The sequence below is a fragment of the Medicago sativa genome, chromosome 5 (genome assembly GCF_051527215.1).
Source record: "Medicago sativa cultivar Bolivia chromosome 5, Bolivia_mono, whole genome shotgun sequence".
NCBI lineage: Eukaryota > Viridiplantae > Streptophyta > Magnoliopsida > Fabales > Fabaceae > Medicago > Medicago sativa.
The window spans coordinates 76,617,801-76,732,273 of record NC_140753.1 but is presented as its reverse complement, the minus strand read 5'-3'; the positions used below and the strand labels follow the sequence as shown (position 1 = coordinate 76,732,273).

At 33.8% G+C, this 114,473-nt stretch overlaps 7 protein-coding genes, 2 long non-coding RNA genes and 3 pseudogenes across 40 annotated transcripts; 9 read left to right on the top strand and 3 right to left on the bottom strand.

The window, feature by feature from the left end:
- Positions 1 to 20,258: 20,258 nt before the first annotated feature.
- Positions 20,259 to 24,916, top strand: LOC146925166 (uncharacterized; annotated as a pseudogene).
- Positions 24,917 to 30,477: 5,561 nt separating this feature from the next.
- Positions 30,478 to 33,324, top strand: LOC146925165 (uncharacterized; annotated as a pseudogene). Its single transcript, XR_015010433.1, has 2 exons — positions 30,478 to 31,434; positions 32,627 to 33,324. The product of XR_015010433.1 is annotated as an uncharacterized LOC146925165 (transcript).
- Positions 33,325 to 35,067: 1,743 nt separating this feature from the next.
- On the top strand, positions 35,068 to 42,792 carry LOC146925164 (uncharacterized). Of its 25 annotated transcripts, none has more exons than XM_085710126.1 (19): positions 35,073 to 35,348; positions 35,739 to 35,809; positions 35,914 to 35,967; positions 36,148 to 36,177; positions 36,254 to 36,360; positions 36,488 to 36,532; positions 36,874 to 36,992; positions 37,354 to 37,458; positions 38,165 to 38,239; positions 38,692 to 38,732; positions 38,834 to 38,953; positions 39,086 to 39,145; positions 39,323 to 39,428; positions 40,058 to 40,136; positions 40,233 to 40,441; positions 40,677 to 40,715; positions 40,798 to 40,979; positions 41,070 to 41,121; positions 42,406 to 42,792. In XM_085710126.1, the coding sequence occupies exons 12-15, from the start codon at positions 39,114 to 39,116 to the stop codon at positions 40,340 to 40,342; spliced, it is 327 nt and encodes a 108-aa protein (XP_085566252.1). In that variant the 5' UTR covers positions 35,073 to 35,348; positions 35,739 to 35,809; positions 35,914 to 35,967; positions 36,148 to 36,177; positions 36,254 to 36,360; positions 36,488 to 36,532; positions 36,874 to 36,992; positions 37,354 to 37,458; positions 38,165 to 38,239; positions 38,692 to 38,732; positions 38,834 to 38,953; positions 39,086 to 39,113; the 3' UTR covers positions 40,343 to 40,441; positions 40,677 to 40,715; positions 40,798 to 40,979; positions 41,070 to 41,121; positions 42,406 to 42,792. The 25 variants fall into 25 exon arrangements, 21 of the variants coding, with proteins under 21 accessions (XP_085566254.1, XP_085566252.1, XP_085566247.1 ...); XM_085710121.1 differs by having other exon boundaries at positions 36,251 to 36,360; XM_085710127.1 differs by having other exon boundaries at positions 35,222 to 35,348; positions 35,768 to 35,809; positions 36,251 to 36,360.
- A 396-nt stretch (positions 42,793 to 43,188) lies between these two features.
- LOC146925163 (uncharacterized) lies at positions 43,189 to 46,965 on the top strand. Its single transcript, XM_085710117.1, has 2 exons — positions 43,189 to 44,742; positions 46,457 to 46,965. Exons 1-2 carry the CDS (start codon positions 43,458 to 43,460, stop codon positions 46,765 to 46,767), a joined length of 1,596 nt encoding a protein of 531 aa, XP_085566243.1. The 5' UTR covers positions 43,189 to 43,457; the 3' UTR covers positions 46,768 to 46,965.
- Positions 46,966 to 54,401: 7,436 nt separating this feature from the next.
- LOC146925162 (uncharacterized) lies at positions 54,402 to 57,629 on the top strand. Of its 2 annotated transcripts, XM_085710115.1 has the most exons (3): positions 54,402 to 55,660; positions 56,434 to 56,502; positions 57,098 to 57,629. In XM_085710115.1, exons 1-3 carry the CDS (start codon positions 54,532 to 54,534, stop codon positions 57,406 to 57,408), a joined length of 1,509 nt encoding a protein of 502 aa, XP_085566241.1. In that variant the 5' UTR covers positions 54,402 to 54,531; the 3' UTR covers positions 57,409 to 57,629. The 2 variants fall into 2 exon arrangements, with proteins under 2 accessions (XP_085566241.1, XP_085566242.1); XM_085710116.1 differs by lacking the exon at positions 56,434 to 56,502.
- Positions 57,630 to 58,300: 671 nt separating this feature from the next.
- Positions 58,301 to 60,989, bottom strand: LOC146925161 (desmethyl-deoxy-podophyllotoxin synthase-like). The gene is made up of 2 exons (XM_085710114.1): positions 60,078 to 60,989; positions 58,301 to 59,139 (listed from the first exon to the last, which is right to left on the bottom strand). The coding sequence occupies exons 1-2, from the start codon at positions 60,987 to 60,989 to the stop codon at positions 58,513 to 58,515; spliced, it is 1,539 nt and encodes a 512-aa protein (XP_085566240.1). The 3' UTR covers positions 58,301 to 58,512.
- A 14,547-nt stretch (positions 60,990 to 75,536) lies between these two features.
- On the top strand, positions 75,537 to 82,020 carry LOC146925160 (ABC transporter C family member 3-like). The gene is made up of 10 exons (XM_085710108.1): positions 75,537 to 78,007; positions 78,551 to 78,637; positions 78,719 to 79,339; positions 79,480 to 79,644; positions 79,747 to 80,041; positions 80,146 to 80,363; positions 80,597 to 80,902; positions 81,020 to 81,083; positions 81,328 to 81,567; positions 81,658 to 82,020. Exons 1-10 carry the CDS (start codon positions 75,611 to 75,613, stop codon positions 81,762 to 81,764), a joined length of 4,500 nt encoding a protein of 1,499 aa, XP_085566234.1. The 5' UTR covers positions 75,537 to 75,610; the 3' UTR covers positions 81,765 to 82,020.
- A 1,554-nt stretch (positions 82,021 to 83,574) lies between these two features.
- LOC146925159 (cytochrome P450 71D10 pseudogene) lies at positions 83,575 to 85,878 on the top strand (annotated as a pseudogene).
- Positions 85,879 to 86,297: 419 nt separating this feature from the next.
- LOC146925158 (receptor-like protein 7) lies at positions 86,298 to 89,466 on the bottom strand. Its single transcript, XM_085710110.1, has one exon. The coding sequence runs from the start codon at positions 89,318 to 89,320 to the stop codon at positions 86,513 to 86,515; it is 2,808 nt and encodes a 935-aa protein (XP_085566236.1). The 5' UTR covers positions 89,321 to 89,466; the 3' UTR covers positions 86,298 to 86,512.
- Positions 89,467 to 91,386: 1,920 nt separating this feature from the next.
- On the bottom strand, positions 91,387 to 99,943 carry LOC146925157 (Tetratricopeptide repeat (TPR)-like superfamily protein). 6 transcript variants are annotated; one of them, XR_015010427.1, is made up of 5 exons: positions 99,867 to 99,943; positions 98,899 to 99,002; positions 96,666 to 98,349; positions 94,634 to 95,791; positions 91,387 to 91,922 (listed from the first exon to the last, which is right to left on the bottom strand). XR_015010427.1 is itself a non-coding variant. In XM_085710112.1 (5 exons), exons 3-4 carry the CDS (start codon positions 98,258 to 98,260, stop codon positions 95,217 to 95,219), a joined length of 1,641 nt encoding a protein of 546 aa, XP_085566238.1. In that variant the 5' UTR covers positions 98,261 to 98,349; positions 98,899 to 99,002; positions 99,867 to 99,943; the 3' UTR covers positions 91,796 to 91,922; positions 95,181 to 95,216. The 6 variants fall into 6 exon arrangements, 3 of the variants coding, with proteins under 3 accessions (XP_085566239.1, XP_085566238.1, XP_085566237.1); XR_015010425.1 differs by having other exon boundaries at positions 95,181 to 95,701; XR_015010426.1 differs by having other exon boundaries at positions 94,634 to 95,262.
- Positions 99,944 to 100,630: 687 nt separating this feature from the next.
- LOC146925156 (uncharacterized) lies at positions 100,631 to 102,802 on the top strand. Its single transcript, XR_015011020.1, has 2 exons — positions 100,631 to 101,063; positions 102,579 to 102,802. It is a non-coding gene; the product is annotated as an uncharacterized LOC146925156 (long non-coding RNA).
- Positions 102,803 to 105,848: 3,046 nt separating this feature from the next.
- On the top strand, positions 105,849 to 107,940 carry LOC146925155 (uncharacterized). The gene is made up of 2 exons (XR_015011018.1): positions 105,849 to 106,281; positions 107,717 to 107,940. It is a non-coding gene; the product is annotated as an uncharacterized LOC146925155 (long non-coding RNA).
- Positions 107,941 to 114,473: the final 6,533 nt, after the last annotated feature.

Below are 114,473 nucleotides of genomic sequence, written 5' to 3'. Positions count from 1 at the left end.
GTTTGCCTACTATCAGTGAATGATAAGAAATGGATGTGGCACAGAAGGTTGGGACATGCTAACTGGAGGTTAATCTCTAAGCTTAGTAAGTTACAACTTGTGAAAGGGCTACCAGACATTGACTATCATTCAGATGCACTCTGTGGTGCATGTCAGAGAGGGAAAATTGTGAAATCATCTTTTAAAACCAAAGACATTGTTTCAACCTCAAGACCTTTAGAATTACTCCATATTGATTTATTTGGACCAGTGAGTACTGCATCCCTATATGGAAGTAGATATGGATTAGTCATTGTTGATGATTACAGCAGATGGACTTGGGTGAAATTCATAAAGAGTAAAGATGTTGCGTGTGATGTATTCAGTAGCTTCTGCATTCAAATTCAATCTGAAAAAGAATCAAAAATTTTGAAAGTCAGAAGTGATCATGGTGGAGAATTTGAAAATGAGCCATTTGAAGCTTTTTGTGAAAAACATGGAATTTTCCATGAGTTCTCTTCTCCTAGAACACCACAACAAAATGGGGTTGTAGAGAGAAAGAATAGAACTTTACAAGAAATGGCCAGAACCATGATTCATGAAAACAATTTACCAAAACATTTTTGGGCAGAAGCAGTGAATACAGCATGCTATGTTCAGAACAGGATCTATATTAGACCTATTTTGGAGAAAACAGCATATGAACTCTTTAAAGGAAGAAAACCCAATATCTCTTACTTTCATCAATTTGGATGTACATGTTACATTCTGAACAACAAGCTCTACCTAAAGAAATTTGATGCCAAGGCCCAAAGGGGAATCTTTTTAGGTTACTCTGAAAGGTCAAAGGCATACAGAGTGTATAATTCAGAAACACTTTGTGTTGAAGAATCTATGCACGTTAAATTTGATGACAAGGAGCTTGAAGATAAAACTTCAAAGCAAGGTGAAAGTTCTGCAGAGATACAGGTTCCTGAAGCTACTCCAGAACCTGATCAGATAGCTGAGTCTGAAGATAGTCCAGAAGCTGAACCCACATCAGAAGCACAAGATGAAGCTGCTTCTGATGAAGCACAAGATGGCTCACATCAAGCAGATCCTCCCAGAAACACATTCAAACACAAGTCTTCACATCCTGAGGAGCTAATCATTGGAAACAAGGATAGTCCAAGAAGAACAAGATCACATTTCAGACAAGAAGAGTCAATGATTTGACTAATCTCAATGATTGAACCTACAACAGTTGATGAAGCACTTTCAGATGATGGATGGATCCTAGCTATGTAAGAAGAGTTGAATCAATTTCAAAGAAATGATGTGTGGGATCTGGTACCCAAACCTCAGCACAAGAACATTATTGGAACAAAATGGGTATTCAGAAACAAGCTGAATGAGCAAGGTGAAGTAACAAGAAACAAAGCCAGGCTTGTTGCACAAGGGTATAGTCAACAAGAAGGCATTGATTACACTGAAACGTTTGCTCCAGTTGCAAGATTGGAAGCAATCAGGTTACTTCTTTCCTATGCAGTTAATCATGGCATAATATTATATCAAATGGATGTCAAGAGTGCTTTTCTAAATGGTGTCATAGAAGAAGAAGTGTATGTCAAGCAACCTCCTGGATTTGAGGATATTAAATATCCTGACCATGTTTTTAAACTGAAGAAATCACTATATGGCTTGAAACAAGCTCCCAGAGCTTGGTATGATAGACTAAGTAATTTCTTAATCAAAAATGACTTTAAAAGAGGACAGGTTGATACTACACTCTTCAGAAGGACCCTTGGGAAAGATATTCTTGTTGTGCAAATATATGTTGATGATATAATATTTGGTTCTACTAATGCATCTCTTTGCAAGGAATTTTCTGAGTTGATGCAGGATGAATTTGAAATGAGCATGATGGGAGAGCTGAAGTTCTTCCTTGGCATTCAAATCAATCAATGCAAAGATGGAGTCTATGTTCATCAATCAAAGTACACAAAGGAGCTTCTGAAGAAGTTCAAACTTGAAGATTGTAAAGTGATGAACACTCCAATGCACCCTACGTGCACCTTAAGCAAAGAAGATGAAGGAGCTAAAGTAGATCAGAAGCTGTATAGAGGTATGATTGGTTCTTTGTTATACCTCACTGCATCTAGGCCAGATATTTTATTCAGTGTATGCTTGTGTGCAAGATTCCAATCAGATCCCAGAGAATCTCATATGACTTCTGTCAAGAGAATCTTCAGGTATTTGAAAGGAACAACTAATCTTGGACTCCTTTATAGGAAATCCTTAGATTATAAGCTAATTGGATTCTGTGATGCTGATTATGCTGGTGATAGGATTGAAAGAAAGTCAACCAGCGGCAACTGTCAATTTCTGGGTGATAATCTTATATCCTGGGCTAGCAAAAGACAAACAACTATTGCTATGTCTACAGCAGAAGCAGAATACATTTCAGCTGCAAGTTGTTGTACACAACTACTCTGGATGAAACATCAGTTGGAAGATTATCAGATGACTGCTAACAGTATTCCCATTTATTGTGATAATACTGCTGCTATTTGTTTGTCTAAAAATCCAATTTTGCATTCAAGAGCGAAGCACATTGAAATCAAACACCATTTTATCAGAGATTATGTTCAAAAAGGAATTTTAGATATACAATTCATTGATACTGAAAATCAATGGGCTGATATATTTACTAAGCCTTTAACTGTTGAAAGATTTGATTTTATAAAGAAAAATTTGAACATGCACTTTGTATCTGATTAAATGCTTGCTTGCTCCTGAATAGGATTTTAGGTTCTGAAGTTAGTTCAGAAGCGGTAGTCCATCAGAAGCTCTTTATTGAGGTTCTGAGGAAAACTCGCTTCTGATGATGACGTCAGCATCAGAAGTCCAGAAGCTGGATTTGTTGCTTCTGAATAGTTGAATTAGTGGAAACGTTGGAAGTTACCTTTTAAAAAGTAACTTCTGGCCCACTAACTTGGTAGTCACTCTGTGAACTTCTTACGTGGCCTGTATGTGTTGGTGTATAACTAAAAGGGCAATGATGATTTAATAGCTTTGAAAGTACTTTTCACGCGCCCCCAATTTTGTCATTAATGTTATGTTTGTTTGTCTCTTTTGAATTGCAATCGTTTTACTTTTAACACTTTGACAATTCACACACTACTCACTCACAACAAACACATTTGCTCTCAAACCTCTTGCGAAGTAAGCGCATTCTCTCAACCTTAGAACCCTAAAATCTTCATCTTCTTCAAATCTTCGTCAATCATCAAATGGCATCATCAAGCTCAAAAGTTTCAGAATCTACATCAAACAAGCAAAGCGTATCAGTATCTGGGTCAATCTACAAAGAGAAGACTATGGATATTCCATGGGAATCCTTAATAGTTCAAGTAGAGTCACCGGTGGATTTTGCTTCACTCAAGAAGTATGAAGCAAACATGGAAGGATTGATAGAGACTCAGATGCTGTCTGAGTATTTCAAGATGCTAAATGGACCAACATATGTGAACTTGGTCAAGGACTTTTGGTTAAAAGCTGAAGTGTACAATGAAAAGCCTGCAAAAGTCGTAAGCAAACAAGCTGGGTCAAAGAAAGGGAAAATGATCATGGATATGAATCCTACATCATTTGATAGCTTAGAAATAAGGTCTGAAGTGATGGGCATTCCTATAACCATCACTGAGGACGTTATAGCTAAAGCTTGTAGGATGAATGCAGAGGGAAGATTCCAAGAAATAGTCAGGAAGGAAGATGTCCTGCTACAAGGTTACTACAACACTCTTTTGGGTGGGAAGAAAGATGCAAAGCCTTCTGAAATGGAGATTCACAACAGGATGTTGGTGAAATTCAGTAATGATTGCTTCTTTCAAAGAGCAGGAGGATCTGACCAACCCAACAATCAACAGAAGCTAGCAATTTACTTCATGGCTATTCTGGAAAAGATAAACTTCCCAAGATATGTAATGGATCATTTCTGCTGGGCCATAAATGAAAGCACTATCAGAGGAAGAAAACAAGTACCCTATGGAAGATTGCTGTCTGAAATCTTTTATCAAGGAAGGGTACTGGAGTTCTTAAGAAGGACAAGGAGTGCTTCTGATAGATGTTTCGAAGTCTTTACTGCTGAAAGGACTATCAGTAGCAGGAGCTTATGCTCTATGAAGTTCATCAAAGAAGCCCCTAAAGATGAAAAGTGGTTAGAGATGACAACTGCTGAAACTGAGATAATCAGGGACTTTCCTCCCATCTTTAAGGAAAGTGACTCTGATTTCCTAGTTCAATCAGTAGCTGAGTACGTCTTGGAGGAAGATGCGAGGTCTCAGGAGGAAGCTGCTCTTGCTAAAGGGAAAGGCAAGAAGGCCAAAGCAGTTGCTGTGTCAGAAGCTGCTGTTTCTGATGCACCTAAAGGGAAAAGGGCCAGAACTAGTTCTGAATCTGATGCTGCTCCTACTAAAGGAAAGAAGGCCAGAACTAGTACTGAGTCAGAAGCTGCTAAACCTGTTTCTATCAAGGAAAAAGGAAAGATGCAGAAGGTTGGTGCTGCCTCTATTCCTCAGAAAAGAAGAAAAGGTAAGACAAATTTGGTAATCACCCAAGAGCAGCTGGAGGAAGCTCTTGAAGAAATGGAGAAAGAAGAGGCCGATCCCAAGCTGAAGAAGAAGAAGGCTCCCCTTCAACTTGTGAGTCCTATGGTTGAGATGACTCCAATAAGGAAAAGGATGGCAGATGAACGTGCTTCTGATCTTATATCAGACAGAAAGGAACAAAAAGCACAATACATTCATCAAAGAAATGAAAAGCTCAAGGCCTTGGGATTGGAAGATTGTGATAGGTTCTACAAAGATAAATTGGCTGAAGTAAGAGCCATTGCTGGTAAGCCCACTGAAGACAATGAGGAAGACGATATGATGCTCATGTTTGAAAATGCTCCAGAAGAGGGAACTTCAGAAGTAGTTCCTCAAGCTGCTGATCCACAAAAGATCACTTCTGAAGCTGGCCCTGCAGATCAGGTAATTCAGATTCCAGTCACCTCTATCCCCATTTCACCTTCTTCAACATCTGTACCTGAACCAATAGAAGACACTTCTGTCTTAGACAATCTTGCTCTCCATTACTCAGGTGAGTTACCCATAGACAAATTTACCTCAGAAAAGGCCTCTGAAGCAACTCCAGAAGCAGCTGCTTCTGAAAACGTTGTTTCAGAAAACCCCCATCAACAAACACCTGAACCACAAAAACCCACAACACCCCCACAATCACCAACAGCTACCATTGACCCCCAACTCAACACTCAAACATCAACTTCACCACAACAACCACCAACTGAAATTGAACACTCCCCACAACCAACTCCCATGGATGTTGACATCTCTCTAGTCAATGTTCAAGCCTCAACCTCTACCACTCACATTGCCTCTGACCAGCCTTCATCTTCAAACACACAAACACACTTTACCATTCCACTTCCTAACCCTGTTCAAGATCTGGAAATCAGTGATTCTGATCTTGAAATCCTTGAACAACCACCCTCAAACATCCTGGAATCTGGATATATTACTTCTGAGCTTCTGACAATCCTTAGTCAATTGCTTAATCTTGTGGATCAACGAAGGACAATTGATCTCACAAGTGCATATGAAGACTCCTGGGCATCACTTCAGAACCGGGCAACTGAGCTAATTGAAAGCTTAAGGGCTAAGTGCATCAGAAGCAAGGAAGCTTCTGTCAGGAAGTTAATAGAGCATCTGAATCAGAGTCTCAGAGTAAGAAGTTCTACACTACTCCTGGCAAACCAGCCTTTCTTCTTAGAAACGGATTACTTGACCAGAGAAGCAAGGTTGTGTAAGCTTCTGAAGAAACAGATGGCACAGCAGCAGCAAGAAGCTAAGGAAAGGGAACAGGCTCTTCTCCAGAGGCAACAACAGCTTGAAGAACTGTTGCAGAAGAAGATTGAAGAAATGGAGGAGATGAAGAAACAACATCAAACCAACACTTAGTTGCACACCCTTGTGTTTTTCTTTTTGTTTGTTGTTTGTTTTGAATTCCTAGTCCTTGCTTCTGAAACCATTCTGTTTTAATTCTCTTTGCTTCTGAATGCTTACTGATTCTGACTGTTTAGCTGCTTCTGATATTTTTGATATTCATGTTCATATATTTTTTTTCTGATTAATTTCTTGTATACTCTCTTTTTGTTTTTTTATTTTTTTTATCTTTTTTTGATAATGACAAAAGGGGGAGTATATGTGACAAGTATTTAAAGGCTCTGAGCCCCATTTATGGCATTTGAAATTTTTTGAAAAACTTCTATCTTTTTTTTTAAGCTATGAACGAACGAAGGAGTATCAAAATTCAAGTAAAATTAATTGAACCATTCTTCTTATCTATAAGTTAATTCTTTCAATGATTCAATTTTGTTTTTAAGCGCTGATATGTTTTATTGTGCGAAAAATGAATTTAATTAACCTGGATAGAACTTAGGGGGAGCTTACAAACCTCACCTTAAATACTATCAGACTCAGGGGGAGTTTGAGCTTACAAACCTCAGAACCCCAAAGTCAACTTGTTAATTAGATTAACAACAATTGATCAATTTTAAATACTTTTGTTTGTCATCATCAAAAAGGGGGAGATTGTTGGAACAAAATGTGCTTAACAATGAACCTTAAAAAGTTTTGATGATAACAAGGTATTAAAAATTGTAAATTGGACTAGCTAATATTTGTTCAAGTGTACAGGACCATAATTATAAAGTCACATCATCATTGGTTCTGAATGAGCAAATAAAGAGCAAAAGAAAATGAAGCTTAGATGATTCTGAAGGCAAAGCGCTCCTGAAGTCAAGCTGCTCCTGAAGAAATAGCGCTCCTGAAGTAAGCCACTCCTGAAGAATAGTGCTTCTGAAGACAAGAGGTCCAGAAGCCACATCATCAGAAGCTGCGTCATCAGAAGCTGCAGAAGTCATATCATCAGAAGCTGCATCATCAGAAGCTGCCTCATCAGAAGCTATTTCACCAGAAGCTGAATCTCAACTGGATTTGCAAAAGATTCAAGAATTGAAGAATTATCAATGCAAAAGCTGTCCATTGGATTCGAAAACACAAACAAAGGATTAGTGGAATTTTGCAACGGTCATTTCAAAGGTGTTTGAAGGCTTGTGCTTGCATTTTGGACGAAAGCGTTGACATTGTACTTTGTACGAATTGTACAACCACGTTCTCCACTACTCTGTTTTGTGTCCACGCTACAAGACAAGAAAACAGCTCCAGAATACAGCTTCGCCTGCATAGATGTTCCTTTGGATAAGGAATGGATTTCAAATTGGTTCTTCATAGGACAACAACCAAATTAGGCAAAAGATCATTGGTGAAAGATCAAGCTTCAACAACGACTCTTTGGAGTGCTGGCAATTTCATAACGTCTCTTTCACACCTCTATATAAAGGAGTGAAGACCTAGAGAATTGGTAATGCAAGAACGCTAAATGATAGACTCACAAGATTTTCACAAGTACCAAACCTCTGCTGAAATTGTTCTGCATTCACTTAGAATTTCTGTGTCTCAAAGTCATATCTTAGAAATTCTTAAGTTCATTGAGTCTGTATCTGATTTGTATTGTGAGCACCTCTGATTGTATATCAAGTGTTCAACCTTAAACAATTTTCTGTGTAATTTTGTTTAGTTAGGAAGTCTCTTGCAGTTGTGCTTGAGCAGGAAGTCTCTTGATTGTGTTCTTGAGCAAAGGAAGTCTCTAGCTTGTGTGCTTGAGCAAAGGAAGTCTCTTGCTTGTGTGCTTGAGCATTTGTAATCAGATATTACTCATAGTGAAATCTCCTTGGAAGTGCAAGGGGGACTGGACTACTTCCGGATTGTGGAAGGAACCAGTATAATTGCTTTGTGTCGTTCTTCTTCTCTCTCTCTCTGTTTTATTCCGCTGCATTTAGATTCTGATTATCACTTCAGAAGCTGTCTCACCTAGCTTCTGATCAGTGTGTTCAGTTTTTAGGAGAAACGAAGAATTTTTCAAAACACAATTCAACCCCCCTTCTTGTGTTTTTCTCACCTTCAATTGGTATCTAGAGCCTTGGTCTGTTGTGTAACACTTAACCGTGCAACAGTCAAAGATCTGAGAAAAACATGTCTACTCCTCCTCCTACTGGTTCTAGTGATACTAGCTATAAACATGTCTCACATGATTATAGTGATAGTAAGAAAACCAGTGTTGGAAAAGTTCCAAAGTTCAATGGAGATGCTGAAGAGTTCTCTTGGTGGAAGACCAACTTTTACAGTTACATCATGAGCCTGGATGAAGAATTATGGGATATTCTGGAAGATGGTGTTGGTGATTTAGTCCTTGATGAAGAAGGAGCTGCTGTGGATAGAAAGAAACATACTCCAGAACTGAGGAAACTTTACAAGAAGCATCATATTATCAGAGGAGCCCTTGTCACTGCCATACCCAAAGCAGAGTATATGAAGATGAGTGACAAATCCACTGCTAAAGCTATGTTTGCTTCTCTCTGTTCAAATTATGAAGGGAGCAAGAAGGTCAAAGAAGCAAAGGCTCTCCTGCTTGTACATCAGTATGAGTTATTCAAGATGAAGGATGATGAAACTATTGAGGAGATGTACTCAAGGTTTCAAACCTTAGTTTCTGGGCTACAGATTCTAAAGAAGAGCTATGTTGCTTCTGATCATGTAAGCAAGATACTCAGAAGCTTACCTGCCAGATGGAGACCAAAAGTGACTGCCATTGAGGAAGCTAAAGATTTAAACACTTTAAGTGTCGAAGATCTTGTTAGTTCTCTCAAAGTTCATGAGTTAAGTCTTAATGAACATGAGTCTACTAAGAAGAGTAAATCAATAGCTCTTCCATCCAAAGGCAAGTCATCAAAAGCTCTCAAAGTAGTTGAATCTGAAGAGGAAGAACAGTCAAGTTCAGATTCTGAACCAGATGCTGCTGAAATGGCCATGCTCTCAAACAGACTTCAATATCTGGCCAAGAAGAACAGAAAGTTTCTCTCCAGAAGGGGTAACTCCAGAAGCTCAAAGAAAGAAGATCAGAAGGGATGCTTCAACTGTAAGAAGCCTGGACACTTCATTGCTGAATGCCCTGATCTTCAAAGAGAAAAGTCAAAGGACAAGTCAAAGAGGTCTACATTTAAACCAAGCAAACTCAAGAAGCAGATTAAGCAGAGTTTAATGGCAATCTGGGATGATTTGGGTAGTGAATCTGGATCTGATAAAGAGGAAGCTGATGAAGATGCAAAGGTAGCTGTTGGGTTGATAGCAACAGCAACTTCAGAAGCTGGATCAGATTCAGACTCAGAAGATGAAAACGAGGTATATTCCAAAATTCCCAGAGATGAACTTGTTGAGTCACTTAAAGAACTTCTTACACATTTTGAAGTAAGAACCAATGAGTTGAAGGATTTAAAAGAAAAATATGCTGATTTGGTACAACAGCAAAAATCAACTCTATTGGATCTGAAAGCTTCTGAACAAGGACTTAGGGGCTTTGACTTCATGTGTAAAACATATGAAGATCAGCTCAGGTTCTTATGTCAGAAGCTACAAGAAAAGTGTAATGAAAAACCTTTAAGTAACCATGAAATTGCTCTTGAAGATTTTATTATATCTGGCATTGACAGAAGCAGAGTAGCTTCTATGATTTATAGCATTTACAAGAACAATGGCAGAGGAATTGGTTTTCCAGAAGTGAAACTTGAGAAAACCAATCTAAAATCTTGTTGTGAATGCATCAAGGAAGGTCTGAAAACATTCTTTGTACCAGAAGGGGCTGAGTTGGAAACTGTTGTTCAATCAGAACCTGAAGCTTCTAGTCCTAAGGCTAAGATTACTTCAACGCCAAAGAACTCTATGTCAAAGGCTATGATCAAATCTGATTCCAAGACTTCAAAGGTCAGGATCCTGAAAAGATCAGAACCTATTCCTCAGAGTCTGGTGAAACCAAAATCTGGGGTTCTGAAGTCTAAGTTTCAGAAGAAGATAGTTACTGCTTCTGAAGTACCAAAACCTAAGGTGATGGTTAATCAGAAGCAACCCAACTCACAGCACAAGGTACAAGAAGTGAAGAGTAAAGCCTTAAGTACTAACCTTCCAGGACCCATAAAACAATGGGTACCTAAATCTAAAAATGTCAATGATGCAGGTATGTCTAAGAGCAGTGCCAAAGCAAAGATCATGGTACCTAGACAGCGGTTGCTCAAGACATATGACAGGAGACAAGTCCATGTTTCTCAGCCTAACAATGAAAGAGGGAGGAAATGTGAAATTTGGGGGCAACCAGTCAGGCAAGATCATAGGTACAGGAACTATTGGTAATTCCTCTACCTCAATTAATAATGTATGGTTGGTAGATGGTCTTGAACATAACCTTTTGAGCATTAGTCAATTTTGTGATAATGGTTATGATGTGCTTTTTGAAAAACCCAACTGTACAGTAATCAACAAGAAAGACAAATCTATTGTGTTCAAGGGAAAGAGAGTTGACAATGTCTATAAAATCAATTTTTCTGAACTGGCTGATCAGAAGGTGGTTTGCCTACTATCAGTGAATGATAAGAAATGGATGTGGCACAGAAGGTTGGGACATGCTAACTGGAGGTTAATCTCTAAGCTTAGTAAGTTACAACTTGTGAAAGGGCTACCAGACATTGACTATCATTCAGATGCACTCTGTGGTGCATGTCAGAGAGGGAAAATTGTGAAATCATCTTTTAAAACCAAAGACATTGTTTCAACCTCAAGACCTTTAGAATTACTCCATATTGATTTATTTGGACCAGTGAGTACTGCATCCCTATATGGAAGTAGATATGGATTAGTCATTGTTGATGATTACAGCAGATGGACTTGGGTGAAATTCATAAAGAGTAAAGATGTTGCGTGTGATGTATTCAGTAGCTTCTGCATTCAAATTCAATCTGAAAAAGAATCAAAAATTTTGAAAGTCAGAAGTGATCATGGTGGAGAATTTGAAAATGAGCCATTTGAAGCTTTTTGTGAATAACATGGAATTTTCCATGAGTTCTCTTCTCCTAGAACACCACAACAAAATGGGGTTGTAGAGAGAAAGAATAGAACTTTACAAGAAATGGCCAGAACCATGATTCATGAAAACAATTTACCAAAACATTTTTGGGCAGAAGCAGTGAATACAGCATGCTATGTTCAGAACAGGATCTATATTAGACCTATTTTGGAGAAAACAGCATATGAACTCTTTAAAGGAAGAAAACCCAATATCTCTTACTTTCATCAATTTGGATGTACATGTTACATTCTGAACAACAAGCTCTACCTAAAGAAATTTGATGCCAAGGCCCAAAGGGGAATCTTTTTAGGTTACTCTGAAAGGTCAAAGGCATACAGAGTGTATAATTCAGAAACACTTTGTGTTGAAGAATCTATGCACGTTAAATTTGATGACAAGGAGCTTGAAGATAAAACTTCAAAGCAAGGTGAAAGTTCTGCAGAGATACAGGTTCCTGAAGCTACTCCAGAACCTGATCAGATAGCTGAGTCTGAAGATAGTCCAGAAGCTGAACCCACATCAGAAGCACAAGATGAAGCTGCTTCTGATGAAGCACAAGATGGCTCACATCAAGCAGATCCTCCCAGAAACACATTCAAACACAAGTCTTCACATCCTGAGGAGCTAATCATTGGAAACAAGGATAGTCCAAGAAGAACAAGATCACATTTCAGACAAGAAGAGTCAATGATTGGACTAATCTCAATGATTGAACCTACAACAGTTGATGAAGCACTTTCAGATGATGGATGGATCCTAGCTATGCAAGAAGAGTTGAATCAATTTCAAAGAAATGATGTGTGGGATCTGGTACCCAAACCTCAGCACAAGAACATTATTGGAACAAAATGGGTATTCAGAAACAAGCTGAATGAGCAAGGTGAAGTAACAAGAAACAAAGCCAGGCTTGTTGCACAAGGGTATAGTCAACAAGAAGGCATTGATTACACTGAAACGTTTGCTCCAGTTGCAAGATTGGAAGCAATCAGGTTACTTCTTTCCTATGCAGTTAATCATGGCATAATATTATATCAAATGGATGTCAAGAGTGCTTTTCTAAATGGTGTCATAGAAGAAGAAGTGTATGTCAAGCAACCTCCTGGATTTGAGGATATTAAATATCCTGACCATGTTTTTAAACTGAAGAAATCACTATATGGCTTGAAACAAGCTCCCAGAGCTTGGTATGATAGACTAAGTAATTTCTTAATCAAAAATGACTTTAAAAGAGGACAGGTTGATACTACACTCTTCAGAAGGACCCTTGGGAAAGATATTCTTGTTGTGCAAATATATGTTGATGATATAATATTTGGTTCTACTAATGCATCTCTTTGCAAGGAATTTTCTGAGTTGATGCAGGATGAATTTGAAATGAGCATGATGGGAGAGCTGAAGTTCTTCCTTGGCATTCAAATCAATCAATGCAAAGATGGAGTCTATGTTCATCAATCAAAGTACACAAAGGAGCTTCTGAAGAAGTTCAAACTTGAAGATTGTAAAGTGATGAACACTCCAATGCACCCTACGTGCACCTTAAGCAAAGAAGATGAAGGAGCTAAAGTAGATCAGAAGCTGTATAGAGGTATGATTGGTTCTTTGTTATACCTCACTGCATCTAGGCCAGATATTTTATTCAGTGTATGCTTGTGTGCAAGATTCCAATCAGATCCCAGAGAATCTCATATGACTTCTGTCAAGAGAATCTTCAGGTATTTGAAAGGAACAACTAATCTTGGACTCCTTTATAGGAAATCCTTAGATTATAAGCTAATTGGATTCTGTGATGCTGATTATGCTGGTGATAGGATTGAAAGAAAGTCAACCAGCGGCAACTGTCAATTTCTGGGTGATAATCTTATATCCTGGGCTAGCAAAAGACAAACAACTATTGCTATGTCTACAGCAGAAGCAGAATACATTTCAGCTGCAAGTTGTTGTACACAACTACTCTGGATGAAACATCAGTTGGAAGATTATCAGATGACTGCTAACAGTATTCCCATTTATTGTGATAATACTGCTGCTATTTGTTTGTCTAAAAATCCAATTTTGCATTCAAGAGCGAAGCACATTGAAATCAAACACCATTTTATCAGAGATTATGTTCAAAAAGGAATTTTAGATATACAATTCATTGATACTGAAAATCAATGGGCTGATATATTTACTAAGCCTTTAACTGTTGAAAGATTTGATTTTATAAAGAAAAATTTGAACATGCACTTTGTATCTGATTAAATGCTTGCTTGCTCCTGAATAGGATTTTAGGTTCTGAAGTTAGTTCAGAAGCGGTAGTCCATCAGAAGCTCTTTATTGAGGTTCTGAGGAAAACTCGCTTCTGATGATGACGTCAGCATCAGAAGTCCAGAAGCTGGATTTGTTGCTTCTGAATAGTTGAATTAGTGGAAACGTTGGAAGTTACCTTTTAAAAAGTAACTTCTGGCCCACTAACTTGGTAGTCACTCTGTGAACTTCTTACGTGGCCTGTATGTGTTGGTGTATAACTAAAAGGGCAATGATGATTTAATAGCTTTGAAAGTACTTTTCACGCGCCCCCAATTTTGTCATTAATGTTATGTTTGTTTGTCTCTTTTGAATTGCAATCGTTTTACTTTTAACACTTTGACAATTCACACACTACTCACTCACAACAAACACATTTGCTCTCAAACCTCTTGCGAAGTAAGCGCATTCTCTCAACCTTAGAACCCTAAAATCTTCATCTTCTTCAAATCTTCGTCAATCATCAAATGGCATCATCAAGCTCAAAAGTTTCAGAATCTACATCAAACAAGCAAAGCGTATCAGTATCTGGGTCAATCTACAAAGAGAAGACTATGGATATTCCATGGGAATCCTTAATAGTTCAAGTAGAGTCACCGGTGGATTTTGCTTCACTCAAGAAGTATGAAGCAAACATGGAAGGATTGATAGAGACTCAGATGCTGTCTGAGTATTTCAAGATGCTAAATGGACCAACATATGTGAACTTGGTCAAGGACTTTTGGTTAAAAGCTGAAGTGTACAATGAAAAGCCTGCAAAAGTCGTAAGCAAACAAGCTGGGTCAAAGAAAGGGAAAATGATCATGGATATGAATCCTACATCATTTGATAGCTTAGAAATAAGGTCTGAAGTGATGGGCATTCCTATAACCATCACTGAGGACGTTATAGCTAAAGCTTGTAGGATGAATGCAGAGGGAAGATTCCAAGAAATAGTCAGGAAGGAAGATGTCCTGCTACAAGGTTACTACAACACTCTTTTGGGTGGGAAGAAAGATGCAAAGCCTTCTGAAATGGAGATTCACAACAGGATGTTGGTGAAATTCAGTAATGATTGCTTCTTTCAAAGAGCAGGAGGATCTGACCAACCCAACAATCAACAGAAGCTAGCAATTTACTTCATGGCTATTCTGGAAAAGATAAACTTCCCAAGATATGTAATGGATCATTTCTGCTGGGCCATAAATGAAAGCACTATCAGAGGAAGAAAACAAGTACCCTATGGAAGATTGCTGTCTGAAATCTTTTATCAAGGAAGGGTACTGGAGTTCTTAAGAAGGACAAGGAGTGCTTCTGATAGATGTTTCGAAGTCTTTACTGCTGAAAGGACTATCAGTAGCAGGAGCTTATGCTCTATGAAGTTCATCAAAGAAGCCCCTAAAGATGAAAAGTGGTTAGAGATGACAACTGCTGAAACTGAGATAATCAGGGACTTTCCTCCCATCTTTAAGGAAAGTGACTCTGATTTCCTAGTTCAATCAGTAGCTGAGTACGTCTTGGAGGAAGATGCGAGGTCTCAGGAGGAAGCTGCTCTTGCTAAAGGGAAAGGCAAGAAGGCCAAAGCAGTTGCTGTGTCAGAAGCTGCTGTTTCTGATGCACCTAAAGGGAAAAGGGCCAGAACTAGTTCTGAATCTGATGCTGCTCCTACTAAAGGAAAGAAGGCCAGAACTAGTACTGAGTCAGAAGCTGCTAAACCTGTTTCTATCAAGGAAAAAGGAAAGATGCAGAAGGTTGGTGCTGCCTCTATTCCTCAGAAAAGAAGAAAAGGTAAGGCAAATTTGGTAATCACCCAAGAGCAGCTGGAGGAAGCTCTTGAAGAAATGGAGAAAGAAGAGGCCGATCCCAAGCTGAAGAAGAAGAAGGCTCCCCTTCAACTTGTGAGTCCTATGGTTGAGATGACTCCAATAAGGAAAAGGATGGCAGATGAACGTGCTTCTGATCTTATATCAGACAGAAAGGAACAAAAAGCACAATACATTCATCAAAGAAATGAAAAGCTCAAGGCCTTGGGATTGGAAGATTGTGATAGGTTCTACAAAGATAAATTGGCTGAAGTAAGAGCCATTGCTGGTAAGCCCACTGAAGACAATGAGGAAGACGATATGATGCTCATGTTTGAAAATGCTCCAGAAGAGGGAACTTCAGAAGTAGTTCCTCAAGCTGCTGATCCACAAAAGATCACTTCTGAAGCTGGCCCTGCAGATCAGGTAATTCAGATTCCAGTCACCTCTATCCCCATTTCACCTTCTTCAACATCTGTACCTGAACCAATAGAAGACACTTCTGTCTTAGACAATCTTGCTCTCCATTACTCAGGTGAGTTACCCATAGACAAATTTACCTCAGAAAAGGCCTCTGAAGCAACTCCAGAAGCAGCTGCTTCTGAAAACGTTGTTTCAGAAAACCCCCATCAACAAACACCTGAACCACAAAAACCCACAACACCCCCACAATCACCAACAGCTACCATTGACCCCCAACTCAACACTCAAACATCAACTTCACCACAACAACCACCAACTGAAATTGAACACTCCCCACAACCAACTCCCATGGATGTTGACATCTCTCTAGTCAATGTTCAAGCCTCAACCTCTACCACTCACATTGCCTCTGACCAGCCTTCATCTTCAAACACACAAACACACTTTACCATTCCACTTCCTAACCCTGTTCAAGATCTGGAAATCAGTGATTCTGATCTTGAAATCCTTGAACAACCACCCTCAAACATCCTGGAATCTGGATATATTACTTCTGAGCTTCTGACAATCCTTAGTCAATTGCTTAATCTTGTGGATCAACGAAGGACAATTGATCTCACAAGTGCATATGAAGACTCCTGGGCATCACTTCAGAACCGGGCAACTGAGCTAATTGAAAGCTTAAGGGCTAAGTGCATCAGAAACAAGGAAGCTTCTGTCAGGAAGTTAATGGAGCATCTGAATCAGAGTCTCAGAGTAAGAAGTTCTACACTACTCCTGGCAAACCAGCCTTTCTTCTTAGAAACGGATTACTTGACCAGAGAAGCAAGGTTGTGTAAGCTTCTGAAGAAACAGATGGCACAGCAGCAGCAAGAAGCTAAGGAAAGGGAACAGGCTCTTCTCCAGAGGCAACAACAGCTTGAAGAACTGTTGCAGAAGAAGATTGAAGAAATGGAGGAGATGAAGAAACAACATCAAACCAACACTTAGTTGCACACCCTTGTGTTTTTCTTTTTGTTTGTTGTTTGTTTTGAATTCCTAGTCCTTGCTTCTGAAACCATTCTGTTTTAATTCTCTTTGCTTCTGACTGCTTACTGATTCTGACTGTTTAGCTGCTTCTGATATTTTTGATATTCATGTTCATATATTTTTTTTTCTGATTAATTTCTTGTATACTCTCTTTTTGTTTTTTTTATTTTTTTTATCTTTTTTTGATAATGACAAAAGGGGGAGTATATGTGACAAGTATTTAAAGGCTCTGAGCCCCATTTATGGCATTTGAAATTTTTTGAAAAACTTCTATCTTTTTTTTAAGCTATGAACGAACGAAGGAGTATCAAAATTCAAGTAAAATTAATTGAACCATTCTTCTTATCTATAAGTTAATTCTTTCAATGATTCAATTTTGTTTTTAAGCGCTGATATGTTTTATTGTGCGAAAAATGAATTTAATTAACCTGGATAGAACTTAGGGGGAGCTTACAAACCTCACCTTAAATACTATCAGACTCAGGGGGAGTTTGAGCTTACAAACCTCAGAACCCCAAAGTCAACTTGTTAATTAGATTAACAACAATTGATCAATTTTAAATACTTTTGTTTGTCATCATCAAAAAGGGGGAGATTGTTGGAACAAAATGTGCTTAACAATGAACCTTAAAAAGTTTTGATGATAACAAGGTATTAAAAATTGTAAATTGGACTAGCTAATATTTGTTCAAGTGTACAGGACCATAATTATAAAGTCACATCATCATTGGTTCTGAATGAGCAAATAAAGAGCAAAAGAAAATGAAGCTTAGATGATTCTGAAGGCAAAGCGCTCCTGAAGTCAAGCTGCTCCTGAAGAAATAGCGCTCCTGAAGTAAGCCACTCCTGAAGAATAGTGCTTCTGAAGACAAGAGGTCCAGAAGCCACATCATCAGAAGCTGCGTCATCAGAAGCTGCAGAAGTCATATCATCAGAAGCTGCATCATCAGAAGCTGCCTCATCAGAAGCTATTTCACCAGAAGCTGAATCTCAACTGGATTTGCAAAAGATTCAAGAATTGAAGAATTATCAATGCAAAAGCTGTCCATTGGATTCGAAAACACAAACAAAGGATTAGTGGAATTTTGCAACGGTCATTTCAAAGGTGTTTGAAGGCTTGTGCTTGCATTTTGGACGAAAGCGTTGACATTGTACTTTGTACGAATTGTACAACCACGTTCTCCACTACTCTGTTTTGTGTCCACGCTACAAGACAAGAAAACAGCTCCAGAATACAGCTTCGCCTGCATAGATGTTCCTTTGGATAAGGAATGGATTTCAAATTGGTTCTTCATAGGACAACAACCAAATCAGGCAAAAGATCATTGGTGAAAGATCAAGCTTCAACAACGACTCTTTGGAGTGCTGGCAATTTCATAACGTCTCTTTCACACCTCTATATAAAGGAGTGAAGACCTAGAGAATTGGTAATGCAAGAACGCTAAACGATAGACTCACAAGATTTTCACAAGTACCAAACCTCTGCTGAAATTGTTCTGCATTCACTTAGAATTTCTGTGTCTCAAAGTCATATCTTAGAAATTCTTAAGTTCATTGAGTCTGTATTTGATTTGTATTGTGAGCACCTCTGATTGTATATCAAGTGTTCAACCTTAAACAATTTTCTGTGTAATTTTGTTTAGTTAGGAAGTCTCTTGCAGTTGTGCTTGAGCAGGAAGTCTCTTGATTGTGTTCTTGAGCAAAGGAAGTCTCTAGCTTGTGTGCTTGAGCAAAGGAAGTCTCTTGCTTGTGTGCTTGAGCATTTGTAATCAGATATTACTCATAGTGAAATCTCCTTGGAAGTGCAAGGGGGACTGGACTACTTCCGGATTGTGGAAGGAACCAGTATAATTGCTTTGTGTCGTTCTTCTTCTCTCTCTCTCTGTTTTATTCCGCTGCATTTAGATTCTGATTATCACTTCAGAAGCTGTCTCACCTAGCTTCTGATCAGTGTGTTCAGTTTTTAGGAGAAACGAAGAATTTTTCAAAACACAATTCAACCCCCCTTCTTGTGTTTTTCTCACCTTCAATCTAGGTCGCTGGTTCTCAACACCTACGTCTCCTTTTTACATATCAACCAGAATTTAGTTGCTTTAGTGGTAAGGGGGTACCGTAAGTTGCTCTATCTAGGTCATCTAGGTCGCTGGTTCTCAACACCTAAGTCTCCTTTTTACATATTTTAACTTATACTTTTGAATATTGTATTTAAAAAAAACGTTTCTAAGGGGATGATTCGAACCCATATCCTCTTGCTCCTTTTCCTTTTAGGACATTCTATACCACTTGACCAGTTATTAATTATTGATAATATTTGAAACCATTTAATATATATTCTATAAAAGTTTGGCACCCCCAACAAATTAACTCAAGATCCACCACTGTTTGGAGGGGAAGGTTAAGAAAAAAAAGGAAGGAGTAAGTGGAAGAAATGGAGGACATTGAGAGGAGGGGCTTTGGGGGCTTATTTTTCTTCAAAATATAAAATCCTATTTGGAGGAACTAAAAAATTGTATTGGATGAGAGTTTTGGGAAGGTTTACACGAATTCTTCAAATTTAATATATGTTGTTATAATATTCTTAAAATAAAAAATATTTTAATCATAAACATTAATTTATCACTTTTCCTCTATATTTTTCTCCTCTCAAAACATTTCATTCCCCACCTTTCCAAACTCCCAAACAAAGTCTTAGTCTATTTCTACCATAGTGTATTTTTATCATACTTGTGATTTTTTACTTGTTGTAAGTTTTGATTTACTATAAGTTTAATAAAACTACGATGAGACCCTGATTTTGTTAAAACTTCAGAGTGTAGTTGTTTAAAAACAACAATGAATTACAATTTATTAATATTAATGATATTGATAACACAGAGACATGTAAACAAAAAAACTTGAGAGTAACTATTCCCAAATCTTTACTCCAAATATAGTTTACTATGGGAAGCACTTGGGTGACATAATGTCACCGTGACATTAAATCTGGACCACACAACACACATTGTCACACAACATCTGGGCCACACAACACATACAACACATCTGGGCCACACAAATCAACACCTTTGTGTGGCCCAAATTTAATGTCACGGTGACATTATGTCACCCAAGTATTTTCCGTTTACTATATGTTAGTGAAGTGCTTGCTTTTCACAACTTTACCACAACTTATTCCCCAACTTTACCACAAAAATGCTTCTTGAGATTTGAGTGTCCCAAAACTTGTTCTTTTGCCTCTTGTGCTTCATGTCCAATTGTTAATTTGAGTGCCTCCAAATATAGTTTATTATGGCTCTGTTTGGTAAAAATAGCGGATAGCTGATAAGCTAGCTGCTAGCTTTTAGCTGATAAGCTAGTTGATAGCTTTTAGCTGATAAGCTAGCTGATGACTGATGACTGATAAGCTAGTTGAAGTGTTTGGTAAAATTAGCGGTTTAACTAGCTGATAAATGTAAAATGACATAAAAGGGTATTATTAATTCAAAATATAAAGTTTATATAACTTGATATTTAAATATTCAGGAATTCTTAATTCAATTTTGTTTTTTAAAAAGTAATTGAAATTTATAAATTTAATATATCTTTTATATTGTAAATTAAATTTTATTCACTAAAAAATTTATTTAAGTATAACGAGGTATACATATTTTTTTGTCAACGGAGGTATATATATTTTTTGTCAACAACATAAGGCAAGAGAGATAAATGGAGGTATTTTGTCAAAAAAAGAAAGATAAATGGAGGTATATATTGTCAGCAACATAAGGCAAAAGATAAATGGAGATATATATATATATATATATTGTCAGCAACATAAGGAAAGTGAGATAAATAATAACGAGGGATGTATTTGTCAAAAAAAAATAATAATAACGAGGGATGTATATTTATTAGGGATAAAAAGCGATGGATGTATATTAGGGAATTGTAGGTTTGAATTAAATTATAATAAAAGTGTAAAAATGGATTTTAGATAAAACAATAGGGGTAAAAGTGGAAGAAAATATGAGAAGCTATAAACTATAAGCTCAAACGCTACTTGGAATAGCTTCTGAAAAATAGCTTATAAGCTCGTGAAATAAGCTATAAGCTCATGGTCAAAAAGTGTTACCAAACAGAGCTTTTTTTGTCGAATGAGCTTATAAGCTAGAAGCTAAGAGCTAAAAGCTTTTTTTTGGTGTTTACCAAACAGACCCATATATATGTTAGTGATGTGCTTGCTTTTCACTTTTTCAACTGCCTTTTTTTTTTTTCAATTTTGAAAATTCTTTCTTGAATTATACTCTCTTTGTTTTAAAATAAGTGTCGTTTTAGTTAAAATATTGTTTTAAAATGAATATCACTTTCAGTTTTCAATGTAATAATAACTTTTTCTTTCAATTGTACCTTTCAATTAATACTATATACATTAGTTTCAAAATATTATTTTTTTCTTTAATGAAAAACAAACCAATAGTTGATTATGATAATCTGGTAAAAGAACATCTATCTTTTTTTTTAATTAATGCATTTTTTGATATGTGTGTAAAAACCTTAAACAACATTAATTTTGAAACAAATGGAGTATATACTCTCTCCGTTTCAAAATATAAGCAAACTTCACTTTTTAGGTTCATTCATTTAATGATGTATGTGGTCCATATTATGAACCACATACATCATTAAATGAATGAACCTAAAAAAATGAATTTTGGTTATATTTTGAAACGGAGAGAGTAATAATTGAACATTCTTTCTTGAATTATACACCCTCTGATCACTATTATAAGCAAAAAACAATATTGTAGGTTCATTCATTTAATGATGTATGTGGTCTTTATTGTAGACCACATACATCATTAAACGAATGAATCCAAAATGTTGATTTTTGCTTATAATAAACATGAGGGTGTATATAATAATAATTGCTCAGATTCGTTTGGTGATTACTAGTTGCACCTACGCTTCTTATCATTTGGAATAAGTCAAGTACTTAGAGAAATAAATTGATCGAAATGAAATGATTATTTTTTGTTGGCCTTTAAAATGTAACTTATTATGAAAATATGTGTAATCAATGTATCGGAAATCAATATATTTGACTTTTTTATAAAATAATTTCTTTTTTTGGAATCTTTAAAGAGTCTCATGAAGGCCCTCGTTAACGAGACCCTTTGTTGTTTTGTATTCATGCTTATACCTATCCATATCTATTTTCAATTGAAAATACTCCCTCCGGTCTCAAATATAAGAAAATATTCATTTTTTTAGGTTCATTGAGTAGTTAATGTATCTAGTCTACATTGTAAAGCAGATACATTAGTTATTCAATGAATTTAAAAAAGAAATCTTTTCTTAGAGACAGCAGGGAGTACCTTTATAGATAGCCCTATAGGATAGGTGGTAGGTAAATTACCTCTTAGTTACTCTTGGGGGGGCGGTGGGTGGTGGCAAAAACGAGGAAAGAAGAAACATCTTCATCTTCTTCCTTTCTTCTATGTCTCACACTCATTTTCAGCCACTTGATTCTAGTTGAAAGTGTGGAAAATGATAACTTACAAGATAAGACTATCCCTGATCTCATTTAAGTGTTGCATGGAGCTTATCTCACAGAAGTTTTTGACAGAGTTGAAGGTGTTTTGGTGAGTAGAGATCAACTCAGAGACCAGATTCAACACTTGCAGCAGAATGTTGGAATGGAGAGACTAAAGCTTCAAGAGGAGCTTGAAATGGAGAAACTTGCAAGGATACATGCTGAGGAAGATTTTAAGAAAAGAGAGGAAATTTGTCGGAAAGGGAAGAAAGCACAGTAACGTTATGAAGCTCTTTTGAGGAAAGTGAAAACTGATTTATCTGATAAATATGTTTTTAATCTCAATTCCAGCCAAAGCACGTATTGGAGGATAAAAAAAATGCTTTAAAAATGGCGAATTGAAGGAAACAGTGAACATGAATTTGGCAATTATAAGCGAGCTGAGGAACGAAAACAGAAAATTAGCGGATGAGAAATGTAAGGGTGAGATCTTACTCGAGTCTTTGAACACAAAGTTCAGAGCATTGCATGAAAGAGTTGCAAGGTTGAAGGATGGTTCCAACCTTTCAATGAGTGTAGATGCCTCTGGTGGTGGAAACGATGACGTGGATGGAGAGAATGTTGGTGGCAATGAGGTTGGAAATGACATTGTGGAGAAGTCTGCTTCTTTGCAGAGAAACGAAGACGGTCATCACTCTTATGGAGTAGTTGCCGGTACTCAGCCGCTGAACAAAGGGAGCAAAGATGCACCATTAGAGTCTGAAGTTAAAGGTGCATTATCACGTATATAAATTATGCTTACAATAAATGTTAGGAACATTAAATTCGATATGTGTGATCGGATAAATGTTTTGTTGGATGGCAGGGTCTAGTTGACGTAAGCTTTTCATTAGTACTCTTATCAAGCTTTTATATTCATATTTTTTTTGTTCTTCTGAAACCATTTATAGCTATATGCATTGAATCGTATCTAGAAGTTGATAGAATATTATTGTTTTATACTCCACATTTTTTCCTTAAACGATTTTCATCGTGGATGCTCTCACTTGGTGAAGAAGCAAAACCAACAAGGCTATTAGCAAAATGGGGACTTAGCTGTAGCTCTAATATTAAAATCACACTACTGTCATAGTGCAAAGAAATTTTCTTTCCAGAAACAAAAATGATAAATGAATAAAATCAAGTAAGGAAACTCATTATATTTCCCTCGGTAACCATGATTACAGGATACCTGCTGTATATCTTATCTGAAATTCTGAATTTCATGAAATCATATTTATTCAATTACTTGAAGAGCCGAAACCCTAATTTCAGCCTCGAAGACAGGGTCTGTGCTTCAGGAACCTGATATTTTAGAAACTAGAATATGAGAGATGATGTTAAAGATTAGATTGTAGACCAATTGTGTCGTGAGTATGGTTCAAGGGTTGGATGGTATGAGCAAGAAAGCTCAAGAAAGTGGTTGTTATGGCAGGGTCTAATGGGAGGGAGTTAGTTATTTAGTAGCATCGAGAAAGAGTACTGAATGAGAGTGGTGATGCAGGGGAGGTTACTTAGAATTTAGAAACAGATGTTGTGGATGATTATCCTTTTTTCCTCTTTAGGAGCTTATTTGTGTGAAACTATTAGTTTGTACTCTATAGTAGCTCTTTTCGATTTCAGCAGGTGAAAAGTCTTTGATGGTGTACACAAGAAAGCCCAGGAAAACGGTTGTGATTGCAGGATCTAGTGGAGGTTAGTTATTCAGTAGCATCCTGAAAGCATAGTGGAATTGGCATAGTTGTTTAAGGGAGAATAATTAGAGAATAAAGCATGTGAATGGTTTTTCACCTGTTGATAAAAGAAACATGTACTCTTTTGGAGCTTTTCTCTAGGAAATGCTAGTACATGGTAGCTCTTTTTTCGTTTCTGTTCTTTTTATAGGTCTATGCTTTTAAAATGTATTTGATATTTTTAAAAAATAGCCTAAAGTGTCAATTTTTTAGTTTTCTTTCCATTTCTTCTATTCAAAAACATCAAATCATCTTTTCTTTTATTTTTTCCTCATCCTTTGATCAAGTTTTCTTTCCATGTAAAAAAATGAAATATGAACAAAAGTTTTTAAGAAAACTCATTTTGGTTTTTATCAGGTAAACATGATCACATGTTCTTTTTTTTTTTTATTTGATGAAATCATATATAGTTAATTGGTTTAAGAGCCGGTGGTTGGATTTTCCTTGAAATGCGGAGACAACTAGCTATATTTTCATTTGAATAAAGAATCTACCATTCCTTATTTTCCAAGATTTTGCTCGAGTATTGTGTCATGTTTGGCAAATGTTATGTTATGTAGCTTAAACATATCTCTTTTATGCTACGTATGGGAACAATGAAAGTGAAAAAGGATATTGAGATTATACACCTTGATGATGATGACGACGATGATGAAGATTGGTGTATGTCTCAAGGAGTACATGAAAATAAGGCTATTTACGGACTTGTCGTGAAGAATGAGTATCCAAGTCCAAGTTCATCACTAGTAGTTCAACAAAAAACCAAGTTTGCAAATGCAGTTGACACGGTCAAAAGAAAATTTCCTTTCAGCGACAGTGAAACCTTCACTTCTTCTTCTTCTTCCTCCGATGATTCGTCGTTTCTTGATAATCTTACAACAAGGTCCACAATATCACTTGCAAAAAAGAAGAAAATGTAGTTAGACAGTCCAGGATTAATTAAACTGTTAGCCAAGGTATCTAGGTTTACTTTATTTAATGTTTGTTTGATTATGCTAGTGTATATATATCATGAATGCATGAGTTGTATCTATGTTTACTTGCTATTCATCAAATAGATGAAAGTCTAGCATTGGAAATTGATAACTTTAGTACTTTAAATGTAGATGTAAACAAAATTGAGTTTATTCTCAAACCTGTTACACTAGAAATGATAAGTAGATGACTCAAGAAATTGATGGTTGTTTTGGATGAGTGTTTGTAAAGTTGATTTTGATTAGGCAAAAGTAATTTTGGTTAAAATTGAGTTTCAAAATTGTCATGTATATTTTTATTTTTCTGCTATCAAAGGCAAGTGCAGTAACCAAAAACCAAAATTTAATGTTGAAGTGATAAGGACTAAATTATCATTTAAATTATTGGAGAATAAGAAAGATTGATGGCTGGAATTGAACTTTAAGAAAGAGAGAAATTGAACAAGAAATAAGCAATCGTGCAAATTGTGCCATAAAGCATTTTCCTTATACTACAGTATTTTAACTTGCTACAAAATCTCTAGTTTATTATTTCTAATCTAATTTGCATCTCCCTTGCAAAGGAAAAAATGTCAAATTGGGCCCCTGAAGACTGATTAGAGGGTGCAATTTCAGAGTTTCTTCGAAAATTATGCTTGTGATTACGCGTATATCTACTATGTTTCATTATGTGTATAGTGTAAATATCACTAATGCATGACTTATTATATGCATATATAGAAACTTGTATACTGTTGTAATTATAGTATAATCCTACAGGGATTCAATAAATACAAGTGATCAGGGTTAAAACTCGAAACTGGTTTTTCTTATGGTTTGGAAACATTTCTGTGTCGGTCTTTTGCTGGAGTCGGTCTGCACTTCCTGCGGCTGTCTGGTGTCTACTTTTGAGCATTAAAGTTGTTTTTGCTGCAGTTATTTGGATTGACTTTTTGCTGGTTTTTTGGGCCGGTTCTGTTTTATGTTTCATTTGGTCCCAGGTTTGAGCTTTTGTGGAGGTACCAGGGAGTTAGAGTTTTCTGATTTGAAGGTTTTGTATTTGCTTTTCTGGCTGTAATTTTAGTGGAATTTCACACCCTACTAGTGCAGTGGCTCTGCACCTTTTTGGTTAAGTTTGGCTAACCTATAACCATGATATACTTAGTCATAGTAATTCAAATTTATGGTCATATTAAAATGGTCTAAGATTGTAAGAATTGGGAACTAAATCAATATCTGTGTTGATTCCAAAAGGTTCAATCATCCAGGACATATTCTCCTTCCGGTTATTATAGTCTCACAAGATTAAAGGGATTTTGAAGAAAACATTCCTTTAATCACATTTGAAAGATTTGAGAATGAAATTGAAGTGTTTTTTCCTTGTAATTGTGCCTATACGGACTTTTTTTTTCTTTTCGAAAAGTCACAAGTGACTCAAATTTGAAGACTACCCAAAATAGTTCTTTCAGATCACTTGCGTTTTTTTTACAATATTTTCAAACAAAGTAAATCAACGGTTTAGGAGTTAGGAAGCAAGCAGGCACGCGATTATAACAAGTCATAATAGGAACTAGTTTCAGATCAATTTTCCTTCTTGACAAGGAACTCATAGCTCTCCAATCAATTCTAGAGTTTTCTTGGTTAATCCACTAGGAAGTTTCCGATTATAATGTGTTGGAAATAATTTACTTTATATTATTAGTAATAATTTGTGTTCGATCAATTAGTCCATTAGTCAAAATCATTAGGTTTAGTAATAATAGAGGTGTGTTATATGAACAACAATTTGAGTGACAACTTTTGTGACAACCACTAATTTACAAAGGAAAGTAGATAGTGACACGGAAACCAAAACAATAGAGAGAGAAAGTAAAAAATAATGTGAGTATGAGAGATAAAGTTGTCACATAGGTTGTCACAAAATGGTTGTCAAAATATCATTTCTCGTAATAATAACTTTTTTTAGGAGGTTTAGAATACTTTTTCTTCGAAAGGTTTAGAGTAACTTATTTAAGAGAAATGATCTTTGAACAATCATTTTTTGACAACTTTTGTGACAACTTTCTCTCTCATACTCACATTGTCCTTCTACTTTCTCTTTCTATTGCTTTGATTTTTGTGCCACTACCTAAACTTCTATGTATAATTTAGTTGTCCAACAAGTTGTCACAAGAAAGGGTTGTTCAAATAACATTGCTCCTTATTTAAACATATTAGGGCCTGTACATAATTCATAACTTTGAATTTAAATATATCGATCATATTTCAACATGGTGTCAGAGCTTTCAATTTTGGGGATCTTGCATCCATATAAGTCCTTGCCATCATCTTTGTAGGGGGGATCTTGCTTCATCGTGGCCAATTTGAGATCCATCAAGCATTGTTCATCCGTGTATTGTTCATTGTAAGGGGTATTGTCTATCCACACGTCATCGTTTACTTAGTCAAACAAGACATAAATTAACTATCAAAATCATTTTTGTATACTATACTACCCCCTCCTTCTCTAAATAATAGTCGTTTAAGGTTCGTGCACGATTATTAAGGAAATGATTGATTGTGTTGATTTCAATGGTAAAATTAGTATCATTTACTAAAACATCCCTATTAATTGTAGTAAGTAGAGTAGTTAATTTGAATGAAATTCGATTAATAAAAGTATAATAATGGAAAAAAATAATAAATGTTGCGTTGGTATTCTAAAGTGACAATTATTTTGAGAAAAAGAAAAAATGTTAAAAGACAAATATTGTGAGACGGAGGGAGTATGTAACAAATTTCTTTTTTATGTAGACAAATAGACAAGTCCTATATGCCATCAAAAGATTAAACTCAAGTGTTTAATGACAAAATTTACTTTTTACTTCGCTACCAAACTCTGAATTACTTACAGTCTGTTTGGATAGCAAGAAATAGGGACGAGAGAGAAACTGAAGAGATAAGTATGAGAGAAAGAGGCAATTTCTTTGGTTTGGAGGAGCAAAGAAACAGGCGAGACAGACAAAATTTTGGTGGGGCCCACGCTTTTGTGGTTCTCCCCAGATTTGCGAAGAAAGAAGAGAGAAAGCATCAACATTTCTGATTTTCCTATTCCGCCCTCATCTCACAGTGCCATCACGTTGAGAAAGCAATATCCCATGTAGGAGGTTTAGAATACTTTTTCTTCAAAAGGTTTAGAATAACTTATTAGGGCCTGTACATAATTCATAACTTTGAATTTAAATATATCGATCATATTTCAACATGGCGTCTGAGCTTCCAATTTTGGGGATCTTGCTTCCATATAAGCCCTTGCCATTGTCTTTGTAGGGGGGATCTTGCTTCATCGTGGGCAATTTGAGATCGGGTTAACAGTGTTTTTAGCCCCTGTAATATAGGGCACTTTTGGTTTTCGCCCCTGTAAATTTTTTTTTTTAGATTCCACCCTTGTAAAATGAAGATTCTTCAGGATTGGCCCCTGACCCAAATGAGTCAGCAGAATCTTTGACGTGGCAGTGACGTGACATGTTGCGTCACCTTTTTTGATGACGTGTCACACTGACTGTATAATTAATTTTATTTTTTATTGGGGTACACGTGGCATTTTTGATTTTTTTTTAAAAAAAATATTTAAAAAATTGAAAAAAAATCTGAAAATTAATAAAAAAAATCTGGAAAAATGAAAAATTAATAAAAAAATTGAAAAAAATAATAAAAAATTCTGGAAAATTGAAAAATTAATAAAAATGATTTTTTTTTAAATATGGAAAAATTTAAAAATTCAGGAAAAATTAATAAAAATAAAAACCAATCTGAAAAAATATGGAAAAAATTTAAAAATTCTGGAAAAATTAATAAAAATAAAAATGATTAAAAAAATAAAATAATCTAATAAAATTAAAAATAACGACAAATTCTGAAAAAGATTAAAATATTCAGAAAAAATAAAATTTCGAAATTTTCTGAAAAAAAATTAAAATTCTGGAAAAATGAAATTTTCGAAATTTTAATGAAAAATTTTTAATTAAAATTTTCGAAATTTTAATTAAAATTATGGAAAAATTCTAATTAAAATTTTAATGAAAAATAAAAATTCTGAAAAAATTCTGGAAAATATTTTAAAAAGTTTCGAAATTTTCATTAGTATATATGTCGAGCTTAGGTTTTTTCAGTGTATAAATACACAAAAATTCCCGGTTTATAAATACACAAAAATTCCCGGTTTATATATACACAAAAATTCCCGGAAAAAATACTAATGTAAATTTTTAAATTTCGAAAAATACACAAAAAACCTAAGTTCGGTTTATAAATACACATATTTTTTCCCTTATTCTCGGTTTATAAATACACATATTTTTTCCCTTATTCTCGGTTTATAAATACACAAAAATTCCCGGAAATTTTTTTGGAAATAAATACACTGAAAAAACCTAAGTTCGACATATATACTAATGAAAATTTTGAGAAATACTAATGAAAATTTCAAAAATTTCATTTTTTTAAAAATGATTAATCTTTTTAGTTTTTTCGAAAATTTCAAAAAATTTTTAAATATTTTCCAGAATTTTTTTTTCATTAAAATTTTAATTAGAATTTTTCCAGAATTTTAATGAAAATTTTGAAATTTTATTTTTTCCAGAATTTTTATTTTTCAGAATTTTTCATTTTATTAGATTATTTTATTTTTTTAATCATTTTTTATTTTTATTAATTTTTCCAGAATTTTAAATTTTTTCCTTATTTTTTCAGATTTTTTTTATTTTTATTAATTTTTCCATAATTTTAAAAAAATTTCCGTATTTTTTCAATTTTTTTCATTTTTATTAATTTTTAAATTTTCCAGAATTTTTTCATATTTTTTAAATTTTATTTATTTATTTTTCATTTTTCTAGAATTTTTTAATATTTTCAGAATTTTTTATTAATTTTCAGATTTTTTTTCAATTTTTTTTATTATTTTTCCAGAATTTTTTACTCATTTTAAAAAAATAATCAAAAATGCCACGTGTACCCCAATAAAAAAATAAAAAATAAAATTAATTATACAGTCAGCGTGACACGTCATCAAAAAAGGTGACGTAACATGCCACGTCACTAACACGTAGGAGATTCTGCTGACTCATTGGGGTCAGGGGTCAATCCTGAAGAATCTTCATTCACAAGTGTGGAATCTAAATTTTTTTTTTACAGGGGCGAAAACCAAAAGTGCCCTATATTACAGGGGCTAAAAACACTATTAACCCTTTGAGATCCATCAAGCATTGTTCATCAGCGTATTGTTCATTGTAAGGGGTATTGTCTATCCACGCGTCATTGTTTACTTACATTAGTCAAACAAGACATAAATTATTGACTATCAAAATCATTTTTGTATACTATACTATGTAACAAATTTCTTTTTTATATAGACAAATGGACAAGTCCTATATGTAACCAAGAGATTAACCTCAAGTGTTTAATGACAAATTTTACTTTTTACTTCGCTACCAAACTTTGTATTACTTAAGAAAAAGGGTTCTATATCTCTTAATCAATTATTTTCTCTTAATTTTAATCATTAATTTCTCTCATAAGACTAGAATCCATTTTGGAAAACCCATTTTGAAAGAAAATCTTTTTGGCAAGTTCACTCCAAACAAAAAACATGCTTTTCGGAATAATAATAATTTGTTTTGTACTTCACTTCTCTAAGCTCCATATTCTCCATACTCTGCTATAATAATCGCTTTTTCCTCTCTTTTGTTCAAAACCCATTTTCACTTTTTCACCGAAACTCATTTTTTCTACTAAAGTTTCCAACTTTCCACCTTATCATGAACATTCAACCAAAAATCGAACCTGGGTTATCACCCATCAACCCTAACAACAAACTTGAAGATACTCCTATTCATGATCTTGTTAAGATTTTGTGTGTTTTGGAGAGTAGGGATTTGAAACTCAGAGAGGAGTTTCACATGGAGAGACTCTCTCGAGGTTACATGCTGAGTTTGAGTCTAAGAAAAGAGAAGAAATGTCTGAGAAAGGTAATGGAAAAACTATTGAAGAGTTACAAAAGAAGAACAATGAATTGGAGGTTGAAGTTAAGAATTTGAAGGAGAAATGTGTTGATGGTAGCAATGAAATTGGTGTGTTAAGAACAAAGATTGTTGAATTAGAGTCTGAAATTTTGGAGTTGAGGAAATTAAATGAAAAGATGGCGGAGGATAATAATGAACTTGTTGTGCTAAGAGAAATGATTGGTAAATTAGAGCATGAAGTTTTGGAGTTGAGGAAGTCGAAGAAAAAATGGTTTGATGATAGCAATGCTCGTGATGAGGTACAAAGCAAGGTTCGTGTAATGGAGGGTGATAAGAATGATTTGGCTGAAATTAAGATTAAAACTGGTGAGTTAAAGGAAACAATGAAGAAGAATTTGGAAACTATAAGTGAGCTGAGAAAAGAAAATGATAAGCGGACGGTTGAGATATTACTTGGGTCTTTTTACAAAAAGTTCAAAGGAATGACTGGAAGAGTTTCAAGGTTGGATGATGATACTAATTTTCAAGAGAACCAGGAAGAGGATGTTTCTGACGATGAGTTCAGAAATGTAGATGCTCATCGCACTCTTGGAGTTTCTTCCAGTACTCAGCTACAGAGCAAGGACGCTCAAGATGCATCATCAGGTATGGAAATTATGTAGGCATCTCTTATTCCTATTAAGATATGAAAATTTTGAATGCCACCTTAAAAAAATTGAATTTAAAGCCAAAGAGTAGGAAATGTGTTATAATTTCTTTGAGCTGGTAGTCATCATAATTTGCAGTTATAGTACGATATAACTAAATAGAAACTCGACTAGCACTAGGATATTATGGTTCTCTCAGTTTTTACTTTCCAAGCCTGTTCATTCCTCTCCCGGCTTTACCTTTATTCCATGTTACCTAAGACAAACAAGCTATTGCCTCTCCTTTAGCTGTATGTGATTTTCCAATGGAAATAGAAGCAGCATTGACAAGAACTGTGGAACCTCAAACAAATCTTGGTTCTGGGGAGTTTTTTACCCCGCCATAATGAATTGATTTGACGTGTATTGGCTTAGTTGTAGAACAAACTTGTTGAGGGAGCTACTTAGAAAGATACTGTTCATGAGCTGTGATGTTAGTAACTAGAATAGGAGATATGATGCTATAGAATAGAATGTAGACCAATTGTGTCATGAGTGTTGTTCAAAGGTTGGATGGTATGAGCAAGAAGGCCGAAGAAAGTTGTTATTATGGAAGGGTCTAGTGGAAGTTAGTTATTTTGTAGCGTCGAGAAAGAGTATTGGATAAGAATGGTTATGTAGGGGAGGTTAAATGGCGTCTGCACCAAAGTATGCAACGAAATCAACCCAAGATGAACATTCAAAGGATAGGATACTCCTATGATAAACTTGAAGAGAAAACACCCTCCATGAAAAGAAAATGAGTCTAATACCAAGAAATATAGTGAAAATCTTGTTAGATTTTAGGAAGTTGTTATTGATTCTTTTAGCTAAAAGTGTCTACTTTTGATGTTTTCTTCTCTTTGAAAACATCAAACCATTTTTAAGTTGTTTCTTTTTTTTCTTTCCCAAAACTCAAAAATGAAAAACGAAACAAAAGCAGGTAACAAAACTCATTTTGGTTTTTCTTAGGTAAACATGATCACAGGTTTTTCTGAAATTGATGAAATCATATATATATATATTTTGGATTGTCCTAGAAATGTCGCGGCAACCAACTATATTTTCATTTGAATAAAGAATGTACATTCCTTAGTTTCCATGTTTTTGCTTGAGTGTTATCATGTTTGGAAAATGTTATGTGTAGCTTTAATATATCTCTTTTATGTTAGGTAAGGGAACAGTGAACATGAAAAAGGATATTGAGATCATGCACCTTGATAACGACAACAACGATGATGAATGGTGTATGTCTCAAGGAGTACATGAAATGAATGCTATTTATGGAATTGCTGTGAAGAATGAGGATCCAACTCCAAGTTCATCACTAGCAGTTCAACTAGGAACCAAGTTTGCAAATGCGGTTAACACAGTCAAAAGAAAATTTTCTTTCAGCGACAGTGAAACCTCCACTTCTTCTTCCTCTGATGATTCATTGTTTCTTGATAATCTTACAAGAAGGTCTGCGGTATCACTTGCAAAAAAGAAAAAGTTGTAGTCCGACAATCCAGGATTAATTAAACTGTTATATTTTAATTGATAATCTTATAAGAGGTCCGTGGTATCATCAATGAATTTAATGTGCTAAGAGAAAAATGAAGGTGAATTAGGAACAAAAGTTTTGGGTTTGATGGAAATGTGAGCTGATGATATCATTGCTCTTGTTGAGCCGAGACCCTAATCTAGCATTGAAAAATCGAGTTTATTCTATAAAGCAAGATTGAGTAGAAATGATAATTGGTTCGCTCTGACGCAATTGATGAATGTTTTGTAACAATTAATCCAGTCTCATGAGAATGGTGTTAATTTATAGAATTGTACTAGTTTATAAAATCAATAGTTAACATGTTAAGTGATGAATTTCTGTGTTTCTATGTCTTATAAGTTTATGTTTGATTGTTGATTACTTAACTGTGGTTTATGTTCTTTGGTTAATTGATAAAATTTATGTGGTATCACTTGCTCAACTTGACATGAAATGTAGTCGACAAGTCTTTTTATAGAAACTATGATGTTTCTTCATTATTATTTCTTTTTTTATGGAATCTATTTTGGCACAATGCAGTCCCCCCCTATGTTTTGCAGATTCACTTTTGTGCTTCAATAGTGTTCCAATGCTGAACTATCCATTATATGGCTATTGGGATTGTTTCACATTTATTAGTACAAACTGGTTTAAGTTAAAGATAACCAGCTTTCTGAAGCTTCTCAACTTGAGACATTAGAGTTCTTTTATGGCTTAATTACCTTTTTTGTCCTCTAACTATTTAATTAGTATCGGTTTGGTCCTCTAACTAAAATTTGATTTATTTTGGTCCCTTAACTTTCTCTTTTGAATTATTTTGGTCCCTTAACTTTCTCACCGTTACTACATTTGGTCCTTTCTGTTAGTTTTTGGTCCTCTAACTTTATTTATTAGTATCATTTTGGTCCTCTAACTTTATTTATTAGTATCATTTTGGTCATATACCTGATTAATTATTATGATTAAATAGTGACTGATATTATTAGTAACTATTATGGTTGATATGTATGTGTGAAACAGGAGGTCTGGTACCCACATAACACAAACCCTAACGTTTATTTGAATAAAACTAACAGAAAGGACTAATGTAGTAACTGTGAGAAACTTAGAGGACCAAAATAAATCAAATTTTAGTTAGAGGGCCAAAGCGATACTAATTAAATAGTTAGAGGACAAAAAAGGTAATTAAGCCTTCTTTTATTAATCAACCATTTGACACTGTAAATGTCGGCCTTGCCTTTGAATGTTTCTGCTTAGCAGAGGATGATCTGCTCAAGTTTCTTTTTCTTTTTCTTTTCAATATGTTTGAAGAACTGATTTTTCATGCTTATGTTATGTTCAAGAAGCGACATTGCAGCAGTTGCTAAGACATCAAAATCTTCTTCATCAAACATGGAGATTTGTAAATTGGTGTACTTCATTTAACTAAAAAAATTCAATGTTGTCTATTATGTTATGGGTTTATTTTGATTATGCTTATATTGTATACACCCTCCGGTCACAAATATAAACAAAAAACCATATTTTAGATTCATTTAATAAATGATGTATGTGGTCTTTATTGTAGACAACATACATCATTTATTGAATGAATCTAAAATATGAATTTTTGCTTATATTTGTGACCGGAGGATGTATATCATGAATAACATGGTAGTTAACATAATCATGATATATGCATATGTACTAGATAGATAGCTAATGTAACAAAACCTTCACACTCTAGCTGTCCTCAACACAAACAGTTATTTAGTTATATATAATGACTAAATTTTTATCCTATCCTTTCAAACAAAGTAAATCAAGCAACTTTCCCCAATCTACACAATCGCTTTGGAAGTACACACATTTAGAAAAATATTGTTTTTTTTTTTTCTTTCTCCGAAAGTATATTAGAATGTAAAAATAATAAGGGGTATATTTGTAAAAAGCATAATAAATATATCAAAAAGTTTATAAATAGTCTACTAAACCAAATATGAAAATCAATGTCCGTGGAAATTACCCTTTTGCCCTTAATAAGGGCATTTTCGTCAATTAGTAAATGGACTCCCCTTGCCTATATATATGTGAAAAGAAAAAAAAAACAAAAGAAGGGGGACGAGAGAAACGGGAACGGGAGAGGAAGAAGGGGAGAGGAAACAGGAACAGAGAAAGAAGGGTGGACTAATTGCATCAAATTTCATCTCCTTCTCCTTCTCTCTTCTCAAACACGGCCTCACCCTCTCTTCTTTCTTTTCCATCAAATTTCATCAATCTAATTGCATGCATGTCTCCAAAAAGTTTTTTTTATGATTTTAAGGGTTTGATTTTGTGGGTTTGGTTTATTGTTTGTTGGTTTCTGTCTCATTGGTTCTTCTTCATTGAAGGTAATTTCCTTATCTCTGATGAATCTAAAATCATGATCAACTGTATTTTTTTTTATTTTCTGTTCTATTCTTGCTTTGGATATGAGATTGTATGTTAAAGGTTTTGATTTTTGAAAAAAAAATTCAGTCAGACGGTGATTAGGGTTCCAAATTGAAGTTTCTGGGTTTGTTGTTTAGTGATTTTGTATTTATTGTTTCTTTTATGATTTCTTCCCCATTTTATGGTCCTGTTATTGAAATCAATTTGTGAAATTGTTGTTGTGCTGTTTGGGATGAAAAGCTAGAAACCATAAGCTGTTTGTGGGATGAATTTGTGAAATTGTTTTTTCTTTTTTATTCAACATTGATTCTGTTTGCATGTTTTGAGAAAGTTGTTCTTATTATTTTAAGGGTTTTATTTTAAGAGAAGATTGATGCAGATGGAAAGAAGAAGGAAGAAGGGAATGCATTGTTCAAAGCTGGTAATTGTTATGTTCTCAATCATGTGATTTTATTTAAATAAATTATTTATTTCAGATTTTTGCTTTATAAGTTATCAGTTATGACTTTTGTTTGATGTAAAAAGTGAATTGATGTAAAAAATAAATGGGTTGGGAGAGGCGCTCACCAAGTGTTTGAGGTAATGTCTCAATATGTGAAATAAAATTTCTCAATTTGTATAGTTTTGAACTATTGTTATCAGATTGTTTAGAAAGTAGCAGTTAAGTTGTTGTGGGGTATGTTTGAATTGATGTTTTAGTGTTTGGGTTAAAATTGAAGTCTTTAGAAGCAATAAGTTGTCAATTAATTTGTTTTGCAGAAGCTTAAGTTGGAATACAAGTTGTTGTAGGTATGGTTATTTGTTCTTTATATTGGAGTTTTTGTCTTGCTGCGGCCGTATTTAATTTTGGCATCTGATACAGAAGCTTGCCAAGCGTTTTTATGGTCCGTATAAGCTGGTCAGGCGGATAGCTGAAACCATATGAAGGTGACCCAAATACAACAGCCCTGCATCTGCCAAATTCTGCAGAAGGTAATTCACTTCTGATTCACCCTTTACAAGTTCTGGATTAGAAGGATATCTCTAATGGATGGTCTTTTATGAAGTGCTATATATGAAACTTTGAAATATAAGACATTTTGTGCGGTTTGAATTTCAGGAAATAATAAGTGTTTAAGCTGCGTGAAAATTTTCAATATGCAAGGTAATTTTCTGTGATGTACTAATTATGCATCAGGAACTGTAATTAATTTACATCTGTTGATATATCATGATATGTGTGATTTTTCAATGCAATTGTGTTTGCAACTTCCAAGCACTTGGAATTAGTAGGCATTTTCTACCGTTTGAATTTCCAGATATAATTAAGCGCTTAAGTTTAACAGTCGATGTTTCAACTGATTGAAATGTTTGTTAATCTCCGTTCCAGACTTTCTTTTTGGAAGAACCTTTTTCTGTAACTTTGCTTCAGCCTGAAAAGAAAACAGACACAGGGGAAAATAGTTCCCGTAATTGCTGTGATGTGTGTGAATTTGACAATTTCAGGATATGTTGAGGATGATATCACTGTGAATTTTCTCAAAAATTTTAAACCTGATGAAATCCTCACTTTGGACAATGCTGATCGTCGGTGTAAAAAGCTGAAAGGGTTGGCTTTCTCTAAGGTTTGCAGATCATTTGAAACTTCTTTGCCAAGCTTTCATATTTTATTTCTGTCATACACCTATAACTATATATGAGAGAAAATTATAATTTACTGAAATAGATTCTTAAAACTCATCCCAATCTCTATCCCTACTTAGCATCATAATCTGTAATTTTGATTCAAGGGTTATTTCCTGCATTTATTGAAGTTTCAGTACGAAATATATATGTTTGTCCAAATCAGTATGAGAAGAAAATGATATGGTTTCCAACTAATTAGTACATCATAGTATTATAAATAACAATCATTCCATTCCGTTCAACATATGAGAGGAACACGAGATTAAGTTTCAACGTATGTTTTTAATATTTTTTGCGTAGAACATGAGAAGAACAATATGGGACTGGTTGCATTTTAGTGACTGTCAACTATGGCTGTGCATGCTCTTTCCTCTGAAACGCAACTGACAGTTTCGACACAATTAGGTATTTTATCTCTCTTCTATCTTATATATATATGTGTGTGATTATATTTAGTCAAAAATTGTTGAATTCATTTGTTGATTCAAATTCTGGTATATCATGCTATTTGTTTTATTGTTGAATTTAATTGTTTCAAATTCTGGACTATACTTTGAGCACAAGGTTGTGGTAAGAAACTGAGAAACCCCTTCAACAATTTTAACAGCGTGCTCATGTTTTTGTTTTATTGCTTCATTTTACATTTTTTAAAGAATAAGTTACTTGGTTTTCATTTTGGTTGAAAATATATGTGCAATGGACTTTATTTCATGTTCTTGAGCAAACCTCGCTTAAGTTTTAATATATAAAAATTCATGTTTGAGGTAAATCACTTCCAAATTTTGACTTTATGTTCCACCCTCTTGAAGATTTACAAGTTATTCAATATATATGACATTCAATTGATTCTCTTGGCTTCAAATAAAACTTTTTAGATTGTTCTGAACCAACTGAGGTAATTCTTAAGTCATTTTTAACACAACTATTATCCATAAATATGTGCTTTCTTTACAACTCTACTTGGTAAAGAGGTCAATCCGAAGTTGGCAGCTACTGAGAAAGCCTTTTCATTATCAGTATGGACAACATCAATGGTCATTTTTTGTTGATGTGGATTAGTTCTGATTGCTTTAGGGATGCTTTCATTTTGGCAATTTTTGACACAATGCAGGGTGTTCTATTTGTAGTAGTGCTTTGTCTTATACTGTTGATTCGTCCATTTCAGTGGCAGAGTTTACTTCTCATGGTGAGTCTGTCAATTCAACAACCTATGGTTTGAGATTTTTCTTGGGGCTTTACAAAGTCTAACAATATCTTTTCAGGTTTTGCCTGCAAAAATGATTGATTTTCTAACTTTATGAATATAATGCCGTTATTGTTACTTTTGTTCTTATAAAATGAATTCTGATTTGAATATATGCTCAAATACAAAAAAAATTTAATCTTTTTAATCTTAAGTTTTTGAAATTACCTTAAAGTATTACTTAGTTTAAAGCAAGTTACCTTTTAAATAGAATTTTAAAAAAAAAAATCAACTTAAAATTATGATACTTTTGAATTGATGAAGTATTAGTTAGTTTAAATTTTCATGCCTGTTTACAACTCATTCTAGGGAAGTTTTTGAACCATTTCAACCTAAAAAGTAAACTCTTTTAACCATGTAAAGTTTGATTTAATTCTGTGATTTTTATTGTGTAGGTATGAAGAGGGTTAAAGAAACTGCTGAGGAGCTTCTTGGTGTTAGTTTTCTTTTCTTCAAATACTTTGAATAAAAAAGTTTTGATTTTTCCATTGTTTTGCTTTACATTGAAAAAAAGTTTTGATTTTATTTGTTTTTCAGGTTTATGAAGGAAACCAAAGGTTGGCCCTTTATTAAAGAGGGTTCTTACAAGCTGCTATTGAAACTATTCTTTGTAAAGAATTCAGAAATTTTACGCTTATTTATTATTTTTTATTCACAGTAAGTTCTCATGATATTCATAAATGGAAATGTGTAATTATACATTGATTTTTTTAACCAAACTGAAGTTTTGCGCTGAATTTTTGTCTGTCATAGTTATATATAACCTAACACGTTCATTATCATTTGTAGGCGGATATATTTTTAGCACCTCAATTACATGCTGCATCTAAGAGATTCGACATTCACGTGGTAGTATTCTATCGTCTCGATATTTTTGTGGGGGAATAAGGGATTGTAATGAGTATTGCACTTAGTGAAATTTTGAAACAATGGGAAACAGCTGAAGTATTATGTATGTTCTTTGGAAACAGCTGAGGTATTATGTATGATCTTAGGATGATGGAGTCTATATAATATGTTTTGTAGCATCAGAGCATGGAAGGCTTTGAATTGGACTCAGAAGTTGAGTTTATTGACGATAGTTATCTGTGGAATAACATCTTCATCAGAGATTTCTACAAATAAGCTTGAGGTTACTTCTCTTGCCTAGAATGTCAATCTCAATTTTTACTATTTTTTATGTTACATGTCCTCCTTTTATATGGTTGATCCCCTTTTAAAATGATATTTAGTCCTGTTCCGGGTAGAGCTTCTAGGATCTCTTCCCGCAGTGTGTGCATGTCATTTGGTTTATGTAAAACTATATGCATTAGGTGGAAAAATTAATGTAAACTCTATAAATTATATTTGGAGTACTTTCTTCATATTCTATAGCTAGATTATGAATTGGTATATATGACTGAAGTATTACAAGTTGGTCTTATGATGAATTGGTAAATTTTTATACAGGGTTCTCAGTGGTATGCTTAAAATTTGATTTGAATAATTGCAATCTTTTTCGAGAAATTAGAAGTAGCTTAGCTTTTACATTTATGCAGAATATTAATAATGTATATGATTCCAAACCATGCCCTTATTGATAGCTAGAAACGACTTGGCTCTGTTGTGAATTAACCTTTCCAAATTTCTTATGGTTTTTAAATGAAGATACTAACAGCACCAAAAAATGTATGATTAAGTAATTATTGCTATAATTCATATCATCTTATTGTATATTTTTTTCAATGTATATTCATTATGGTTCCTATGAATTGATTACAGGGAAATGATGATGATAATGATGCATGGTTTGTTGAAATTTCTTTTATGGCTCGTGTTTTTTCCTGCATAATTCTATTAGGTACCTTAAAATAAACTATTATTGTTTTATGAAAACTTTGTTTCCTACGTTACATTTTTTTTTATCTATGTGACTTTTACCTTTTTCATTTTGAAGGACTTTTCATGATTGTGAGTTTTATGATATTGAAATGCCTTGGAGCTGATTATGGCGAAATTCACAATGTCATTGAAGCGCAAGAAGTAACTGAAACCGAAGCATTATAAAGAGAGGCCATAGTTAGTATGACCAGCTATGCGAGTTCAGATGCAGCTGTTCCACTTTCAATCCCACTAAATAAGTGAAACCATGGGACAATTTTGAATGTGAGTCAGACTGCTGAAAACTATGTATTATGTGCATAAAAGGCATTTTCTGTCAAATTTGAGGGAAAATTTAACACTGAAAATCTGAAAAATAAAACACTTTATGTTTAAAAATATATAGTATTATTTGTATAGTAAAATAGATAGATATAGACCTATGTATTTAGGTAGGAATGCTATTGCATAAAAATGCCATTGAACAAATTTTGAAATTCAGTGGTTATGTATTTTGCAGGAAACAGTGCAGTGCCTTACACCAAGAAAAAAAACTCAGGTTTGTATTGAAGGGAGATCTTTTATATAATAATTATAATGTCTATTATTACATTAAATAGTGATCTCTTGCAAATTTTCAGGGATTAAGAATCAAGGGAAACAAATCTCATTTAAAGGCCATGAGTGAAAATAATCATAAAGTTATTGTCAAGTCAAATAGGTCTGATTGTTCATGTGTACAGAGTGTTGAATCTTCCTTTGTTGCTGATGTGGACTCTACATTATGACCTGAAGAAGTTGAAACTATGGTAAAATTTCAAAGGTGATATTTATGAGTTTAGATGTGGTTGTAAAATGTCTTGCTTTGGCTATCTTCCTTCATTTTCCTGATTTCTTTACATCATTTTTGCAGGTTGCGAGATTATATGAGTGGGTTGTGTTATGAGGGCAACTTACATATCCAGGTTAGCTTCTATTATTTTTTGGTTTATTTCGTTGCATTTTGTTTCTTTGTAGATGATCTTAGGTTTGCCTCTTTAATGATTTTAATGGTGTTTTTTTACAATACTATATAACTTCATTTTACCAGCTCATTCCGTTTACAATATGCTGGTTCTTTTATTTAGAGTTAAACACAAGATTCATTGTTTTGTTCCCTAAAAATGGTCTTCTTTTATTGTTGTGTGCAGAATATCCAATTTTTGTATATTTTCACATTATGCACTCATCTGTCTATGCTCTTTGTGTTTCCAATTTTTGTTCCACTCATCTTACTAACCTTTTAATAGGTTTTTCTCAACACAAAAAATCTTTTAATTGGTTAATATAAGTTAATCAATTGTATATCAAGTGTGAGTTAGAAGTCCTACATCGGTTTAAAAAGTGTAGGTTGAACACTTTATAAGTGCGATTAAACCCATCGTCTTAAGGTTTTAGATAACTGTGTGTCTATCTCATTTGTCTGGTTGCTCTTATCTAATGTGGGTGGTCCCTCGGAATCCTCTCGTGACACAACATAATGAAAACACAAGAGACATTGAGTTGTGGAGCTATGATATGTAGTCGTGACATGAACTAGAATACACTTGCATGTTATAGAAGCAATTTAAAATTGACAACATGAAACTTGGCATACTGTTCATAAAATATTGGACGCTTTTCTTCTCATAAGGAGTCCTGTACTATGAAAAAGGCTCTAATTCTAATCATTTTAAAATGCTTTAGTACACGTTCCAAGGGTTAGCAAATCAAGTTATAGGGAAATTAAGCTCCACTTAATTTGTTTCAATCTCTTTTGTGCAAAAATGTGTGTATGATTAAAATATAGAGATGACGAACAAAATGTGCACCAAGATAACTAGACTTATATACTGTATATTAAGATTGTTGAATTTTGTTTTTTGCTAAAGCTCTAACACAGATGTTGTTTTGGTTTCTGCTATTATAGTTGAGAAGAACAAATTCATTATTTTGGTGATTGAGTTTTGGGTGGTGCTAAAGGTCTAACACAATTACTGTTTTTGCTTCAGTCATTCCCGTCTTAAAAATCTATATCTATTTTATTTTGGAATATGATTTCATACTTTTAGTATTTGGAATAATTGCTGGCATCTATTTCTGAATTCAATTGGGTCATTAGGTATAACATATTGCAAATCAAATCATATTCTCAAAGTTAGAATAGGTTGTGTTATTAGAAAAATTATGCATGATGTTAAATTTTATAATTTTTCTATTATATTTTGTAGCATTTCCCTAATCACATCTCAAAGAGCATATTGAAAAGAAAGTATCTTCGCATGAAACTCGAAGATGTCGAAACTCACAAGATTTACAAATGTAAAATAAGGACTGCCGGAAGAAGGAATACTGAAAAGTCTATGTGTGGTGAATGGCATAAATTTGTCATCGATAGGGGTTTGAAAAAAGATGACAAATTGATTTTTGACTTGGAGAATCCACCAACAAAGATGTGGGTTGAGCATGTACGCATCCACTAGCAAGTTTTTTGTAAATGAAATTTTCCGATTATGAAGTTGTTTTAGCTATAATCTCATGAATGCATGCTGCAAAAGCAATATTTTGTTATTTCGGTTACAATTTAAAGTTAAATGACTTAGACAATTTTATGTTAACATGGTGATAGTTTCCCATTTTCCATTTATTACTCGTGACAAGTCGTCTTCATCTATTATAGTCTATAAATATCTGTTATTTCGCAGTTTATCCATCCAATATAATATTTTTCCCAAAAGCATAAACATTATAAGCAATCATTCATGAGAACAAAATATTACATATTGAAAGTAGGGGGTGGATCATGGTTTATGGTAGACCTATCTAGGATTTGATATGTTATGGATCATGGTTTATTATATTTATATGCATGTAATATCTATATTTGGAATCAGTTTACTTTTAAGCGTATTAACAAATATGTGTTTGCCAACAAAATTAACCGAAAAAAGCAATCCACCCCGTGCGAAGCACGGGTTTGTAACTAGTTTTATTAAGAAAAAACATTTTGTTATAAATAGTTGGTTGATGGTACATTTATGAGAGAGAGAGAGAGAGAGAGCAGGAATTGATAGGATAAGAATGATTTTCTTACAACTCACACCTACAAAACAAAAAAATATTCTCAGTCTTTGGTAGTTGTTTGTTTCATACTAGAGTAGACTCTTGTCTTTTTCTCATACAATATTTTGTTTCAAATACAACGTTGTTGTTGTTGTCGTCTTCCTCTTCTTCTCTTCTTTCATCCTATTTTCACATAAAGCTTTTACCTTTATTACTTACCATGAATTTTGAACCTAAAATCGAACCTAACTCACCTTCCACCGACACTATAGTTCTTGATGCTGATGATGTTGGAGCAGATCCGGTGGTGGTGGAGGAGGAGGAAACAACTCTTCTTCATGACTTACAAGGAATGACTATCCATGATCTTGTTCAACGTGTTTTGCTTGGTGCTTGTCGTGCTGAAATCTATGATAAGGTTGAAGCTGTTTTGGTGACAAGGGATTTGGATCTCAAACAACAGATTCAACTCCTTCACCATGAGCTTCAAAATGAGAAAATTTCAAGGTTACATGTAGAGGAAGAGCTTAACAAAAGAGATCAAATTTGTCAGAAATGGACCAAATTGCAAGAAACTCATCAAGCTCTTTTGAAAGATTCCAAGAAGGCTCAAAAAGATCTTTTGGAAGCTAATGGAAACATTGATCTTCTAAGAAAGAAGAATGTTAAGTTGATGTGTGAGGTTAATAAGCTGACACGAGAACAAGTAGAGGCTGGGAAGGAATTTAAAGTGCTTAGCAAAATGAATGAGGATTTGGAGGGTGAGATTAACAAGTTGAAGGATAAAATGGTGGAAGATGGAAATGTAGTTCAAGAGTTGGAGAAGTTGAAGGAAAAAAGGGTTGAAGATGGAAATGCACTTGATGTGGAGAGAAGAAAGAATTCAGAGTTAGAGCAGGAGGTTTTGAAGCTGAAGGGAAAAAGGGTGGAAGATGGCAATGCAATTGATATGCTAAAAACAAAGAGTGATGAGTTGGAGTGTGAGGTTGAGAAATTGAAGGAGAAAATGGTGGAAGATGGAAATGCATTTGATGTGCTAAAAGGAAAGAAGTGTGAGCTAGAATCTAAAGTTTTGGAGTTGGAAAAGTTGAAGGAAAAGTGGCTAGATGACAGTAATTCTCTCCATGACCTTCGAAACAAGGTTGGTGTATTGGAGGATGAAAAGAATGCTTTGGCTGGAATTGAGATTAAAAATGGCGAATTGAAGGAAACAGTGAACATGAATTTGGCAATTATAAGCGAGCTGAGGAACGAAAACAGAAAATTAGCGGATGAGAAACGTAAGGGTGAGATCTTACTCGATTCTTTGAACACAAAGTTCAGAGCATTAGATGAAAGAGTTGCAAGGTTGGAGGAAGATTCCGACCTTTCCATGAGTGTAGATGCCTATGGTGGTGGAAGCAATGAGGGGGATGGAGAGGATGTTGGTGGCAATGAGGATGGAAATGACATTGTGGAGAAGTCGGCTCCTTTGCAAAGAAATGAAGATGGCCATCACTCTCACGGTATGGAAATTATACATGCATTTATTTTTCCTATAAAGATATGCATTTTCGAGTGCTACTTTCTGAAGTTAAGTGTGATCGGATAAATGTTTGGTTAGATTGCTAGGTAGTTTTACCTGAAACCGTGTTTTTTCCTGTTTTATTTAAGCAATGAGTAGGAACTGTTTTTATAAATTCTTTGAACTGGTGAAGGTACTAGCGATTGAACCATACCACATTAAAATACCTATAGCTAGTGATCATAATTTGGAATTAGAGTATGTCATGAGTAAGATAAACTTGACTAGCCCAGTGATAACTAGTCATCATATCTGGAATTAGAGTACGTCATAACTAAGATAAACTCGATTAGCCCAGTGATAACTAGTCATCATATTTGGAATTAGAGTACGTCATAACTAAGATAAACTTGATTAGCCCCGTGATATTATGGTCCTCTCTAGATGGAAAGTGAATTGTGATTTTTGAAGCTTGCCCTTCTTCTCTTGGGTCCATCTTTATTCCACGTTACTGGGCCAAAAGAAAGCTATTGGCTCTCTTTTAGCTGAATTTGATTCATATGGAAGTTTAAGTAGCATTGACAGTAACAGGAACTGTAGAACCTCAAACAAATCTTAGTTCTAGGGAGGTTTTTCCTTCACCATAATGAATTGATAAGATATGTATTGGCTCAGTTGCAGAACAGACCTGCTGTGGAAACTACTTAGGAAGTTAAGTTCATGAGGAGAAGCCCAAATTTCCGCGTTAAGGACAGAACTGTGCTTCAGGAACTCGAAATGTCAGTAAACTAGAATAGAGATATGATCCTGTAGAATAGATTGTAGACCAATTATGTTTTGATCGCGGGTCACTGGTTGAATGTTATACGCAAGAAGGCCCAAGAAAGTGGTTGAGATGACAGGGCCTATTTGGAGTTAGTTATTCAATAGCGTCCAGAAGGAATAGTTTAATGAGAATGGTTATGTAGGGAAAGTTAGTTAGAAGCGTATCTCTGGTAAAGTATTTGGATATGGTATATAGTAGCTCTTCTCTATTTCTGTTGTTTTTCTTTTCTTTTTTTATACCATTTATAGTTTATACTTTGAAGCTTTAGAATACAATAGAATGTCCTTCTGTTTTGCACTTCCTAATGTATAGATATAATCCAACACTTGATATGGGATAATTGAGTGATTCTAAACCTGCATATATGGTTCATATCAAATGTTCCTTCAGACAGTTTTTTGGAACATTTTCTGCTGGTGAAAAGTATTGGAAGGTATACACCGGGAGGCCCAATGAAACAATTGAGATGGCAAGGTGTAGCGGAATTACGTTATTTATTCAGTAGTTTCCAGAAGGCATAATGAAATTATAATAGCTATTTAGGTTAGGCAGAGAGAAGAGGGTGTGAATTGAGGTTTTCTTTTGATGTCTTCTCTTTTATATTTTGTTATCTTTTCTGTTATTTCTTCCTCATTCCTTGTCGAAGTTTTCTTTCCAGAAAACAATAATGTAACAAACAAAAGTAAGCAAAAAAACACATTTTGTTTCTCCTAGGTAAACATTATTACAGGATGCTTGATGTATACATTATCTGAAAATCTGAAATTGATGAGCTAGCGACTGGAATAAAGAATATACCATTCCTTATTTTAAGTTTTTGCTTGAGTGTTATCATAGTTTGCAAATCTTATGTTATGTAAAATTTAAGCATCTCTCATTTTTGTGCTAGCTGGTGGAAGTTTGAATATGCAAAAGGATGTTGAGATCATAAATCTTGACGACGAAGAGGATGACCTGTGTATGTCTCAAGGAGAAAAGAATGCCATTTCTGGAATTTGCGTGAAGGATGAGCATCCAACTCCAAGTTCATCAATAGCACTTCAACAAGAAACCAAGTTTGCAAATGTTGTTGACACGATCAAGAGAAAACATTCTCTCCCCGACAACAGTGAAACCTCTATTTCTAGTTCCTCTGTTGATTCATCGTATCTTGATACTATAATATCTGTGGTATCACAACCAAAAAAGACTAAAATGTAGTCTGATGTAGTCTGACATTCCAGGATTGAATTAGCCATGACCATTTGTTAGGTTTTATTGAATAAGTAACTCATCCTTATGTTAGTTTTTAGTTTTCAAAAATACAAATGTTAGATTGTAATATATTTTAGCTATGAGAGCCATGATACATTTGTCTCTAGGCGTACTTTATTTAACTATAAAATTCACCGTTATCTATTATGTGTGTTTGATTATGCATATGTTGTATATATTATGAATTATGAATGCATAAGTTATCTATGCATATGTTATATGTGTGTTTGATTATGCGTATGTTGTATATACTATGAATGCATGAGTTATGTATACATATGTAGAAACTTGTATACTTTAATAATTATAAGATAAGATAATCCTACAGGGTTTTCAATAAATTAGAGTGATAAAGTTGAAACTTGCACTGGTTTATAAATGGGTTGGAACTGGAAATATTAAACCAGACAAATATTGCTGTAACACTACTAGAAGAGTTATATCTCCGTTTGCTATGATGAATGCATGAGTTTTATGTTTGATATTTGGTTCACTCAAAAGCAATTGATGGATGTGTTGAATGAGCGTTTCTAAAGCTGATTTTGTTTTGGGAAAAGTAATTTTTTTGATAAAATTGAGTTTGAAATGTGAAGTTTTATGTTTGATTTATTTTTCTTTTCTAAAAACAAGTTTATAGTAAAGCTTAGTATTCATTTTTAACTCACTAGTAAATCTCTAGTTTATTACTTCTAGTTTACTGAAATTTAATAATATCATTGAGGTAAGTTTGGCTACCCTACAACCATAATATCCTTAGTCATAGTGGCTCAAATTGATGGTCTTACTAAAATGGTACAAGATCATAAGAAATTGGAACTAAATGTCGAAATATATCTCAGTAATTGAATATGTAAATTGTAAAATAAAGCAACTAACTAGCTGGTGTAACAACACTTGTGCACATTAGTTGTCCACCATACATAGTTATAGTTATGATGGCTTCTTTTCCGGCTATGAGTTTTCGCACGTTTTATGCAGTTTGGATTATAGAATCCGAACAACATAAACATCCAATAAAAAGATTTAAGAACAGTTTGAAACATTTCAGATTATAAAATCTGAACAAGGCACGTGAAAAACTATATGGTGGAAAAAGTAATGGCATATAGTTATTTAATCATAGTGTGAATTGTTGCATTTCTGAAATTGCTCATTCTATAATTGCATATATCACTTCCAGCAACAAACATGTCAAAAGCATGAAAATTAACTCAAATTAATTAGCTAACTTTTCATTTTAAGTGGTAATTAAATTACTTTCGTCACAACCAACCGTAGGCCACCAACACAATTGCCCAAGAACTAAAAAGAAATTGAAATTTTTACTTATAAAAAGCTACATATATTTTTGGTCAAATAAAAAAAATCTAATATTTATATTATTTTCAAATCTATTTGCATACCTTAAAGTTTGATTTCAATATCAAATATTATTCATACATTAGTGTCTCTCATAGTCCTAAGACTAGAGTCACACCACAGTGAATGGCCTGTTAACAAAAATAACGGGGTAGTACATACCATTTGGTGCAGGAAGAAGGATGTGTCCAGGTATTGCATTTGCATTTCTAACATAACAAAGTAACAAATAATATATCATAACATGAATAGTTAGCAAGGTACATTATTATGTCTCAATTGAACTAAAATATGGTACTTCAGGACCAATTAGTTCTTCATTATTACTCAAATTCTGAAACAATTTTTTGTCTATATCTAGTGACTGACTTTACAATCATCTGAGTGCATGACAAATGTTATTTTTCAAATACTCAACTTTTAAGAAAATTAAATATAGGGATATATTGACTCCAAGAGTAAGTTGTTTAAGTAACTCCAAATCTTAGCCTTTGACTTTAATATCAATTAATGGCTAGGATTAATTAAGAGTAATTTTAGGGTGGAGGTTTATTTCTTTTCTCTACCGTAAAACATAGAGTGAAAAGGGCAAAACACAATAAGACTATAAACTCCATTGATATCACGAGTCATGCCTTCAATTCCATGGAGTGGTTTTAACAAATGTGATGTTATGGATCATGGTATCCATGGAAGGAAAGAGAGAAATATAGAAAAGCTCTTTGTATTGATGGAAATTGGATATTACAATATGAGAAAGTTATCCCACTTATGGGGAGGTTACAACTATATATACTAATAGGGCTAATACTACTTGTAACTAAACTAGATATCTCTAATAGTCCCCCTCAAGTTGGAAGGTGTTCAAAACACTTCCAACTTGAAATGAGAAAATACAAGGAAATACATCAAGCAAATGAAAATACAAGGAAAGATGCCGGAAACACATCGGCTAAAAAACCAAAGTCATCAAACAAGTGCTTATCCAACAAGAAGCAACCACAACTCAAGGTTGAACCAATTGAAGGAAGAAGCATCAAAGCAACGTTTAACCACCATCCGGTAGAAGCCAATATCAACAAAGTCAATTAAGGCACAACGCTTAATCATCAAGAGTTCTCAATAACTCAAGACAGAAGCACAACACTTAACCTTTCATGACAGAAGCTTATCAACATAGCTTAACCATCATGAACAGAAGCACGAGACAAGAAAAGAAGTGCAAGGAAGGGCCATAGTCTACAATGGAAGGAGGTCATATACAAGACCAAGATTTTCCAGAGATAAAAAGTGATGCCCTCCAATGCCGAGCCGAGACAAGAAAAACCAAATGCAAGGAAAGGCCATAGTCTACAATGGAAGGAGGTCATATACAAGACCAAGATTCCAAAGATAAAAAGTGATGCCCTCCAATGCCGAGCCGAGACAAGAAAAACCAAATGCAAGTCAATAGAGATGCATAACCATGTGATGTGTCTTCAAATCATAGAAAACAAATCCATGTTGATGCATTCAAACCATAGGTCAAAACCAATGCTTCCAATAATGAAGCACTCCAAACAACGATCCAGGATAAAGAAACCGAGGAAAAGTAATCAATCCAAGAATCTTCCAACAATCCAAAACTGAGCCAGAATCATAACCAAAAAAAAACTTCAAGCCCAAGTTCATGTGCATAACGAGAATCAACAGAACCACTTGCACAAGAGCTTGACAATATAGAGAAACAAACTACAAAGAATCAAATCCATAACTCGGTGGCATTAGATCCAAACCGGAATCAATCACAACCACAAAGAACACCCAAACCAAAATTTTCTTCAATAACCAAATCAGAAGCCAATAATAACCAAATCTCAAGTTTCGGTCAACAAACAACTCAGAAACTAAGAAGTCAACCAAATGGAGAAACCAATAAGTGCAACAACAATAGAGAATTCCAAAACACCATTCCATGATCAAGCTTCCAAAAGTCTAAATTGCTCTCCAAGTTATCTTCACACTATATTCTAATAGTCCCCCTCAAACTCAAAGTGGGAAAGCTTACCAATTTGAGTTTGAAATACAATGAAAATTACAGCTTCTGAAGAATACAGCTTCTGAAGAATACAGCTTCTGAAGAATACATCTTCTAAAGAATACAGCTTCTGAAGAATACAGCTTCTGAAACGAGCTTCTGAAACGAGCTTCTACGTAAACCAGCTTCTGAACCAAAAACGCTTATGAACGAAAACCAGCTTCTGAACGTGCTTTCTGAAAACCAGCTTCTGAACGAAAACCAGCTTCTGAAAACCACTGATGCTAAACTTGCTTTTGAACTCTGAATCTGATTTGAACACAAACTCAACAACACCTTCTGAAACGAACTTCTTTTATCCATAATACGCTTCTGAAGAAACCTTCACTGAACCACAAACCTTACAAATCTAAAATCGCAACCAAATTCTTCGATGCAAAATTCAGAGTTGAGAAGCAACATATAGCAAAGTGAAGTAGAATTTGAGATCGGAACAAGGCGCCGACGATTCCAATCAAGCGAAGAGAAAGTAAAACAGAAAATAGTGAATCAAAGCCAAAAATCAAGGAATTGAAATTGTAAAACATGGAATTTTGTAACTAACTCGAACAAGAAATTGAACCCTAGGAATTAAGGAAAAAGAAATGAGAATAAAGACGAACCGAATTGCGAACGTAATCTTTATCGCAACAACAAAAATAAACTCAACAAGAAATCGAAATGTTCATAGAATGAAAATTTCGAATCCAAGATGAAACAGAATCAGGAACTAGATTCAAAGAAAGAACAGAACAAAAATGAAGGATAAAGATTGAAACCGAATCCAGAAGTTGACCAAAGAATGATCGATTCAATCGAACAAAGAAGAACACAACAGAATCACGATCGTAACTGAATCACAAACCCTAAGATTTGGGGAAAAATGCAAAAAACAAAGTGGAATCGTAAAACAGAATCAAATCGATCATGATACACAATCAGATCAAAGTAACTGAAGTAGGAACAGAAAAAAAAATGGAAAAAATCGAACTGAATCAAAGGTGTGAAAACAAGAGATTGAATCAGTAAGAAAAATGAACGAGAAAGGGAACAAGAAAAGGAAAACGAAATTGACGTGAGAAAATTAAATTTTCTCAAGAAAATGCAGCGGAAAATCCTTCAAGGAGGATACCAGATTTGCTCTGATACCATGTTATGGATCATGGTATCCATGGAAGGAAAGAGAGAAATATTGAAAAACTCTTTGTATTGATGGAAATTGGATATTACAATATGAGAAAGTTATCCCACTTATGGGGAGGTTACAACTGTTAAATAAGCTTGGATCTCATCCCAAAAGCTAGCTCAAAGGAGGAGGGTACTCAAGCATATAGAAATATAGAAAAACTCTTTGTATTGATGGAAATTGGATATTACAATATGAGAAAGTTATCCCACTTATGGGGAGGTTACAACTGTTAAATAAGCTTGGATCTCATCCCAAAAGCTAGCTCAAAGGGGAGGTTACTCAAAGGGGAGGTTACAACTGTTAAATAAGCTTGGATCTCATCCCAAAAGCTAGCTCAAAGGAGGAGGGTACTCAAGCATATTTATACACTCGACAGCCCGGGAACCTGAGCGATGTGGGACTAACAGCAAACTACAAACAACTTCAAAACCAACTTCAACACCCACGGTCACGCCTAGCGTGGGCCTGGGTCAAATTCCCACATCGCAATCCTTAACCCGACTCTGATACCATGTTAAATAAGCTTGGATCTCATCCCAAAAGCTAGCTCAAAGGAGGAGGGTACTCAACCATATTTATACACTTGACAGCCCGGGAACCTGAGCGATGTGAGACTAACAACAAACTACAAACAACTTCAAAACCAACTTCAACAACAACTATATATACTAATAGGGCTAATACTACTTGTAACTAAACTAGATATCTCTAATATGTGATTACCGGTTGTTTTTGGTTTTTGAATGGCAAAACTATATTACTTGTTAATCGAATTTTAATATTGTTTTTTCTATTTTATTCTTCTCCCTTTGACTTTTTTTTGACGGATAAAAAACTAGCTTCCAGAAGATGAAGTGGAATTTCATCGGAAATTTGCAGAGCAATAATGAATCTTTTTGTTGAAAATACATGTATTACGCATAATGAATCGATCGTCAAACGAAAAGAAGCTTGTAAAAAGAAAAGTGTGCTGAATTATTTGTGTTAATAATCTTCAAAGCCATAGGTAATTCTGAGTGTTTTGCCTCAAGTGTTTTGACTCCGTGTTTCTGAATTATTTGTGTTAATAATCTTCAAAGCCATAGGTAATTCTGAGTGTTTTGCCTCAAGTGTTTTGACTCCGTGTTTAGCCGTAGAGAATAGAAATAAACCTCTCACCCTAAAAATTAGATTTATTAATCCTAGCCATTAATTGATTTTAAAATAAATGGTTAAGATTTGGAGTAACTAAAACAACTTATTCTTGGAGTCAATATATCCCTCCCCTTTCCTTTTTGAAGAAATCAGACTTTTGAGAAGAGCACACTTCAAGCACACTTCAAGATTTTAAACTAACACTATCAGACTAACTCAAGTGGATTGCTTTTAAAAGAATAATAATGGCTTGTTTTTCAATTCTATCATCTAACTAATACTATATTCGTCCCTAAATATATGATCATTTTGTCAAAATCACAGGAATTAAGAAATTTGATAGTAGTATTAAATTGTATATAATTACAACTGTTTTTTTAATTTTATCCTTAGGAGAGATGGTTAGTTTATGTTTTGAAAATAATATTTATTGTTGCCTAAAGAAAAAGATGCAAAATAAACAAGGATATGTTGATAAAGAAATAATCAATGTAGTTGAAAATATCAAATATGTCTTATAAAAAGAAGGCTTAAATATGATAATCGTCCCTGTAATTTGGTCCAGTTTTGATTTTTGTCTCTGTAAAAAAAAAAATTGAAATACATCCCTGTAAAAAAAAATTTGTTTGGAAAAGGTTCCTGGCTCCACTATTCAGCTGAGTTGGCATAGTTTTGGTCACGTGGCAGTTGCTGACTGTGCAACTTTTGCCACGTGGCGTGCCACATAATATCAAATTTTTAAAGAAATTGTTTTTAAAATTAAAAAATATGAAAACAATTTAAAAATTCTGAAAATAAATTTTAAAATATTAAAATAATTTTCTGAATTTTTTTGTATAATTTTCAAAATAAAATTCATTTTTTTGAATATTATATATTCTGAAATTTCTGAAAAAAAAATGATTCTTTTTATTTTAATTTACAATTTTCGTAAAAGAACAAGAAATTAGAATTTTTTCAAAATTATAATTTATTTTCAAAAATTATAAAATTATAAATTTTGAAAATATAATTGTCATTATTTTCGAAAAAAATTTAATATATAATTTTCAAATTAAAAAAAAATCTATTTTTTGAAAATTAAATTTTCACATTTTTTTTCAAAATTTTTAATTCTAACAGTTTTTTTGTCAAAAAATTAAGTTTTTGAAAATTTTAATTTTCAAAGTTTTTCTTTTGGAAAAGTATTTTCAGATTTTTTAAATTTAAATAAATAATTTTCAGAATTTATTTTAAAAAGTTGCACAGTCAGCAACTGCCACGTGGCGAATAACATGCCAAGTCAGCCATGAAGTGGGGCCAGGGACCTTTTTCAAACAAAAAAAAAATTACAAGGATGTATTTCAATTTTTTTTTACAGGGACGAAAATCAAAACTGGACCAAATTACAGGGAAGATTATCATATTTAAGCCTAAAAAGAAACAATTGTTTTTCAAGAGGCTTATAATTTGGCACAGAGGTAGTATTCATTTCATCATTATTAAGTCAATATATATCACTACGTATTTATAATAATGAGATTACACTATAACATGGTAAAAGATAATTTATCAAATTATCAGTCTCTCATTCATTTATAATTTTTTTGTTAGTCAATGTAAAATGGATAATAGTCATTTTGCTTCTTAAATATCTAACGAATTGTCAGAATAATAATTCAATTCAATATATCAAAATTCAAAATAATCTTAATTGTGGGTTATGTTGTATTTTACTTTAAAATGTTTATTAAATATCAATATAGTTATTTCACGTGGCATGACTAGATTGTCTTTTTGACAGCACAACAAACAAAGAACATGCTTTTGGGATTGATAAAGTAGTTGTTTTGTTTTGTACTTACTTCGCTTCACTGACCAATCCTTCTTCTTCTTCTTCTTCCTTCATCTTCATTCCAAAAATCCATTTTCAGGTTTTCACACCAACCCATTTTTTCTTCTAAAGTTTCCACCTTTCCACCCAATCATTAGCATGCAACCCAAAACTGAACCTGGGTCACCACCAGGTTCCAATTCCACAAAGCCTAACAAGCTTGAAGACAAGTCTATTCATGATCTTGTTATGGTACTACGTGGAACTTGTCAATGGGAAACTTTTGATAGTGTTGAAGCTGTTTTGGAGAAGAGGGATATGAGACTCAGAGAGGAGAATCAAAAGTTGCAACAAAGCTTTGAAATGGAGAGATTAAAGCTTAGAGAGGAGTTTCACTTGGAGAGACTTTCAAGGGTGTATGCTGAGTCTGAATTTAAGAAAAGAGAGGAAATTTGTGAGAAAGGGAAGAAAGTGCAAGAAAGTTATGAAGCTCTTTTGAAAGAAGTTAAGGTAAATAGATTAGCTGATAGAAAAACTAATGAAGAGTTAGAAAAGAAGAACAGTGAATTGGAGGTTGAAATTAAGAATTTGAAGGAGAAATGTGTTGATCGTAGCAATGAAGTTGATGTCTTAAGAACAAAGATTGTTGAATTAGAGGATGAAGTTTTAGAGTTAAAGAAGATTAAGAAAAAATGGGAGGAAGATGACATTGAATTGGGTGAATTAAGAAAAATGACTGGTGAATTAGAGAGTAAGGTTTTGGAGTTGACGAAGTCAAAGGAAAAGTGGCTAGATGATAAAAATGCTTTGGATGGACTTAAGGTTAAAATTGAAGAATTGGAGGAGACAGTAAAGAAGAATTTGGCAACGATGAGTGAGTTGAGGAATGAAAGCAGCAAATTGGCAGAGGAGAAGCGCGAAGCCGAGACATTACTTGAGGCTTTGAAGAGGAAGTTTATTCGACTGCGTGAAAGAGTAACAACGTTGGAGGAAGATCTCATTCTTTTGTCAGGCTTAGATGCCTCTATTGGTGGCAACAATGAGGGGGAGCCTTCTGCTGATCCAGTGGTTCCTAGTTCTGAAGAGAGCGAGGAAGAGCGTGTTCATGTGGTTGATCCTTTTGAAGATAACGAGGACGAGAATGCTGGTGAAGATGAGTTCATAAATGACATTGTTGACGAGGCTGCTCCTTTACCAATAAATCAAGATGATCATTACACTCTTGGAGTTGCTGCTAGTACTCAGTCACCGAGCAAAGGGATCAAGGATGCTCAAGGTTCATCATCAGGTATATGGAAATTATGCATGCATCTCTTATTCCTATATAGATATGCATTTCTGAATATTATTTTATAAGTATTGAATTCAATATGTGTGATTGGATAAATGTTTGGTCCAGTATGCTCAACTAGTGATTGAGACTTTGTCAAAAACAAAACTAGTGATTGAAACAGATCACATTGAAATACCATTAGCTAGTCATCATAATTTGCAATTACAGTATGACATAACTAGTACATACTCAATTAGCACCAGGATATTATATTATTATGGGCTCTCTGGATATTATATAACTTAGATAACTTAGATAAACTCAATTAGCACCGGGATATTAGGTTAATTTGGTCCTCTTTTGATAGAAGTTTAATTGTGATTTTTGAAGCTTCTTCCTTCCTCTCTAAGGTTCATCTTTATTCCATGTTACCTAGCCCAAGCTAGCTCTTGGCTCTCTTGTAGCTGGATCTGATTTTCCTAAGGAAATGTAAGTAGCATTGACAGGAACTGTGGAAGCTCAAACAAATCTTACTTAGAACTTAGAATGAGATGTGTTATATTATAGTAGCTATTTTCTGTTTCTGTTCTTTTTTTATCTTTCGAAACCATTTATTGTTTGTACTTTGAAGCTTGTTTAGAATACAATAGAATGTTCTTCTGTTTTGCACTTTCTCTTGTAGAGATATACTCCAGCACTTGATATGGGATAATTGAGTGATTCTAAACATGCATTATTTCTTCATTTCACATGTTCCTTCAGACAGTTTTTTAGAACATTTTCTGCAGGTGAAGAGTGTTGGATGGTATACGCTAGAAAGCCCAGGAAAACGGTTGAGATTACAGGGTCTTGTGGAGGTTAGTTATTCAGTAGCATGCAGAAGGTGTAGTGGAATAATTCATAGTTATTAAGGGGAGGTTTATTAGAGAATAGAGGATGTGAATGATTATTCACTTGTTCATGGAAAAGAAATATAGTGAAAATGTGTTTGGATTATCTGTTGAGGTTTGGTAGCAAGTGGATAAACTGTTTTTTGGATTATCTGTTGCGTTTTTCTTTTGATTTCTTCTCTTTCATATGTTTGATCTCTTCAAAAACTGTCAATCATCTTTTATGTGATTTCTTCCTCATCCCTTGAGGAAGCTTTCTTTCTGAAAAAGAAAAATGAAAAACAAACAAAATCAGGTAAACACATTTTGTTTTTCTTAGGTAAACATGATTACAGAATGCCTGCTGTATATATTATCTGATATTTTGAATTTGATGAATCATATATAGTCAATTACTTGAAGATCCAGTGGCTGGATTTTCCTTGAAATGCTGAGGCTACTAGAAATGTTTTCATTGAAATAAAGAATCTACCGTACCTTATTTTTCAAGTTTTTGTTTGAGTATTATCATGTTTAGCAAACGTTAGTTATGTATGCTTAAACATATCTCTTTTTGGACCAGCCGGTGGAAGAGTGAAACTGGAAAATGAGATTGAGATCATAAACCTTGATGACGACGACGACGATGATGATCAATCTATGTCTCAAGGAGTACATTTAAAGAAAGCTAGTTTTGGAATGACTGTGAAGATTGAAGAGCCAAGTTCATCAGCGGCACTGGCAACACAACAAAAAAGCAAATTTGCCAATGCAGTTGACACGGTCAAAAGAAAATTTTCTTTCAGCGACAGTGAAACCTCCACTTCTACTTCCTCCGATGGTTCATGTCTCGATAATCTTACAAGGTCTAATGCAAAAAAGAAAAAGATGTAGGCGGACAGTGCAGGATTGAACTATTATCTAAGGTAAATGGGCTATAACATTATAGTATCCTTGTTAGCCATGATCTTTTGTTAGGTTTTAATGAACAATTAACTCATGTTAGTTAGTTTTGAAAGTATATTCAAATGTTAGATTGTATATTATGGACATAGGGCCATGTTACATTTGTATCTAGGCCTACTTTATTTAACTAAAAGTTCACTTGCTATCTATTATGTTTGTTTGATCATGCGTATAGTGTATATATCATGAATGCAGCCATGAGTTATATATGCATATATAAAAACTTGTACACTTCTGTAATTGCAAAAAAATCCTACAGGTTTTGAACTGGAAATCTTAAATGGAACAGAAGTTGTCGTGAACTGTTATATATCTATTTACTTGATATTCATCACAATGATTGATAAGTTTATAAATCAGAGTTGAGTTTATTCTCATAAGCAAAATGACTGGAGATGATAGTTGGTTCGCTCGAAAGCAATTGATGCATGAGTGTATGTAAAACTTACTGTTAAGTTTTTAACTCTACTAAATCTCTAGTTCATTACTTCTGATCACATTTGCTTTTGGGATGAAACTTGATTTTGATAAAATGCAAACAAACATACTGAAATTTTATAAAATCATTGAGATGTAAGTTTGGCTACCCTACAACCATGATATCTTTCAAGAATTGTTTGGCTAGTAGATTTCTTGCTACTAAAAATTTACTTATTAATCTTGGATTTTTCAGCATTTCTGAGATGGCCTAGTTTCTCATTTTATCAACACTTGAAAGATTTGAGAATGAAGTAGAAAGACTTTCTCGTTGTACAACAATGTTTACAGAATATATTTTATATATAATATAATGAACACATATATAACATCACAATCTCAGACTAACACAAGTAGTTGTTGCTCAATACAAACATGATTCATTACTCAGTCATAGTGACTCAAATTTTCATTCTTCACACAGTAGTTACCTCTTCACTTGCATTTTTTTTCCCTATCTTTGTAAACCAAGTAATCAACAACCATGATTATGAATCCAATGGTTCACATTAATAGTGTCCGTCTAAAACAGTGACTACAGTCGATTCAAATCCCTTACGAAGTAGGTACATGATCGTAACAAGAAACGGGAACTAGTATCAAATCAGTTTTCCTTCTTGATGATGAACTCAATGCTTCAGACATTTCTAGATTTTCCTTAGTTAATCCACTAGGAAGTTGCCAGTTAAAATTGTAAAGAAGTTGTGCAAGAGATAGTTCAATACTCGATATTCCAAACAAAATACCGGGACAAATTCTTCTTCCAGCACCGAACGGTATGTATTCAATAGTAGAACCTTTATAGTCCATCGAACTCTCCAAAAATCTCTCCGGAATAAACTTGTCTGGATCACTCCAGTACTTTGGATCTCTTCCGATCGCCCATGCATTTACTATCACTTTGTTTCCGGCATGTATTGTGTAACCTTTAATCTCACAAGTTTCTCTGCATTCTCTTGGGAGAAGTAGAGGGAAAGGAGGGTGCAATCTTAGTGTTTCTTTGATGACTGCTTTCAAATATTTCAGTCCTTGAAGAGATGTTTCATCAATGTATCCTTTGCTGCCAAAAAGTTCTCTTACTTCTTGTTGGGCTTTGATCATTGTTGTTGGGTTTTTCAGCATTTCTGAAATGGCCCATTCTATAATTGCTAATGATGTATCACTTCCAGCAACAAACATGTCCTATAGCATGAAAATGAACTCAAATTAATTAGCCAATTTTTCATTTTTAGTGGTGATTAAATTAACTGCATATGTGTTATGGATATATTCTGGTCATAACAAAAGCAACAAAACAATTCCATTTGTTTTATCCATATGTTTTGGAATTAATAGGACCAGATCAAACTTTGGGCAAGATCAATAGAACCTATTATTTGAAAGAATATTCCTCTTAAAACAATGACTTACATTAATACAAGGGGGTAAATAATTAAACCAAGTAAATGAATCCCTAGCTTATAAACCAATACTAGCCAACTTATCAGGACAAAAAATACTATCTTCTCTAAAGAGACGTGAAATTATTAAGTTCATAAGCTTTGTAAAAGAGACACAAAAGTGAAGGAGTCAGCGGGTTTGAACCTCGATCACGACGTCCGATGTAACAATTTTGACATTTTTGTTCTAATTAATACTAGTATTTCCAATATAGCTTTCCTTTAAGTCAAAAACATTTAAGAGTCTTGCTAACAAGTGTCTTATAATAGTGACCATATATTTGGAAAAAAAATAGTCAAGTATATTTCTTGGATATAAAAAAGAACTCAATATTTTGAAAATGCTAAAAATAAAAATGTTTTGGAATGGAGGGAGTATTATTAAGTACTTCTTCCTGTTAAATAAAAATAATCATAATTTCTAATAAAACAAAGACATATGCATGCTCATTTTTATTATATAGTTGTTAATGAGCTTAAAAAAAAATGGAGAGAAAATGATGATTGTTGATTCTAATCCACACACTCATGTTCTAGTAGTGCTTACTGCTTACCCTATTTACATACTCTAATCCACACACTCGTGTCTCTTACATTCTAATACCATAATGTATATGTAATAAAAAAATACCATAATGTATATGTAATAAAAGTTTGAAAGGAAAACACAATATAACTTACCAAAATTACAGCTTTGATATTGTCGATTGTCAAAGGACACTCAAGGGCCTCATCATGATCTTTAATCCTAAGAAGGACTGAGAGAAAACCCTCTATTGTTTCTCCTTCAACTTTCTTTGTCATCACAGCCTCCTTGATAATATTTTCAATAATACTATCAAATTTTCTATGTAACTCCTCCAATTTAGGCTTCATTCCACTAATCACATGTAACCACTTTTGAGAAGGAAACAAATCAATAATAATGAACCCTTCAGCAAGTTTTACAAGTTTCTTAATCAACAAAATAAACTCTTGTTGATCTTTGCATATTTTACCAAAAGCTGCCCTTGAAGTAATTGAACTTGTCATGCAAGCAACTTTTTCACTAAGGTTAATGCATGATCCAATGTTATTAGAAATATATTTTATCAAATTAGATACCTCTTCTTCTCTAATTGATTGGAATGATCTCACACGTTTTGTACAAAGAAGCTCTTGTGAACATAATCTTCTTAATTGTTTCCAATAGCTACCATAAGGTGCCGTGGCGATGTCGGTGGAACCATAACACATGATGTCTGCACCAATTTGGTGTGGTCTTTGAGCAAAAATGGTATCATAGGTTTTTAAAATCTCTTTGGCAACTTCAGGTGAAGAAATTACTATGGTTGATACTTCACCTAGTTTTAGGTGCATGATAGGGCCATAGATTTTGGATAATGTTCTAAAACTGTGATGAGGTAGAGAGCCAATAAGGTGGTGTATGCTTCCTATGATTGGAAGGTTCCATGGTCCAGGTGGAAGATTTTTTTGTACTTTGGTTGTGACTCTTAATATTCTCTTTACCAATTTTAGAATTTGTGTGAGGAAAAAAATGAAACTTGTTGAAAATAAAAGGAAGGGTAAGAATGATAAGTTGGGATGTTCCATGAGGAAAATGTATATAGAAGGAGAGAGCAAATGGTGATATGTGTGTGATTCATTGCAGGCTTGTATCTATATATGGAGTATATATAGAGTATATTCATGCATGAAACTCTGTCAACTTGTTTGTTTATTTATTTATTAAGATGATTTGTCTATGGGTACATGTACCCGTACATTTGATTTTTTTATGGAACCCGTACATTTGTTTTTAAAATGAGTTTTTTTATTGGAAAAAATTAGTTCCTATGAATTATTTATATAATTACAATAACTAAATGTTATTTGCCGAACCCGGAAGTATCAGTGAAATATTTAAAAACTGAATTTTTACTACTCATAATAGTAAATCTTGACTTTTGGATAAAAAAAATCTATGACAATATATATATTTAACTAAGTTTTATTCCGATTATACCCTTTAACAAATTTGCTTTTAAGAATGTTATGTTATAAAATAAGAAATTTTATTATATTTGTTATATTGTTGGTAAAGAGATAAACAAAGTTTGTTGCTATTTATAAGTCACAAATATTTATACATGTACTTTTAATCAAAATCAAAATTTCATAAAAAAGATTGTTTATAATTTACATGCATTATCGTAGTAAAAGAAATGGACAGACAAGCACAAACGCCGGTAGTATTATAAAAAATATATAAATTATGTTTTATCTTATAAAATAATCTTTCCTAAAATACAAAAACCGACAAATGGTTCTTTAATTCATAAAATTATTAGTTAATTTATTGATTTAAATGGAAAGTATATCAAAATACTTCAAACAATTTGTGAATAAATCAATGTCTTAACCGACTCGAGGGATTAAACTATGTAGCTGCATGAAAAAAGATATTCAGATAAAAAAAATGTGAATGTACCGTAAAAGCTGACATTTATGAATGGTTCCAAATTTAAGATGGTTTCATGAGCCTCTTGAGGAATGTCTCATATTTGATCTTATGTCTGATTCTCTCCAGGTGTCAATTTAAATATGCTAATTTGGTTGTTTGAAAAAAAAAACAAAAAAACAAAATGTTTCATGTGGATGTTTTATACATGGACAGAGCTATTTAGTCACACCATTTATATTCACATCACATATTTGTAATTTTTAAAATACGTAGTCGTATTTTCGTTGGCATAAGGGCACTTTTTTTTTTTTTTTGCCAAAAAAGGGCACATGTTATATGTACGTACAGTCCTATTCAAAAATTCCATCCAAAGGAGCAGTTAAGTCTTCCTCTAGTTAGGTCTTTCTATTGTAAAATAGTTTATTAAACTTATGTTTTTTTTTTGACCGAAGTTTATTAAACTTATGTTATTTAGTTGTTAAGTTAGTATTTTTTTTCCTTCACAATGGTTTAAATCTAGGTCTTCCAACTCCTTTAATCCATAGTTTAAACTAGTAACCCAACTCCCAAGTTAACCAAACTATTTTTGAAAAAAAATTAGTTTTCAATTTAAAATAAATAAACAAAACTGTTTTCATTAAGTCAAAAAACTCTAAGTCAAGACTTACTCATTTTGTTGGTGGATGCTTAATGCTTTTATTCTATCTTCCTCTAGTTAAGTCTACCCATTAGAGTTTTGTGAGAAGTAATAACTTGAGTTTTATTACTTAAGCAAAGCAGATCAAGATGAAAAGAGGAAATGAAATAATTATATTTTCTTTTATATGATTGAGAGCGAAAATATACAATATTTAGTCAAAAATAAATTATGTACCAAATAGGGTTCCAAATTTGTTGTTCTACTCTAGGCATGCTAGAGTATGATGATGAATGTGTGATGTACTAATACACGTCACAAAAATTTAGTCTTGGGTCATATATAGAAATATTTTTCAAGGTAAAATAAGGCTTTTGGTCAACCATGTATCTTTTTTGGCTAAAACATTTCAAATTGTATGTATAATCCAACATCTCTACCAAATTAACACCATATGCACAGTAATTCGTAAATCTATTTGTTTTTGGATTATTGAAACTTTGTCTAATATTTTGTTTTGGTCCACTTGTATAGCACATGGTAGTGTACGTCTTTTACAACTTTTTATAGAAGATGAGTAAAATTTGTCTGCATTGATGCTGTTAAAAAATGCACTATATCACAATTACAATACAAAACAGAAAAATGATGATATGTTAAGGCATAAGAAAATTAAGACAAAATCTACTCCTCGCATCATATCTTTCCTAATACAAAACTATATCTCAGTAGAGTTTGTGTGCTTTTCTTTAATCTTTTTCTTTTCCTCGTTTATTCCTTCAGCCGCGGAGACATGTCTTGTAGCATCTTGTATCATTGTATGACGACCCAAAAACAAATGTGAGTAAAGTTATGCTGCAACCATGTTTCTAAAGTTTGTACCATTTGGCTATTTTGTTTTTTGGCCTGAACTATTTTGTTATAAAACTTTTAAAGAATTGTTAACACAAAAAAATAATATTCAAGACGATGATGTCAATAAAGACGCATTCCTAGCTTTTAGGAAAACTACATTAGTGGGTGAGTTTGCCTTGTTAGATGACCGATGTCTAGGGGAAAAGATCATCTCTTTCGACGAGAGCAATAACGGCTCCAATGTTCCAGAGTCATAAGAGGAAGACGCTATATCTCCATCCAAAAACCTTAAGGCATTAGGTTAATGGGTCACCTCTTTTGTAAATCCAACATTTTACTCCTTCATAAACGATGTGGTATTTAACCACTCACATTTAAAATCCAACAATTGGCAATATGACTCACCATTTGGAAAGAAAAAAAAAACTCAAGTTTGATTCCTAAAATCTCTAATCGGAGTGGTGGTTTAGCCCAGTAAAAATAAAAACCATATGTTTCACTGCCGACTCAAAACAAATCCAAAAGGAAATGATATAGTTTATTCCTACATGTAGTCATTTCTATATTTCTAACTTAGAAACCTGCTAACATGTATCTTAAGAGCACATGTTAAGAAATCTACAAATAGAAATTTTGTACTAAAAAAATCATTCTTATATTTTTTAGGGATTCAATGCACGTATTCCAAAAAAAAACTTTTACCTTTACTTTATTAACATGTGCTCTAATGAAAAAAAATTAACTTATTTGAAGTAATTAAGAAACAATTATGAATACACTAATTTCTTAATGTAATTGACTAATTTTTAAGAATTACTATTATTTACGTATGTGGTAGAATTATAAGGTGTTTTTGAAGTTGGTCCGTTCTCTTGTACTATTTAGAAATTGGAGCTCAGCTACATATAGATTATGTGGTGGTGGATACATCTATATCCTCTAGTGAAGGGAGTTCAAGAGTCTCTTACAAAATATTAGAAGGATGCTAAGTTTAGATGGGAAGGTTCTATCACTTTTATAGAGAAGTTAATGTGTGTGCGGATGTATCGGTGAATGTGAGTGGCATGTGAAGGATATTTTTTCATTTATTATGTATGAACATTGGCATGTGAAGTGGTATAAGTGGTATTTGATTTTTCTTTCAGCATGAGCCTCTTGTAATCCAAAAAGAAAAAATAAATTATTTACATTTATTTAAATATATCAATTTGACTACATTTAATTGGCATCAAAAATAAATCATGAACCATATCGTCCAATTAACCAAGAAAAGTTTTTTTTTGACATAATTGGCATCAACAATAAATCATAAACCATATCGTCCAATTAACCCAAAAAAGTTTTTTTGAACAAGATTAACCAAGAAAAGTTACAAATCCAAGCTCCTGGATGATTGTTTTAGTGGGTCCCCACCTATAAATAGAACGCCATAAATTTTCAAATTTGATAGTTTTACTCGATATAGAACATAAACACTACTACTATCCATCTTTTGTATTTATTCAACTTTAAGTAAAGTAAAATAAATTTCATAGAACCATTCATTAGTTTCTAGTAAATTAATATTTTTGAGCAATAAATTAATATTTCATAGAAGCATTTGTAGCTGTAGCCATCTGTGTTAATGGCGTTGTGCCATTGTCTTGATTATTGATAGAAAATATTTTGAAACGGCTAAAACTTAACTTTGTATGATTGTAATTAAGTGTAATGTTGAATCTTTCATTTTCATCTCATATGTATTACCGTTGCTTAGGCCGGCTCTAACAAACAAGTAAATCAAAATTTCACTTCATATTAGCTAGAAGTACATTCTTCTAACATGTTTGACAAACAACAAGATAATAAGTACGTTAATCTTATGGTATATATCGATTGACAACACTTGTTAGAACTAGAAATATTAGATAAACGACTTATTAATTGTTAGACGAAGTTTTAGACAACGATGTTGTCAAATAGAACACAAAAGACTCAATCCATACTTTGAAGATTTTCGTCAAATGTTGAACTTTAGACAGTATGTAATTGCTAATGTGCATGTCATGTAGTCAAATGTCACTGCCACACGAGTCATATTGATAAATAGACATTTTCCATTTAGTGTACGTAGAATTGCAACAAGTTTTTCACGGATATAACTTCAAATCAAAAATATTTTGGTGCTCTAAATAATAATAAAAAAAATTAAATGATGTTAATTCATGTAATGCAATTACTTTTGTTTTTATTTTTTGCCCTTTATATGAGCGGGTCCAAATATTTTTTATTCTTATCAAAATCAAACTATTTTTTTCCATGTTACCAATAACTGTTATTTGACAAAAAAAAAAAAATAGAGAGGATTTCATACTGCATATGATTTAGACACACCATATAGACACACATATAAAAGGAATAAAGTTGAAAATTTTAAAAAAAATATTTGAGGAAATAAAAAGTTAAATAATATATTTATAATAATTAAATGATGTATAATTTTTTATATGTGTCCAAAATCATCATTATATGTGTGTTTCAGGTTGTGACCAACGTATTTCTCAAAAATATATGCAAACACTTGCCAAGTTTTTTTTGTTGGAATGACAAAGGAAAAACAAAAGAAAAGAAAAGGACTGTGAACAAAATAAAACACTTTCAATAATGTTTTTCTTTGTCGGTTGTAGTCATTTGGTAGCAAATTATAACAAGGGAATAAAGAAATACTAATTTTTGGTAAAACTTTTCTTTCACTTTCGTATACTTTATTTTACCATTTTATCCTTCATTATCAATCAAATAACTTACTTTTTTAAATAATCAAGAAAAATTTACACATTCAAATATTTTTATGATAATAGCATAAAGACGAACACGTTAGTGCTTGTATAGGCGAGACAATTTTCTAAATTGACCCGTGCAACAATATAATATTGTATTCGTTTTATCTTTTTTCTTCATAATTTTTTTTAAAAAAATGAGAAGATAATCCCCCCAATAATATATTATGATAAAAATAAAATAACAGTCTTTAATTGATTAGTTTTTCAAAACTAAAATGTAAAATTTGATAAGATTCAAGTGTCATTGAAGGAAATAGTAAGGCTAATTTGATTTTTTTTCTTTGAAGAAAGTAAGGCTTGTAATATTGTATCTCTAATAATCTAATTTGTGTTTATTGATCGACCCATAATCTTACGAGTCAAAGATTATTCATTGGTTTTTATAGTCGACAAGACCTGTGCGTCGCACGGGTCAAAAGTTTAGATAGTATAAAACAGGATTTTATAACACTTCAAAAATTATAAAGTAGGAAGATATCACATGTTGTGGGTAAAGTAGGTAGTATGCTGTCATTTGTTATTCTTTTCCTCGGTGGATTTTGAATTGTTGAGCAAATTATTGTTTAGATCCATACTTATTTGGACATATACCCAACACATACAATAATGAGAAAAAGGAGAAAGAGAGAATAATTAAATAATATTTACTTTTTAAAGAATTAAGTAAAATGCATTTTGATGTGTGTGTTTAAATGATGTGTCCAAATGTATATGCTCAAACAAGACTATCTCGTGAGACATGTCTAACACGTGAAACTTTATTGGTACAACTTATGCCCGGCACAGAAGTAAAGTTAAAGTCTCTCTCCCTGCACCCTTAATACTTGGGCAAAGGCTACCGTGGGAGACCTCTTTAGGTCTCCTACCGTAAGAGACTTGGACTTTTTTTTTTTTTTTTGCAAAATAGATATTAACCATTAGATGTATTTGAATTTTTTTAAAGAACATGGTATTATCATACTCTCTTTAACACTAGATTATTTTTACACTCATCTTTCTCTCTTCCCCTCTTATGTTTCTGCTTACTGCCCACGACCATCACCATCAACCTCTCAACTGCTCATGCATAAGTCAATAGGGAGGAAATAAAGCATGTTTCTTTACCATGTAAATGTCTAATAACTATAATATTTCTTCCGTATCTGTAACTATTTGTTCTGAAATTTTCTGGATATTATGCACATATAAACACACAAGTAAACATCCTTTTTTAATATTTATTGAAATAAATTGCATTAATTTGCCCTGAGTTTTACAAAACCTATGCAACAGATCTGAAATTTCTCACTTGTGACTTGTGAGTAACAGATCTGCCGCCGCCGTCCCTCTCATAGCCGTCGTCTGCTGCCGCCGTCCCTCACTGTCTTTGCCTCCCTCCACCTCTTTTTCTCGCTCTCAGATCTACCCAAAACAAAGAAATATTACGATGGCGAATCTGATATTTGGACAGGACGGCGGTGAGGGAAAGGGAAAGGGAGGGAGAGGTGGAAGAAAGTGACAGAGGGTGGGAAGGAGAATTTTGCCGGCGGTGAAAGATAGTAGAGAAAGAAAGTGCGTTTTTGTTGCTGGATTGTTTCAGTTGAGAGGTTGAAGAAAGTGAAAAAAATTATAGTGTGGAAGGATTATAGTAAGATCGGTGTTCTTCATCAATCTAATGGTTACACAGTTCATTTTTGTTGTATAAAAAAAAATTAGCTTTTTATAATGTCTCCTATCGTAGGAGACCTATTTAAATCTCCTACCGGAAACGGCGCCTAATACTTGTGTAGTTATTGTTTCAGAAGTAAAAAACATAGTTATCATGGTCATTGCAATTTTCATACTCCACAAGCAGGGCGGATCTGAGATTAAATTATTAGTGGGGCTAATTTTTTTTGAAAAAAGTAAGACTAAAATTTTGATGAAATAAATTATACAAATAATAACATTTGTATCAATCATAACGAATCGTCAATTATTTTGTTCCTTATGTAGTAAAGTTGTTTATATTTTAGTGAACTTAACTTTTTAATTATAATTTAAATGACATCATAAAAATGATATAATAATTTAAATGATTGTTAAATTCGGAGTAGAAAATCTCAATCTAAAAATGAATCTCCCCTTTATATATATATATATATATATATATATATATAGAGAGAGAGAGAGAGAGAGAGAGAGAGAGAGAGAGAGAGAGAGAGAGAGAGAGAGAGAGAGAGAGAGAGAGAGATTAGATAATGCATGACATAAGTTGCAAAATCTTAATATATATTCATATATAATTTATGTTGTTTATATTATTATCTGAAAAATCTGAAAAAATTAAGAAAATTGCAAGCAACTTGAAAAAATTAAGAAAATAAGAAAATTAAGAAAAAAATGCAGAAATTAAGAAAAAAATGCAGAAAGTGAAGAAAGTGAGAAGTGTGAGTTGAACCTGGGACATCCAAGTCTACACTAAAAAACTCATTCAACCCACGCCACCAAGCCAAAGCTGCAAATAATATCACGGAATAGAGAATATATATAACTTAAGATAGGCTTTGTATAAAAAAAAAAATGGGTATGGGCTGGGCTGGTGTGGCTATTGCCACACCCTGCCCTGCTCAGATCCGCCCCTGTCCACAAGAGTTAACTACCGTTAATGTTCTTTTTTTAAGTTCTATATGTTGAAGGACAATTAACTATTGCTGAAAAGATTGAGCGATAGACAAAAACATATTTTTCGTGTTTTTAAACAATTTCTTATATGAGAAAAGCAATTTTCTTATTAATGGTATAGGTCAACAAGTATCATTCCACTACAAAGAGTATGTGTCAACTAATACACTCTTCAACATATGTTTTCTTTTTTAAGGAAAATGATTTCAGTACATTAGGCATGACAATGTGGCGGGGTGGGGACGGGTTTTACCTTCCTCGTCCCCATACCCTATTCTCATATATTTACCCGTTACCCTACCCAGCGGGGATGAGAAATCGAATCTCATCCCCGTCCCCAAAAAGTTCGGGTATCCCCAGATCATCCCCATCCCCATAATGGATTTTTTTTAATAAAAATAAAAATATTTTTTAGACCCGAGCGTAATGTTGTAAAACATTATTCAGCAAAGAGATGATGACGATCAATGACTATGGTGATTCAGAAGGGAGAGGCCAAGAGTGTGAGATATGGAAGGAGAAAACATAGAATTATGATAAGTGAGTGTCATCCGAAAGACTGAAACTCTAATTGTATGAGTGAAATGATTTAGGGTTTGAATTTCTATTTATATAAAAGGGTAATAAATTGATTTTCTACATTCGGGACGAGTTTGGGTATGGGTTCAGGGGGGATACCTATATCCCCGTTACCCGTCTTGCACCCGTGTTTTGAAGTCGGGGAAAACCCATACCCATACTCAAACCCAGTCAAAGCGAAGAAAACCCGTTAAATTGGGTTTGGTTCGAGCGGATACCCATGAGTATGGGTTTTGTTGCCATGTCTACAGTCCATAGATCTGGTATTATTGATTAAAATATGATTAGATCCTACTAAAATATATATAAGGGCCCCACATTAATGTAGTGGAATATAAATGAATTTTAACCAATAATATGTACCTTAGCGTGTTGGAAAGAATATAATAAATAACAAGTTAATCTCATCAACAACAAAAAATAACAAGTTAATAGTATTTTTCTTTATACATCTCTAAAAAAAGGTACTTTTCTTTATACATGTGAAGTTTTTAATCTTTTTCTTGTGTTTTTGCTAAAAAAGTCATAGGTTGAGGAAAAGATGTCCCGATTCAAGGGAAGGAAAATATTTGAGCTTAAAAAACACGTATTTACATTTACTTCCTTCAAGGGGTATTATATACATTTGCTTTAAGGAATACTAGCGAAACTCGAATCTGAAACTTCCTAATGCAAGACATATCTTTTTACCAGGGCCGGCCCTAGGCATAGGTCGGGGGTGCGACGGTCTAGGGTCAATGCCAGTAGAGGGTCCAATTTTTTTTTTTTTTAAAGAGGGGCTATATATAGAAATATTTTATTTATGGGGGTATATATAGCAAAGTCATCGACAGACCTCAAACATTGACATTTTGAAGGGCTGTGCCGAACTCTTGTAATGATTATGGCCCTTTTAGCGCGTTTTGCTATATATACCCCTGTAAATCACAAAGATTTCTATATACACCCTCCTTATAAATTTTTTTTGGCTATTCTTAATAATGTGCCAAAAAAATTATTATCGAAGAAATTAAGATATTTTTTGGGTCCTTTGTTCCTACTAATTTGCCTCACTAATATTAAAAATATCAGTGATATTTATTATCCAAAATACTGGGATAAAAAATGTTATGAAGAGCTAATAAACACTACAGTGAGCTAAAAAACAATTACTTGCTAGTGAAAAGCAACAAAAAAAAAAACGAATTGAAGTGCTAATAAAAACAAAACAATGAGCTAAAAAATGTTATGATGTATTATGTAAGGGGTCATTTTCTCATATTATATCTAAGATTAGTAAAACTCTAGATCGATCCTGCTTTTTACCACTAAACCAAATCATGGAAGTTAATTCATTTTTTGCTTATTAGTAACTATTTAAGGATATCTAAAGATTTCGATTAAGAATTAAAAAGTAGTAATTTAGTTGATGTGTTTTATCATTCTCATTGCACAAACATTCACAGATATATCCACATTATAGTTGTATTCTAAAACAACGTTAACGAAGACTGAATTAGCTTTTAAATCCTTTTATACTATGATTGAGTAGAATCGTAGTTACTTAAAAAAAAAAAATCAAACATAATAGATTTGAATATAATTTTATTTTGAAGCACTCTCAAACACAAACTCTCCCGTACTAAATATAAATTCTTTCAAATAAAACGCTAACTATAGGTACTTCTTTATGTCGAGATTCGAACATTTATTCGTTATATTGTAACCTCTTTCGCTAAACTTCAGCTGCACTTGTTCGAATATAAACTAATCTAATAATACATTTGTGTTTATGTATTAGAAATATACTATTGTTTTTGATAGAAATTAAGTGTAGAGATCTCAACCATTAAATCCAAAAAAAATTCATTTTTTTATTTAAATCTCTTTCTCCTTTTTTTTCCCCTAACAAATCAAGGGTTCTTGTAAAAAAATAAATAAATACAAATCAAGGTTAATTTTTCTCTCCTCTAACAAACCAAAGGGTTAAGATTGAACTTGACCCCATGTGATGTGACATGGCATAATCCTCTCCAATATGAACACATTTATTTAGCTCTTGGTATATTCAAAGATATTTTGAGATTGCGTGGACTAAAATTACAAACTGCAAAGTACAAAGGCAATTATTGATGCCATGCAAGTCAACTAGTCAAGTAGTGTTCTGCATGTATCATTTGTGTTTGGAGAAATGATATTTTGACAATCACTTTTTGACAATTTTTGGACAACTTTCTCTCTCATACTCACATGATGTTGTTATCCTCTCTCTTCCTTTTTCTCTCTCAATTGTTTTTGACCAATAAGAAGTGAGAAAAACAAGGTTGTCAACAAAGTTGTCATCAAATGGATGTCAAAATATCATTACTCTTGTGTTTGAGACGTTGGAGTTGCATTGTTTGTAGTATATGATGTTGAAAATTATACAATTTCAAAAGTCACATTGAACAGAAGTACAGAACATGACACATACAGTGATCAATATTGTGCACGGTTGAAAAAGGTGCATTGTGCCAATTTCGTTACTGTTTTTACGTGGGAGAGGAGCCTTGTTGGTTGTGTCCATTCACGACGTTTTCTACAATTTGAATATATTTTTATTTGATGGATGTATGTGATTATTATATTTTTAAGCAAAGAAAAGAATCACCATTTTTTTTTTGTTAAACTTGAAAATTAGTTGTTATGACTAATAGATCTTAAAAGTGAATTAAGGAAGGAATTATGTCCCTTAGTTGTTGGTTTATTAACTCTTTCAGAAAAGAGTGTGAAGCCTGGATTGTTTGGGTTTTGGTGAATTATTAAACTAAAGAAAACATAAGTAAATGTAAAGCAGAAAGATAAATGCAAGTAAAGATGACAGTTTCATTGTGTGTTGAAAATGGTATTTACAAGGATATTTATAGACAAAGCTGGTATTTATAGACCAAATATAACGAGGGGGTAAAAATATGAGAAATACTTAATCGGACACAATCCCATATGAAAAATGTTCGGGTCTCTCATGTCGAGTTCAATAGGAGGCAAGCCAATGGGGTCGCTTATGAATTAGCTAAGATAGTTCCATCTCATGCTAGCTCTCATGTTTATGATAATGTACCGTCATGTATTTCTTCTTTGATTGATATTGAGAAGCAATGAATTTCTCCTTTCAAAAATTCGGGTACTCACAAATAAAAAATAAAAAGAAAAAAGGATTAAATGGTAGGAAGTTTTATATGATGACAAGCGTTTGAGCAAATGATTTTTTTTATCCGTGGAAAAACACAAAAAAGCATAAGATTAAGCAACTTGATCTCTAAAAATTTCACAGGAGTCAACTTATAAGATAAAATTCACTTGTGAAAGAGGAGAAGTCCATATCTTCAGTGTGTCAATGTTGTCAGCCTCATATTTAGCAAGTCAATCGACATATTCATTACCTTTTCTCAATGTACGGGAAAAGGAAACCGTCCAAATATTTTCTGTTAAATGTAGTGACAACCTAATTTCTATTTAATTTTGTATTTGTGTGGGTGCCCAAATATTTTTCATATTAGACACACCTAATAAAAATATTTATAGCCAACACACTTCAAATCCTTGAGGTTGGATTAGCAACTCCATTTGTGCCTTTGATTCTGACACCTCCACAACAATCGTGAAATTGTTTGGACTTGAGACATATTCAACTCATTTGTATTCAACTATCTTTCACTCGATTGACCTTTGTTCGACTAATTAGGCATCAACTAAACCTTAATTATTATTGCTTAACAAGAAACTAAACCTTAATTCTTATGTATGTCTTTTCGGCTAACAGCTTAAATTATTAGGAAGGGTAAACATAATGGACCTAATTGTTATGTTATTCAAGCCATTCTATGAAGTGATGATTGAGTTGCGACTAAAAATTTAAAACGAAAGTTTTATATTTTTAATATTTTTTCAAACTCAAACATAAATCTTAAAAATTGTCTACAATATAGATTTTCATTTTTATTTACTAATATAGATTCCAAACTGCATATTTATATATAATTACTACATTATCACCGTTAAAAATTATTAACAATATATATAATATACGTGTGAATTATTATTTTTTGACCAAATCAAAATGTTATTATTAATACCGTTCTGACGGTCACTCTCGTGCTCTTATGTGTGCTATTTTTATTGCGCTAACGCGTGTAAATTATAAATAAAAAATCATAGATATAATATTTAAAACAAATCTTGTTTATCTTTTTCTATGACATCATAACAAATATAATATAAATTTTTGCTCCATGAAATAGCATTTTAATAGGCGATGATACTAACAATATAACATCATTATAGGTAAATTAATTTATAGGTATAACTTGATCCTCTACTTCATTATATGGAAAGTTTTGATCCCCTGTTTTTTCTCCAAATCCCTTATATTAAAAAATTCAGACAATTGATCTCCTATTGTTTTGACCTTCAATTTAGATGACATGGAGGGCCGGTCTAAGGGGGCTGCCACTAAAACAAGGGCTTTAGACCCCCAAATTTTTAAGCCGAATATTAGACTTCCGAATCTTTTTTCGCTTTAAATATATTTTCCTAACTTAAATCTTTAAATATTATTTTTAACATATGTTAGTAATTAAACTAAACTTTTGTTTTTAAAAAGCTCTTGCCCTAATAGGGAGGAGTCTAAGACCATCCACAATGCAACACTCCATTTGGGGTGCTTAAACGGGTCCCTTCTGTACACGTCATTCGTTTTATAATTAATACTTAACAAGCATCCCGTCTCTCCAACTCAGCACCTCAAAATAATTATTAATTGGGTCCCTGCAATAACTCTATATCATTAAATTTTAACAATAATTTATATTCATTCATAATTATTTAATTTTAAAATATTGAAGTAATTTAATTATAAATTATAAAAAAAGTAAAAACTTGAAAAAACAACATAAAATAAATGATGGTAAATTATTTGTTGTTTTGTTTAAATCCAATCACTGTATGTTTGTTTTGTTTTTTTTTTCCATTCAGATAGGCAAATTATTTGTTGTTTAAAAAAACTTTTTGTTGAAAATTTAATATTGATCGATTAAATATTACTCTTGCAAATAATATATAATTTACCTTTTAATATTAAAATAATACAACAATTGAATAGATAAAAATAGAATTAATTGTACATGTGAGACTCATAAGTAATAGGAGAGTCCTTCAAAAAAAAAAAAAGTAATAGGAGAGAGAGGGTGTCTATAAAAACACTCATCTTTATAAGCATCGTATTAATTTGTGTCATAGTGGGAGTGCCTAATGGAAGAAGTTAGACTCTCACAACTTAATGAATCAATATTCAAATACTTATCGAATATGATACTCATATTTAATGATTGACATGCCTCAAATAAAATTACAAATTTATTGTTCTTAATTGTTATGTTTCTTCGCATTAGATAATCTAGATCCATCTATCGCAACAATATAGCAGTCACAACCCACGCCATATTCCATTCTGTATTTCAACTTCTTAAATCAAAAATTTTATTTTAATACGTAGAAAGCAAACACAAATGTTTATTTTTTTTGCTTTCGCACAGGTTTTTGATCCGCCAAAGGTGGACGACTAATCTGACTCATGCGTAGAGGCATGCACACTGGCCAAGTGTTGTTCCCCTGGGAATCGAACCCGGTAGTATTCCCCGGATACGTCCTTGGAAGGAGCTCCTTGCCACCGGAGCCAAACAACTTGGTTAAACACAAATGTTTAAGTACTATTTCAACAATTATTGTAACAAATCATTAGTTAATAAATGAAAACAAACCGAACCATATCTTAATAAAATAGTAACAGAATATCTAGATTGAAGCAAGTATCTTCTCATAGTTCGTGTACTGCTCCCTGTTTCTTTGTTCAATTCAAAACCAAATCATTATTTTATTCAATTCAGATCATCGTAGTATCAATTCTTTTCACTCTTCATAGTAGTGAAAAAACACCAACCTTGTTCTCTGTCTCTTTCAATCGTTTTTGTCACATTTCCTAGTTTTTTCCTTCAACCACTATCACTCAAATCTTGGCCACCACGTTAACCTTAATCCCAAGTAATCACATTTTTTCCTTGACTTTATTTCTCTCTCTAAACTTTTGACTTTCTCTCACTATTTTTCCGAGCTTTATAACCTCAAAAAATTTCATCTTGCTTACTATCCCACTATACCCTTTTCTTCAAACATCCTCAATAACAAACATCCTTCAAAAAAATCCAATTTTTATAACTATATGATGTTTGTTTTGTCTTCTGTTTCATTCATGAACCTTGGAACTGATTTTGTTCTTAAACCCATTTTCCTTCATGGGTTATCTAGCTTAATTCATATACTATTGATTCTTGCAGTTTTAGTTTCATGGGTTTGGAGAAAATTTACAACTTGTGTTGTGAATGAGTCTAAGGAGAAACCTAATAACACTTTGTTTAAAGTGACAAAGTTTTGTTCTTTTGGTTTTTCTTCTTTCAATTTGGTTCTGTTTCTGTTTAACTACTTTTACTGGTATGCAAGTGGTTGGTCAGAAGAAAAGGTTGTTACGCTTTTTGATTTAGCTTTAAAAACAGTTGCTTGGTGTGTTGTTTGTGTTTGTTTCCACAAAGGGTTCTTGTTTTTCTCCAGTTCAGGTCAAAGAAAAAGAAGGTTTCCATTCTTTTTTAGAGCTTGGTGTGTTTTCTTTTTATTTGTTTCATGTTATTGTTTTGTGGTTGATATTGTTGTTCTTTATGAAAATCACATTGAGTTAACAGTTCAATGCTTGGTTTCTGATGTGGTGTCATTTTGTGTTGGTTTGTTTTTCTGTTATGTGGGGTATTGTGTGAAAAATGAGAGTGAAGAAAGTGATAGCACTCTTCAAGAGTCTCTTTTGAATGGTGATACACATGTTAGTAATGGTAATGGTAATGTTAATCCCTTGGAGTTAAAAGAGACCAAAGGCAGTGACACTGTTACCCCTTTTTCTACTGCTGGAATTTTGAGCCTTCTCACTTTCACTTGGGTGGGACCACTTGTAGCATTTGGTTATAAGAAAACCTTAGACCTTGAGGATGTTCCTCAGCTAGATATTGGAGATAGTGTGGTTGGAGCTTTTCCAATTTTTAGAGAAAAACTTGAAGCTGATTGTGGTGCAGTCAATAGAGTAACCACACTTAAGTTAGTTAAGTCATTGATAATCTCAGGGTGGAAAGAGATTCTTTTCACTGCTTTTCTTGCATTGTTAAACACTTTTGCTTCTTATGTTGGTCCTTATCTTATTGACTCTTTTGTTCAATACCTTGATGGAAAAAGGTTATATGAGAATCAAGGCTATGTGTTGGTTTCTGCATTTTTCTTTGCAAAGCTTGTAGAGTGCTTAACACAGAGGCATTGGTTCTTTAGGTTGCAGCAACTCGGACTTCGAACCCGAGCACTGCTTGTGACTATGATATATAGTAAAGCCTTAACACTTTCAGGTCAATCAAGACAGTGCCATACTTCTGGAGAAATAATCAATTTCATGACTGTTGATGCCGAAAGAGTTGGTATTTTCAGTTGGTACATGCATGATTTGTGGTTAGTAACTTTGCAAGTTACACTGGCATTGTTGATTTTGTATAAAAATCTAGGACTTGCTTCAATCGCTGCTTTTGTTGCAACCATCATTGTTATGTTAGCAAATGTTCCATTGGGATCATTACAAGAGAAGTTTCAAAATAAGTTGATGGAGTCAAAGGATACAAGAATGAAGACCACATCTGAAATTTTAAGGAACATGAGGATCCTTAAACTGCAAGGATGGGAAATGAAGTTTCTATCTAAAATAACTGCGCTCAGGGATGCTGAACAAGGCTGGTTGAAAAAATTTCTTTATACTAACGCCGTGACTACATTTGTCTTTTGGGGTGCACCTACATTTGTATCTGTGGTTACTTTTGGTACTTGTATGCTCATAGGGATCCCACTTGAATCAGGGAAGATTCTGTCAGCACTTGCAACATTCAGGATTCTTCAAGAGCCTATTTATAATCTTCCAGATGTAATTTCCATGATAGCACAAACTAAAGTTTCTCTTGATAGGATTGCGTCGTTCCTTCGTCTTGATGACTTGCAATCTGATGTTGTCGAAAAGCTTCCACCTGGTAGTTCTGAGACAGCAATTGAAGTGGTTGATGGGAATTTTTCTTGGGATTTATCTTTGCCTAGTCCAACTTTGCAGAACATAAATCTCAAAGTTTCTCATGGCATGAAGGTTGCTGTCTGTGGTACTGTTGGATCAGGAAAGTCTACTTTACTTTCTTGTGTATTGGGAGAAGTACCGAAGATGTCAGGTGTCCTTAAGGTTTGTGGAACAAAGGCCTATGTTGCTCAATCACCATGGATTCAAAGCGGCAAGATAGAGGATAATATATTGTTTGGTGAAAACATGGTTAGGGAAAGGTATGAGAAGGTACTTGAAGCATGTTCCTTGAAGAAGGATTTGGAAATCTTGTCATTTGGTGATCAGACAGTTATAGGCGAGCGTGGAATAAATTTGAGTGGTGGACAGAAACAAAGAATACAAATAGCTCGTGCTCTTTACCAGGACGCGGATATCTATCTATTTGATGATCCTTTTAGTGCTGTGGATGCTCATACAGGATCTCACCTTTTTAAGGTAATTCATTTTCTGTGTTTTGTTTATTATGTGCAATATGATCTGGCTATTCTATTTTCCGTGCATACTACAAAATAGTTATCAGGATCTTACATGCACAAGAGTTACATCTCGAATCTCATCTATTTTATGTGCTCTTTACACGAATCTCATCTTGAATCCCAATTCACTATGATGAATCTTCGTTCATTTGATGAACCACTACCTAAACTTAGCGTAGCTTAACACAATTTTTTTGTCAATTTTGTATTACCAAACTTTTTTTTTCTTTTGTCATTTGATATATGACTTGAATTATTGAGGTTCATATATGATGATATACCAGCTTATATAATGACATAATTTTATTGGCAACGTATCTTACAGTTCATAATATTTAACTCATGGTTTGGAAAAAATGTCTTCCGATTCATGATTCAAATCTTCATTTGATAACTTAAAATGGTTCCTGGTTTAACTCTTTTGAAATGCAGTTATTTCCAATAGCATGACACTTGTATAATTATTTTAGTAAGTGAAATTGTTTGTTTAATTGTGTGGCAGGAATGCTTGCTGGGTGTTTTAAGCTCAAAAACAGTTGTTTATGTTACTCATCAAGTGGAGTTCTTACCTACTGCTGACCTTATATTGGTGAGTATTTATCATAATTATATTGTCATTAATTTATAATGATGGATTTTCTCTTAACCTCTTTTTTGGCCCTTGTTATAGGTCATGAAAGATGGGAAAATTACTCAAAGTGGAAAGTATGGCGATCTGCTTAACATTGGGACTGACTTTATGGAACTTGTTGGCGCACACAGAGAAGCTTTGTCCACACTTGAATCATTGGATGGAGGAAAAGCATGTAATGAAATAAGTACATCAGAACAAGAAGTAAAACAGGCAAACAAAGATGAGCAAAATGGTAAAGCAGATGATAAAGGTGAACCGCAAGGCCAACTCGTTCAAGAAGAAGAAAGGGAGAAAGGTAAAGTTGGATTTTCAGTCTATTGGAAGTATATCACAACTGCATATGGAGGATCTCTTGTACCGTTCATATTATTCGCTCAGATTCTTTTTCAAGCTCTTCAAATTGGAAGCAACTATTGGATGGCTTGGGCAACTCCCATCTCAGCCGAAGTCGAGCCACCTGTTGAAGGAACAACTCTTATTGAAGTCTATGTTGGTTTTGCCATTGGAAGTTCTTTATGCATTCTTGTTAGAGCATTGTTACTTTGTACAGTTGGTTATAAGACAGCTACTATACTCTTCAATAAAATGCACTTGTGCATTTTCCGTGCCCCGATGTCGTTTTTTGATTCTACTCCAAGTGGTCGAATCCTTAATAGAGTATGTCATACCTACATTTTTTCCATTTCTTGCCCATTTTCTTTTCAGATATATGATTTTTGCATCTTCAGCTGGTTTATCCTTTAGAATAATTTGTCGGTTGTTTTTTCATCTCTTTATTCATCTATGCTGTCTTCCAGGCTTCTACTGACCAAAGTGCAGTGGATACTGACATTCCTTATCAAATTGGCTCATTTGCCTTCTCCATGATCCAGCTTCTCGGAATTATAGCAGTGATGTCTCAGGTTGCATGGCAAGTTTTCATTGTCTTTATACCCGTGATAGCAGTTAGCATTTGGTATCAGGTAATGTTTGGACCACCAAGGCTTTACCATCACAGATTATATACCAAATTTATTTATTTATTTTTTGCAAATTTGACTCCATTCTATACTTGTAATCTGCAGCGATATTATTTACCATCAGCCCGTGAACTATCACGTTTAGGTGGAGTATGCAAAGCCCCAATCATTCAACACTTTGCAGAAACAATTTCCGGTACTTCAACCATTAGAAGCTTTGATCAACAGTCTAGATTTCATCAAACAAACATGAAACTGACTGATGGGTATTCTCGGCCAAAGTTCAATATTGCTGCTGCGATGGAATGGTTATGCTTCCGCTTAGATATGTTGTCTTCCATCACATTTGCCTTTTCCTTGATATTCTTGATATCAATTCCACCTGGAATCATAAATCCAGGTGCGTAATTCAAATCTGATATTGTGTATAAATCAAAATTTAATCTGCTTGTGTAATGAGGAGTTGAGCATGACCATGTTATTTTTTCTTCCTCATTTTTTAAGGCATTGCTGGTCTAGCTGTTACCTATGGTCTGAATCTAAACATGATACAAGCTTGGGTGATATGGAATCTTTGCAACTTGGAGAACAAAATTATATCGGTCGAAAGGATACTTCAGTATACAACCATTCCTAGTGAGCCTCCCCTTGTTTTAGAAGAAGAAAATAGGCCAGATCCTTCTTGGCCCGCATATGGCGAGGTTGATATACGGAACTTGCAGGTAGCTGGAATTTTTTCTCCCTGTTGCTTCCTTTTAAATATTTTTTTGGTTCTGTTATCCTTCATTTTTAGGCCAATTGATTTTTGAAATTCATGCTAAGGTTTTGTTTTCCTAAATGGTTAGAAATTGGCTTTTGAATTGTGCTTTGGTTACAAATAATTTGTAGCATTTTCTTTGATGAGATGTCTGTGCTCTATTTCACAAATTGTAATGATTTGCTGTCCATGGTGAAGGTTCGATATGCTCCACATCTTCCGCTTGTGTTGCGTGGCCTGACTTGCACATTTCATGGTGGATTGAAAACTGGCATTGTTGGTAGAACAGGTAGTGGAAAATCAACTCTTATACAAACACTTTTCCGACTCGTTGAACCTACTGCCGGGGAAGTTATCATCGACAGAATCAACATATCTACAATTGGACTGCACGATTTGAGGTCTAGACTAAGCATTATTCCGCAGGATCCAACCATGTTTGAGGGGACTGTGAGAAGTAATCTGGACCCACTGGAAGAGTACACTGATGAACAAATATGGGAGGTCAGCTGTTTATTTTTTTTTTTGAAAAATAATGCAATGACAGTGACACTTGGGTTCTGTGAAAAATATTAGACTTGTAATTGTTCTTCAAATACTGATTTACATTCTTTAAAATAGGCTTTGGATAAGTGTCAACTGGGAGATGAAGTTCGAAAGAAAGAAGGAAAGCTTGACTCTTCAGGTTTGTATTCTAATTTTGTTGAACACAAACACTCCCTTCACCCTTTTTTTTTTGTAAACAAAATAGTACATGCATTTGGTCGAAATTTAGACCAAATACAGCATATAATATTTATGTCCAGAGAGAATATATAGTAAATTTAGACCAAATGATGTACCTTTTTGCTCATACTTAAGTGCATAAGGAGTATATAGTATTTCTACTCTTCAACCTATTGCTAAAGTGGAAGTTGATTCTTTTATAGTTAGTGAGAATGGTGAGAATTGGAGCATGGGTCAAAGGCAGTTGGTTTGCTTAGGTAGGGTTCTTCTTAAGAAGAGCAAGATTTTGGTGCTTGATGAAGCCACTGCATCAGTTGATACAGCTACAGATAATTTGATTCAGCAAACCCTTAGGCAGCATTTCACGGATTCTACTGTCATTACCATTGCACATCGAATAACTTCTGTTCTTGACAGTGATATGGTTCTACTTCTTAATCAAGGTTAGGAATAAAAACTGTTATTCTTCGTTGAACTTCATTATCTTTTGTTCCTTGGGTTTTGTTTTCTGATGTTGTTCCTTATTGGTGTAGGACTTATTGAGGAGTACGACTCCCCAACGACATTGTTAGAGGATAAGTCATCATCTTTTGCTAAGCTTGTTGCAGAGTATACCATGAGGTCCAACTCAAATTTTTGAGAAATCTGTTGATCCCTGATAGAAGTCCACCGTCCGAAATAAAAACTTGATGAAGACGAAAATTTTGGGGGAGGGGGGAAGTATCTTATTAATAGGCTTTGTAATTCTTCTTCCATTAAGCATGTTTAATAGAAATGTAATATATAAGAATAAGGCTTTAGAAGTCCAACTTCAGCTTTTTTTCCAAGGCTGAAGAATTTTGTTAGAGGGAAGAATTACAAAATGAAAAAAAAATAAAATCTAATTACTTCAAATACTTTGATTTTATCATGGTATAGATACTCAAATAATATGAATAGTTGCATTAATATTGCTCAAGGGAAATATAATCGGAATCCCTTCAAATCTATATAACATAGGTAGGTTATATAAATGGTGTGTTTGTTTCAAGTCTTTTAAATTTATTTTTAAGAATAATTTTCCATGGAGAACCTGCGTGTAAGAGTGATTACTAGAGTCAAGAAATCTGAATCCCATTGACTATTCTCTGATGAGAAAATTGATACAAAACAAAAATCACACAGGCGGGTCCGATGGGATCGGTTTTAAAAACAAACAGGCGGGTCTGGTGAGACCTGATCAAGATGACAGACAAGTCTAAAGAGGCAGTGCAAGAATACCTCGCATCTCTCTCTCTCTCGAGAGAGATGAATACGTAAATGCCTGAATATCTCGTCTCCATGTGATCTTGTCACATTTATATCTATCAACTAATAAAATTGTCAATCAGTCATCATATAAATTTATATACACCTTGTACTTTCCTCCTTATTTGCAAGGAAGACTTTGACAGAGAAGGAGTCAGGAGAAGTAGCCTAGATAATTTTATGTACAACATTAGTTAAGTTAAAATCAATTAGAAGTGTCGTAGGGGTTAGAAATTTTTGGCATCAGAATTGACTTGTATACAAAACAAAGGGAAAACTTTCTAACTTTCCATTAATTGGTGGCAGCTTGTGATTTTCCATCTATAGTTTGCAATTAATGATATAATTATATTGATCAATCGCACAGAAGGAAATAGAAATAAGGGTTAATTATGTTTCTAGTCCCTATAAAATAGCGACCTTGTAAGTTTAATCCCTACTTAATTTTAATAGCATTTTTAGTCCCTATAAAAAAAAATTTACTTATAATTTTAGTCCCTGCTAAAACAAAGTTTGATTAATTATCCTTAAACTCTTAAATTTTTAAACGATTTTTTTGAGACAAGATTAGAACACTATGAAAGGTTCGTTTACTAAAATTTAGAATTTTCTGACATGAAATGAATTAAATATGAATTTTTTAAAACGACAAAAGTTAAAGATAAAAAGTAATAAAATCTGGATGTAAAAATCAAATTTTGCAATAATTTTTTGCGGACGAACTTTTAGTAATGTTCTAAACATGTCTGCAAAAAATTGTTCAAAAATTTAAGAGTTTAAGCATAAATTAAACAAATTTGAATTGAGTAGGGACTAATACTCAGTGCAGAAAAACAAAATTAGGGACTAAAAATGCTATTAAAATTAAGTAGGGACTAAACTTACAAGGTCGCTATTTTATAGGGACTAAAAACATAATTAACCCTATAAATAATTCACCAGCTTGCCAGCTAACTCAGTTCCATATTAGTGCAAAAAACTAAGAAAAAACAAATTGCTTTTATAAGGTGGACACCCCTATAGTCCTATTTTTGATACTAGGTGGAAACCCGTGTACGTGTTTGATTATAATGCGTTAAGACCTTCAAAAAAAGTGTTAAGAACGTTTTAGTTAATAAAATAATACTATATTTAATTTATATAAGTATGTGATATATTGATCGATGGATTTAAATGGTAAAATTACAAACAAATTTAAACATAAATTGACAACATATAACATTGATAATGCACTATGTGGTTCGTGCAGTTCACTTGAAGGTTAATAAATTTAAAAATGTATTGCAACTCATTATATGCATATTTAAACACTCCCATACTTAGAAATTGCAAAGATGAATTATTAATTTAATATAATTAGAGAGACTGTAGAAATAACTTTTCACTTTACTCATAGAGACAAATACATATAATTAATAAGTGTATAACATTTGTAATTTAAGGGATTGAAGCTAAATTAGTCCATCCAAATTGAACATGAGACCTCGAGGAGGAGCACACTCCTAGATCCCAAGCGAATACCATCAGACCAACCCAAGTGATTGAAGTTGCCAACCTTTGTAACTAGTGGTATGAAAATGAAATGAAAAAAAAAAAAAATAATGGAGAGAAAGTGTTTTAATTTAACATTTATAAATTAAGAGATAAAAATGAGTAAAAAAAATAAAAAATTAAGTTGTGAAGTTTAAAAATAATTTACACAGATGATAAGGAGGTTATGAAAACACAAGACTTAAACTTTTGTGATAGGCCAAACCTTCTTTTGTCTACAATATTTACTTACAATGATACAAATATGCATATGTGTTGCAGAGCTATCAAGTTCAAAATGTGTCCAGTCATTTCAGTCCATAAGAGAAGAAGAGGTTTCAAAACTAGTTAAATCCATATGTACATGTGAAGGATCAATTGTTAATCTCACTCGGAACATATTCTCAATGACACATGAGATAATATCAAGAACAGTTTTCGGCAAAAGGACCAAACACCAACAAGTGTTTATAACTGCAATGGAGGAAATAGTAAGTTTGTTGGGAGATTTTGTATTGCTGATTTGTATCCTTCTGTTAGAATATTGCTTCAGAGTGTGAGTAACGCAAAGACTAGACGTGAAAAATTAAACTTTGTAGAGAAACTGATACAATATTGCAAGACATCATCAATGATCATTAAAACAGTCACGAAGAAGAAGATCTACTTGACATCCTTCTCAAGTTTCAACATGATAATAATAATCACTTGCAAAATCAGTTGACTGATGACAATATAAAGCAGTCATCCAGGTTAGACTATAACCAAACCAAACATATCTAGAAAAGTCTCTTTTTGTGATCGGTTTCTGTTAGTAACAGATTTAAAACATTTTTTTGCATTAGTTCATTATCTGATTTAAGAAGTTCTTATACTATATATGACATCAATCTATAACGGTTTTATGACCAGTATGAAAAGTCCTTTCTAACCGAATAAAATAGACTCAAAATGTGATTTTGGTATTTGAAATAAAATCTATATTGATCATGACATTTGCATTAACCATGTCAACACTAGATAAACAAATGACGATTAAGACTAAAACAAGTCATTTTAGAAATGTCATGGTTGAATAAGCAAAAATAGAAATATTTAGGCCAAGAATATATATAATCTTGACTCATGTGTATTTTATGGGTTGTACTTGTATGAAATTGTACATAAGAAATTGCCACTGGTTTACATATATGGTAATAGATAGTCATAATTCATATCTAGGACTTGTTTTCTGCTGGTACTGAAACATCGTCAGTGGTTGTCTTATGGGTGATGTCTGAGATGGCAAAGAACCCGAATGTGATGGAAGAAGCACAAGCTGAGGTAAGAAGAGTGTTTGATATGAAAGGGTATGTGGATGAGACAGAGTTGCACTAATTGATATACTTGAAGTCTATCATCAAAGAAACACTGAAAGGTTTGTTAATAGTCCTCATGATTTTAAAGGTACAAACTTTGAATATATTCCATTTGGTGCTGGATGGAGAATTTGTCCAGGCATAGCATTTGCTTTACCCAATGTTGAGTTGCCACTTGCTATGTTACTTTACCACTTTGATTGGAAGCTTCATAATGGAATGAAGAACTTGATATGAGTGAGTCATTTGGCTTTAGTCTAAGAAGAAAAAATGACCTATGTTTGGTTCCTATTATTTGTCGTCCTTAATATGTACTGAATTGGCTATTTTAAGTATACAATCTGTTGAAAAAAAAAGTTTAAGCATTCAAATTCACGAAGTGTTTTAAGTTTCATGCATGTTTGGTTTTACCGTGAATCCAATATGCATTTCGTACTGTGAAATCGAACAATGTGGTTTGCAACTAACTTTCCTGCGGCTGTGTTAACATCTTGTATCTTGGTTGTTATTATATATATAAATAAAAGTATTGATTTTCAACTTTAGCAATGTAAGTTTGTACTGATATATCATTGTTTGTTATAAAGAGCTAAAAGAGTGACATCCTGTAAAGATGGGAGCAATGATGTCAATAGCAGACAATAGTGGTTTTTTCAAATTCTGCCATGCAGCTATAATACTGTTATGGCCAAAATTTAACAACACTTTGTAATAAACAGCGTATCATAGAACAGTAGCGATTTATTTATTATTTTGAATTCTGCCATGCTAATAATGCTTTAGTACTATCTCACAGGTACAACTCTCATTTGACAACATTATATATATCAGCATATCTTAGTATTTGCCGTGGTATATAATATGTAACCGATGGTAACACAAGCTACAACCTTTAAACCATGGAGAACCTGTGTAAGACTGACAAGGTTTCTAGACTAGTACAGACAAATTTATTTATTTTAGGAAAAGTAGAGATAAAATAAAACAAAAATAATAAATTACAATAAAATATGCACTTTAATCACCAATTATATCACATATGCAATAACTGATTCTGATTAATTCTTTCATGAGGCCTCATTCTTCTTGTCCTCCTACTATTAGGCTTTCCTCCAACCATACTCACAAGCCATCGAGGTTTTCCTATTAACAACACAAAGCATCCCAATCCAACACCAAATACCATTCCACATCCATATCCTATAGCCACTGGTTACCAACCAAATCCAAATTTTTGTTCATGCTCATCAGAAGATGTTGAAGGTGGAGAAATTTTGTTGCAAGTTTTTGACAATGGAAGTCCACACAATCCGTAGTTTCCCACATAGGAATCATTGGAAAATGTATCAAACTGTTCTCCTTTAGGTATTTCTCCTTCAAGATGGTTTTGAGAGACATTCAAGACTGCAAGGTAGTTTAGATTGGTTAACTCTATAGGAATCCTACCAGTGAGCATATTTGAGGAGAGATCCATTGATTCGATGTTTATCAAATTTCCAAAGGATTGAGGAATCGGACCAATAAGTCTATTGTGGGAAAGGTTGAGCCCTATGAGTGCATGAAGCTCGCCAATAACATTTGGAATGTCTCCTTCAAATTTGTTTCCTGACAAATCAATACTTACAAAGATTGTAGGAATTTTTGTATACGTGATATCAATTCCTTTTATTGTTACAGTCACAGAGTCATAGAAAAACTCGTAGGTACGGGTATATGTTGCAATGGTTGCCATCTTTTTCATGTATTGAAATTGTACAGGAATAACATTCTTCATGGCTTCAAAATTTTCTGCGTAGAATTTTGGTATTGGACCACTGAAGTCATTGCATGAGATATCAAATATAATTAAATTGGGAAATGGATTTCTGTTGATCTTTAAATTGGTAATGGGACCATGAAACTTATTGGCTCGCAAAACCAGTACTTTCAAATGTGACAAAGTTTGAAGCCAATGGGGAAACGTGTCCTCTATTTTGTTGTTGCCAAGATTTAAAACCTCCAGGTTTGTGCAGTTGGACAAAGATTTTGGCAAAGGACCTTCTAATTGGTTGCCATTAAGATTGAGAGTGCTGAAAGTCATACTTGAAAAGGTATTTGGCACAGAACCATAAAGTTTATTCATCTCTATGTCCAAAACTTGAAGGAATGGTAAGTTTGCAAGGCATTGTGGGATCATACCTGTTAATTTGTTGTGGGACAAGTTAAGAATTTGAAGTACAGTTGCATTGCAAATTGACAAAGATATCTCACCCCCTAGTGAGTTGAAACTAAGATCAAGGGATCTCAGCCAGTAATGCTTTGAGAATTGGTCTATTGATGTGAACATGTTATGAGAGAGGTTCAAAGATTGTAATAAAAACATATCTGGTAACCAATTTGGCACTCTTCCACTCAACTTATTGTTGGATAGATCCACATAGACCAAACTTGGAAATATTTCTCCAAATGATTTGGGAAATTCAGTTAAACTGAGAGAAGATAACTCCAATACTCTTAAGCTAGGGAAACTGTAATTTAACAGCTCAGAATCAGATTCAAAGTTCACTGATAATTGACTATTCTGAGAAAGGGAAAGACTTTCCAGATTTTGGAACTTCAAAAAGAGTTTAAAATCAACAAAACCACTTAAGTTATTTGAAGATAGACACAAGTTAGTAAGGTTTACAAGGTTGAAAAGTGATTCTGGAATATTTCCTTGTAACATGTTGTTGCACAAATACATATACTCTAAGGAATGTGAGGAGATTGCAGTACTTATGTGCCCTGTAAACTGATTATTTGATAGATCTAAATCTACCAAAGATGGCAAAGACACAGACCAAGAAGGAATTGTTCCTTTCAGTGTGTTGTTATTGAGCCATAATGCTGTTAGGTTTGAAAGGCCTGTTATTTTGTTAGGTAGGTAACCCTCTAACTTATTAGACAAACAATCCAAATAAGAAAGTGATGTTAAGTGAAAGAGTGAAGATGGGATTTGTCCTTCTAAATAGTTATTCTTAAGATTGAGAGTTTTCAATTTGGTTAGGCCACCAAACACATCCGGAATTCGGCCGATGAGTGTATTCTCTGAAAAATCCATGAGAGTGAGTTGTTTAAGGCTTGAAAGCCATGATGGTGGTATCTCACCTCCTACACTGTTTCCTGAGAGACTCAAGAAGGAAAGTTGTGTGTGGTTAGAGAAAAACTGTAGAACTGACCCTTGGAATTGACATTGTGAAAGATCCAATACAGTAAGGGAAGTGCTGCAACTCAACTTTGGAAGTTGACCTCGAAGGTCGAAGTTAGCTGACATATATAGCTCTTGAAGTTTTGGCAAACAAAGAGTGTTTTCATTTGACATCATGTTTCCACTTAAACCAATTCCCTTAAGACTAATAGTAACCAAAGAAGATAGATTAAGAAATGAAAAAAATGAGCTTGGCGCGATGAAAGACATGTTTGTATGGTCAAAAACAAGCTCTGTCAAAGATGTTGCATTTTGCAGCAGCCTCTTCAAAGTGACTTCTTGTATCCACTTTAAATCGTCATTCATGGAGAGATCAAGTGACACCAATTTAGAAAGGTGTGAGATATAGGAAGAAACTTCACCTTGAATCTCGGTATCAGACAAGTTGAGGTGTGTAAGATTGACAAAAGCACCAAATTGGGATGAAAGTTGAGTTGGGAATAATCTATTATGAGCAAGGTTGAGTGTTTGGAGATGAGAAAGATGAAAAAGTGTACTGTTGGGATGAATCATACCTTGAAGGCCATTGCAGCTGAGGTCTAAGCCAATTACGTGACTAGAAATTGTGCCACAGGTAACACCAAGCCATGAGCAACAATCTGTACCATTTTGCCATGTTGATACCTCTGCATAAGCTAGTTTACCACAATTAGTATCAGTAGTATCTATGTTGAAAGAGGCTTTGAATTGAATCAAGGAAGAACTGTCATCGAGGAGGCATATAAAATGAAAAGAAGATATAGCATGAGTGAACAACAAGAAAAACTGCAAACACAGAATTAGCAACCAGCCCATGTATGATATATGATCAGACTAGTTGTGGAGGAGCTTAAGGGTTTACTATTTGCTAGAAAGTGCACATGGAATTGCAAATGATGAATATATAATTATATACAGCCAGATTTTATCATTACCAATATGTCAAGGGATTGAGTATTCAATTTCAGGAAAATTAAGGTTTTGGTGTAAATGAAGTATCATCCACGCGCATGCAACTGCGGACAGGGGCGTAGCCCTTCATATGGGAGGGGTAGCCTTGGCTACCCCAAAAAAAATATTATTCTTAAATTAGTCGGTATGTATTTATATCAGGTTACCCCAAATAATAAATATTGAGTTACCCCAAACAAAATTAGTTGCAAAAGTTAGCATCAATAATAAAGTAAAAAAACTAATACAAAATTGATAGATTTATTTGTATTGGTTTGATACTTTCGGTCTCAATAACAACAATAGAGAAACCTTTTTCAACAATAAAAATTATCAAGACAATAGTCATAGACAAATTAAATGGACAATGAGTTTCTTGCAAATAACTTATTTATTTATATTTGAAAATACATTATTAATCTATTATTAAACAGGCTAAGTTCTTCAAATGCATTTTGCCCAACATTTTAAAATAGCGATTTTTATGTTAAGTTTCTAAGATTTGTTAATTTTAGTCCTTAATTTTTTGTTAGAGATTAAATTCAAGACTAAAAACACTTTTTTTGTAAAATTTTAAAAAACTGAGAAAAAATTGAATAATTATTTTAAGGACTAAACCTAAAAAATTATAATTTATGGGACTAAAAATATATTTTATCCTTAAATTTAATACGTCTGTTTTCAAAAAAAATCTTCTTTATAGTTGGCCCCTGCATAAATTTTTCGCGAGCTTCGCCGTTGACTGCGGAGACTAATCTCTCGAGTCTTGTGAGACCCAAATGAGCGGTAAACTCTCTGTAAGAGTTTTAACGTTACTGCATATCCAAACTTGAGTTCGAATCCGGGTTTTTGGTTGAGCTAGAAGAGACTCATGCAATCTCATATAAACGCTCTTTGGTATTGTGCACACAACGTCTTTAAAGTTTAAACTAAATGGACCAAAAATTCTGAAATGGAAAAGTCAAAATCAGGACACCATGTATATTCAATGAATCTATAAACATTACAACTAATATATCATAAGTCTTGATATACACCATATTTACAAGGTAGTGTGCTTCAAACTTCATTACTTGGACTCAAAATCAATTTCTTCTCAACAATGGATTTTCCAGAAGAGCAAATAGAAGTCTTAGAGAGGATGGTGTATATCAACACCATGCTTTCAATGGCAACGGTCTTCCTCAAGCGTACAAGCAATCTTTATCATCTACATCATCATCATCAGATCACTGCACAACGGATGAAAACATTGTGACATTCACAATGTTACCCCTGACTTTTTTCCTTTCCACCACCATCTTCTCCCTCTTCCTCAAATACATGATAAACCAGATCAACCGCCACACCTTACGTCTTGGCATGCTACTTTGTGTTGTTGGATCTGTCTTTGGCTATTTCTTCTTCATGATTGCTTTATACCATCATTGGTTCATCCAAGTTGCTCTCAGCTTGGATGCTACTGCTACAGTTCCTATTTTTCTGCTCTTTACTATCAGCCTTGTCATTCATGTGAGTATTTACTGCTATGTTATTATTATGAGAACCTAGATAGTTTGGCTGGTTTAATATTGGTCAGTTTAGGCCGTTAGAGCACTCGGTGCAATGCTATGTTTTACAAGATTGTGTTTTTAAGGTTGTTCTTTTTTATGTTTTAGGGGATATTGTTATAATGTATTTGATTTGATGCAGCACAAGGATGATTAGGTTGATACCAGAATTAGTAATTTTGATTCTATAATGTAATGTTTATGCTTCTATGGTTGTGATTTATGTATGATATGAAAAAATGATTTTCCTTAATTTCCTTACTCCTTAACCCATACCAGCATAGGATCAAAATAGAAACATAACACCTACAGCTACAAATACGCAAGCACCAAGCATCATACCACTACTAATCCGATTGTAGGATTTAAGACAGTACCACATCAATACCACTCTATCCACTTTAAAGATTAAATCATAAAACCGTTGATTGTTTCCATTATGATGAGCAACAAACGAAATTTTCCAGCTTTTATAATTTGTTTCCTCAGAACTACAAATCAAAAGCTCTGTTGAATGGTAAGCATACAACAGGTAAAAGACTCATAAACTAATAAATATACAATGTAAACAAGCAGGAGCTGCTTCCAAAATAGTAGACGACATGAAGGTTATGGAAAGATAGAGCCGATGATACAATTGGCCCCTACCTTGAAATTGCAGATTTGCAGCTGATAGTTGTGCTCTCTTGTTATTGTCAGCCTGACATGTATAATTCATTGGCTGAATCGTTGTAAAAGCTTCCTGTCAAATAGCATGCCACATGCCTCCTTTGCACTTAGTAAAAGAATAACAAGTGCCATTTTCTATGTCTGGTTTGTAGTTCCAAGTTATTATTATGATCGTACATATCACAGATGGGTTCAAAGCTCGTGACAGTTACATACTACAGTCCATCTAACAGATCACAGGAAACTCCCTGCCACAGAAAATAACAGAAATATTACAAGTAAACAACAATTATTTGATCACCATCTTCTGGAAAATTTATTATTGCAGTCTTGATTTAAAAGAATTCTGAAACTTGTAGACACAGTTTACACGCAACAAGTGGTGGTTTTAAAACAATTCTTACAACCACGCATTTTCATATAGATGTAAACCATAAATAGTCTGTAACAGTTACGGGCTCCATGAGGCTAGGCTAGTGATTATGTACATAAAGAGTCCATCAGTGTAGTAAAATAGATAATAAACAATGTAAATGTTCCATTTAAGGCCGAGATGTGAAGTAGTGGTTCTTACAATATGTACTAGTGTTGTCAAATGTGGATCGCAGAAAATAGCAGTTTGTTCCAATTCCACTGTGCAACAGTGCTATAGCACCGCTACAGTCGCTATTTCACAATATTTTGTACTAAACAGTGTATCGTGGAACAACAACAATTGGTTCAAATTCAGCCGCTATTTAACAACACTGATATGTACATTGTTCTTTGACAAAGATCTAAATTTGTGGTTAATCTGTAGAATTAAAAGCGTAATGTGATAACCTTGAGGCTGTCTGTCTCAACAAAACAGAATGCAGGGGAATGTAAGAATAGAGTTACATTATAGGACATAGTTACTTTGTGATAAAAGAAAGATACATGGGCTATCATCATAATTCAAACTGGTTTAAACTAATGCCTTAAACTTCCATGCTCCAATCTCTCACTTCTTTTTCTTTCCATCAAAGTAGACTCTAAGACAAGAACAATTTTATAAAGGGCAACCCGGTGCACTAAAGCTTCTGCATAAGCAGGGTCTGGGAAGGGGTCCCACCAATTGGTGTATTGTACGCAGCCTTACCCTGTTTTTTACACAATAGGTTGTTTCCAGAACCTGAACCCGTGACATTTCAGTCATGTGACAACAATTTTATAAGGAAGTAAAATATTGTCATAAAATATAAACCGCTATATGTAACAAATACAAAAGTAGAAATAGAAGATAGTTTAAGCAATTTTATATCACTTACAAAGAGTATATATATTATAAGAGAATATTTGTACACAAAGCTGAGGGGAAAAGAAAACCAAGCACAAACTACGCGTCTTCAGGCACGAGAACAATCATATTTGGTTAATATATGTGTCACGACCCACCTTGAGTCATGACCGCCGCACAGGCTAATACTAATTCATGATAAATTTAGCCTGGCAAGCCTAATAAACTATAACACTTACACTTTTCTAAAATACTGAAATTTTGGTAATGACTCGCGAACTTTCAGGACATTTCAAAATGCACGTTTATGATCACAACGTATATAAAAATTATCTCATTATTTATACATAGACTTTAAGGAGAAGAACAATTATTATCTCAATAGTTACATCATAAGTAAATCACAAAAAAACGGCCAAGATAGAAATCTACCGCAAAGCATGGATGTTTTTAGTAGACATGAAAACTCCAAGAGATTCATCCTTTGAAAGCTCATTCATGCTAAAAAAAATACTTGGAATATCCAAATCAATACTATTCGACAAAAATCCTTTGCATGAACCAACGGTTAGTTATACATAAAGTTCTACAACTCCATGTTCAATTAAAATAAAATAAATAATCATTCCAACACGACTAATATCATTTATCACTTTTCACTATTTGTACATAAACCACATTGTCTCTTCGTTGTGGCGAACGGATATATACCACATTATCTCTTCGTTGTGGCGAACGGGGATGTACCACATTATCTCTTCGTTGTGGCAAACGGATATATACCACATTATCTCTTCGTTGTGGCGAACGGTAACTATTTCATTTTGTTACTATGAGCCGTACCTCATAGGCTACATTATCTCTTCGTTGTAGCAAACGGAGTTTCTATCAATTTGTTACTATGAGCCGTACCTCATAGGCTACATTATCTCTTCGTTGTAGCAAACGGAGTATTTTTTTTTATAATTTACTATGAGCGTGTCACTCATAGGCTGCATTCTCTCTTCGTTGCAGCGAACGGAAAAATTTAAATTCTCAATAAAACACTAAAACATGATTTTTAATAATTAGCCTTACTAAACTCAATTCATACTGTCAAAGCTTTCATAGCATTGTTATCATAAATAAATCATTTCATCGTATCACATGAAACTTGCAAAAACTACTAATTCTTACTTCCACAATCTAGTGAATATCACACACTTCTTGGTCTAATTGTATAATGCATAATAGTACATTTTCTTTAATCATTATACTACTATGGAATTAAAATAATAATTAGAATCAGAATTACTTACATATAGAAATGCCAATCAAGAGTACCTATCGATTTAACCAAAATCTTATCTAGCCTTCATTTTTCAAATAGATATCGTTAACATTTAAAACAACTTAATATCTTTCATTTGCCATTCAAATACACTAATTCAAATTTGTATTTGGATTTGAACGTAAGAATTTTAAATGGTTAAAATAAAACTCATAACCACTAACAAACTAAATTACATAGAACAAGCAAATTCACCCAAAGTTACCAACGTATGCAATCAAGGGAGAATTATACCATTCGAACATGCAACAATATTAAATTTATAGAAATTATTGGATGCAACATGATTCATCTTGCTTAAATTCAAATCCCCAAATCCCAAATCTATAACCCTTAATTTAATGAATGTGGAATGAGGGAGGGGAACCCACCTTAAATTCTAGGTTGGAGATGATGATTCAAGCTTCAATCAATCTTTCCTTGCTCCTAACTTCATCGATTTTCTGGTTTTACTTTCAATTCTCCATCTTCAATCCATGAACCCTAATCTTCAATATTCTTCTTCTTTTCACTTCTACAAATTTTCCCTCTTTTTCTATGGTTTTCAGACTAAATTGATGATATATGTAAGATGATTGATGTTGTTCTTTGGGATTGCATGTGATATTGGTCATGGAAGAAAGAAAATGTGTTCTTGTATTTTTTTGTGGTTTCTCCATCGAACCAGAGAAAGAAGAAGGAATAAAATTAAACATGTTGACTATTATGTTGGACTTTCTCAATTACATAAGGAGGTTTCATGTTGAAATTACTAAAATGCCCTTAAGTTATAATGTTAATTACTAAAATACACTATAAACCTAGAGTTTAGTTTTATTTCATAAATCAATACATCTCTTAATTTGACACCAATTGAAAATAAAATTTTGGGATATTACAATATGATACAAACAAAGGTCCAATGACAATAAAGTTTACCTCACACCAGTAAGGAGTATCAGCTGCAACTGTTGATCATGGTTTGGCCAAGTTTACAAGCCGGTAAAGAGTAAATTGTAAGCTGCAAGCTAAATTGTAATGTAGGATAACACATGCACATCAAACCAATTTTCAAAAAAGCAAGGAACATAAGGCATGGTGAATTTGCTTTCCATCCTCCAACAGCAATATTGAAGATGGGAGCAATTAATGTCAAACTAGAGAAAGCCGAGTAAAAAAAATCTTAATAAAAAAATGTGAAAGAAAAGATTCTTATCTAAATAAAAAAGAGTCACCTGGCAAATAATGATCACCGTATTTAGTTGACCAATTATTGTACCACCAAACAGTTATACCATCAAAATGAACCAACTTTTACTTGGTTTCCATTCATTATTGTTCAGAGAACAAACTCAAGAGGATAAACATCTTCACAATAATTAAATAATGTTGTTCATCAGCCAGGAACATCAAAGTTCAAATAGAGAATTGGAAGAAGCAAACTAACTTCTGATTGAAATCTGCAAGGTGCAAAGATCCAAATACAATGGTGATAGCTTGTTCATTGTACTAAATATGTATTTTGTGGTTCCAACAAACTTGTTTAATATCTGTGTTTCCAATACACAAACAAAACATAAAATCACAACCAAATGCATATTTAATATTCGTGGTTCCAATACAATTACTTAGAATGCAAATAAACTTTTAAACAAAGTTTTGCAACAACCTATGTAATATATAACTGATTTTTACCCCCGTCTATGTTAATTAAACTCAGAAAGCCTTGACGGGTTTGAAACAAGTAAATGTGTAGTTTGTTATGAAGTAAAAGCAATGAGTTCTTTCTCACCGCAAAACATCAATTCTATGAAGTTCTACAGTCAAGCATCACTCATATAAAGTCACTCACACTCAACTGGAAATTGAGTTTGTTCATGTATAATCTGAGGCACAATTCACATTGCAAAAACATTGCATAAATAAAGGCACAATTTCTGTACTTGAGAAGTCAGCTACCAATGTCCAACGTTCTTTGTAAGAGAGTGGAAGTTTCATTGAAATTAATATGCCTGCAAAGTTTACTACAAGGCAAATAACCACTTCAGTTAAAAAAAGGACCGCGAATTTAGAAATCCTCACAAAAAATATTCTCAATAATCATGACGAAATTGAGATGTAATTTATTTCGAAAGACATGCGTACATATAACAACTTGAAGGTTTACAAAGGGAAACATCAAGATGTCTATAGCTTCATGCTTTCCCCAAAAAAAAAAAAAAAAAATCATCATTTAATAGTACATGGAAGATAAAACAACACGATCAGTTATATCAATTTCTTTATGCGAGCTCCTCCAAACACAAAGGAGGAAAAAGGAAATTCGTTTTGCTAAATTTCGTGACCAAAGAACAAATTCTGCTTTTTTCGAGTCTATACCCTTCTCTAAACATTAAATCTAAAACAATCAAAATATCATCTAACCTATTTTCTCGTTTTAAACAGTCAATCAGGTGCTCAAAAGTCTGCATATTGGGTTTCAGCTTCCAACTCAGCATCTTTAGCAACCATTCCATACCTTGTGCAAAATCTCCTTTTTTACTTAACCCAATTATCATATAATCATGTGTACTAGCAATTGGTTCCAAATGCCTATCATGCATATCTTTCAACAATCTCATTGCTCCCTCAGTGTCTCCAACTTTGCAAAGACATTTTATGAGAGGAGTAAAGGAAGAAACAGATGGCTCTAAACCCTGCATAAGAAGTTCGTTGAATAGATTTGTAGCCTTAACTAGCTCGCCTTCCTGGCAAAGGCCTTTAATCAGAGAGTTGTAACTGATCAAATCACGAGCAATACCCTTTCGCGACATTTCATGAAACAAGCTCAGTGCTTCATCTGTCTTTCCATGCAAACACAGACCCAAAATCATTGTGCTGTAGCTAACCAAATTTTCTGCATAACCTCTACCACACATATCATCATAGAGCTTCCTTGCCTCTGCAAAATCACGAACCTTACAATAACCATATATCATTACATTATACGTGTACTCATTCGGCACAAGTCCTTTTTGAATCATCTCAAACCACAACTTCCTGGCCTCAGCAAGCAACCCCATATCACAAAAACCTTTGATAACCGTTGTATACATAACCCTGTCTGGAAAATACCCTCTATCCTTAAGATCATTAAAAACTCTAAAAGCCTCATCATTCTTCTTCCTCTTCAAAAGTCCATGAATAATCTCTTGATAAGTATAGATACTCGGATTACATTTCATAGCAATCATAATATGAAGAATCTCAGAAACTCTATCATATTGTTTCTGCTTACAAAAACCAGTTATAAGCGCGTTAAAAACAGTATTATCAACACACAAACCCTTCTCCAAAACCTGTCTAAGAAGCTCATACGCATTAAAAACTTTATTTTCCGCACAAAACGCCTTAATCAAACACCCAACAGTTTCAACATCAATATTAACCCCAACCCCAGATTCAATCATATGCTCATACAATTTCCAAACCAAATCAGTCCTCCCAACTTTCAAACAAGCCAATAAACACACATTAAAACTCAACACAGACGGTAAAAATCCAACCTCTTTCAAACTAACAAACACATCAAACACTTCCTCAACCATCCCATTTTCCCCAAGCAACCTAGCATAACCCTCCAAAGAATCATTCTTCGGAACAAAATCAGGATACTCAAGCAATGATTGTGCAGCTTTAACAGCACCAGCATCAACAAGAGCATCAAAAAGAGCATTATATGAAGATTGATCCGGTTTGAAACCACAATGTGAAGTGAGCCAGTGAAGGAAACGAAGGGAAAGAAAGGTGTTGTTCTGATGTTTGAGATAACTAAGAAAGAATTTCGGGTTTGAGAAATTGAAAGATGGGTATTGTGAAAGAAGGGTATTTTCCCAACGTGGTTTAGTTCGGGTTATGGTGCAGATTTCGTTGAGGGTTTGAGTAAAGTTTTGATCTTTAGGATCTTGTTTGGTTGTTGTTTCTGTGGTGAGGTTTCGGAAATACGAGGTTGATCTTCTTCTGAGTGACATTGTCATCATGGGATTTGTGTGAATGAAACAGTTTCAAAGGTTGTTGTCGGATTGGAACAGCGTACGTGGCACCGAAGCTTCAATAGGTTATTTTGGCACTGAAGCAGCACACAAGCTTAGAATCAATTATCAATCAAGTTTTCAAATAAAATAAGAATTGGTCATACTATAAAATAAAATAAAATAAAAAATTCCATTGCCCTTGCTCTATTTCCATGTGATACAAGTTTTCTTCTACTAAGGGATTGTTCCATCCATAAGAACTCTCAAACAGCTTATGGGCCCGTTTGGATTGACTTACTTGTGAGCTTATGAAAAATAGCTTATGCAAATAAATAAGCTTTTATGTTAGTTAATTGATAAATTCTCAGTAACGAAAATTGTATCTTCATAAGCTGTTTTTTCATAAACTAATTTGACAAGCTTATTTATTTGCATAAACTTTTAAGTCATTTTTCATAAGCTTGTTTCAGCTTATTTTCATAAGTTTACCAAGATAAGCTATAAGCGGCTGTGCTATAAGGTACATATAAGCTGTTTATCCAAACAGGGTCAAAATCAAAGAACAGGGTGATGAGAATTAAGCAGGTTGAAAAACTAATAAGAACATTATATAGATTTAGATGAGATCTATGAAAAAATCTTACTTTTGTTTGAGAGGTAGAAAATGGCGGTCATGCAGGGAGTGGCGGAGATGAATCACGAACGGGCGGAGAGGGATTCCCAACGCATAGTTTTGTCACTTGATGTTCTATGGAATGAATTACATGTTTCAAAGTTAAAATTGGGCCCTAATACGAGTCTTAAGAAAATTGATCTTTATGCTTTTCTTAATTAAAATAATTAAGTTGGAATAATTATTTTAAATTACTTTTTTTTTAGGGATTGTTTTAAATTACTTGTTGAAAGTTAATTCAAGTAATTAAAAAATGGATGGAAAATCTTTCAAAAAAAAAAAAGGATGGAATTCTCATACTTTTAAAAATAATTGATATCTCTCCTCAAAAAATATAATCAATATCTCTTTTTTTTTTTTAATGACTTTAATCTGTATTTCTTTTATATCAAACTAGCAAAAATATGTCCTCGTGAGCTTGGTATCTTCATAAGCTACCTTGACAAACTTATGAATAATACATAAAAGCTTATTTATTTGCATAAGCTAAAAAATAAGTCAATCCAAATGGTCCCTAAGTGTCTGTTTGGATTAACTTATTTGAGTTTATCTACTAACATAAATTTTGTAAGATTGTTTGGGATAACTTGTGAAAACACTTATGACATTGTTCATAAGTTGTTTTCAGATTATTTCATAAGTTTTCAAAAATAGCTTATGAAAACAAATTACAAGTTATAACTTACAGGGAGAGACCAAAATCAGTCTGATTTCATTCATATAGAATTCAAACTGATCATGAACTAAACAAGTTCAAACTAATTGATACAATAGTGCAAAATTAAATTTTGAATTAAAAAAATGCTCAAAAGAATGTGGCATATGTCATATGAAACGGAAGTAATGCCAACCATGGAAGTATGGGCACAGCGAGAAAAATCGGTACATCAATAACCAGATGAAAATTGAAAAGATGACGCAAAAATAGAAGAAAATTACCTTGAACTGCGGCAAAAACGAATTCAGCGAAAGAGGAGAGAAATTGAGGAACTGATAGAGATGATGTGAGAGCTAGGGGTGGCAAAATGGATGGATTGGATGGATATGGATTTGGATTTTAATGGATGGATCAAAAAGGGTCCATTAGTCCATTACAATCCACTATTTTTTTTTGTTAAAAAAACCATCCAATCCATCCATTAAGTATTATGTCCATCCAATCCATCCATTATTAGATTTTATTGGATGGATAATCCATCCGATCCATAAATCAAAATGTATTATTTTGTTTGAAGATGTGTATTATTTATTAAAGTGGTTTTTTTAGCAAATTTAGTCCAAATAATTTTCATATAACTAAGCCCAATACCTCATTGTTTTTAAGCCCAATAGTGTTTCACATAAGCCCAGTAATTAAATAATTCAAAAATATTATTAATTAAATGGTGAACAGTCGGGCCGCCGGAGGACCACCGTGGTCAACGCCGGCGGCCCGACGGCGGCGGTTGTAACGCCCGTCTTAAGTATTTAACCATTTTTACGAGTGTTAGGATATATTATGCGATTTATGAGATTTACGTGATTCATATGATTGTGATTAAAGTGGTTTATATGATGTGTGTGAATTATATGATTTATTAAAGATGTTATGACTTATTTTAAATAAGATTTGAAAAATAAAAATAAAATAACATAAAATAGCAACACGTGAGAAATAATAGTAGCCCATTTGTTTTTGACCTAGTTAGTAGTATTTATATGAAGATTTTTGCCACATTGCCTCGGTATGTACAGAACAAATAGGTCCTAAGTGCCGACAATTCTTTAGTCCTTCCAACTTTATGAAGTTTGAGAAGGATGAGCAGGGAAGAATTGCCATTCTACCATTTTACCTTTACGTGATGCGCACGGTTTCACTTACACAAGCAAGAATTGATATGAGTGAGCTTGACGAGGATTCTGATGGTTTCCTTCAGCCACATGAAATGGAAGCGTATATACGAGGTCTTATACCCAACTTGGCACAATTACGTACTATGGATGCCGGCTTTGTTCCAATGTATTGTCGTATTGCTACACACAAATTCTTCTTCTTTTGTGATCCTCATAGACGAGTCCGATCGAACGGAGGAGGATCAAAGGAATCAAAGACTTTTGCTCGTTGACTTTGATTATCATTGGGGAGCGTCATATAAGGTAAGGGTGAGACTAATTTTCAATATTATTAAGGGTATAATTCTATAGGATGAATTTAGCATGATTAGGTTAAGTTTTGGTGAGAATTGAGAATTAGGTTTATGATCAATTTTGATGAATGAATCAAGAACAGATGTTAGATTGATGCAAAATTAGTGTACAGACCTTAGATATGACTTAAGATGATAATTAGATGCTATTTGGATGAAGGAATCATGAATATAGGTGAAAAGTTGTGATTTTTAGGTTTCTGGCCGTACTGACATTCATCGCTCGCATCTGCGAGCAAGAACACTCGCATCTGCGAGCTAGAACCCAGAACTCGCAACTGCGAGCAATGCAACTCGCAACTGCGAGTGACCTGTAAGCTCGCAACTGCGAGCAGAATAACTCGCCACTGCGAGTAAAGACTTAGGAACCCAGAACGCATGCTTTGCTCGCCATTGCGAGCAAAGTTACTCGCAACTGCGAGTTAGGCTGTTAGTTGCCCAAAATTGTCCCGATGCGATCCTTTCGCACGTATAGTCTTGAGCTGACCTTAGAAGTAAGAATGAGGGTGATTTAGAATGTTTCCAGATGTTACAGAAGTCTGTTTATATGACTGAAATGATTAGTAATGTTGCATGAATAATGTTATGATGTTTTATGATATTTATGTTGATGTAATCCATTCCTTAAATGATGTTGAGATATTCCAACACTGTTATATGTTGTAAATCTGTTGCTGTTCATTGCTGCTGACCTTTAATGTCTTGAGATTGCATGAGTCGGTCTATGTTGCAAGAAATTAAGAAGTTGTCCATGATTATGAGTCGTATGAGTCGTTCATGTTGTCGTCTAAGTTGCTAGAAGTTTGAGTTCATTGCATGCTCATTAAAGTTGGGGGCTTTAGGCCCGGCAGCCTTTGTGCTCATTAAAGTTGGGGGCTTTAGGCCCGGCAGCCTTTGTGCTCATTAAAGTTGGGGGCTTTAGGCCCGGCAGCCTTTGTGCTCATTAAAGTTGGGGGTTTTAGGCCCGGCAGCCTTTGTGCTCATTAAAGTTGGGGGCTTTAGGCCCGGCAGCCTTTGTGCTCATTAAAGTTGGGGGCTTTAGGCCCGGCAGCCTTTGTGCTCATTAAAGTTGGGGGCTTTAGGCCCGGCAGCCTTTGTGCTCACACGTTGAAGAGCCTATTATGCTCATTTTGTTGTTGATTGGTACCACATGCATTTGCATAACAAGAAGTTTCATGATGTTTAAGTTGTCAAGTTGTTGTTGAGTTGATAGAGTTGCATGGTCAAAGATGAGTTGTGTCGTCAAATTGAGTGTTAAGTTGATTATGATTTGCGATGAAAATTAGTAATGGTATTTGATGATTGTATTTGTTATGTAATGAAAAATATGCTAATTGTTAATTGTTGATATGTTATTAATGTTTAAGTTGTTAAATGCATTTTATTGGATTATATGCTTAATGTATTGATTATGAAATCTCACCCCTTCTGCGTATATATTGCCTCGACCGTGGGTAATGTGCAGGTAATAAAGATTAGAGGCGTTCATGAGTGGACTCTCAGTTGGTGTCTAGGTGCTCTGATACGTAACGGGATGGGGGCTTGCTTTTACTTCTATTCCTTACGTGTTTCTTTTATGAACTAATTTATGAGAATTTCCAATAAGGCCTGTGTGCCAAGATTTCTATTATGTTGAACTATTTTCCGCTGCGTAGTTTCAGATTTTATGATGTTAAACTTGAAGGATAATTATTATTATCTATTTTATGATTCTCAAGAAGTATGTGACATTCCGTTTATGATTTAAATACTCTGATTTTAAATGAAATTTTAAAGTTGGGGAAACGGGGTGTTACAATTGGTATCAGAGCAGGTCGGTCCGTCCGGCCAAGTAGATGAGACGATGTGTCGTTTTACAGTTTTGCACTGTATTTGAGTTGTCTTGTTCGTTGTTTGTTGTTTAACCCTTTTTATGGACTGGTTGGAGTACAACCATGTCCATATTAATTGTTTTAGTAGGTCGGTGTACTTTTCTTCAGCCGAAGAAGAAAGTGGAGCAGAGTTTTTGTCTACTAAGCAGCTGAAGCAGTTAGCACGTGATGGAATTTTGATGGTTTCGTTGATGGTGTCACTGTCTATTGAGATTCAAGCAGTGAGTGATAAGTTGCAAAATTGTGGGAGGATTTCCTGAAGTTTTCCTGAAGAGATTGTTGTTTGATCTTACCGACACGTCAGGAAGTGTCTGCCGCCGGAGAGAGAGGTTGAATTTTCTACTGATCTTGTTTCGGGAACGAGGCCTGTGTCTATGACACCTTATCGTATGTCAGCTTCTGAGTTGGCTGAGTTGAGAAACAGTTGGAAGATTTACTTGATAAGAAGTTTATAAGACCAAGTTTCACCTTGGGGAGCGCCGGTATTGTTGGTTAAGAAGAAGGATGGTAGTATGAGGTTATGCATTGACTATCGACAGTAGAACAAAGTAACTATAAATAATAGATATCCACTTCCAAGAATTGATGACTTGATGGACCAGCTAGGGGGTACACGTGTGTTCAGCAAGATTGACTTGAGGTCGGGTTATCACCAGATTAAAGTAAAAGATGAAGATATGCTGAAGACGACTTTTAGGACGCGATATGGACCTTATGAATATAAGGTGATGCCTTTTGGTGTTAGTAATGTACCTGGTGAGTTTATGGAGTATATGAATCGCGTTTTCCATGCATTTTTGGATCGCTTTGTGGTTGTGTTCATCGATGATATTTTGATTTACTCTAAGACAGAAGGAGAACATGCGGGACATTTGAAGATTGTTTTGCAAGTGCTGAAAAAGGAGAAGTTGTATGCTAAATTGTCTAAGTGTGAATTCTGGTTGAATGAGGTTACTACCGAAGATTTATAGAAGGATTTTCTAAGTTAGCACTTCCGTTAACACAATTGACGTGTAAAGGTAAAACCTTTGTGTGGGATGTTCTTTGTGAGAACATTTTTAATGAATTGAAAAAGCGGTTGACGAGGGCTCCAGTTTTGATTTTGCCGAAACCTGATGAACCTTTTGTGGTGTATTGCGATGCGTCCAAGTTGGGCTTAGGTGGTTGCTTATGCATCAAGACAGTTGAGAATTCATGAACGAAATTACCCTACTCATGACCTTCAATTAGCTGCAGTTGTATTTATGCTTGAGATTTCGAGGTAGGATTTGTATTCCAGACAATGATGAAATAAAGAGGATGATTCTTGAAGAGAGTCATAGGAGTAGCTTAAGTATTCATCCGGGAGCTACAAAGATGCATCATGACTTGAAGAAGTTGTTTTGGTGGTCTGGATTGAAACGTGATGTAGCACAATTTGTGTACTCTTGTCTGATTTGTCAGAAGTCGAAGGTAGAGCATCAGAAACCTGCTGGGTTGATGACACCGTTAGATGTACCAGAATGGAAATGGAATAGCATATCCATGGATTTTGTGACGAGTTTGCCGAATACTCCTAAAGGGAATGACGCTATTTGGGTGATTGTCGATAGATTGACGAAGTCGGCACACTTCATTTCGATCAATATTAGTTTTCCTATAGCTCAGTTGGCGGAAATTTATATTCGAGATATTGTGAAGTTGCATGGTGTTCCTTCAAGCATTGTGTCAGATAGGGATCCAAGATTTACTTCTAGATTTTGGAAGAGTTTGCAAGAGGCTTTAGGCTCTAAGTTGAGATTGAGTTCGGCTTATCATCCTCAGACAGATGGTCAGTCGGAAAGAACAATTCAGTCACTCGAAGACTTGTTGAGAGTTTGTGTACTTGAGCAAGGTGGAACTTGGGATAGTCATCTTCCGTTGATAGAGTTCACTTATAATAACAGCTATCATTCAAGTATTGGGATGGCACCTTTCGAGGCTTTGTATGGTCGGAGGTGTAGGACTCCGTTGTGTTGGTTTGAGACCGGTGAAAGTGTGGTTCTAGGACCAGAAATTGTTCAACAGACTACTGAGAAGGTGAAAATGATTCAAGAGAAGATGAAAGCGTCGCAGAGTCGACAGAAGGGTTACCATGATAAGCGTAAGAAAGACCTTGAGTTTCAAGAGGGAGACCATGTGTTCTTGAGAGTTACTCCAACGACCGGTGTTGGTCGTGCATTGAAGTCTAGGAAGTTGACTCCGAAGTTTATTGGTCCGTATCAGATATCGGAAAGAGTTGGAACGGTGGCATACCGAGTGGCTTTACCACCGCATTTATCGAATTTGTATGATGTGTTTCATGTGTCGCAACTGAGGAAGTATGTTCCAGACCCATCTCATGTGATCCAGAGAGATGATGTGCAAGTTAGAGACAACCTTACGATTGAAACCTTACCAGTGAGGATTGAAGATCGTGAAGTGGAGAAGTTGAGAGTCAAGGAGATACCTCTTGTGAAAGTCGTTTGGGATGAAGCGACTGGCGAAAGCTCGACGAGGGAGCTAGAGAGTAAGATGCTGGAGTCTTATCCAGAGTTGTTTGCTTGAGGTAAATTTTTGAGGACGAAAATTCTATAAGTTGGGGAGAGTTGTAACGCCCGTCTTAAGTATTTAACCATTTTTACGAGTGTTAGGATATATTATGCGATTTATGAGATTTACGTGATTCATATGATTGTGATTAAAGTGGTTTATATGATGTGTGTGAATTATATGATTTATTAAAGATGTTATGACTTATTTTAAATAAGATTTGAAAAATAAAAATAAAATAACATAAAATAGCAACACGTGAGAAATAATAGTAGCCCATTTGTTTTTGACCTAGTTAGTAGTATTTATATGAAGATTTTTGCCACATTGCCTCGGTATGTACAGAACAAATAGGTCCTAAGTGCCGACAATTCTTTAGTCCTTCCAACTTTATGAAGTTTGAGAAGGATGAGCAGGGAAGAATTGCCATTCTACCATTTTACCTTTACGTGATGCGCACGGTTTCACTTACACAAGCAAGAATTGATATGAGTGAGCTTGACGAGGATTCTGATGGTTTCCTTCAGCCACATGAAATGGAAGCGTATATACGAGGTCTTATACCCAACTTGGCACAATTACGTACTATGGATGCCGGCTTTGTTCCAATGTATTGTCGTATTGCTACACACAAATTCTTCTTCTTTTGTGATCCTCATAGACGAGTCCGATCGAACGGAGGAGGATCAAAGGAATCAAAGACTTTTGCTCGTTGACTTTGATTATCATTGGGGAGCGTCATATAAGGTAAGGGTGAGACTAATTTTCAATATTATTAAGGGTATAATTCTATAGGATGAATTTAGCATGATTAGGTTAAGTTTTGGTGAGAATTGAGAATTAGGTTTATGATCAATTTTGATGAATGAATCAAGAACAGATGTTAGATTGATGCAAAATTAGTGTACAGACCTTAGATATGACTTAAGATGATAATTAGATGCTATTTGGATGAAGGAATCATGAATATAGGTGAAAAGTTGTGATTTTTAGGTTTCTGGCCGTACTGACATTCATCGCTCGCATCTGCGAGCAAGAACACTCGCATCTGCGAGCTAGAACCCAGAACTCGCAACTGCGAGCAATGCAACTCGCAACTGCGAGTGACCTGTAAGCTCGCAACTGCGAGCAGAATAACTCGCCACTGCGAGTAAAGACTTAGGAACCCAGAACGCATGCTTTGCTCGCCATTGCGAGCAAAGTTACTCGCAACTGCGAGTTAGGCTGTTAGTTGCCCAAAATTGTCCCGATGCGATCCTTTCGCACGTATAGTCTTGAGCTGACCTTAGAAGTAAGAATGAGGGTGATTTAGAATGTTTCCAGATGTTACAGAAGTCTGTTTATATGACTGAAATGATTAGTAATGTTGCATGAATAATGTTATGATGTTTTATGATATTTATGTTGATGTAATCCATTCCTTAAATGATGTTGAGATATTCCAACACTGTTATATGTTGTAAATCTGTTGCTGTTCATTGCTGCTGACCTTTAATGTCTTGAGATTGCATGAGTCGGTCTATGTTGCAAGAAATTAAGAAGTTGTCCATGATTATGAGTCGTATGAGTCGTTCATGTTGTCGTCTAAGTTGCTAGAAGTTTGAGTTCATTGCATGCTCATTAAAGTTGGGGGCTTTAGGCCCGGCAGCCTTTGTGCTCATTAAAGTTGGGGGCTTTAGGCCCGGCAGCCTTTGTGCTCATTAAAGTTGGGGGCTTTAGGCCCGGCAGCCTTTGTGCTCATTAAAGTTGGGGGCTTTAGGCCCGGCAGCCTTTGTGCTCATTAAAGTTGAGGGCTTTAGGCCCGGCAGCCTTTGTGCTCACACGTTGAAGAGCCTATTATGCTCATTTTGTTGTTGATTGGTACCACATGCATTTGCATAACAAGAAGTTTCATGATGTTTAAGTTGTCAAGTTGTTGTTGAGTTGATAGAGTTGCATGGTCAAAGATGAGTTGTGTCGTCAAATTGAGTGTTAAGTTGATTATGATTTGCGATGAAAATTAGTAATGGTATTTGATGATTGTATTTGTTATGTAATGAAAAATATGCTAATTGTTAATTGTTGATATGTTATTAATGTTTAAGTTGTTAAATGCATTTTATTGGATTATATGCTTAATGTATTGATTATGAAATCTCACCCCTTCTGCGTATATATTGCCTCGACCGTGGGTAATGTGCAGGTAATAAAGATTAGAGGCGTTCATGAGTGGACTCTCAGTTGGTGTCTAGGTGCTCTGATACGTAACGGGATGGGGGCTTGCTTTTACTTCTATTCCTTACGTGTTTCTTTTATGAACTAATTTATGAGAATTTCCAATAAGGCCTGTGTGCCAAGATTTCTATTATGTTGAACTATTTTCCGCTGCGTAGTTTCAGATTTTATGATGTTAAACTTGAAGGATAATTATTATTATCTATTTTATGATTCTCAAGAAGTATGTGACATTCCGTTTATGATTTAAATACTCTGATTTTAAATGAAATTTTAAAGTTGGGGAAACGGGGTGTTACAGCGGTCCGGCCATTTTTCGGCGACCGACGGTGGTCTGCGGCGGAGATCCGGCATTGACCGGTCAAGCTCCGGCGTTGACCACCACCTATAATTAAATAATATTAAATAATATTTTAATAATATATTAAATTATATTAAATTAATAATTTTTAAATATTAAAAAAAAAATTTTGTTTTTTTCTGTCAGTTTTTTTTTTCTTAATTAATTTTTTTATTTTAGTGGATGGATTGGATGGATATGGATCGCATGGATCCTATTGCCACCCCTAGTGAGAGCGCATCGAATGGAAGAGAGTGCGCAGGAGCTTGGCAATGGCGGAAGAGAAAACCTAAAAATCGTAGAGAAAGAGAAAGAAGATTAAGAAGATGAAAAGAAATTTGTTAAGGGCTTTTGGTCAAATCCATGGGTGGGAAAAAAACCGAACCGAATTGTTGAACCAAACCGAACCAAAAAATAAAGAATCATAAGTATCAATTATGGAATTGAGCCGACCCAAACATTTTCAGCGGCGTTCCATAATTTTTTTCTCGAAAAAAAAATTATGGAACACAACTGAAAATGTTTGGTCCAGTTCAATTCATGATTTATTAGTTTGGTTTAGAACAGTTCAGTTTGGTTTTAAAAAATTTAAAATTTGATTTCGTTTGATTTTTTATTTGACGAAAAACTGGAAATAGTAGTTATGTCCTTTAGCTAGTTACAAAATTGTACTTCAGTTTAAAATAAATTTTAATAGAGACTAAAATGGTGTTTTAGTAAAATACTAAGTGTAAATTAACAAATTACATCCACTTGTAAACACGCTTAATTTATTTTAAACCGAAGGACAATTTTGTAAAGGATATAATTGCTTTTCCCAGTTTTCCGTCAAAATTTCCGTGAGAGTTTCACGAATTCCCATTTATTTCAATGCATGTTGGGAATAAAAAGAGGAACACGGTTTTCGCAAGTGTAAAACATCAGAACTTGTCCCGTAAATGTAGCTCAGTTGGTAGCTACCAGAGACAATGTTTGCAGGGGCCGGGGTTCGAACCCTGGATTCCCCACTTTTCCACACTTTAAAAGTGTGTGATCTAGCCACTAGGCTATTGAACCAAAAAAAAAAACATCAGAACTTATATTTTTTATAGAAAAACTTTATACCATTAACATAAGGGTTCCTTTTTTTTTTAAACAATTAACATAAGGTTCTTTGTACCAAAAAAAAACATAAGGTTCATAAAAAGAAAAGAAGTATTTTTTTTATTCAACTAATGTTTTAAATTCCTCTAAAAAAAAGTAATGTTTTGAACTAAAAAGACACAAGTGAAAATTGATTTTTCATTAAAAAAATATTGTGGTGTTTGTTTAGGTTTTTTTCATGTTTACAATTGTTTATTTGAAACATAAAAATGGGTGTAAATTAGTGAGGTGGGTGCAAACGATTTCATAAAACTTATAAAAAAATATTGTAAACAATCAAGTAGGTGTGAGTTGTTAACTTACACCTTAATGATTTTAGACAGGTGTAGGTTGCTAATTTACAACTTAATATTTTTAGATGAGTGTAAATGCTCCCATATGTTTACGACAACTCTACTTTAAGCAATAAGGCTATGTTGTTGTTGGTAATTAGTATATTAGTATATAGCATAAATTAAAAAGTAAAAAGAAAGCCTTGTACTCCATATAACTATGAAATGGAACCAAAGGATGGATTCGACTTGGGTAACATTGTGGCGCGCTATGTTACATAATATAGCCAATCATATTACGCCACGTGTCACTTCATTTTTTTAAAACCAAAAATGAAATAAAATAATAGAAAGGAACAAAAGTGGAACACGTTCACTTCTTCTTCTCCTTCAAAATACTTTCGTCTCCCTCACTTCTTTCTGACTAAACAAAAGTGGAATACTTCAATCAGCTGTGCACAGGTCGCCTTCACCTCTCCACCATTCACCGCCTCCTTCCTCCGTCGCCGCCTCCCTCCGCCGTCGGAATCATCTATGCACAGGTCACACAGGTACCGTCGGATTTTCATGAAGTGATGGATTGATAGGGCTATTATGTTGAGTGTGATATATGCGGTTTCAAGCATAGGTGTGATTGAATTGGGTATTTGGGTTCATTCTTTTATTGTCAGGATGAGGATTGTTATTATTGTTCCATTGGGTACTGCTCTTATTAATATGTATTCGAGATGTTTGATGAAATGCTGGAAAGAAATATAGTCACCTGGACAAATTAATGCCGGAAAGAAATATTGTTCCATTGGGTACTGCCTTACAAAGATGTTCAATATACATGATATGCAAATGACTCAAGAGATACAACCTTTAAGAGATACAACAGAGAAGGCACAACCTTACAAAGAAAAGAGCACAAGCAGCCCAAAGTAAAAACATGTGCTGCCTACAACCCGCAAACAGGAAGGAAAAACAAAAGTAGCCGTTCCCAGCCAAGTATGATGATTATGATGTTGTAATCTCAATATTGTGTTGTTCAAAAATAAACAAGAATTATATGTTGTAATATCACTACTGTGTTGTAATCTCACTGCTGTTATAGTTAATGAAATTTTCTTTGCCCTTTCACAATTTATAAGTTGCAGTACCATAAACAACAACAACAAAACCATTAAAAAAAAAAACAGAGTTAAAAACAGAGTTTATGTAACATTGCAATGGGTTCTGTATCATCCACAAATAAAACCTTAAATTTCCTAAAATCAAATCCCAATGAATTGAAACCACTTCAAAAAGGTTTGTTTTGTTCCTATTCTCTGCTTTCATTAAAATTTTATTTTTATTACGGTTTTTTCTCATTCATATGAGCATTTCAATCTTTAAAAAAAAAATAGATAAAGAAAAAAAAACACCTTATGATCGCAGGTCTACGGCGGCAGAGACGGCGGCGACCGGTGGTGACGATCTTTGGTGGAACAAAAACAAATGATTGACTGTGGTTGTGTTTTGTTTTTAGAAGAAGAAGAAGAGTTACAGAGCTTGTAAAAAAAAAAAGAAGAAGAGTTACAGAGGAACACGTTTTGCTTTTGTTCCTTTCTATTATTTTATTTCATTTTTGGTTTTAAAAAATGAAGTGACACGGGGCGTAATGTGATTGGATATGTTATGTAACATAGCGCGCCACAATGTTACCCAAGTCGAATCCCCAAAGGATGTGATCAATAAAATGATGTGGCCATCCACATTGTCATCTTACATATTGCAGTGGCCATTGCAACACTAGAACTTAAACTACTTTAGCGACAATTATTAGTCTTCACCGACAAATACAATGGTCACCAGCAACATGTAAGATGTCAATGTGCATGAGAGTGAGAGGAAAAACACTAAAGATATTAGTGTTATGGACAAGTTATGATTTTGTTGTATATGTGATGTGAGGAATAAAATGTTTTGCTTTCAATTTATAGCCAGAAGATTCCAAGGGTAACATAATAGCAGGCATGACGATGAGGTAGTTTTTTCTACACACGATTTTTTCCTTTGGAAGTAGTTGCATACTTGGTTACTTACATGTCGTTTGTTCACAAAGATGTGCTGATCAGACATGACAATAACCATTGTGATGAAGTGTTTATTTTTTAAACTTTATTTGTAAGGATTTTACTTATTTTAAGATATAAATGAATGGGACTCTTGCATTTGCACTAGTAAGTAATTTAGCTACATTTTTTCCACGTACAGAGTGTTAATGAGTTTTCCTTACTATTTTTTGGTACAACAGTTTTCTCTATTGTCATTCAATTTGCCTCTATGTGATACAAATGATCACCAAGTCATTTTTCATATATAAACGAGTCATGCTAACTTGTGTTCCTATGATATAAGTTAAGGGGCGAAAAAGAAATTAACAAATAAATTGTGTATTAAAAAGATACATATTTAAACTCTCAAGTTTTAAAACATTAAAAGTACAATTTTCAATAAAATACTTTTATCTTAACTTTTTTAATTTGTTTTCTAAATGTACTTCATCTTCATCTGATCTTAAATATAAGTAAAAATAAAATTGGAAGTTTAAAATATAATAAAAAATCTACTTCAATTATTATGTTTAATGTTATTATTTCTATTTTACCCTTAAATTAAATATCGATTTATTTTCTAAATTCAATAATAAATGTGTATATTCTACACTTCTGAAGAAGATATAATTTAAAATGGTGTGTTTTTTCACATCAACATAACCCACTTTCATAATCCTCGTGAGCTTAACTCAGTTGGTAGGGACAATGCATAATACATGCAAGGTCCGGGGTTCAAACTCCGGCCACCACAAAAAAAAAACAACCAAAAATACGGCACTTGTGTGCCCTGCTCTTTTTATTGCGCCAACGCGTGTAAATTATGAACGGTATTTTATATGAGATTTTGATTAAAATTATAAATACAAATATTTGTGACTTTCAAATTATAAAAAAACCCAAAAAAAAACTATGTTTATCTTTTTCAATAACTACAGTAATTTAACAAATATAATATAATATTTTAAAAAATAAATATAATATAAATCCTTATCTTTTTTAATATCACCAACTATATAACATTAATATAGGAAAATTTGCTTAAAGGTATAATTGAAATTATAATAAATTCAGCCCAAAATATCTATCCCCTTCACTTTTTTGACACAATTTATCCCATAGTATTATTCCTATTGTAGTATTATTCCTATTGTATTGGAATATTTCATATTTTAATGGGATTTAATTATTTAATTAAATTTAATTATTAATTAAAATTTAAAATAATAGTATTAAAGGATAAATTAGTAAATAAAATTTAAATGAAGGGTAAAATAGGTAATGAAAAAATCAGCCCAAACTCATGTATTTTAAACTTGTTTTCTTTTTTTCTTTTGTTTTTTTTTTGAAGAAAGCTTCTTTTTTTTATATATAGTATTGATAATATATTAAACTTACTTATCTACTTGCAAATTATTTATCAATTGACAATGTAATGAATGGATAATTGAATCAATCAAATGATAGATAAGAACTCAATCAAAAGCATCTTAGGTGATTTTTTGTTGTTGAACATAAGTAAAATTTTATTCCTTTAAAAAAAAGTAAAATGTAAATTTATAAGTGAATCAAATCAGCAATGAATTATCCTGCGTAAGTTACTCTAATAATGGCGGTTTAGTTGGCAATTTCAAATTCGATTCCCCACAGTGATAGCGGTTGGTTACATTAGGTTGTTTCAAATCCAAGGGTACATAAAAATGGATTTATACATCAAAACTCAATGAGGCATTGCGGTAGGTTTGTTTAATTTCTAAAGCATAACCTATTCATTTTGCTATAACAATATTTTCTAGGTTTCTAAAGCATAACTCATTCTCCACTAGTTAGTGGTTGCCAATGATTGCAATCAAAGGTTCCTTAAAAAAAATGATTGCAATCAAAGGTGCTCTCAGCCTCATCCTTAAAAGTTAAAGGTGTTGTCGAACATGGATAAGAAATTTGTGACTGTGACAAATGAAAAGGTTACAAACTATATACATGATGATGATATTGTCTTCTCGATTCTATCTAAATTGTCTATTAAATCTTTGAAACGATTTGAATGTGTAGCTAAATTATGGTCTCTATTATTTAAAAACTCTCATTTCATGAATATGCTCCGTATCAATCTCTTATCAAACGATCTTTCTTATTGTCGCAGCAATGCATATCTCCTCCTGCAAATATGTGCACCAAACACATACGCTAGTGAGTTGCATTCTCTTTCCGGAGAGAGATTTAAAAATAGAGTCAGATTATATTTTCCAAATCCATTCCAAGAGGAAGCACACTACCACTTTGACATTTTCAATTCAGGTAGTATTAATGACTTTACTTGTGTGTTGTCATCTTTGTGGTAACTTCAAACTTGAGACAAGAGTCGTACTATGGAACCCAGCTACAAAACAATTCAAGCTTTATTCCTCAAAAGCCCGGTAGAGTCCAAACCATATATTGCAAATGTTTTGGTTAGTTATTGTGCATTTAGTAATCTTCATGGATTTGGCTATGACCATGTCATAGATGACTATAAGATAATTCATCATGCAATGTTTAAAATCACATCGTGTAATCTTCATGGATTTGGTTATGACCGTTTCACAGATGACCATAAGATAATTCGTCATGTAACGTTTAAAATCACATCGTGCTATAAAAAAGGAGGTTATGAGACATTGATAGATATATGAGAGAGAGATATATAGCTTAAGATGTAACTCTTGGAGAAAACTTAATGTCACTATGCCTGCATCTTATGGGATTACTAAAGGTGTCGAGTGTACATGGATGGATTGTGTCATTGGTTGCGCATTGAAGATTCTAAATCTGAATCATATTTGGTGTCATTTGACATGAGCAATGAGGTGTTCTTTACTACAAACATACCCTCAGACAATGATGATAGTGTTG

Excerpts from the sequence above, each read along its gene's own strand:
- LOC146925164 (XM_085710128.1), top strand. The coding sequence starts at position 39,114 with ATGCTGCATCTAAGAGATTCGACATTCACGTG. Across the intron at positions 39,146-39,322 it reads AGAGATTCGACATTCACGTG|CATCAGAGCATGGAAGGCTT; the intron begins GTAGTATTCTAT and ends TATGTTTTGTAG. Across the intron at positions 39,429-40,057 it reads TTTCTACAAATAAGCTTGAG|GGAAATGATGATGATAATGA; the intron begins GTTACTTCTCTT and ends AATTGATTACAG.
- LOC146925158 (XM_085710110.1), bottom strand. The coding sequence starts at position 89,320 with ATGGGCTGGTTGCTAATTCTGTGTTTGCAGTTTTTCTTGTTGTTCACT.
- LOC146925160 (XM_085710108.1), top strand. The coding sequence starts at position 75,611 with ATGATGTTTGTTTTGTCTTCTGTTTCATTCATGAACCTTGGAACTGAT. Across the intron at positions 80,042-80,145 it reads ACCTGGAATCATAAATCCAG|GCATTGCTGGTCTAGCTGTT; the intron begins GTGCGTAATTCA and ends TCATTTTTTAAG. Across the intron at positions 81,084-81,327 it reads AGGAAAGCTTGACTCTTCAG|TTAGTGAGAATGGTGAGAAT; the intron begins GTTTGTATTCTA and ends ATTCTTTTATAG.
- LOC146925157 (XM_085710111.1), bottom strand. The coding sequence starts at position 98,260 with ATGATGACAATGTCACTCAGAAGAAGATCAACCTCGTATTTCCGAAAC.
- LOC146925161 (XM_085710114.1), bottom strand. The coding sequence starts at position 60,989 with ATGGAACATCCCAACTTATCATTCTTACCCTTCCTTTTATTTTCAACA. Across the intron at positions 59,140-60,077 it reads ATATCAAAGCTGTAATTTTG|GACATGTTTGTTGCTGGAAG; the intron begins GTAAGTTATATT and ends TTCATGCTATAG.
- LOC146925163 (XM_085710117.1), top strand. The coding sequence starts at position 43,458 with ATGAATTTTGAACCTAAAATCGAACCTAACTCACCTTCCACCGACACT. Across the intron at positions 44,743-46,456 it reads AGATGGCCATCACTCTCACG|CTGGTGGAAGTTTGAATATG; the intron begins GTATGGAAATTA and ends TTTTTGTGCTAG.
- LOC146925162 (XM_085710115.1), top strand. The coding sequence starts at position 54,532 with ATGCAACCCAAAACTGAACCTGGGTCACCACCAGGTTCCAATTCCACA. Across the intron at positions 55,661-56,433 it reads TGCTCAAGGTTCATCATCAG|GTGAAGAGTGTTGGATGGTA; the intron begins GTATATGGAAAT and ends CATTTTCTGCAG. Across the intron at positions 56,503-57,097 it reads GATTACAGGGTCTTGTGGAG|CCGGTGGAAGAGTGAAACTG; the intron begins GTTAGTTATTCA and ends TTTTTGGACCAG.